This window comes from Ursus maritimus, unplaced genomic scaffold (assembly GCF_017311325.1).
Source record: "Ursus maritimus isolate PB19 unplaced genomic scaffold, ASM1731132v1 scaffold_12, whole genome shotgun sequence".
NCBI lineage: Eukaryota > Metazoa > Chordata > Mammalia > Carnivora > Ursidae > Ursus > Ursus maritimus.
In genome coordinates this window covers 58477044-58621222 of record NW_024423564.1, presented here as the reverse complement: position 1 = coordinate 58621222, position 144179 = coordinate 58477044, and the positions used below count along the sequence as shown (strand labels likewise).

The following is a 144179-nucleotide window of genomic DNA, read 5'->3' as shown; positions in this document are numbered from 1 at the left end:
AATATGAAAGGGAGGATCTGAAGAAAAGTCCATAAGCCTCAGAAAGCAGAGAATTTTGTAAAGCTGTTTTGTAGCTCTCTGATTGTTTTGATAACATCATTTGTTGCCATCTTAAAATATCTGTAGCAATAATATACTAGCTTGATCTTTTAAAAATTAACATTTATTATTTTTCTCATTTACAAAAAAGATACCAGGTGATCAGCACTCCAACAGATTTTTTTATGGTGATGGAATATGTGTCTGGTGGTGAATTATTTGACTACATCTGTAAACATGGACGGGTGAGTAACTTATTATCTAGTACAATAAGCCCCTAAGGAAAAAAAAAAAAAGGACAGTAGGAAATAGCAAACCACAAAAATATCTTCAAAGTCAGGGTTGCTTCCGTAATAAAGCCCAACTAAAGATACAGAATATTAGACATATTTTCTTTCTTAAAAAATACACTCTTCAAGGGGTGACTGGCTGGCTCAGTCAGTGGAGCATGCGACTCTTGATCTTGGGGTTTAAGTTCAAGCCCCACATTGGGTGTAGAGATTGCTTAAAAATAAAATCTTAAAAAAAATACACCTTTTTGGGCACCTGAGTAGCTCAGTTGGTTAAGTGTCTGCCTTCGGCTTAGGTCACGATTCCGGGGACCTGGGATGGAGCCCTGTGTTGGGCTTCCTGCTCAGCGGGGAGTGTGCTTCTCCCTCTCCCTCTGCCCCTCCCCGTGCCCCTGCTCTTTTGCTCTCTCTCAAATAAATAAATAAAATCTTAAAAAAAAAAATACACGTTTCGATTTTAGGAAACATGTTCCACTTAATTGCCAACATGATGTCAGTGCTTTTCAGAGTGAAAAATCTGTTCCATAACATTATGGTGACGCTTAAGGATTTCCTTTTCTTAGCACTTTCGCATAAGTTCTGTTTTACATTATGTTTTACTTGTTGATTGCATTTAGTAATATTAATTGAATATTAAATCTTACTGCCTAGCAGCAAAGAAGAGTCTTGTTGATTGACATGTTGAGCTCTAATGCAAGTTTTTGGTTTGTTTGTCTGCTTTGTTGAGAATTCTAGCCTAATTCTCATTAGCTTGCTCAGTTACATTTGGGCTGATTATGAAAGTAAAACTCTTGCTATGTACATGTCCCAACTATTCTTAGTGCAGCTTCTTTCATACTTGCTAGGTTGAAGAGGTGGAAGCAAGGCGGCTCTTTCAGCAGATTCTATCAGCTGTGGATTACTGTCATAGGCATATGGTGGTTCATCGAGACCTGAAACCAGAGAATGTGCTGTTGGATGCTCACATGAATGCCAAGATAGCTGATTTTGGTATGTAACTCCAGGGTTGTTCAGAAATGTACTAGTTGCCTTTTAAAGTGTCAGTAGCAACTGTTAAAGAACTACGAACTTGCAGTTTCAACTTCATAAATCCCATACCATGAAAAAGGGATTAATGGCACAGTCTCCATGTTAGCGTGTTCTATTCATGTAAACACAATTTTAAAAATGCACATGCTTCTAGAGAAGTTTAGAGGGCCAGTTTCAAGGTAAAGCCATTTAATCTGCATTTCCTTCTAAAGGAAAAGTTAACCATCTTTTTTTGGGGGGGGTCATAAACTCCTTTGAAAATCTAATGAAAATATGGGTACTTCCCTTGATGAATTCACTTAAAGAGAAATACATGAAAATGTGCATGCAGTTTTGAAGACTTAAAGTCTTTCTGATTTGATCAAGGGTAGATTTCAGGGTAAAATCTAACCACTTGCTAAAAAGAATAGGAGTTTTTGTCAGGAGTAAAACAAACAAATAAAAAACAAAATGTAAACTTAAATGCACCAAACAATTTTCTGGGGTAAACATACCTGGAAAAAGTACCATAGTAGGGTGTTTGGAAAAAGGATTAGGAAGTGAGAGTTTATAGAGAGAGGTAGAAATGTGCCAGAGTTCAGCATTGCTTATTTAAAATTTTTGTAGCTTGTCTTTAATCTAAAAACTAAGAAACTAGTTTCTCTATTTCTCTTCCATCTCTAAATTGCAAAACTCCTTAGTATGATAGTTCAACTAGATTTTTGGTTCTGCAGATTATTTTTTCTATGTTGAATTAAAGCTTTCCAAATTAAAAGTTTTTGGAACATACTCTTAATAAATTGGAGCCTGTCTGATTTCTACTTAGAGATTTTTTTAAAAGGCTTTGAAAGCATGGGATAAAAAGTAATGGTCTCTATTTCATTCTTTCAACTATAGAAGTGGGTAAATAATATTTTATTTATTTATATATGCTTTTATGTTTTGAAAAGTTCATATGATTTAGAATAACCTTGTATTTGTGAAGTGAATCAACATTTTAAAAAAGTTATGTATTTATTTTAGAGATAGCATGAGAGAGGAGAAGGGCAGAGGGAGAGGGGGAGAGAGAGAGAGAGAATCTCAAGCAGACTCCACGCTGAGTGTGGAGCCCAGCACGGGGCTCGATCCCACAACCCCGAGATCATGACCTGAGCTGAAATCAAGAGTTGGATGCTCAACCAGCTGAGCCACCAGGCACCCCAAGTGAATCAACATTTTTATTTAGAAAAGGAATTTAATTCCAATCATACATCATGTGCTTTATCTTTTTTTTGACAGAGTGTAAGCACTCTGAATGGTCTTCTAGTCTCTCAAGTGCTTTCCACTGTTTTAAAATAATTACAAAATATGATATATAGAACGTTGAAGACTTGACATTTTTCTTCATGCATTTATCTATATCTACTTTTAAAAATATCTAGCACAAAATAAATATTACTCTCATTTTCAGGATTGTCTAATATGATGTCAGATGGTGAATTTCTGCGAACTAGTTGTGGATCTCCAAATTATGCAGCACCTGAAGTCATCTCAGGCAGGTAATAATAGATCAGTGGAGAGTAAGCTCTTTATAATCTTTTGTTCATTCTAATAACATTTAATTAAAATACATTCTGTTCAGAGAATGAGATTGTTAACATAATAGGAACAAATTGTCCCTTTAATTTTTCCATTGTTGAAGAGAGAATAGTCATATTAAACAATCTTTTTAAACATTTGGTTCAGATTTTGTTATATTTAAGGAGTTCTTCCATTAAAAAAATGACTAAAACAAATCTTGATTTTCTTCATTTTGGAAAAGTACAGATAAGAGAAAGCATTTGTTAAATTCAAGCTACTGTCATTATTTACTTATCAGACAGTCCTTAAATAATAATTTACATATTCTTTTATAAGGTACTATATAGAGTATCATTTTATGTTTTGTCTTTAGAAGAATGAGGTTTTTCAGGGACAGTATTGTCATTTCATGAAATTAAACTGTATAAGTAGAGATTGAAACGTATTTGTATATTCAAAAAATGTTTATACAGACTGCAGTGGTAAGCTGAAGATTTTTTACGGTGACCAATGTCTGATTTAAAAAGTTAACAGAATTCTCTGAGAGAAAGTAAAGGAAAGGTCGTATTGCCAGGAGCAGGTGTAGGAGGTTTGGACGAGTACAGCAAATGATATAAATGACAGACGGCAGTCTTTTGAAATGGATCGTTTTCTTTTAGTCGGAATTGTACAGATCGTTACCTCAGACCCAGGTTTGAGTTTGTCAGGGGGTATCGGAGGCATTTTAGTACCGCAGAAAGGGGAGAGAAAAAAGGAATACTATTCCGGCATAGGTTACGTGGAGCAAAGCTAATCTTCGTCCCACGAGCTAACCTAACAAGTGATTAGAATGAAAGTCATACTCAGGATAATGGGATAAAGGACAAATACTGTCGAAGGATTGCTGCAGGACCAGTCAGGTACTTTAATGTTTCAAATACTCTTTAAAATAGGCATGTCAGAGATAAAAATTCTATTTTATATGCATTTTCTTTCTTGTAGTTTTGTGGTAAAATGATTTAGCCTAAACACTATAGTATTATTTTTTCAAGTTTATGGTCATTTACTTTGATGTTTCCATAAAAAAAATCAACCATGGTAAGTTTTATATTTTTTAATTAGTCAAAAGGTAAGTTCAGTGAGTTTGCCACAGATAAAGAAAAGTACCACTTTCTCTTGGAAAACGAATAGTAACTGCTGAGACCAGTGCTCTATGGCGAGCAAGCATTGAGTGTTGGGGTGTGGCCATGGACTTCATTAAAGGCTTGCAAATCAATATACACCGAGTCTAGGCCATGTGTGTACAGAATCAGGGTATACGTGGATGAGAAAAAGTGGCACTTGCGTTTCAGGTTTGCGTTGTCATCTTTTTTCTTAGATTGTATGCAGGTCCTGAAGTTGATATCTGGAGCTGTGGTGTTATTCTGTATGCCCTTCTTTGTGGCACCCTCCCATTTGACGATGAGCATGTACCTACGTTATTTAAGAAGATCCGAGGGGGTGTTTTTTATATCCCAGAATATCTCAATCGTTCTGTTGCCACTCTCTTGATGCATATGCTGCAGGTTGACCCCCTGAAACGAGCAACCATCAAAGATATAAGGTGATTCTTCTTTTTGTTATTGTTAAGTACATTTTATAGTATTAATAATAGTACCACTAATTGAGTGCCTGCTTTATGTCAGACTCTGTAATGCTTATTGTATAGGAATTTTTATTTCCTTTTTACACAAACCTGATCATGTCACTCATCTTTTAAATATTTCAGATTGTTTCCCATACTTTTTACTTGAGGTGGCAAATCCTCTAAGGCCCTTCCTAATGAGGCTCCGTTTGCTACTCGTGAAGTCTCCTGCACTCACCACTGCACCACTGGTACCAGTGCTTCAGCTACACTGAGCTTTCCCTTGTTCCTCAAACATAACATATTTTATGCCTCCATGTTCTAATTGATATTACTGCCTCTGATACCATTTCTGTCTTTTTTTGACCTGACAGATTTCCATTCGTCCTTTAAAATTCTGCTTACGTATGACCTCTTTTGTGAAATCAATTCTGATTCCTCTAGGCCATGTTCATTGCTTCCACTTCCATGATTTCCATGTTTTGTTTATGGTTTTTTTTTCGTTATCATTTCGTATGTAGCTGTTATTACTCAGTGCACGTTTCTCCAGTCCTAAATTGTAACTCCATAAAGGTGGTAGAGAGAGTGTCTTACTCCTCTCAGTACACACAATGCTAGACGGCCCATGAATGTAGTATATGCTGCAAAACTATTTGAATAAATTTTAAACAGAATACAGACTGAGTTTTATGTATTTTACATATGGTTGATGAGATAAAGCATTTAAAGTTTTAAGATTTTGAATCCAAAAATAGCTGCTAGCACTGTGAAGGATTTCCTGTTATGTGAGAAACTTTGGAACTTGCAGTGGCTGCTGTTACTGTGAATATGACCTTTATATAGCACACACAAGCCATGATAATTCAGTACCTTCTACTCTTTACTTAGCAGGTTATGTTTCTTAGAGGTTTTTTTGTTCTTAGCGAACATTTCGTCATGTTTCTTAGAGGTTTTTTTGTTCTTAGCAAACATTTCGTCAGTTACTTATTTACAAACACGTTGTTTTGACATCTTTCCAGAATCTCTGCTCTTCATAAGCCGAAATGGCTGTTTAGAGACCTATGACTCCTAGAATGTTTAAATGATGACTTTTTTTATGCAGTTGCTGCTGATTTCTTAGACTGCAAGAAGGACCTGATTCTTTTTGCATTTGTACACTGTTTTCTTCTCCCCGCCTTTCTTAAGCACTTGAGGCCTCAAACATAAAATAAATGTGTAATTGTAAATTAGCACCAAGTTTAGTTATGCAAATAAACTTAGCAGGAAAAAAACCTTTTGTGTTTATAGTTCTTTTTCTCTCTCTCTCTCTCTCTCTTTTTTTTTTTTTTTTAGAAGTAAGTTCTACACCCAGCGTGGGGCTTGATGGGGCTTGAACTCACAACCCTGAGGTCAAGAGTCACATGTTCTACTGACCTAGCCAGCTAGGTGCCTCAGCCACTTAATTGGCGTTTCCTTAGAAAGAAAATTAGATATGCCTCCTGTGAGTTATTCATTCTATAACTGGAAGCCTGCATCTCCCTCTCCCCTTCACCCATTTTGCCCATCCCCCATCCCCCATCCCCCCTTGTTTATTCATACCTTTTTTAAGATTCCACCTATGAGTGAAATCATATGATATTTATTCTCTCAGATTTATTTTACTTAGCATAATACCCTATAAGTCCATTCATTTTGTTGCAAATGGCGCAATCTCTATCTTTTAAGGCTGCACAAGTACTCCATTGTATATGTATACCACATGTTCCTTACCATTTGTCTGTTGATAGACACGTTTTTCCATATCTTAGCTATTGTAAATAATACTGCAATAAACATAGGAGTGCTTATATTTTTTTGAATTAGTGTTTTTGTTTTCTCTGGGTAAATACCCAGTAGTGGAATTATTGGATCATATGGTATTTGTATTTTAAATTTTTTGAGGAACTTCCGTACTGTTTTTCACAGTAACAATACCAATTTACATTCCCAATACCAGTGTGGGATTCCTTTTTCTCTGCATCCTTGTCAACACTTATTATTTCTTGTCTTTTTTATTTTAGTCACTCTGGTGTAACGTGATATCTTGTTGTGGTTTTGATTTGCATTTCCCTGATTACAGAGGTTGAGCATCTTTTCACCTGTCTGTTGGCTATCTGTATGTCTTCTTTGGAAAAATGTCTATTCAGGTCCTCTGCCTGTTTTTTAATTGTTGTTTTGTTTTGTTTTTTGGTGGTTGAGTTGCATAACTTCTTTATATATTTTGAACATTAATCCCTTATTGGATATATAATTTGCAAGGATCTTATCCCATTCAGTAGGGTGTCTTTTTGTTTTGTTGATGGTTTCCTTCGCTGTGCAAAAGCTTTTTATTTGATGGTTAATTTTTGCTTTTGTTCCCCTTGCCTTAGGCGACATATTTAGAGAAATGTTGATATGGCTGGTGTCAGAGACATTACTGCCTGTGTTTTTCCTGGTAATTTTATGGTTTCAGATCTCACATTTAGGTCTTTAATCATTTTGAGTTTATTTTTGTGTATGATGTTAGAAAGTGATCCAGTTTCATTCTTTTACACGTAGCTGTCCACTTTTCCTAGCACCATTTATTGAAGAGACTGTCTTTTCTTCATGGCATATTCTTGCCTCCTTTGTCATAGATTAATTGACCATATAAGCTTAGGTTTATTTCTGGGCTCTCTATTCTGTTCTGTTTATATGTCTATTTTTGTGCCAATACCACTGTTTTAATTATAACTTTATAGTATATCTTGAAATCTGGGATTATAATACTTCCAGCTTTATTTTTCTTTCTCAAGATTGCTTTGGCTATTTGAAGTCTTTTATAGTTCCATACAAATTTTAGGATTGTTCTAGTTCTGTGAAAAATGCTGTTGGTATTTTGATAGGGATTGCATGGAATCTGTAGATAGCTTTGGGTAGTATGGACATTTTAACAATACTAATTCTTCCAGTCCCTGAGCATAGTCTTTCACTGCCTTGGTTAAATTTATTCCTAGGTATTTTATTATTTCTGGTGCAGTTGTAAATAGAATTGTTTTCTTAATTTCTCTTTCTAGTACTTTGTTATTAGTCTATAGAAATGCTACTGCTTTCTAAGTGTCCTGCAGTTTCACTGAATTTATTCTAGTAGTTTTTTGGTGGAGTCTTTAGGATTTTTTATGTATAATGTCATGTCATCTGTGAGTAGTGACAGTTTAACAACTTCTTTACCAATATGGATGCCTTTTATTTCTTTTTCTTGTCTGATGCTGTGTCTAGGACTTCTAGGACCATGTTGAATAGAAGTGGTGAGGGTGGACATCCTTGTCTTATTCCTGATCATTGAGAATGATGTTAGCTGCAGGTTTTTCATATATGGCTTTTATTATGTTGAGATATGTTCCCTCTGAATCCACTTTGTTGAGAGTTTTATCGTGAATGGATGTTGAATTTTGTCAAATGCTTTTTCTGCATCTGTGAGATGATCATATGATTTTTATTCTTTGTTTTGTTGTGGTATATTGATTCATTTGCAAATATTGAATCATCCTTGAATCTCCCAGAATAAATCCCACTTGATTGTGGTGAATGATCCTTTTAATGTGTTGTTGAATGTGGTTTGCTAATATTTTGTAAGGATTTTTGCATCTTTGTTCATCCAGGGATATTGCTGCTAGTTTTCTGTTTTTGTGGTGTATTTGTCTGGTTTTGGTGTCAGAGTAATACTAGCCTTATAGAATGCATTTGGAAGCTCTCCTTCCTCTTCTATTTTTTGGAATAGTTTGAGGAGAATAGGTATTAACTCTTCTTGAAATGTTTGGTAGAATTCAATTGTGAATCCATCTCATTCTAGACTTTTAGTTTTTGGTTACAGGTTCAGTTTTGTACGCTAATTTGTTCTGTTTCGATTTTCTATTTCTTCCTGATTTAGTTTTGAAAGATTGTATCTTTCTAGGAATTTATCCATTTCTTCTAGGTTGTCTACTTCGGTGGCATATAACTTTTTATAATATTTTCTTATAGTCCTTTGTATGTCTGTGGTGTTGATACCACTCCTCTTTTGTTTCTGATTTTGAGTCTTTTCTCTTTTTTTCCTGATTGTTCTGGCTAAGGGTTTATCAATTTTGTTTATCTTTTCAAAGAACTGTCTCTTAATTTTATTGATTTTTTATTTTTTACTTAAAATTTCTTTTTAAATTTATTTAAGTAATCTTTACACCCCATGTGAAGCTTGATCTCAACAACTCCAAGATCGAGTCACCTGCTCTTACTGGGCAAGCTACGTGCCCCTTACTGGTTTTTTTCTATTGCTTTTAAACTTTTATGTCATTTATTTCTGCTCTGATCTTTATTATTTTCTTCAACTCACCTTGGACTTTGTTCTTCTTTTTCTAGCTCCTTTAGGTTTAAGTTTAGGTTGTTTATTTGAGCGTTTTCTTATTTCTTGAGGGAGGGCTGTATTGCTGTATATTTTCCTCTTAGAACCGCTTTTGCTGCATCTCAATGGTGTTGGATTGATTTTCATGTGTCTCTGTAATTCATTTAAGTCATTTAGTCTTAAGTGCCAAATTGAATATCAGGTAATAGTGATAGAAAGACTTAATTTCTGATGGCTGTGTAGTAACCTGTGGGAAATGAACTGATTTTTTCTCAGGTGAACCCTCACAAACATTCTGGTTACTCCTTATCTTGATAGAGTTAATTCAGAAACTGACTCCTCAAATTAGAAGCTGAGTATGACTTTTTAAGTGGCAGTTATCGTATGGTAAAGAATTATGGTCCTTTGTGTAAATGAATGAATTAGAAATAAAAATTTAGATTATTTCCCTATTATTTTTTAAACATTTATTTCCATTATTGATATAATTCACATACCGTAAGTTTGTCCCTTTAAATTGTATAATTCAGTGGTTCTTAGTATATTCACAAAGTTGTACAGTCATCAGCATTTTCTAATTACCTTAAAGAAACTCTATACCCGTTAGCAGTCATGACCCACTTCCCCCTCCTTTTATCCCTTGGAAGCCAGTAATCTGCTTTCTGCCTTTATGGATTTTCCTCTTCTGGAAATTTCATAAAAATGGAATTCTAAAGCATGTAGCCTTTGGAGTCTGGCTACTTTCACACAGCATAATGTTTTCAGGGTTCATTCATGGTGTAGCATGTATCAGTACTTCATTCCTTTATTCTTTAAAAATACTCCATTGTACAGACATACTACATTTTGTGTATCCGTCCATCAGTTAATGGATACTTGAGTTGTTTCCACTTTTGGGCCCTTAAGAACAATGTTCCTATGCACATATATGTGCAAGTTTTCTATGGTCACATGTTTCCATTTCTTTTGGATGTATGGCTTGAGTTTGTAATTTTTATTGCTATTCCTTTTGTTAGTGATTTTACTAAACTAATTCCACAAATTTTGTACTTTTTGTCATGGTTGGCCACTGAAATCTCTGCTTAGTTAGCTTACTGGTCAGCTTATTATTAGAGCTTTCCTTAAATTCCTTGATCTAATAAGTCTCCCCCTTTGCTGAGTGACTCCATGTGCATGTTGGAGTATGTCTTCATTGCTCCAAAGAGAAGCTTGTAACTCTGATTTAGTCTTCACTCCGCATTAGCAGAGAGCCTCAAATTCAGCCAGTCATTAGAAATGAGGGTCTTTCTCACACAGCCCTGAATATGTGCATGGCCTTCTTGAGTCCCAGGAATATATCAAGTATTTCAAAGACAGTGGAACTCCTATTCCCGAACTTTTCATTTTAAGGTTTTCGGTTAGCTTCTTGTTTGCTCCAGCAATTACTGTCTCTTTAGGCATCTGGGATGTCACAGTTGCCATTGGTTGTTTTTGACAAATGTCATGGGAAGAAGGCTGTTTGCAGTGAGGGAACTCTGAATCAGGTCAGAAAAAGACGAGACTTGCAAAATGGCGATTTATTTCTAGGGAACTTCCAGACACGTCAAATAATGACAGTTCTCTGAGGATAGGACTTTTGGAGAATTCTAAACCTATTCTGTTCTAATTCTAAACCTATCTCACCCTTACTGGTTTCTAGGCCGCTGGTTTTCTGGGCTACCAAGATTGTGAGACTGTTGGTTTTCAAGGCTACCGTAGAAGTGGGGAAAGGGAGATGAATATAGGGCAACTTAGAATGTCTCAAATCTCACTGTTGTTACTGAGATCAGTTATTTTCTTGAGTAAATACTTCTCAGATTGTTTCAGGATTTTGGTTAATTTCCAGGGTTCTGGAAAAGTTGATTTTGATGAATTTTGCTAGTAATCTGAATGCTTTTATGGGAGAATGAGTTTTTGGAATTCATTCAGAAGTGCTCATCTTCCCTATTTGTCGTTAATATTTTAAAAATGTTAGATGTATAATCTGTTTCTGTTGAAAAAATATATTACATTTTTTATTACTAAGTCTTCAGTGCTTAGTATGATACAGGGAATAAACACATTAATGAATTAATTTTGGTTTTCATACTTTCTGTATTCGTCATTTATTTATTCTGCATTTATTGAACATTTACATTGTGTTGGGAAATGGAATACAGCTAAATAAGGTATGGTCCCTGTTTCAAGGAGCTCTGAGTTTGGTGGGTAAGATTAAGAAAAAATCAACCCCCAGGGGCGCCTGGGTGGCACAGCGGTTAAGCGTCGGCCTTCGGCTCAGGGCGTGATCCCGGCGTTATGGGATCGAGCCCCACATCAGGCTCCTCTGCCATGAACCTGCTTTTTCCTCTCCCACTCCCCCTGCTTGTGTTCCCTCTCTCGCTGGCTGTCTCTATCTCTGTCAAATAAATAAATAAAATCTTAAAAAAAAAAAAAAAGGAAAAAAAAAAAGAAAAAATCAACCCCCAAAAGAAAGTGTGAGTATTACAATAGAAAGATCTGCTAGAAGCTATAGAAGATTCATCTTTGTATCTTCCTCAGGGCCTGGCACACCATCATTTCTCACTTGGACTATTGCACCAGCATCATCAACATTATCATTATGTTTGCCTTTTCGGTTTCTATATCACAAGCAGGATGATCTTTAGGGAATGCAAATTAGATCATGTCACCCCTGTCTCTGTAAAGTCTTTCAATGATTTTCATCAAGCATAGGTTCTAGCCCCAGACTCTTTCTTCTAGCCTATAGCTGTCAGAAATATTTGATAGCTTTTGCTCCTCCAACCTGCAACTCCTGCTTTCGTGGTAATGGCCTCAGTCCTGTTCCTGGAACATGGCACAACTCTTTCTTGTCTCAGTCTTCACATACATTGTTTTTTGTGCTGGGAATACCTGTTTCCCAGCTCTTTGCTCCCAGCTGACTTCTAATCATTCTGGTATCTGCTTAAATATTACTCAGTAACTTCCCTAATTACATGGCTCCCATTGTGATTTATATGTTCTTATTTTACCCCTGTGTTTTCCTCTTAAAATCTTTATCACAGGATTTTCATATTTGTGTATTTGAAACTATATTTATTTTTGTGAATATTTGTTTTATCTGTATTCAGCTAGAATATAATTTCTGTAAGGAGGAGTGTCTTTTTGCCATAGTATACCCTTAGTTAATATTCATAAATGAAACAGTCAGTAGGAAGAATTCAAGGAAAATATATATTGATCTGAATTTAGCTTAGATGGTGCCCAGTTCTACCATGTAGCAATGCTTGTGCAGTCTCGAAGGAATAGTACATGTTAGATGAAAAGGGGTGGGATGTTCTTGGACAGCAATAGTAGCATCATGTACAAAAGCCCAGAAGTGTGAGAAAATAAGATTTAGGAGACTGATTGTCAGACTTTTTGGTTTTAGTACTCCTTTACAGTCTTAAAATTGAGGATTCCAAAGAGTTGTATTTTTTAATGCCAGTTATATTAGTATTTATTGTATAAGAAATTAAAACTGGGAAACTTAAAAAAATACTTAATTCACTTAAAAATAACAGTAAAGCTACTACATGTTAATCTAAATAACATATGTTTTATGAAAAATAGCCAAAAAGAAAAAGGTGACAAGAGCAGCATAATTTTACATTTTCAGATTCTCTTAAGTGTTGGGCTTACTCCGAGACAGCAGCTAGGTTCTTAGGTCTGCTTCTTCATTCAGGCTTTGCAATATGTTGTATTAGTTGCAGTCTATGAGGAAAATCTGATACCACTCAAATAAGTGGTTGGAAGAGGAGGAACATTTTAACAGTCTTTCAGATAGTTGTGGATATTCTTCTTTGATATTAAGCTAAGGCTTAACTTGTTAGTTACAGTATCAAATGAGAAAACATTTCAGTGTACTTTTGTATTTTATTACATTAAAATCCACTGGTCTCTTTTATGTTTTATGGATATTTTACCTGTGTATGATTCTGTAACATCACGCATTGGTCATTTGGAAAATACCAGGTTATTGAGTTAAAAAGATTTTCCAAATGGTGACATGTTCATTATGAAGTATTAGAAATCATGTTCATTGTTATCATTATAAAGTTATTCGAAAAGTCTTTAAGTCGTAGGAAGTCATCAAACTCATGGAGGCAGATACAAATTATAGAAGATTCTAAAATTTTGCTTGAAAGGTTGAACTTTATCATTGGCAAAAAATACTGCCAGTTGTTTCCTTTGAAGTGACAGGCTCATTTTACTAATTTTTCAGAAAATGTCAGCCAAATACCCAAGTCTGAATAATCATAGTTATTCAAGGGTGGAGGTTAATTAACTTACCCAGGGTCACATAGAGAACAGGTCTTTCTGATTCTGTTATATTTTATTGCCCCATGTCTAAATTATTTGGGACTTACCAAAGCATGTTCTTACAATAGTGTATTGTGGTATTTTTCCTAGAGAGCATGAATGGTTTAAACAAGATTTGCCCAGTTACTTATTTCCTGAAGACCCCTCCTATGATGCTAACGTCATTGATGATGAGGCTGTGAAAGAAGTGTGTGAAAAATTTGAGTGTACAGAATCAGAAGTAATGAACAGTTTATATAGTGGTGACCCTCAAGACCAGCTTGCAGTGGCTTATCATCTTATCATTGACAATCGGAGAATAATGAACCAAGCCAGTGAGTTCTACCTCGCCTCTAGTCCCCCAACTGGTTCTTTTATGGATGATAGTACCATGCATATTCCCCCAGGCCTGAAACCTCATCCAGAACGGATGCCACCTCTTATAGCAGACAGCCCTAAAGCAAGATGTCCATTGGATGCACTGAACACAACTAAGCCCAAATCTTTAGCTGTGAAAAAAGCCAAGTGGCATCTTGGAATCAGAAGTCAAAGCAAACCGTATGACATTATGGCTGAAGTCTACCGAGCTATGAAGCAGCTGGATTTTGAATGGAAGGTAGGAAATTGTAATACATTAAGATCATTTGTAAAAGTTTGCTTTTTTGTTTTTTGTTTTTGTTTTTGGTTTTTTTTTTTGTATAGTAAGCTGCTCTGATCTACTGAGTTGAGTACTTAGGTCAATAAAAGTGTTGTTTTTTTATTTAGATACAAATTTAGTGGTCTTGATGCTTCTGGATGATAAATCCCATTTTTTCCATTAATATACCAAGTGCATTCAAAACTAAACAAAGTTCTGAAAGCAGGAAGAGTTGTTGATGCTGGGGACCTACAATGTTTTTAAATTAGAGACTTGCATTCTTGGCCAAGAAACAGAAAGTAATCAACCTGAAATCACCGGAGAAAATAGTCTACCTATTTCTGTCTGCATCATAGCAATAAAAAGTCATGCGTCTCTGAAGACGCTATGTTTTTACTTTTCTCTCTTTTCTTTTTCCCACTAGCTATAACAGCTAGTGGTCAATACAAATGATAACATCAGGACATGTTTATTCAGTCAACAAATACTTTAGGTTGAGAAAATCTCTTTTATTTGGCTAGTGCTTTTAATCCTTGGTTATGGTGTATTTTTCTTACTCTTAGCCCCCAGTTTTCTTTTTTTTAAATTACTGCTCAAATTCATTGCAATTCTACTTGAGTATATGTGGGAGGAAAAGCATTTTTTTAAAAATTTCAGATATCCTTTCACTCTTGTTCCTTTCTTGAGGACTATGAATGTATTTTTAAAGGAAGAATAAAAATGTTCAAATATACCCTGTATATATTCATTTGACATGTTTGAAACATCTGTCATTTTCATTTTATTTGTGCATGAAATGAATAAACAACATAATAGTTCCTTAAAACCATTTAAAAAACAGATCCCCCTTTTCTTAAGCAATTTAGTTAGAAGACATTAATGTCTTTAAAATTCCATGCTGAAAAAAATTTGGAACTCATTTGATAGATGTTTTGAAAACCCAGAATCATCTTTATCTGAGCTGCAGTTTTCTTCTCTTCACAAGGCAAATAAATAATACTTCTTCACAGGATTATTGAGATACATAAATTTTGTGACAGTACCTGTTTATACTGCCTAATGCAAACCATTAACATGTTAGTTCTCGTTTATTCCTCCTACTCCATATTAATAGGTAAAGGTATTCAAGTTGAGGCTGGGTAACCAGAATTATTGTTGACATTTTAGAGCAGAGGCATAGCTAGAATGAAGGCTAGACTCTGTATAATCTCTGAGTTCCCTTTAAATTTCTGTTGCTCTGCACAGTCAGTCCTGTTAGTGGAGATTAAATAAATATTAAACTGTCATGTGATATAAAAAGATCATTCAGGAATTCCTTCTCTACCCCACCTCTGTCGGTTGTTTCGATATATAAGAATAAGGGAGATATTCTGTAGTTTGTTATTTTTAACATTTTTCCTTAAAAAAGATTTTCCTTTTAGGTAGTGAATGCATACCATCTTCGTGTAAGAAGGAAAAATCCAGTGACTGGCAATTATGTGAAAATGAGCTTACAACTTTACCTGGTTGACAACAGAAGCTATCTTTTGGACTTTAAAAGCATTGATGGTAAGGAAGCTATGCAGGCATGAGCTCTGAGAAGATAAAACTTGGCACTAGTTGACAAGATGTTAAAATCATCTCAAAGACATGGTGGGTAGGTCTTCTATACTGGTTTTTAAGTAATCTAGAGTTAACTAAAAATGCAAGTGAAATGAAAAGGATTGAAGACGTGGAATATCTCTAACCCAGCACCTCTCCTAAAGATGTGCCTCTTTGGCATAAAAAACTCACTTGAAGTGTTGGCTGTGGAACAAAAGTAAGGAATAACAGGAAGGCAGTTTTTACCTAAAATTACCTGATGTTGTCAGGTTCTTTGTTACATTTCTTCATTCATATTTTATTATTGTTAGGATTGTAATATCTAAACTTCTCCGTTCATCAGCTTCCCTCATCCTGATTGGCCAAATGAGCCTCTCCTTATATTCAGGTTGGATTTTGATGCCCTGGCCATTCAGGAGACAAAGGAGTCAGGGAGGTGGTTTGTGGGTTGTGTCTAAGTATTTAGTGGGAGCCAGAAATCAAACCTTTATGAATCAAATGTGCTTGTTCAGTTCAGAGGCCCAAGTGGAATAAAACAGTAAACCAGGGGTCAGGTGCTGGATAGAACCAGAGGAGAACTGAGTTCAGAGTTAAGGAAGTTGTTTTCAGTAGAACAGTTAAATTTTATTCTTGAGCTACCACTGGCTGTCATCAGAATTACCATAATCAGAATTACCCAGAATTCTTATTAAAATGCAGATGGTTGGGAACTACCCCCAGATCTACGAAATCAGAATTTCTAGAGGTGAGTCCTGGAAAACTGGAAATCTTTATTTTTAACAAGATTTTCCTCGCTCCATCCCCAGACAGTGTGTACTAAAGGTTCAGAGCCACTGTATAATGGTAACTTTTATTTTTATTTTAATGATATTTTTTGTTAATATGCTGCAAGAAAATAATCCTTCAGGGATGTGCTTTCTTCAAATGGGATATCAGTTTGATTTCAAGGCTGATGCCAAATACTATTTTGAGAAGGATTTAGGGGTGACATTTTGACTGTTAGTGTTGTGGTTGATGAATGATGTCTGTTATGATTGTGGGAGGAACGGGGTATTGCCACCCCTGCTCTTAAAACTCTGAAACATGACATCCATGAAGTTGCCCTTGTTCAGATATGTTTACTCAGTTTTCTGAATGTAGCATCTTCATAGGAAAGGCGTGGGCAAATATACCTTTCATATAAATTGCTCTTCTTTCATCCATTTCAGATGAGGTGGTGGAGCAGAGGTCTGGTTCTTCAACACCTCAGCGTTCCTGTTCTGCCGCTGGCTTACATAGACCAAGATCAAGTTTTGATTCTGTAACTGCAGAGAGCCATTCACTTTCCGGCTCTCTCACTGGCTCTTTGACGGGAAGCACATTGTCTTCAGTTCCACCCCGCCTAGGCAGTCACACCATGGATTTTTTTGAAATGTGTGCCAGTCTGATCACTACTTTAGCCCGTTGATGATGTTTCTCTAGTTTCTGTCTTTCTGTTATTGCACTGTGAAAATCAGATAGATTCTTAAAATTATTATTTTACTTATGGATATCATATACTCTGGAATACTGATGGAGAGTCATGAATATTTCCAGGGGACACTCAATGCCATTGAAATTACTGAAAACAAGTCTGACATTTTATTTACCTGTAGACATCTGTAATTCTATTTTGCCTATGATAAATTCATGGAGGTGCAGTATCTTTAATTGGTGAACATTGATGAAGATTATTGTTACTTTAAAATTGTAAGTTCACTACAGATGATTAATACACCTTCACTGGTGAATCATCTCAGTCAAAGGGTGGTTTGGCATCACCTCTTTGCTTTACTATTTAATGTAGGTAAATCCAGTTTGGCTTTAAGCTGTGTTTATGCATCCAGTTCTCTTGCACAAGATAAAAAAAAAAAATATATAACAGCAACACAGCCATTAGTAAGATGGTATTTAAATGTTGAAATCTTAAAGGCTGGCCCCCCAAATTTCAGAAGCCAGGTTCTTCTAGTAGTTTTAGCTTTTGCAAATACTGCCTACTGTTTAACAGAAGGGCTGTGGTCCTGAAACAGGTAACTGGTTTCCAGGTTCCTTAAAAACAGCTTATAACCGGCTAGAGGTTTTATTTCGAGATTTCCTTGAATATATTTATCTGAAGAGTCTTCAGTGTTCTACTCAGTATTGGAACATCTGGAATTGCAGCACCTTTTGTGTTTTTCATAAACTTAACATTTTTTTTTAAACTTCATTTTAAAACATGCCTTCAAAACTACCTTTCTCAAATTCTTTTTGGATCTGTTTATTTTTGTATTTCACCAAGTGTGATAAAATAGTTAAAGCAAAATATCAACAGTCCCTTAAAAGAGAACTCTTATCTTTGATTTAATGTATGTGGTGGTGGGGAGTGTGTGCCTATGTCCCCCTGCATCCCGCAATGCTAATTCTTAATCTAAAGTTCAAGTTTGTCATCACAGCCACCCACCTCCCTCACCTTCCCACCACCATTTTGTTGTTTGATCCTTAGTGGCTGATTGAGTTAGCTTTTAAAATCTTTTCTGATTCCCTTTCTTTGTTCTGTATCTTGGTTGCTAGCCATCCAGTTTGAAAACACTGTTCTGGCCCTAAGGGCTTTTGTTACTTCCAAAGCTTGTTAGGCTGTGACCTTCACTGTTGAGGCTGTTAGGGGAGGGAAGCCTTAAACATTAAAAAAAACAAAACAAACAAACAACTCTCTTGAATAAATATATGTGTTGTTTACATATATATGTATATGTATTCACACACCAGTGCTTTTAAAGGAAAACCAAACAGTTTCTTTGTTTTGCTTTGTGCAGGTTTTTTTTTTTTTTTTAAGATTAAAAAGAAACCTATATACAGCAGAGTAGATAATAGCTCATTGCTTATATTGTTTTAGTGAAAGTATTTAATTTTTAAATTATGTGTAATTTATCTAATTTGTATTTATTAATTTGTTTAATGTCATTCACCTAACTTACCCTAGAAAAGATTAAGCTCTTGAAAACAGGTTTCTCTTTGCCAAAAATAATGTTTTCTACCAAGAAGCAAATGAAAATCTTTGGCCAGGTTTCTCTTATGTTTATGGAAGATAAGCATGTCTGTCTTCAAGTAGTTTTGAGTCAGGAGTTTGCCGTGTGTCACATCATATTGGTTTATAGAACTTTTAGCTTTTTAAAAATGGTGTTAAGTAACTTCTAAGTCTGATTTCTTAATATTGAAAGGAATCTTTGCTCGCCAATTTGGGAAAAAGGGTGGGTTTGCATTAAACTTTTAAGTTTAAACCTTTGAAAGATTGCCATCTAGTGGCACCAAAGGGTACTTTTTGTGATTGTTTTTATAGGGATAAGCAGTCCTGCTGTGCTTTATAGATAGGGCATAGTTTTGACCTCTCCAAATGTGTAAATACCTCTTTTGGGAAAAACAGGGCCACCTCATAATATTTGCTTGACTATGATTGACCTTAGAAATAGGAATTAATCTGATAATTCCTTATCCCAAATGACAAAATCCCTAACAATTTTGAAGGTGGAGAAACAGCAAGGAATACAGTGGCATTTTAGCTTTGTTAGTTGAATAAATCAGATACTAAAGCTTCTTCATGTCAAAATTACTTTATATTGGTGATTATGTTTATTGAGAATTAAAAATACTATATACTATTTTCTTATTCTTGCCAGTATTTGTGAATATCTACATTTTGATGGTTATCTGTTGAATTTTAGGAGAACCAGGGTTGCAGTTTTGGTTCTCATATGCTTACGTTTTTAAAGCACAGATACTCTGAATCTAGAAGGCATAGTAAATTGCTTTATATAGAAAAGATATCAGGAGGCTCATTCCAGCATAATAGGGGCTGGAACATTGTCATAGGAGGCTTTTGTTGCTAATGGACAGGAAGAGGGAAAGAATCAGCTGCTAAATTCCCACATTTCAGTCTTGTAAGCTGGTTAATTGTGGATGTGGTATGTGGTTGTTAGATCTGGGGTGGGAAGAATTTCTTCAAGTTAAGATTTTGGAGGAGAGCTTCTATTATTAGGTTATAAAGACTTAGCTACATCATGGAAATGGACTCCATATGGTTCTACAATAGCATTTCCCACACTGTATCCCTGAGGTGCTCTGCTGAAAAATGAGTCCATTGAGCAAATTTGGAAAATGTTATATGCCACACTCCTATTTGAGGATGACAATGGATATGAGCATTAAGGACTTTGAAAAGTCCTTCAGTGAAAAAAAGACAACTTTAACCCTGCTTTGCCCAAAATAAACTACTTTTAAACTTAATATCCCATGGGAAAAGGCAAATTTGAAAATACTGTTTTAGGGAAATTATTTTCCCAGGTTGCTCTAATAAGTAAATTATAATTATATAATCACATATATAAGTGATTATGTGATTATATAATTATAATTTATGTAGGAAAGAATAGAATTAAGATATCTTTTCTCCTTTTCAGTTGTTGGAGAGAATATGGTTCAGAATAAGAAAAATTTCATTTTAACCTGTGGACATACTCATTTTGAGCAAATGCTGGGCTAAACAGAATTTTGTATGTCTGTGGTGTATTTCATAGCACCTTGATTTTCTTAATCAGGTTGTGGTATTGTTTGGTATCTTTGTTGTGTTGAATGGATAGCTGAAAAACCTTAAACCAGATTACTTGTAGAAAAGGCCTAAGAAACAAGTGACTAATGCTTATGGCTCTATGGCTCTGTGGGCAATGAGTCCATGACATTGATTCTTACTTTCAATATGTATAGTCAGTGAACATTTTCTAAATATAGGATACCACATTTCGATCTAATTCCTGTAATCTTTTAAAGTAGGAACAGATAACAAATTGAATAGGGAGGTAGGCAAACTATTTTAAGTTGGGTTTTTGTTTTGATCAACAAACTTTTGGCTCACTTTTGTAACCTCAAGTGTTTGTGTTCCTTGATATTAGCCGTCTGTAACAAGAATCTAGGAGCCTAAATTAATCAGAAGTACCAGTATTTCTCTGTCAGGGGATTGGCTATTTGTTTTACAGACAATTCTCCATTTTCTGCAAATAGGGTTCCCATGACAGTTACATAATTGTGGGCTTGCTTTTTCTTATTCTCTAGCCAGTTTGTACTCAGGGAACATAAATTGTTTTTTTATATTAGAAGAGATATAATTGAGAAAATAATCATAGATAACTGTTACAGGTTTTTTGACTATTTGAATTTATCTGTAGCTTCTATTAATGTGTGGTATACTGAGTTAATATAACCACTGTACCTTCCACTTATAAAATATAAAAGCTTAGAATGTGCCTACCACAGACACGGTATCTTTGTCTATTCACTGGTTAATAATTTAAATCCTGTTAATGGCTGCAAAATCTCAATATCTAAATGCTAACCATGTTCACAGTTTTGTCTGGTTTTGTTTTTAAAGAACTCCACCTTTTCAATCTGGCATTTCTTTACCTGTTCTTCTGTCACTGTGACTTTTTAATTAGGGAAGGTAATTTATTTTAATAATAGTTCTCAGAGGCTCTATTAGAAATTCTGGATGAGGGATATGTGCAATCTGTTAGTAAGTCACACCTATGTTGGACCTCAGTTTGTAACCTCTAAAATGGGAGGAATAGGCTAAAAGCCCTCCGAGGTACCTTTGAGCTTTAAAGTTCTGTCTTTGCATTTTTCATGTGATTTGTGTTAGTGTTCACTTTTTATATATTTAGAGGTTTTATACTAGTGTGAGTGTTCTATATGTGTTTGGTGAGGCATTTTAAAGGTATATACTTGAAAAAAAATTTACAGCTGACCTCTGGAATACAAATGGCAAAGATCATCCAGAAAACCAAACACATTAAAACATCCCGTGCACTTGGCATAAGCAAAATATTACTAATTTGAAGTATTGGAAGTGTTCCATACATTTCTATAGTGATTTTTAGATCAGGAGACCATATCTATTAACTTAGTTAATACCCTACAGTAACCTTGTGAGGTATAATCATTTTCCAGTTGAGGAAGCAGGACCACAAAGCTCTTCATAAAGCTTTAATGCCATACAAGTATTCAGCGATGATCACTGCTCTTTCTATGCCACCTTCCTCCAGGGAAGAACGGTATGAATCACTGAAACATCTGAGTAGTTGAGTAATACAGATAAACACAGATGTATTGCTTTCAAGTCTTAGTGTGACATAAAGTAGTCTTAACTGAATATTCCTTAGTTGAATTATTTGAACCGGTTGATTGTAATAACTAAGTAAAATTATCTGAAGTATTTATGATTAGCATATTGATATTTATAAGTACTTCTGAGTTATTGAGGGTGCTTATAAAATACTGAAGAAACTTTTAGGCATGACTCTTCCTTTAATTTTATTTACATGATCCTTGTAATACAGTCTTTTATAAAGAGTAAAACTAGCCCTAGCCCCTGTCTTAAATTATCATAGTTTTTGAATGTTATCTGAATTAGGCTTATCTAAATTTCATATACAGATAATTTTTCATTTTGTATGGGTATTTAGATGATAAACACTATTTTCATAGAGTATATTTCTGTTCACAAACTACCTAATTATTATGGGCTTGATATTCTCCCAAATCTTATAGAACTTTGAAATGTAATTTGATGAGCTTTAAAAATGATACGTTACTTAAACAAGTTGCTGGCATCCTTACTAGCCTTTCCACATATAATCTTGATGGATTTGATCCCACAGAACAGTAATAGCATAAAGAACAGGACTCACAGTCTAGACTGGATTGAGTTTTAATTAAACTTTCTCAGCCGTAACCTGATAAGGATCAAGCTGGGTCTAGAAGTTACCAGACTGTGGGCCTGTATTAATGTAGCAGGACAGTGTTCCTGTTTACTGCCACCCTTGCAGAGCAGTGCCGGCAGTTAGTGACTGTGATGGGACTTTGGGTAACATTGTTTATATCCAGAGCAGTTTAGATTTTATGGAAGTAGCTCATGATTATTTGGACAAGCAAGGTAGGTAAATTTCAGTTACATTTAAAGTGCAATTAAGGAAACCCCACAGTAGTGTATTCTCTCCAGGAAAAAAAGCTTAAGCATTTGTAGAATATCCTAGCATGAAAACTTTTCTGAACATACATAGAATTTTGACAAGGTTCATCTGTGTGATTTTGCAAGGTTAACCACTCTATGTTGATTTAAAATTTCAAGGGGGAATAGGAAGTTCTAGCCAAGGAGAACTACAGTTAATTTTTTGCTGCTTATAAGCATTTATTTCTCACAGCTAAAAATCCCTTTTAAGTTAGTTATGTTACAAAGAAAGGCCATTCTTCTAGACAGATAACATTTTCCTGAATGGAAAAAAAAACCAGATCCATTGCTCTAAACAAAACACCTTAATTGTGCCTTCTCAAATTATAGGAATAGTAATAATTAGTCAAAAATTTGTCTGAACTCTTTTCTCTAATTGCTGTCACTTTTCCTTAGTTATGCCCTCCACAAATGGTTACATTGTTTACTTTTGCCTGTTTGCTTTTCAGGCTCCTTTGGCCATACCTCACGCTATCACTGTCAGAAGCTATTCACTGGATGTATTTTTCTATTCCTTTTATGTTGCTTCACTTTTTAAGTCACTTTGGTGAAACTTTGGCTGCTTTCTCATGTTTTTAAAATGAATGCAGTAATTAACAGTCTTTACATTTCAGCCCTTTAAAATGTTTGTAAAGGCAAGAAATAATGCAGAGCAAAGAACAAAACTCTAATTTGGAATGTGATTCTCAGTTTTGTTGAATTTTCTCATCTAAAAAAGGTGGACGATGACCTACCTCACAGACGTGTGTGAGAAACTGTTTGAAGGCCCTCACTTAAATACAGGGTTTATCATCATATTTAAGGTAAATCCCTTCTTTTTTTTTTTTTTAAATACAGATCTTTGATACTGATAGGATGAATATCTTGATTTTAGGTAAGTCTTTTGTGGTAAGAGTATAGTGGTAAAAACGTTTAAGACCACAGTTTCACAAATTACGGTATTCTTATTTTAAGTGACTTAAAATTTCTTGAAAATATCAAATATTCAAATTTCAAACTTGTCTTTTGTGGCAACAAATAGAACTTCTTAAAATGTTGGTTGAAGCTGCCTTAATGTACCAAAATACAGCTTTCTCTCAAGACTGTTCACAAATATCTCCGGTTGTACAATGTTTTGCGTGTTTAATGTAAAATTGTTAGAGAACTGTGAACTCTAAGCAGAGTAATCTAATATTGTTTTAAGAAGAATGCCTGTGTTCTTTGTCATGTATGCTTAAATATCATACAGTGGATTTTGAGTGCAACAAATAAAACTGAAAGTTGATAGCCATTAGGTTATGACCATGACAATCATAAGAAAATGTAAGATTGGATATTAATTAGTCAAACATTTTTCAAGAATACCCTGTGTTCATTCTTTCTCAGCCTATTTTTGAAAAAGAAAAAAAAATATCCCATAGGCTGATACATTCACCTGTTGAAGCACTTGATACCTATCTATTAAAATCTTTTTAAAAAAACTTTTGAAATTGGGATCACTTTTATAATTTATTTCAGGAAAAAGGAAAAAAGCCCCGACTCTGAATGCTTTTGTGTTTTGATAACCATAGATTCAAATTTCAGTTTTGTTTGTTATGTATTTTTTGTGGGTGTGAAATGATCAGTGGGAAGCCTCCGTCTTCCAGTAACCACATGGTGAAGATGTCATCTTGAAATACACAGCATTTCATAGTTACAGGTTCTCCCTGATTAATATTTGCACTGTGCATACTCATACGTAACAAACACAAAAGAGAAAAGCAGCTTGATTGCTTATAAGCTTTTTTCACAAAATCAAATTAAAGTCTCTGGTTAATGTGAAAGCTATTTTTGTTTCTGTTCAGTCATTAAGCTAATATTCTGCACATCAATTAATAGTTCCAGAGAAAGCTTTTGTAGAAAAAGATTGCCTATGATTCCTTGAAGAATTCATACCACTTTTGTCATACACTGTAGTTTCTAACTTTAGCCATTGTATTTTCTATTGATGCTGTAACAAATTACTACAAACTTAGTGACTTCACACACATTTTTATTTTATAGTTCTGTAGCTCAGGAGTTCGGTGTTGCTTCTCCAGGTTATACAAGGTTGAAAACCAAAGCACTGGTAGGGTTGGGCTCTGGGGTGTAGTCTGCTTCATGGCTCCTTCAGGTTGTTGGCAGAATTTAGTTCCATGCTGCTGTGGGATTGAAGTCCCATTTCTTCTGTGGCTGTTGGCTAGGGATCATTTGCAGCTTCTAGAGGCCACCATCGTTCCCAAGCCTGTGGCTCCCTTCATCCTCAGGGCCAGCAACAGGATACTCATGCTTTGAATCTCTCCTGCCTGTTCTGTCACTACATTTCTCTGACTGGGCGGCTGACTCTTCTGCTTCCTCTTCTGATTTTAAGGGTCCCTGTGATTAAATAGGGCTCACCTGGATAATCTCTCAGTTTTAAGGTCAACTGGCTAGCAACCTTAATTTCATCTGTAAAGTCCCATTTGCCAAGTCACTTGTTTACAGGAATAACACCAGGGCATAAAGATCACAGAGGAAAAAAAACTCTGTTTACCGCAGCCATAGAATAGGAAGGAAAAGGACCTCAGACTAACAGTAGACCTTCACACTAAAGGCTGCCTGGGCTAGAGAATGAACAATGTAGATGTGAGCCTATAATGTGATGTGAGCCTATAATGGTACACCATTCATACTTACCTAAATGAAACTATCTAAAAAACATTGTACTCTAACCCTCATTAAAAACATATATAAGTAAACATTTCAGTTCGCTTTATGCAAACTTTAAAGAGATTTGTTTTTATTAGTTAAAATGTTATTCTTTTATTTCCTAAATTGCATGGGTATGGATGCTTATTATAGGAAATTTGAAAAGAAAAAGGATGTTGGAAAAAACTGAAGAAAATATCATCCCTACCCTTTTACCCCAAAACAAGCACTTCTTAGGCATGCCATTATATATTCATTGTTTTCTCTTCCTATTCTTTCCCTTAGAATCTGTTTATTTTTTTTAAAAGATTTTATTTATTTGACAGAGCACGTGCACGCACAAGCAGGGGGAGCAGCAGAGGGAGGACAGAGAGCCTGATGAGGGACTCTATCCCAGGGTCCTGGGATCATGACCTGAGTTGAAGGCAGACGCCTAACTGAGCCATGCTGGTGCCCCAGAATCTATGTTTTAAAAGTTCTGAAGATGTGCAGAAGAGGGCCTGGTCAAGAGAATGCTGTGTCATCTTGGAAGAGCCAAGTGTTTCACAGAGGTACTCAAAAGGTGGAAGGGAAGGTTTTGTTGGTACACGTTTGCAGGTTGCTGGAGGCCTGGCCCTAAAATGAATTGGGGTGTGCCAGTGTTAGCCTCCGTTAGGATCAAGTTCCTTTGAATGCTGTTGTCTATCTTTGCATATATTATATAGTTATATATAATTATAATTTATATACAAAGATATATATTATCTTTTTATACAAAATTTAAAAGTCCATATATGTTTTATGCTAGGTTACGGTTTCTAGGAGACAGATGGCATCTGCTTGGACAGCAGCGATGTTACAGTGTTAGCATTAAAAAACCTGGTACATCTACGAGGAATTTAGTTTGAATGCTATGATTTAAAGAATGGAACAAATGTGGCTGACATTAGTGAAACAGAAATATAACCACATTGATTATGGATAGAATGGTGGGTAGAAGCAATTATTCTTCCTAAAAACCAATCCCCTGTCAATAAATAGTAATTAGGTACTAATTTCTGTTAGACCAAATGATTCATATTTTAAAAACAAAATATTCAGTTTACCTATAACCTCCCAGCAATTCTTTCAAGTCTTTTAAGATTTCAATGTCAAAACCATATTTTTGTTTCTAACATCTTCTAACTACAGAAAGACTAGGTATTAAAATAATATAATATTTATACAGTATTACATATTAAGGATTTTAGGACATTTTTATTTATATTATAGCCTGATAACATTGTGAAGTGGACAAGTTGAGTATTACTAGCCCTGTTTTACTGAGGAAATTGAGGCTCAGAGCTGAGCTACTAAATTAGAACAAGAGACGATGTGATGAGGTGGCAAGACTGATTCATGGTTTCTTACTCTATTGGACAGGATTATTGCAGGGAAAGTCTCTGTTTAGCCTGTCTCTCACTCACCACCTTGTCCACAGGCTATACTTAGCCTCATCTTCTACAGTGCACACTGTAATAGGTCTTTTCTTGGAGTGTGGGAGAGGGCTGTACTTGCCTCTCACTGAGTAGCAGATTTAATTCAGGGGGTACAAGCAGAAATATATTCCCAATCTTTGGTACCAGCCTTAATCTCATCTCTCAAAAAAGAAATCTGAGTCATTCCCTAATTCTCTCTTCTGCCTGTGCTTCTAGTAGGTCACCAAGACATTTTTTTTTTAAGATTTTATTTATTTTTGTGAGAGAGAGAGGGTGAGCAGGAATAGAGGAGGAGGGGCAAAAGGAAAAGCAGACTTCCCACGTAGCAGGGAGCCCGATGTGGAACTTGATCCTGGGACTCTGGGATCATGATCTGAGTCTAAGGCAGATGCTTAACCTACTGAGCCACCCAGGTGCCCCAACATTCTGTCTCTTTACCACTTCTAAAAGGGTTCCTATACTAGATAGTTCTATTGCTGCTGTCTTAAATTAAGGCCTTTTGCCTAGAATATTGGAAAAATAGTCTTTTCAGTGTATCACCCATATTGCTGTGATAGTTTTTCTTCCTTCCTCTCTAAACATCTGGCACTGCTTTCCTGCTTCAGACCTTTGAATGGCTCCTCTACAGGAAAATGCCCAAGTGAATTCTGTCATATTCTAGTCACAGTTTACCCCATAGCAGCTCTTGCCATCTCCCACCAGACACAGCATGGGTTTTTCATCTGTGTGTGCGCTTTGTCCAGCAAACATACTTGCATATAAAGATTAAATTTCAGTGTCACTTTATCTGTAAAACATTTCTTAATCTTCTTGGCATTTCCTTCATATCTTGTTCATTTTCATTGTTATTTATAATTTTCTACCTATTTTCCTCTCTGAACTCTATTAATAGTTTTTTTTTAAGTTTTTAATCACCCTGTGCTCATCACGACAAGTGCACTCCTTAATCCCCATCACCTATTTCACCCATCCCCCCACCCACCTCCCCTCTGGTAGCCGTGAGTTTGTTCTCTATGGTTGAGAGTCTGTTTCTTGGTTTGTCTCTTTTTCCCCTTTGTTCATTTGTTTTGTTTCTTAAATTCCACATGTGAGTGAAATCATACGGTATTTGTCTTTCTTGGATTTAGTTCACTTGGCATTATACTCCCTAGCATTATACATGTCATTGCAGATGGCAAGGTTTCATTCTTTTTTATGGCTAATATTCCATTACTATTATTAGTAATATTCCATTATATGTGTGTGTGCGCATGCGCACACACACCCCCCACATCATCTTTATCCATTCATCAGTTGATGGACATTTGGGCTGCTTCCATAATTTGGCTATTGGGTGCATGTATTCCTTTGGATTAATGTTTTTGTATTCTTTGGGTAAATACCCAGTAGTGTGATTGCTGGGTAATATGGTGTTTCTATTTTGAACTTTTTGAGGTAACTTGATACGGTTTTCCACAGTGGCTGCACCAGTTTGTATTCCCACCAACAGTGTGTGAGGGTTCCTTTTTCTCCACATCCTCACCAACACCTGTTGTTTCTTGTGTTGTTGATGTTAGCCATTCTGACAGGTGTGAGGTGATGTCTCATTGTAGTTCTGACTTGCATTTCCCTGATGATAGGTGATGTTATGATGAACATGCTGTCATGTGTCTGTTGGCCATCTGTATATATGTCTTTTTTGGAGAAATGTCTGTTCATGTTTTCTGCCCATTTTTAAATTGGATTAGTTGTTTTTTTGGGGGGGGTGAGTTTTATTAGTTCTTTATGTATTTTGGATCCCAACTCTTTATCAGATATGTCATTTGTAAATATCTTCTCCCATTCCATAGGTTGCCTTTTAGTTTTATTGACTGTTTCCTTTGCTGTGCAAAAGCTTGCTTTCTTGATGAAGTCCCAGTTGTTCATTTTTGCTTTTGTTTCTCTTGCCTTTGGAGACAAGTCTAGTAGGATGTTACTGTGGCTGAGGTCAAAGAGGTTGTTGCCTGTGTTCTCCTCTAGGATTTTGATGTATTCCTGTCTCACATTTAGATCTTTCCACCATTTTGAGTTTATTTTTGTGTATGGTATAAGAAAGTGGTCCAGTTTCATTCTTCTGCATGTGACTGTCCAATTTTCCCAACACCATTTGTTGAAGAGACTGCCTTTTTTCCAGTGGATATTCTTTCCTGCTTTGTCAAAGATTAGTTGACCAGAGAGTTGAGGGTCCATTTCTGGGTTCTCTCTTCTGTTCCATTGATCTATGTGTCTGTTTTTGTGCCAGTACCATACTGTTTTGATGAGTACAGCTTGTACTAGAGCTTGAAGTCTGGAATTGTGATGCCACCAGTTTTGGTTTTCGTTTTCAACATTCCTTTGGCTATTCAGGGTCTTTTCTGGTTCCATACAAATTTTAGGATTGTTTGTTCCAGCTCTGTGAAAAAAGTTGATGTTATATTGATAGGGATCGCACTGAATGTGTAGATTGCTTTAGGTAGCATAGACATTCTTCTAATCCATGAGCATGGAATGTTTTTCCATTTATTTGTGTCTTCCTCAATTTCATTCATAAGTGTTCTATAGTTTTTAGATTACATATCCTTTACCTCTTTGGTTAGGTTTCTTCCTAGATATCTTACAGTTTTTGATGCAGTTGTTAAGAAATAGGATCGGTTCCTTGATTTCTCTTTCTTCTGCCTCATTGTTAGCGTATAGAAATGCAACTGGCCTGCATGCATTGATTTTATATCCTGTAACTTTGCTGAATTCCTGTAGCAGTTCAAGTAATTTTGTGGTGGAGTCTTTTAGGTTTTCTATTTATGTATCAGTTTTTGTGTCAGTACCATACTGTTTTGATTACTACAGCTTTGTAATATAACTTGAAGTATGGAATTGTAATGTCTCCAGTTTTGCTCTTCTTTTTCAAGGTTGCTTTGGCCAATTGGGATCTTTTGTGGTTCCATACATATTCTAGGATTGTTTTAGCTCTGTGCAAAATGCTGTTGGTATTTTGATAGGGATTGCATGGAATCTGTAGAAAGCTTTGGGTAGTACAGACATTTCAACATTATTTGTTCTTCCAATCTGTGATCATGGAATGTCTTTCCATTTCATTATGTTGTGTTCAGTTTCTTTGATCAGTGTTTTATAGTTTTCAGAGTACAGGTCTTTCACCTCTTTGATTAGATTTCTTCCTAGGTATCTTATTATTTTTGGTGCAATTGTAAATGGGATTGTTTTCTTAATTTCTCTTTCTGCTGCTTCATTATTGGTGTATAGAAATGCAACAGATTTCTGTACATTGAATTCGTATCCTGTGACTTTATTGAATTTATCAGTTCTAGCAGTTTTTTTGGTGGAGTCTTTTGGGTTTTTCTATATATAGATCATGTCCTCTGCAAATAGTGAACGTTACGTCTTCCTTACTGATTTGGATGCCTTTTATTTCTTTCTGTTGTCTGATTGCTGTGGCTAGGACTTCTAGTACTATGTTGAATAAAAGTAGGGAGAGGGGACATCCTTGTTCCTGACCTTGGGGGAAAGGCTCTCAGTTTTTCCCCATTAAGGATGATCTTACCTGTGGGTTTTTCATTTATGGACTTTATTATGTTAAGGTGTGTTTCCTTTGAACCTACTTTGTTGAAGGTTTTTATCATGAATGGGTGTACTTTGTCAAATGCTTTTCCTGCATCTACTGAAATGATCATATGGTTCTTATCCTTTCTCTTGTTGATTTGATGTATTACATGTTGATTGATTTGTGAATACTGAATCACCCTTGCAACCTAGGAATAAATAAATCCCACTTGATCGTGGTGAATGATTTTTAAAATGTATTGTTGGATTCAGTCTGCTAGTATTTTGTTGAGGATTTTTGCATCTCTGTTCATCAGAGATATTGGCTTGTATTTCTTTTTATCTGGTTTTGGTATCAGGGTAAAACTGGCCTCCTAAAATGAATGTGGAAGTTTTTCATCTTCTATTTTTTGAAATAGTTTTATTAACTAATTTTTAAAATTTTATTTTCTTAAGTAGGTTCCATGTCCATTGTGGGGCTTAAACTCAGGACCTCGTGATCAAGAGCTGCATGCTCTACTGACTGAGCCAACCCCTGCTCCATCTTATTTAAATGTTTGGTAGAATTCACCTGTGAAGCCATTTATCCTGGACTTTTGTTCATCGGGAGTTTTTTGATTATTGATTCAATTTCTTTGCTGGTAATTGGTCTGTTCAAATTTTCTGTTTCTTCCTGATTGAGTTTTGGTATGTTATACATTTCTAGGAATTTATCAATTTCTTCTAGGTTATCCAATTTGTTGGCATATAGTTTTTCGTAATATTCTCTTATAAATGTTTGTATTTCTGTGGTGTTATTGTTTCTCCTCTCTCATTTATGATTTTGAGTCCTTTCTCTTTTTTTCTTGATGAGTCATCTTAGAGATCTATCAATTTTACTGATTTTTTTCAAAGAACCAGCTCCTGGTTTCATTGACTGTCCTATTGTTTTTGTTCCTATAGCATTTATTTCTGCTCTAACCTTTATTAATTCCTTCCTTCTTCTGGTTTTATGTTTTGTTCTTTTTCTAGCTCCTTTAGGGGTAAGATAAGGTTATTTATTTGAGATTTGTGCTTCTTGAGGCAGGCCTGTATTGCTATAGACTTCCCTCTTAGAACCACTTTTGCTGCATCCCATTTGTTTTGTTTTATTGTTTTATTTGAGAGAGAAAGAGCACAAGCAGGGGGAGGGGCAGAGGCATAGGGACAAGCAGGCTCTTGCTCAGCAGAAGCCTGATGCGGGGCTCAAATCCAGGACCCTGAGATCATGACCTAACCATTGGAACATGCTTAACCAACTGAGCCACTCAGGTGCCCATCATCCCACTTGTTTTCATATATGTTTTTATTTCCTGGTTGACCCATTCATTGTTTAGTAGCATGTTATTTAACTTGCATGTATTTGTGTTTTTTCCAGATTTTTTCTTGTGGTTGACTTCTAGTTTCGTGCTGTTGGAAGGATGCACGGTATGACTTCGATCTTTTTTAATTTGTTGAGGTTTGTATTGTGCCTAATATGTGACCTGTTTTTTTTGAGAATGGTCCATGTGCATTTGAAAAGAATGTATATTCTGCTGGTTTAGGATGGAATATTCTGAATGTGTCTGTTAGATCCGTCTGATCCAATATGTCATTTAAAGCCCTTGTTTTCTTGATTTTCTGTTGATTTGTCCATTGATGTGAGGTGTTAAAGTCCCTTACTATTATTGTATTGATTAGTTTATGTTTCTTATTCACTGTTTTATGTATTTGGGTGATTCTATGGTGGGTGCATAAATATTTACAATTATTGTATCTTCTTGTTGGATTGTCCCCCTTATAGTGTCCTTCTTTGTCTCCTGTTACAGTCTTTGTTTTGAAAGTCTATTTTGTCTGATACGAGCATTGCTACCCTGGCTTTCTTTTGACATCGATTTGCATGATGTTTCTCCATCCTTCACTTTGAATCTGCAGGTGTCTTTAGGTCTAAAATGAGTCTGTTATAGGCAACGTACAGATGGGTCCTATTGTCTTTTGATTGTTTAGTCCACTTACATTCAAAATAATTGATACGTATTTATTGCCATTTTATTGCTTGTTTTGCAGTTGTTTCTGATGTTTTTCTCTGATCCTTGTCTTTCAGAATTTGCTGGTTTTCATTAGTGATATATTTGGTATTCTTTGCATATTTATTAGTGGTTTTTGATTTGTGGTAACCATTAGGTTTGTATGTAACATCTGCATATAGGAGTCTACATTAAGTTGATGGTTGCTTAAGTAAGTTTGAACCCATTCTTTACTCCTTTCCTCCCCATGTTTTAGGTATGTGGTATCCTATTTTACATCCTTTTATTTTGTGAATTTCTTGAATATTTCTGTAAGAAAACCAGTCATTTTTACTGCTTTTGTGTTTCCTACCTTCATATTGTTATTTTGGTCTTTCTGCTCAAAGAGGCCCCTTTCCTGTTTCTTCAGGGCTGATTTAGTGGTCATTAACTCCTTTAGTTTTTGTTCGTCTCGGAAACAAACAAACACTCTTCTTAATGGTAGCCTTGCTGGTTAGAGTATTCTTGGCTGCAGATTTTTACCATTCACTTTAATATGTCATGCCATTTTCCTCTGGCTTGCAAAAAGTTTCTGCAGAACAATCCACTGATAGCCTTAGGGGGTTTCCATTGTCTGTAACGGTCTTTTGCTGCGGTTCTGTGTGCCTCCTGGATGTGTCTGTTTCCCTCCCCAGGTTAGGGAAGTTTTCAGCTATTTCGTCAAATTCTCTACCCCCTTTTCTCTCTCTTTTGCGACTCCTGTAGCATGAATGTTGTTACGTTTGATGGAATCATTAAGTTCCCTAAGTCTGTTCTTATTTTGTATAATTCTTCTTGTAGTCAGCTCGATTACCTTCCTTTACTCTGTCTTCTAAAAGTCATTCCACCAATCATATTTCTCATTTCATTTATGGAGTCCTCTGTCTCTGCTATGTTCTTAACTAACTCTGCATTAAGGGTCTCACTGATGTCCTCCATTCTTTTCTCAAGTCCTGTGAGTATCCTTATGATTGATGCTTTAAATTCTCCATCAGGCATGTTACTTCTGTCTCTTTTGCTTAGACACCCAGCCATGGCTTGTCCTGTTCTTTCATTTGGTCTAAGCTTCTATGCCGGTTTCTGTGTTAGGAAAGTCAGCTACATCTCCTGTTCTTGGGGGTAATAACTAACTTTATGAAGAAGTCCATAGTGTTCTGCAGTGTAGTCTTCCCTGGGCCTGGCATTTCCATGAGTGTCTCCAAAGCTCTGGCTGCATTATGTTCAGGCCAGTTGTCCGCAGAGGCTCTCTTTGTCTGTTGGGGGCTGTGGCCCTGGCCTGAATGTGGTGTTTTTAACTGGAAATGAGACCTGTCACTGTTGCCCCTGGAATCGAGGTCTCAAAACCCCCAGGTTGGAAGATGGGGTGTTGCCAGGGGTTTGGGTTGGTCTTCACCACCCTACTGAGGCAAGCAGACCAGGAAAAGTAGTTCTTCTGGAGCTTGGGTAGGTGGTGCTTGTGTAAGCACGTTAGGTAGTAAGTATTGAGCTGTGCTGGTTCCTGCAGGTGGCTTTGTGCTTATGCTGAGGGTTGGGGGAGGGAAATGGCGCCTGTCAGTTCCTTTGTTTCTGTAGGGGTCTCTCCCTGCATGCTGTCTCTCTGGGACATGCTTGGAACTAAGCAACTACCCTCCCTACCGTGTGCCCCAGGTACTCTTCAGAGTGCTGTTTCCATACTACGTTCCTGGGCTGTCGTGCCTTTTCTCCAAGAGCAGCCCCGGTGTCCTCCATGCTGTCTCCGAGCCAAGCACACTGACCTTTAAAACTCCAGGCTTTAGGGGTGCCTGGATGGCTCAGTCATTAAGCCTTCAGCCGTGATCCCAGGGTCCTGGCTCCCTGCTCACCGGGAAGTCTGCTTCTCCCTCTCCTACTCCTGCTTGTGTTCCCTCTCTGTCAAATAAATAAAATCTTGAAAGCAACAACAAAACGAAAAAGGAACACTCCAGGCTTTAAGCCCTGCTGGAATTTGGCCCCTCTTCCATTCCAAGCCAATTGCTCTGGGAATTCATCTTCCCTACATGCCCCCCTCCCACCACAGTGGCCATAATCCATTTCTCTTCCAAGCTGTGTTTCTGCACTGCCTTCTTTGATGGGGCCTCTTGTGGCGTTTGTTCTGCCAGTCTTCAGATAGGTTTCTGGGGTATTTAGGATGATGTATTCGTGGGATGAAGCAAAGCCTAGAGTTCTCCTAATCTGCCGTATTCCCCTTTCCTCTATGAATACTGCTGATGCATGAATATTTCTGATGCTTGGCTTTTATTGGTGACTACCCTTTGGAACATGAAAAGACAAAAGTACCCACAAGCTTAAAAAATAGTCTCATAGCAAACCATAAGAGACTCTTAACTATAGAAAACAAACTGAGGGTTGCTGGAAGGGCAGTGGATGAGGTGATGGGCATTAAGGAGGGCACAGTGTTGTAGTGAGCACTGTTATATGCAACTGATGAATCACCGAACTCTACCTCTGAATTTAAATAAGTAGTTGCACAGTATAAAGAATGAGGTCGTGGGACAAATTCCATCACAGCCTTGAAGGCTAAAGAACAGAGCAAAGTGGTGCCTGGGTTGCTCGTTGGTTAAGCATCTGACTCAGCTCAGATTGTGAGATCCCTGTGTCAGGCTTCACACTGAGCATGGAGTCTACTAAGAGATTATTTCTCCTTCTCCCACTCATGCTGTCTAAAAGAAAGAAATCTTAAAAAAAAAATACAATGGAGCAAAATTGTTCAGTTTTTCAGTGTTGAGGATGCCAACATTTTTTAAAACAGCCGTATGCCTATATAGAATTTATCTCATGGATAGTGCACAGCATGTAAAAATAGAATGTTCTTTACAGCTCCATTTTAATTCTGTTTGCTCAGGCATAGAATTATTTTTCTTTGGACAACAGGATGTTTTAACTCTACAGCATATGTATATTTAAATTGTGTTAAATATATTTAGGCTCTTCCTTTAAATTACTTTTCAGCATTCTTTTTTTTTTTTTTTAAAGATTTTATTTATTTATTCGACAGAGATAGAGACAGCCAGCGAGAGAGGGAACACAAGCGGGGGGAGTGGGAGAGGAAGAAGCAGGCTCATAGCGGAAGAGCCTGACGTGGGGCTCAATCCCATAACGCCAGGATCACGCCCTGAGCCGAAGGCAGACGCTTAACCGCCATGCCACCCAGGCGCCCCGACTTTTCAGCATTCTATTCCCAAAAGAAGCCAAGGTTGAACAGCATTTGTCTGATATTTTTGATAAAGGAGAAAGGACACTTATAGACTGAGCCATAATTAAGACTATACCTTAAATCTGAGTATTAAAAGACCCTGGTTACACTATTTACTTTTTGGAAGTAAATTACACCCAATTTAAATGCACAACATCTTCTAGAAATTATAAACAGTCGTGTGCTAATATTAGAAGCAAACTAACCATCTGCACAACTGCCTAGGTGCCATGAGGCATGATTTCCAACTTTGGCTATGGCTCATTAAATAAATGCTCGAATGCTAACACACACTGTTTCACACTCTCTTGAGCCAGCAGTGCAACAGATACAATATAGACATTGAAAGATAACCATTAAGGAGTAAAACCAACATCTACATGTGGAGGATTTGTTTTTCTCTTCTCCATTTCCATAGATCCCACCATCCCACTTGACATGCGAACTGAACCTGAGGTGAGGCAGGACTGAGGTCTCAGACTAGTCCTCACTAATGCAGCCCCTGCTATTGGAGCTTGATCTTCCTAAGGTGACCAGCCTTGATGCCTGAGAAAACAGAAAAGTAGAGGCCAGCAGAGTCATGAGTGCAGATTGATTGTTACACTGTAGAGAAGTCTGATAATATACTCAGGAGACACAAGAATAAAGTCTCTTCCAAAGTAATCCTTAAAACTCCCTGAATTTTAACAAATTCAGTAGTCTTTCTTCGAGACTAACATACACAGCGGTGTATTATTTAGAATTCATGATTTGTAGTATAAAATCAAACCACTTACTTGAAATCTAGGTGTTCAATTAGTACATATCCATCTGTAGACACAAAAATCAGTATTACGAAAGTTATAGAGAGACTGCTTTGAGTTTTTTGTTTTGTTTTTTTTTTTTTAAACAGTGACTGAAATGTTATGAGCCAATAACTTACATTTGCCTTTGGAATTGCGACAAATCACCAGATTTTCTTCAGTGGTATCAATGACTTGCAGTTCTTCTCCAGGGGTTATTGGCAAATCGAATATTCCATTTCTTGAATTACTGGAACATGCCACTGCTGTGTTGATGACGGTAATCTCTTTGTCATACTGAAAGAAATTACTAATCAGACTATATGTGCAGTTTTTATTCTAACTAAATTAATAGAGTAACCTCAAACTCAAGATGCTAAATGTTAAATTAGGACTAGGAAAGGACTAGGAAAGAAGAAGTAAAGGACTAGGAAAGTAGTGGTAAAATGCCACAATCTTACATTTAATTTGGTACAGTCATATTTTCAAAGTGTTTTCACACCTCTTATCTAATTGTAGTAGAATGAATTCCAGCAGATGAGATATCTGTAACATGGCTATAAATTCAATTCCATGGATGGTTTGTTAACTGTTTAAAGCTGCCACCAAACTCAGGAATGGAGAAGTTTAAGAGGGAAAGAAAAAAACCTCTTTGTGTGTAGTGCTTTAGAGTTTATAATGTTCTTATATACCTAGCATTTCTGGATGGTACTCTTTCTACCCTTCCTCTCTGGTGGGCTTATATATAAAGTAGTAGATATGGGGGGCAATTTGCACTCCCCTTCTGGGGTCAAAGACAGGCATTTGTGAAAAAACTGATGAGAAATTCAAGTTATGACCTTAAGGGAGGTTTTTTGTGTGTGATAAACTAGCCAGCCTATACATCTATAGGTATATATCACCTTCTAATGTATTGATAGCTTTTGGCTCAGAAAAAGTAGTTCCAGAATACAAAGCTTATATTTACAGATGTCTGCTTAACCCAGTTAGGGTGGCCAGACATCTCCCTCTGCTCAGGACAGTCTGCTTGTATCTAGTATCTGTACACATACTCAGGATGAGGTATGCCTTCTTCAACTCTCAGAAGTGTGCTGGATTTGAATGGTAAAGTATATCACTCTTTACCAAATGGGATCTGATCCACAGGATTGTTAGGCAAAAGAAAAATCAACTTCCTCACTGATTTCTTAAAATGAAAATCTAATCAGGTCATTTTCCTTTTTTCAAATTCTAAAGATTCTTTACTGCTTTCATGGTAAGATCCAGATTTCTCAGCTTGACATTCAAGTTCCTTGGCATACTGTCATTTCCCACGCTCCCATTTCCGTCCCATTAATGAAGCCCCAGCAAGCTATAGGATGATCCTGAATATACCGGGTACCTTTTCTATTTCTAGGCCAGTGCTCATGTGTTTTCTTCCACCTGAAATACCTTTTTCTCTTAACCACTTCTCATGAAGACTTTCTGTTTAACTATACTTTGTATATACTCCTATTACAGCATTTAATAAACATATTACCTTAAAATGAAAATGAAAATGGAAGACAGTTTTATTCAACCTTGTACTCTTACGGCCTAGCACAAATGAGGCACTAATCTTTTGTGATTTGAGCTGAATAAAAATTACTAATACAGCATTGTTTTTCTAATGATTGATATATAAGGAAAATGCACCACAGGTAGTAAGGAAGAATGGAATCATACAAAAGAGCTGTGTGATAGTCACAAAGTGAGAAAAGCACTAAATGGAATGTAGGGTCATTTCAGCAAGTAATTGTTACACTGTTGTTTTTCAGTTAAACTAACAACATCACAGTTGCAGTAAATAATTTCATATCATGGTTTCTAGATATAATAACCCTAATTAATATGAGGGATTTGTGTATAGTTTTAGTTCATTCCAAAAACATTTTTGGACATTTACAAAGGTAATTTTTTCTGCTGTACACATGGATCTAAAGATAACCCTGTCCTCCAAGAACTCAGTGTAATTGGTGAACACGTAATTGCAGTATGTTAATGCTCGTGATAAGCTCAGCTATAGAGGAAGAGTAATTTCCTTAATGAGCAAGTGTGGGTCAGTATTCCTGGAGGTGTGGATAAATGAACGAAAGCTAGTCAGATGGGGAAAAGTAGCTGGAGTATCACCAGTAGTTGGAGCAGACCAAGTAATGCCTAGAGGAAGGGAGTAGCGGGACAGAACTGAGTAGTTTGCTGCCAAAGCCTGAAGTGCAAGGTGAAGAATGGCAGGAAAGACAAGGAGAAGTACGACATGAAGAGCTTTATCCATTTCGTAATAGGGAATAGTAGTGACTTGGAGAAATTTTGTGAGCAGGATGCCCACATTCTCTCTCAAACCAGCATCTGGGACCTGGGAGCTATTCATTATGTTTCTTAATAAATTCTCATGGTGACTGACGGTATATAAAATTATGAGGAAGGACTGTTTGAACCATGGTTTCATAATGACAGAAGTAGTCAAGGAACTTCAGATACTGCTTCCTTCATTCACTCATTTGTTCATTTGTTTATCTAGTTATTCATTCGTTCTCATCGTGCATTCACTTACTGAACACTATGTGTCCAGATATGTTGGGAGGTAGGGAGCAAACTTGAATGAGACAAAATCTCTACTCAGAGAGGACCTAGGTTTAGCTCAGAATACACACACATACACAGGCTGTGTCATAACAGACCAGTGTGTGAACAGACATGTGCCTAACAGATAGATAAAATGTGCTGAATAACTTCCCCAGGAAAAGTGGGTAACATTTGAACAGAGCCTTAAGAATAACTTAGGAGTTCTTCCAGGCAGAGGGGAGAGGTGTAAAGGCATGATAATATAGAAATGCATCAGGAAACAACTGTATTGGCTGTTTAGTCATGGATCCTATCTATCCCAGAGGCAAGGTACAACACTGTTGTAGGATCTTTAGGAATTTCTGTTTATAACTTTTACCTTCAGAGGAGAACATACCTCAAATTGTTCTCTAAAACGTTTTTCTTCTTTTTCCATTCTCATCTTTTCTAAGTTTTGCTTCTTGGTCCTGAAGAAATTTCTAGGAGATAAAGTGGCAAAAAATATGCAGGTTGGGTTAAATGTACCATAATAAAACTCTAAGTTCCCAAATCTATAAACTCATGATACTTCAGGTATAATTTCATATGTATATACCTTTACATAAAATCATACATATATATATATAATCACATATATATATATATATATGTATGTATTTGTAGATGATTATACACATATTTCCAGTAGAGCAGAGTGTCAGAACAACTGAACAGGGTAAGTAATACCAGTTGCTTTTTCCTATAAGTAAAAAGGTTGTGGGGGCGCCTGGGTGGCTCAGTCAGTTAAGCGTCTGCCTTCAGCTCAGGTCATGATCATGCCCCATGTCCAGTTCCCTGCGCAGTGAGGAGTCTCTCTACCCTTCCACCCCCCTGCTCGTGTTTTCTCTTTCTCTCTCTCAAATAAATAAATAAAATCTTTAAAAAAAATTGAAAGGCTGTGGGGGTTTTTTGATACCAAGATAATTTGGAATAAAACCAAATTGGTTAAGCAATTTAAGTTAAACAAGAAACTTCTCTGAGGGTTCAAAATATAATTAGCTTGTTAAAAAAAATCATAAATCTTTATGCTTCAGTCAGAGAACTGTTCTGTTTGCTGAATGGTTCTGGAGAAGAATCAAATTAAGAAAATTAAGTAAGATACCACAAAATCAGTGCAAAATTGTCAGCACATACAATTGGAGAGGCTGATTACACTCTTCCTCCCTCCTGCTCTTCACGTGGGGCTTGGTGCTGCGTTTTAGCAGTTTAACATATTGACAGAAGGAAACAAGAAAGTCCTATTAGTTTTATTCAGATGTGTCTCCTACATCTTTTTTGTTCTGTCCCAAGATTATAGACACTGCCACCTTTCACTTCCTACCTGAGATAACATCTTCTCTTGCCTCTCCTTCCTCAAATCCATCTGCATACCTGCCTCCAGAGTCATTTTTCTAAAATGTAATTGATGTCATGCTTTTGCTTAAAACCTTTATCTCTAGTGCCCATAAGATAAAGTCAAATTCCTTAGCGTGGTACCCAGGGCATTTTATAAGCCCCAATCTACCTTTCCTGCTTCACAAGTGCACACACGTCTATGTGTTAGAACATCTTAGAAAGTGGGCTATCATTTCTATGCCTTTATACCTGGAATATCCTTCCCCGACTTCTCTGAAAATTTATCATCTTTGGTTCATAAAGGGATTATAAAAGGGTAGAACTAATATAGAATGGATTTATTGGTGGAACAAGTTATGGTAGAAACCACTGAGAAAGGAACAAAAAGCACCAGAAATTAATACATCAATCTACAGGAATACGATAGCCCCAATATCACATTTTAAAATTTACTCAGTTGAAAGTGAAAGTAAACTATAATATCAGTTTGTTGTAGGAAAAAAAGCACCAGAAAATTGTTTCCTGAAAGATTTACATGTACATTGAAATACTAAACATTTTTTATGGAGGAGTGTCAAAAATTTCACTCATATTTTCTCTCTTGAAATTCTGTTTTGCTATGCTATGTAAAGTATGAGGTTTAAGGTGGAGAGATGCTTTTCTAGTCTGTGAATACATCTTTTGAACTTGGGGAAAGCAAGTTTCATCAAGTCTAAGCCCAAAGAAAATAAGGGCCATCCTATGTCGTCCTCTATGTTTAAATATGGTATAGACAGATGTCTGCTTTCTTTTAGGACTTTCCTAGACAAGTTTCCCAGAGAAGACAGACCACACAGTGTTCCCAGCTCAATGGCTATTTAGACAAGGATTTCCCCCAAGACGACTGTTAAAAGTACCTCAGATCCTGTGCCCTGTCCTCCAGAGCACAGATCACATAACCATCTGAGACAGTAAAAATATCACCTCCCCCAACAGCCAGCTGGGAACTTGAATCACAAGAATGAAGGTTCGAGCATGAGTTGATAAAGCATTGTTTTTTAATTCTAACACTAATGTAGTCACAACTAGAAATGTGTTTTAGAGAAATTAGTCTTGTTATGTGATCATAGTTTCTCCAAATTTAAGTTCTAATTGGTGTATTATTTAAGTTCCATCTATAGGGGAAAAGTTCTTACAGAAGACGACAAGGTTTTTTCATCATTTGATAATGGTTGCCTTGAAATCTTTCCTTACTCCCTATCCACCAAAGTCTGGATGATGACAATGAAGAGAAATGTGTGTGGCACTCCACATTTTCATGCGCCTTTTCTCTTTTAATCCTCTCAACGGTACAGTGATGTAGGTGCTATTATTCTCATTTTATAGATGAGGAACCTGATAATCAAATTTAATGACTTGCCTAAAGTCACACAGCTCTAAGAGGTATAAATTTCAGCAGATAAGCTGTAATTTAAGTGTACTTGTGCACCTACCTTTCTGATTCTTTAGCACCTTTTCTCTCTTTTTTTTCCTTGGCCATCAAAAACTTGGGCTTCCAAGTTTTTAGTTTGTCTTCATCTCTGAGGAACAAATTATTTTGAGCAAGTAAATAATGAACTAAAACTTTTATGGAAACATCAGTACTTTCTGGACAATTAAGTTTACAAAAAGGTTAAAACATCATCGAGACGTATATTTGGATAATCTACGTCAAGACCAGATTATAAATATCTTAAGCTTTGCAAGCCATACCATCTTTGTGGTAACTACTAAACTCTGCTGTTGTGACTGTATTTACAAAACCAAGTGGTCAGCTGTTTTGGCCCACCGTTTGCTGACCCCTGATGTGTGGTGGTCCAAATTTGAAACCGGAAGCAAGAGATCAACCTGATTATAATTGCATTTCCCTTCCTGAGCCTCAGTTTCTTTGCCTCTAAAATATGAATAATATTAACCATTACCTTGAGACAAGATAAATCTAGTGTTTAGTACTAGTAGAAAAGGATGCAGGGAGGAGTTGGGGAAGATGGCAAAGTAGGAAGACCCTAAGCTTGCCTCGCCCCATGGATACAACTAGATAATGTGCGCATCAGTGTAAATAACCCAGAACATGATCTAAGCCTGGCAGAACAGACTTCATAGCTAAATGTAGAGAAGCCATATCGAAGAGGGTAGGAAGGGCAGAGTCACTATAGGGAGCTAAACAGACCCTTAGGACTATACACGGGAGGGAGGGATGCTGTGGACATGGAGAAAAGAAAACAGACACCCTAGGCATAGGGAAGATGACCCCCACTCCCCACCTCCAGCATTTGGCTTTGAAAACCAGAGGGGCCAAATTTCATGAGTTCTTACAATCAGTGGCGCTTAACACCTGGAACTTTAAAAATGAGGAGGCTCAAGTCCGGGAGAACCAAAAGGACTGGAGGAAGCTGAGTTCTTGCCCTTAAAGAGAAAGCACAACAAATAGCTCCAAGGAGATACAGCCTAGAAGCAGCAGTTTGAAAAACACGGGGGGCATGCGGGAGGGAGCGTTATTTATTAACATTAGAATAGGCACGGGAGGGACAGAGATCTTCTCTGGAAACACAGGAGCAGGCTGGCACCATTTCCTCCCCTGCTTCCCAGCCTTGACACCTATGGGAACCAGTGCTGTGAACACTCTCCACCTAGCTTGCTAAAACCACTCACCTGCCCCCAAGCACTTCTGTGGATCTACCCCCTCCAACCTTGCCTACCTCAGTCTGGAGGTTGCAGGCCCCCTCCCACGGCTCATGGTGGGAAGGCCTTGCTGGCAGTGCACCCACCCTTGTCTTCTGTGAACCTGCCCTTCCAATATGCACTTGGCTGGAGCCTGGCAGTGTGCAAGCAGCCCCAGTAGGGGGCAGCACCACTGCAAAGTGATTCCTGTTCCAGGAGAGGGAAGGATAATTACACAGGGGTCAGACTGTGGCTCGGGTGGTGGCCTGGGGGCAGACATCTGGTCTGACTGCAGGCCCTGCCCACCAACAAAAGCTGCTTAGGGGACAACACAGGGAAACTGCCTTGCAGTTCAGTGCTACTGCATCTCTGGCAAACACCTGGTCTGAGTCATCTCAAACTCAAGGCCAGTTCCAGACTGGCCAACCAGTAACACAGGGACCAAACCCTGCCTACGACAGGTAGAGAGCCATTGCAGATGACTCGACTGAAGGCAACTGTGGCTCAGCCACAACAGCAAGACACACACAACACACAGGAGAGAGCCCAGAAGCACCAAGTTCTGGTGAACAGGAGACACTACAGTGCAGGACACTATAGGACTTCTTCATAAAGCCACTACTTTCAAAAACAGGAGATGTAGGTGACTTTTGTAACACATAAAAACACGAAGAGTTAGACAACATAGGAGACAAAGGAATTGTCCAAAATGAAAGAACAGGCAAAAATCACAGCAACAGACCTAACCGAAACAGGGATAAGTAAATGCATGATAGGGAATTTAAACTAATTGTCATAATGATACTGGACTTGACAAAAGAGTGGAAGACCTCAGTGAGACCCTCACAAAGAGAAAACAAAAAATCAGAGATGAAGGTTTTAATAACTAAAATTAAAAATATACTAGATGGAGGGGCACCTGGGTGGCTCAGTCAGTTAAGTGTCTGACTCTTGGTTTTGGCTCAGGTCATGATCTCATGGGTTGTGAGATCAAGGCCCACATCAGGCTCCATGCTCAGCATGGAGTCTACTTGCGATTCTGTCTCTGCCCCTCTCTTGGCTCGTGTGCTCTCTCTCTCAAATAAATAAATAAAATATTTTAAAAAACACACTAGATAGAATAAAGGGTAAACTAGAGGAAGCAGAATAACTGATCAGAGACCTGGATGACAAAGTAATGAGAAGCAATCAAGCTGAACAGGAGAGAGGGAAAAAAAAGAAAAAAAAAGAAGAGACTTAGGGAATTCAGTGACACCGTCAGGTACATTAACATTCATTTTCTAGGGCTCCCAGAAGGAGAAGAGAAAGAAAATGGGGCCTAAAATTTATTTGAAGAAATAATAGCTGAAAACTTCTGGAATCTGGGGAAGGAAACACATTTAGAGCAAGTTCCCAACAAAATCAACAAAATCACCCTGAGGAGGTCCACACCAAGACACATAGTGATTAAAATGGCTAAAGGTAGTGATGAGAGAATTGTAAAGGTAGCAAGAGAAAAAAAAAATTACATATAAGGGAAACTCCATAAGGCTATCAGCTGATTTTCAGCAGAAATTTTGCAGGCCAGAAGGGAGTGAGATGGTATATTCAAAGTGCTGAAAGAAAAAAACCCAAAAAAACCAGAACTCTGCCACCAAGAATACGCTATCCAGCAAGGATATCATTCAGAATAGAAGGAGAGATAGAGAGTCCCAGACAAATAAAAGTTAAAGGAATTCAGGACCACGAAACCAATTTTATAAGAAGGATTAAAGGGGATTCTTTGTGTGGAAAGAAAAGACCATAAGTAGGAGTAAGAAAAATAGGAACAGAAAACCAGTAAAAATAAGTATATATATAAAAATCAGTCAAGGGATTCACAAAATAAGAGGATGTAAGATATGACACCATATACCTAAAATGTGGGAAGGAGGGGAGTAAAGAATGGGTTCAAACTTAAGCAACCATCAACTTAGACAGCTCTATGCAGAAGATGGTATATATAAACCCAATGGTAACCTTAAATAAAAAACCAGTAATAGATATGCAAAGAAAAAAGAGAAAGGTGGGGCGCCTGGGTGGCACAGTGGTTAAGCGTCTGCCTTCAGCTCAGGGCGTGATCCCGGCATTGTGGGATCGAGCCCTACATCAGGCTCCTCCGATATGAGCCTGCTTCTTCCTCTCCCACTCCACCTGCTTGTGTTCCCTCTCTCGCTGGCTCTCTCTCTCTGTCGAATAAATAAATAAACAAACAAACAAACAAATAAATAAATAAATCTTAAAAAAAAGAAAAAAAAGAGAAAGGAATCTAAGTATATCACTAAATAAAGCCAGCAAACTGAGAAGAACAGAGAAGAACAGCGAACTAGAAGAACAGAGAAAAACTACAAAAATAACCATAAAACAAGTAACAAAATGGTAATAAATACATACCTATCAAAAATTACTTTGAATGTAAATGGACTAAACACTCCAGTCAAAAGACACAGGGTGATAGAATGGATAAAAAAGCAAGACCTATCTATATGCTGCCAACAAGAGACTCACCTTAAACCTAAAGACACCTGCAGAATGATCATGAAGGGATTGAAAAGCATTTATCATGCAAATGGAAGTGAAAAGAAAGCCAGTGTAGCAATGCTTATATCAAACAAAATAGACTTTAAAACAAAGACTGTAACAAGAGACAAGGACACTATATCTTCATAAAGGGAATGATCCAACAAGAAGATACAATGATTGTAAATATTTATACATCCAACATGGGAGCACCCATATACATGAAAAACTAATAACAAACATAAAGGAAGTAATTGATAGTAATACAATAGTAGGGGACTTACACCCCACTTACATCAATGGACAGATCATCTAAACAGAATCAAAAAGGACACTGAGGCTTTGATACATTGGATCAGATGGATCTAACAGATACATTCAGAACAGTCCATCCTAAAACAGCAGAATGTAATTCTTTTCAAGTGCACATGGAACATTCTCTGGAATAGGTCACATGTTAGGTTACAAAACAAGTCTCAATAAATTCAAAAATATTGAAGTCATACCATGCATCTTTTCTGATCATGACACTATGAAACTAGAAATCAACTATAAGAAAAAAATCTAGAAAGAACATGTTAAGGCAGGTTAAATAACATGCTACTAAACAACAAACAACGAATGGATCAACCAAGAAATCAAAGAGGAAATCAAAAGATACACTGGGGGGGGGGGAAGGAGTTAAGATGGCGGAGGAGTAGGGGTCCTTTTTCAGCTGGTCCCCTGAGTCGACCTGGATAGGTACCAGACCATCCTGAACATCCACAGAATCAGCATGAGACGCAGGAAGATACATCTGGATCTCTACAAATGAACATCTCCAGCGCTGAGTACTGAGGTACGAAGCGGGGAGCTGTGAAACNGTGCACAGATATTGGAAGATAAATGGAAGGGGGAGGGAGCCGCCGAGTTTGGGCGCTGGGAAGCGGTAGCCACCTGCACGGGGGAGCAGGCGGACTCGGGGAGTGGACCACGAGAGAGCAGACTGAGACCGTGAGCCGGGAGCGTGCACCACCAGACTGAAATGGAGCTCCGGTGCGCTCACTGGAACCAGACTGAGACCGGGAGCTCCGGGGAGCACGGGGGCGGCTGGCAGTGTTAGAAACACAAAGGACAGAGACGCGACGGCCCTGGAAGTGAGGGCTGGGACGCCGGCTGTGGGGCGCACATCCCGGGACGCTGCAGGGTTGAGCAGCACCAACAGTAACAGAGTTAAAGTGGCCAGAACATCAGTGGAGAATGGGCCGCGATCCCTCTGTTCTGAGACAGAGGCTGAGATCCGGCCGCTGCTGCTCTGACTCTCAGAAGAGCCACAGCAAACCGCCAGGGAAAGCGGCCAGAGAACAAAAGCCTGGAAACACCGGCTCACAGTGTGCCCATCCCCATCCCCCCTCCCAGGGGACACGGAGACTCTACCCAAACAGGGTTGCCTATCGGTGGGGCAGGCCCCTCCCCCAGAAGGCAGGCTGAAAAATCAAGAAGCCCACAACCCGAGGCGCCTGGGTGGCGCAGTCATTGAGCGCCTGTCTTCGGCTTAGGGCGTGATCCCGGCGTTCCGGAAAGGAGTCCCTCATCGGGCTCCTCCGCTGGGAGCCTGCTTCTTCCTCTCCCACTCCCCTGCTTCTGTTCCCTCTCTCGCTGGTTGGCTGCCACATAAATAAATAAATAAAATCTTTAAAGAAGAAGCCCACATCCCTAAGATCCCTATAAAACAAGGGGCACGGCCTGGGACCCAGTCAATAATTTGGGCTCTGGACAACCCTGCAACCTCTCCTCATCAGAATGACGAGAAGGAGAAATCCCCTCTCAGTAAAGAAAAGACAATGAGTCTGTAGCCTCTGCCACAGAACTAATGGATACGGATATAACCAAATTATCAGAAATGGAGTTCAGAGTAACAATGGTCAAGAGAAGGAGAAGCCCCCCCCAGCAAAGAAAAGACAGTGATTCTGTGGCCTCTGCCACAGAAATAATGGATATGGATGTAACCAAATTATCAGAAATGGAATTCAGAGTAACGATGGTCAAAATGATGAGTAGAATTGAAAAAACTATTAACGAAAAGGTTACTGAGAATATAGAATCCCTAAGGACAGAAATGAGAGCGAATCTGACAGAAATTAAAAATTCTATGAGCCAAATGCAGGCAAAACTAGAGGCTCTGACGGCCAGGGTCGCAGAAGCAGAGGAACGGGTTAGTGAATTGGAGGATGGGTTAATAGAGGAAAAAATGAAAATAGAAGATGGTCTTAAAAAAATCCACGCCCACGAATGTAGGTTACGGGAGATTACTGACTCAATGAAACGATCCAATGTTAGAATCATTGGCATCCCCGAGGGGGTGGAGAAAAACAGAGGTCTAGAAGAGATATTTGAACAAATTGTAGCTGAAAACTTCCCTAATCTAGCAAGGGAAACAAACATTCGTGTCCAAGAGGCAGAGAGGACCCCTCCCAAGCTCAACCACGACAAACCTACGCCACGTCACGTCATAGTGCAATTCGCAAATATTAGATGCAAGGATACAGTATTGAAAGCGGCCAGGGCAAAGAAATTTCTCACGTACCAAGGCAAAAGCATCAGAATTACGTCAGACCTGTCTACACAGACCTGGAATGAGAGAAAGGGTTGGGGGAGCATATTTAAAGCTCTTTCAGAGAAAAACATGCAGCCAAGGATCCTTTATCCAGCAAGGCTGTCATTCAGAATTGATGGAGAAATAAAGACATTTCAGAATCGCCAGTCACTAACCAATTTTGTAACCACGAAACCAGCCCTACAGGAGATATTACGGGGGGTTCTATAAAAGTAAAAAGGCCCCAAGAGTGATACAGAACAGAAAGTCACAGCCAATACAAACAAAGACTTTACTGGCAACATGGCAACATTAAAATCATATCTCTCAGTAATCAGTCTTAATGTAAATGGTTTGAACCATCCCATAAAACGCCACAGGGTTGCAGATTGGATAAAAAGAAATGACCCATCCATTTGCTGTCTACAAGAGACTCATTTCGAACCCAAAGATGCATTCAGACTGAGAGTAAGGGGATGGAGTACCATCTTTCACGCAAATGGACCTCAAAAGAAAGCTGGGGTAGCAATTCTCATATCAGATAAATTGGATTTTAAACTACAGACTATAGTTAGAGATGCAGAAGGGCACTATATTATTCTTAAGGGAAGTATTCAACAAGTGGATATGACAATTATAAATATATATGCCCCCAACAGGGGAGCAGCAAGATACACAAGCCAACTCTTAACCAGAATAAAGAGACATATAAATAAAAATACATTAATAGTAGGGGACCTCAACACTCCACTCTCAGAAATAGACAGAACACCCTGGCAAAAACTAAGCAAAGAATCAAAGGCTTTGAATGCCATACTCGACGAGTTGGACCTCATAGATATATATAGAACACTACACCCCAGAACCAAAGAATACTCATTCTATTCTAATGCCCATGGAACATTCTCAAGAATAGACCATGTTCTGGGACACAAAACAGGTCTCAACCGATACCAAAAGATTGAAATTATCCCCTGCATATTCTCAGACCACAACGCTCTGAAATTGGAACTCAACCACAAGGAAAAATTTGGAAGAAACTCAAACACTTGGAGACTAAGAACCATCCTGCTCAGGAATGACTCGATAAACCAGGAAATCAAAAATCAAATTAAACAATTTATGGAGACCAATGAGAATGAAAATACAACAGTCCAAAACCTATGGGATACTGCAAAGGCAGTCCTAAGGGGGAAATACATAGCCATCCAAGCCTCACTCAAAAGAATAGAAAAATCTAAAATGCAGTTTTTATATTCTCACCTCAAGAAGCTGGAACAGCAACAGAGGGACAGGCCTAATCCACGCACGAGGAAGCAGTTGACCAAAATTAGAGCTGAAATCAATCAAGCAGAAACCAGAAGTACAGTAGAGCAGATCAACAGGACTAGAAGCTGGTTCTTTGAGAGAATCAATAAAATTGACAGACCACTGGCAAGACTTATCCAAAAGAAAAGAGAAAGGACCCAGATTATTAAAATTATGAATGAAAAAGGAGAGGTCACGACGAACACCATTGAAATTGGAAGGATTATTAGAAATTTTTATCAACAGCTATATGCCAATAAACTAAGCAATCTGGAAGAGATGGAATCCTTCCTGGAAACCTATAAACTACCAAGATTGAAACCGGAAGAAATTGATTCCTTAAACAGGCCAATTAATTATGAAGAAATTGAGTCAGTGATAAACAACCTTCCAAATAACAAAACTCCAGGCCCGGACGGTTTTCCTGGGGAATTCTACCAAACATTCAAAGAAGAAATAATACCTATTCTCCTAAAGCTATTTCAAAAAATAGAAACAGAAGGAAAGCTACCAAACTCATTCTATGAGGCCAATATTACCTTGATCCCCAAACCAGGCAAAGACCCCCTCAAAAAGGAGAATTACAGACCGATTTCCCTAATGAATATGGACGCCAAAATCCTCAACAAGATACTTGCTAATAGAATCCAACAGTACATTAAAAGGATTATCCATCACGATCAAGTGGGATTCATACCTGGGATGCAAGCGTGGTTCAATATTCGCAAATCAATCAGCGTGATACATCATATCAACAAGAAAAGACTCAGGAACCATATGATCCTCTCAATCGATGCCGAAAAAGCATTTGACAAAATACAGCATCCTTTCCTGATTAAAACCCTTCAGAGTGTAGGAATAGAAGGTACATTTCTCAATCTCATAAAAGCCATCTATGAAAAGCCTACTGCAAATATTATTCTCAATGGGGAAAAGCTGGAAGCCTTTCCCTTAAGATCAGGAACTCGACAAGGATGCCCACTCTCGCCACTATTATTCAACATAGTACTAGAAGTCCTTGCAACAGCAATCAGACGACAAAAAGGGATCAAAGGTATTCAAATTGGCAAAGAAGAAGTCAAAATGTCTCTCTTTGCAGATGACATGATACTCTATATGGAAAACCCAAAAGAAGCCACTCCCAAACTATTAGAAGTTATAGAGCAATTCAGTAACGTGGCGGGATACAAAATCAATGCTCAGAAATCAGTTGCATTTCTATACACGAATAACGAGACCGAAGAAAGAGAAATTAGGGAATCCATCCCATTTACAATAGCACCAAAAACCATACGTTACCTTGGAATTAACTTAACCAGAGACGTAAAGGACCTATATTCTAGAAACTATAAATCACTCTTGAAAGACATTGAGGAAGACATAAAAAGATGGAAAGATATTCCATGCTCATGGATTGGAAGAATTAACATAGTTAAAATGTCCATGCTACCCAGAGCAATCTACACTTTCAATGCTATCCCGATCAAAATACCGAGGACATTTTTCAAAGAACTGGAACAAATAGTCCTTAAATTTGTATGGAAACAGAAAAGGCCCCGAATGTCCAAGGAACTGTTGAAAAGGAAAAACAAAGAAAACTGGGGGCATCACAATGCCGGATTTCGAGCTGTACTACAAAGCTGTGATCACAAAGACAGCATGGTACTGGCACAAAAACAGACACATAGACCAATGGAACAGAATAGAGAGCCCAGAAATGGACCCTCGGCTCTTTGGGCAACTAATATTTGATAAAGCAGGAAAAAACATCCGGTGGGAAAAAGACAGTCTCTTCAATAAATGGTGCTGGGAAAATTGGACAGCTACATGCAAAAGAATGAAACTTGACCACTCTCTCACACCATACACAAAAATAAACTCCAAATGGATGAAAGACCTCGATGTGAGACAGGAATCCATCAAAATTCTAGAGGAGAACATAGGCAGCAACCTCTACGACATGGCCAAAGCAACCTTTTTCATGATACATCCCCAAAGGCAAGAGAAACAAAAGATAAAATGAATTTATGGGACTTCATCAAGATTAAAAGTTTCTGCACAGCCAAGGAAACAGTCAGAAAAACTAAGAGGCAGCCCACGGAATGGGAGAATATATTTGCAAATGACACTACAGATAAAGGACTGGTATCCAAGATCTACAAAGAACTTCTCAAACTCAATACACGAGAAACAAATAAACAAATCAAAAAATGGGCAGAAGATATGAACAGACACTTTTCCAATGAAGACATACAAATGGCTAACAGACACATGAAAAAATGTTCAGCATCATTAGCCATCAGGGAAGTTCAAATCAAAACCACACTAAGATACCACCTTACGCCAGTTAGAATGGCAAAAATTGACAAGGCAAGAAATTGTTGGAGAGGATGTGGAGAAAAGGGATCCCTCCTACATTGTTGGTGGGAATGCAAGTTGGTACAGCCACTCTGGAAAACAGTGTGGAGGTCCCTTAAAAAGTTAAAAATTGAGCTACCCTATGATCCAGCCATTGTACTCCTGGGTATTTACCCCAAAGATACAGACGTAGTGAAGAGAAGGGCCATATGCACCCCAATGTTCATAGCAGCAATGTCCACAATAGCTAAATCGTGGAAGGAGCCGAGATGCCCTTCAACAGATGACTGGATTAAGAAGTTGTGGTCCACATATACAATGGAATATTACTCAGCTATCAAAAAGAATGGTTTCTCAACATTTGCTGCAACATGGACGGCACTGGAGGAGATAATGCTGAGTGAAATAAGTCAAGCATAGAAAGACAAATATCATATGGTTTCTCTCATCTATGGAACATAAGAACTAGGAAGATCGGTAGAAGAAAGGGATAAAGAAAGGGGGGATAATCAGAAGGGGGAATGAAGCATGAGAGACTATGGACTCTGAGAAACAAAACTGATGGCTAGAGGGGAGGGGGATGGGGGAATGGGATAGGCTGGTGATGGGTAGTAAGGAGGGCACGTATTGCATGGTGCACTGGGTGTTATACGCAACTGATGAATCATTGAACTTTACATCAAAAACCAGGGATGTACTGTATGGTGACTAACATAATAAAAATATATTATTAAAAAATTCAGAAAAAAAAAAGATACACGGAGAGAAATGAAAATGAAAAGAACAGTTCCATATCTTTGGGATACAACAAAAACTGTTCTAAGAACTTTATAGCAACACAGGCCTACCTCAAGAAGCAAATAAATCTCAATGTCCTAACCTTACACCAAAATGAACTAGAAAAAGAACAAAGAAAACCCCAAACCAGTAGAAGGAAAGAAATAATATAGAAATTAAAAATAGAGCAGATCAATGAAACCTGGAGCTGCTTCTTTGAAAAGATCAACAGAATTGCTAAGAGCTTTCAGCTAGACTCATAAAAAAGAGAAGACTCAAACAAAATCAGAAATAAAGGAAGAGAAATAACAACAGACACCATAGAAACTGAAAGGATTATAAGAGAGTATTATAAAAAGTTATATGTCAACAAATTGGAAAACCTAAAAGAAATGGATAAATTCCTAGAAACATATAACCTACCAAAACTGAACCAGGAAGAAATAGAAAATTTGAACAGATTGATTAACAGCAATGAAATTGAATCAGTAATAAAAAAAACTCCCCCAAAACAGAAGCCTAGGACCAGACAGCTTCACAGGTGAATTATATCAAGCAATCAAAGAAGAGTTAATACCCATTCTCCTCAAGCTATCCCACAAAATAGAAGAGGAAGGAAAGCCTCCAAATTCATTCTATGAGGCTAGCATTATCTTTATTCCAAAACCAGATAAAGACACTACCAAAAAAGAGAACTACAGGCCAATATCTCTGATGGACATAGATGCAAAAATCCTCAACAAAATATTAGCAAACCGAATCCAACAATACATTAAAAAAATCACCATGATTAAGTGGGATTTGTTCCTGGGATGCAAGTATGGTTCAATATTCACAAATCAGTCAACATGTCACATCAACAAGAGAAAGGATAAGAACCGTATGATCGGGGCGCCTGGGTGGCACAGCGGTTGGGCGTCCGCCTTCGGCTCAGGGCGTGATCCTGGCGATCCGGGATCGAGCCCCACATCAGGCTCTTCCGCTATGAGCCTGCTTCTTCCTCTCCCACTCCCCCTGCTTGTGTTCCCTCTCTCGCTGGCTGTCTCTATCTCTGTCGAATAAATGAATAAAATCTTTAAAAAAAAAAACCGTATGATCATTTTAATAGATGCAGAAAAAAACATTTGACCAAGTATCCCTGCATGATAAAAAAAAACCCTCAACAAAGTAAGTTTAGAGGGAACAAACCTCAACATAATAAAGTCCATAGCCAAAAAACCAAAACAACAACAACCAAAAAAAAAACCCCAACCAACCAAACTAGCAGAAAACCCCACAACTAATATCCTCACTGGTGAAAAACTGAGCTTTCCCCCTAAGATCAGGAACAAAACAAATATGTCCACTTTTGCCACTTTTATTCAACATAGTACTGGAAATCCTAGCCACAGCAATCAGAGAAGAAAAAGGAATAAAAAGCATCCAAATTGGCAAGGAAAAAGTAAAACTTGCACTATTTGCAGATGATCTGATTCTCTATAAAAAACCCAAAGACTCCACCAAAAAAACTACAGTAAGGTTGCAGAATACAAAATCAATATACAGAAATCTGTTACATCTTTATACACTAATAATGAAGCAGCAGAAAAAGAAATTAGAAAAGCAGTCCCATTTATAATTGCACAAAAAATAATAAAATATCTAGGCATAAACTTAACCAAGGAGATGAAAGAGCTACAAGCTGAGATCTACAGAACACTGATGAAAAAAATTGAAAATGACACAAACAAATGAAAAGATATTCCATGCTCATGGATTGGCATAACCAGTATAGTTAAAATGTCCATACTATCCAAAGCAATTTAGAAATTTAATGCAATCCCTATCAAAATACCAACAGCATTTTTCACAGAACTAGAACAGACAATCTTAAACTTTGTATGGAACTACAAAAGACCCTGAATAGGTAAGCAATCTTAAAAAAGATGAACAAAACTGGAGCTATCACAATCTCAGATTTCAAGATATACTACAAAGCTATAGGAATTGAAACAGTATGGTAGTCGCACAAAATAGACACACAGATCAAGGGAACAGAATAGAAAATCCAGAAATAAACTCACAATTACATAGTCAATTAGTCTTTGACAGGTAAGCAAGAATATGGAATGGGAAAAAGTGTATTTAACAAAGGGTGTTGGGAAAACTGCACTAGCTATATGCAAAAGAATGAACCTGGACTACTTTCTTATACTACATACAAAAATAAATTCAAAATAGATTAAGGACATAAATGGGAGACCTGAAACCATAAAAATTCTAGAACAAACAAAGCACAGGCAGTAATTTCTCTGACATTGGCCCTAGCACCAGTTTTCTAGATATGTCTCCTGAGGCAAGGGAAATAAAAGGAAAAATAAACTATTGGGACTATATCAAAATTAAAAGCTTCTGCACAGCAAAGGAAACAACAAAACCAAAGGCAACCTACTGAATGGGAGAAGATACATGTAAATGACATAACTGGTAAAGGGTTAGTATCCAAAATATATATATAGGTCAACACCAAAAAATCCAAATAATCCAATTAAAAAATGGGCAAAAGACATGAACAGACATTTCTCCCAAGACAACATAAAGAGATGCTAAACTTCTGAGCATGTGAGCATGAATGCACACATACATACACACAATGGAATATCACTTAGCCATAAAAGAGAATGAAATCTTGCCATTTGCAACAGCATGGATGGGTATAGGGAGTATGATGCCAAGTGAAATAAGTCAGAGAATGACAAACACCTTATGATTTTACTCATATGTGGAATTTTAAGAAACAAAACAAACAAAATGAACAACAAAAAAAGATAAAGCAAAAAATACTCAACTATAGAGAACAAACTGATGGTTACCAGAGGGGAGGTGGTTTGGGGGATGGGTGAAATGGTGAAGGGGATTAAGAGTACACTTATCATGATGTGATGTAGAGAATTGTTGAATCGCTATGCATAAAGTTATTTTATAAAGCAAATTTCTTCGCGTTTGAAAAAACAAGCATGTTTTGAAGGAATAAGCGCTTTTAAGATCTGGTCAAGTTAAAATGTATTGTACATCTGAAACTAATATAATACTGTATGTTAATTAAAAAAATACTGGAGATGGGGAGGTAGGTGACAGTGTAAACAAGGTTGGCCCTAAACTAGTAATTTTTAAAGCTGGGTATTGGGTATATAAGGGTTCATTATAAGATTCTATCAATTTTTCTGTTTGGAATTCTCAGTAATAAAATTTTAACTAAGATCACTAAAAAAAAAGAAAAAAAAGATGCAGGGAGGTGAGAGGGTATTATAGAAGGAACCAATACTTTTTGAGCACCTATGTGTCAAGTTTTACGCTGGCATTTTACATATTAACTAATTTAGTTTTTACAGCAAACACTGCAACAATTCGAGTATTTACAAAGTTGGAAGAAGTAGGAAGAGACAAATTAAGTGTAATCTGACCTCTCAAAGACATCTAGGTTTCCTTCAAAACATCTTTCCAAGCACTTTTAAAAACTGATTTGAGATCATATTGTACATATAAATTTGCATTCTATTTTTCTGTTGTCATTATAGTGTAAGCACTTCTCCATGCCATCGGAAATTCTTTAGCATCTATTAAGCATATATTTAAAAGGTCATGTTGAATACTATAATATACTTGGTTACTATATATTTTGATGTTTGGGTGGGTGGTTTTAAACATCTTTTTATAAATACCCTGAGATACACATTTTTATGCATAAATTTTTTTCTTTATGTTTCCTTTTTCACCAGAGCCCATTGCTTGAGCTGGGAATTGCTGGGTTAAGTAAATGATGGGGGCATTTTGGATACATACTGCCAAATTATTCTTTCAGAGAGAACATACCAATATAGACCCACACTAGCCATGTGAACAATATGGCCAACTCTCTGCTCCTATGTCAACTAATTTTAGCCTTTTTATGGATCTAATTAGAGAGCTTAATGAATCTGGCAGGATGAGAATTTTTATTACCAAATCATAGGCTAAGAAACTAAGGTTCAGAGAAGTAAGAGGATATGCTACAAGTCCCACTGGTGCCATGTTCTAGAAGTTGTACCAGTGTCCTTTTCAAGATCCTCCTCTTTTTCCTTCCCTTGCTAACTCTCTAGGAGACATTCTAATGAACAAAAGGAAATGAAAAGCAGAGGTCTGGAGTATCTAGAGACCATAATCTAGAGCTGTTTAGGCTTCTCCTAAATCTAATACCTACCTACCAAGGTGTGACATGCAAACTTGCCAAGTTTGGGGAGGAACAGACTCATCTACCATGTTTATGTAAGATTTCAACCCATTTCTTTCAAATATTGATGGGTTAAGCATCTGAAAATTCATAAATCTACAGATTTTTTTTAAAAGATTTTATTTATTTATTTGACAGAGATAGAGACAGCCAGCGAGAGAGGGAACACAAGCAGGGGGAGTGGGAGAGGAAGAAGCAGGCTCATAGCGGAGGAGCCTGATGTGGGGCTCGATCCCATGACGCCGGGATCACGCCCTGAGCCGAAGGCAGACGCTTAACAACTGCGCCACCCAGGCGCCCCCATAAATCTATAGATTTTTAACAAGAGAATGACTTAAAGAACACAAGTTGATTGCTGTATCAAACAACTAGAGCAGTCCTATATTTCTAAGGTACGCAAAGAACATTTATAAAAAATGACCACACACTAAGTATAAATCATGTCTTAGAACATGTCAAGGCACTGATACCAACTACTGTCTCATGTACTAATATCTTATTTACTACTTTTTCAGAGCACCATGCAATTAAGAGGGAAAGGACAATGGAATAGGGAGCATGGACACAGACCTTCAGACATATGGCAATGACAAAGATGGCATTGTACCTCCATGGGGGAAAGGTGGGACTATTCAATTAATCATGCAGGACACTTATCCATATGGAAGAAAATTTAACTGGATTGCTAGCTACTTCATTATAGTACCAAAACACAAAAGTCAATTCCAGATAGGTCTAAGGTTTAAATGCAAAAGGCAAAAACTTTACCAGTTTTAGAAGAAAATATAGGAGGATATCATATGATCTGGGGATAAAGATTTCTTTAAAAGATATAAAAAGCAACAATCAGCTGATAAATTCAAATAAATTAAACTTAAGAATTTCTATTCATTAGAAGACTAGGAAGAACATTGCAAAGTCAAGTTACAATGTACAAGGTGTCTGCAACATATGTAACTGACAAAGGAATGGTATCTAGAACACATTAAAAAAAATCTATAAATAAGAAAAAGACCATCAACCCAATAGGAAAATAGGAAAAAGGTATCAACAGGCCTTCTACAAAAGGAAAGATATGAATGGTGACTGAACATAATAAAAGGAACTCAACACTTAGTATTTTATATCCACTAAATTGGTGAACATTAAGAATTTCCTCTGTGCTAAGTGTTGGTGAGCATGGGGATCAATATTCCCCTTAGAAATGGATGGGAATTGTATAAATTGGTACAACCACTTTGAAAAACAAGTTGGCATTTTTTTCTTACAAATTTGCATTCTCTCCTACATAATTTGCATTTCTCTTCCCTTAAGTACCTCCTAGAAAAATTCTTGGACATATTCACAGGAGACACGAGTAAGAATATTTGTAGTAAGTATTTATTAGTGAAAAAATTTGTAACCCTAAATGAATCAAAAATGAGCAGAGGGGACCTTTATTTTTAGTCATTTAGTTGAGAGAGGAAGGACAGATAACAAATGGCTGGAGAGGGGGCATCGAGTTTCAGGAAGGTTTCTTTCTTGATATAGTTATTTCAACTTTGAGAACAGAGGTTCTGTCAGTGCTTCCTATCCTCCTTTGTTGTTGTACAAGCCGCCTTGCACATAAGAGGTTATTAAATAAGGGTGTGTGGCATTGAAGTGAGTTTCAAGTCTCTAGACTCAAACATATGAAACAGACTGCAAAGCTCCAGTGACTCCTGAATCACCTATGACTGTTAGATAGTCTATGTTATTCCTTATTTTCCCTTCTTAGTGGGGGGGGGGGCATCACAAGCCGACTTTTCATCCAATCTCTAAGGCTCCGAAAAGGTGGCCCTTGACCATATTTAACAAAGCATTGGAAAATGGGTTGCATGTCAGTAGGGACGACCAATGAGGTAAAATGACTTACCTTGACTCTTTTGCACTTAAGTCCACATCATCATAGATAATAACTTCCTGAGACCTAAGTTCTGGGGTCAAAATAGTCCATTATTAGGTATGGTTTATACAATCCCTTGCTTTCCAAATTACCCACAATACCCAATTATCAGGTGCATCCCCATGTCTGTTTTATCAAAATCTGATCATAGAACATAGATGGGCTGGAAGGATCAAAGAACAAAAAGAATCTCCATTTGGGAAGAAATTCAACTGAGAGATAAAAAAAATAGTGGCATGCCCTAGTATCTCAAACACAGACATATACATTTATATCAGTTTAATTTCATGAAGATTTTCAGAAAGTATGAGTTGCTGAAAGGATCATTTTTAGAGTAGGTTGCCATCATCCTGGAACTGGACAAAGGTGTTCTACTTCTAGAATATCTTACTATAGCTAGAATAGTAAGAGGGCTTTTCCTAATTCCTGGGGAAAAAGTTTAAGTAGAATATTCATATTGATTTTTCTTCCATTATTTTTATTTCAAATCACTGACAACTGCTCTTCCATAATAATCTTGCATAAAATTGAATCTTAGTGCATAATCATAATTAGACATTTTCGGTTTAGGATATTCACATTCTTTGGTGCTCTACACAGAATTCCATAATGCTTTAGGAGGTGGGGGAGGGTAGAGAGAGAGGGAGAGAGAATCTTAAGCAGGTTGCATGCCCAGTTATGGAGCCCGATGCGGGGCTGATCTCACAACCCGGAGATCATCATGAGCTGAGCTGAAGTCAAGAGCCGCCCAGGTGTCCCAGAATTCCACAATGTTTAAGTGACTCACCACCTGAATGAGTTTGAGACCTCCTGGTATAATTATTCATAATTTATACTTCATTGTTTATAAATTTGGGTGGGAGTACAATGCATGCCTACTCTAAGTCCGCTTTTTATATGGACCAAGGGAGTTTTGGGAGACCTGTGATTTTACCAGGTTTATTTATATAACGTTCATTGGTTATTCAGTACAGCAAACTCATGTTTCTGGAATATAATATACATTTGAATTACCTAATCAGAGTGAACTCAAAGTACCATCATGGCTAGAGCTAACAAAAACCAACAAACAATGCAGCCCTCTTTTATTGACAGATTAAACTTACTGAACATGTATTGAGATCATATTACATATCAGGCAATATGCTAATTTGTGCACTATTGTTTTTACAGCAAAGAATATTCCAATGACCCATCCTTGATGCAATTAGTATGTGTACTGCAATGTGATCCTGCCCAACTTATTACGTCATAATTAGAGTGGCTTGACTGTCAAATCCTTCAAGAGGCCATCTGGTATAACGTAAAATACACAAGCTTTGTAATCAGAGAGACTTGAGTACAAATCCCAGATCACTAAAGTAAGGATGTGGGTCCTAGAGCCTTCCTAAAAAGATTATATCTATTTTTCTGGGATTTTAAGAGGGCTGGTATACAGTAGGTACTTAAGAAATGTTACTCATCTTCCCCAAAGTAAGTAATACTGTTGTGTAAAATGTCTTCTTTGATTTTTACGTATCAGTTTTTCATTAAATGTGGAACGAAGGAAGGATTACTACTTCTCTTTCCTTGCCCCTGAATATGTTAATGCTGAGTAGTCTTGCACCAGCAATGAGTGAACGTTACTTACCTAAATCAGGCAGTGAAACTGAAAATGCACTGTAGATTGACAAAAGACACAAAACGGTTACGGAAAAAAGCCAGGTTCAGAGAGATTAGTTGATCCATCTCAAATAACACATTGATGACTAGGTTTCTTGATGCAGGTGTGTCCAGGCAAAGACGTGAAGCAAACCTTTCCTACAGCTTTGTTCTGGTTAGCCTTCTCGCTTCCATACCACCATTCAAAATGAGCTTACGTATCCCCAGGGACTGCCCATTATCCACTCCCCCTTTCGTAACTAGACAACCTCAGGCTCTGCCTTTGTCCACCCACAAAATCCTGTTTTTGCCGTCTAACCTTCCAAGATGCCCCCCAAATACAGGCATGCCTCGTTTTATTGAACTTTGTTTTATTGCACTTGATACATACTATGGTGGGTTTTTTTAAATAAATGGAAGGTTTAGGACAAACCTATCTCAAGCAAATCTATCAGCACTATTTTTCCAACAGTCTTTTCTTACTTTGTGTCTCTCTTATATTTTGGTAAATCTCGTAGTATTTCAAACTTTTTCACTATTATTATATTTGTTATGGTGATCTATGATCAGTGATTATGACTCACTAAAGCTCAGATGATAGCATTTTTTAGCAATAGATTATTTTTTAATTAAAGTATGTACATTTTTTAGACATGGTTCATACTTAATAGACCACACTATAGTGTAAATACCACTTTTATAAGAACTGGGAAACCAAAAAATTTGATTCAATGTATTGTAACATTTGCTTTGTTGTAGTGGTCTGGAACCCAACCCACGATATCTTTGAGGTGCACCTGGATATCCACGGTGGGATAAATATGGTGAGAGAGAACTACCCTCTGCAGACACAGGACCCTACCTATGTATATGGTTAAGCCAAAAGGATATGTTGAGAGCAGAGTTCCAGGCCAGGGGGAAGTGGAAGATGCAAATTACTAAGTGGGAAAGGACATTTGGTCCAAGTAGACTGTTTGGTTACACAGTTAAGGAGAGGGAAGGAAGTATGGTGTGATAGAAAAAAATTCATGTATTTTAAGCAATTAATTTAAATTTCAGTCCTACAGGTATTCGGGGGACACTGACCATGGGCCAGGTCCATGCGCGAGGTATACAAAATGATCAAAGTTTCTACCCCAAAGTAGCTTAGAGTTTAATGAGGGAGACCAAAAGTAAATTAGTACAACACTGTGTGATAAGAACATAATGCAGGGGCGCCTGGGTAGCGTAGTCGTTAAGCGTCTGCCTTCGGCTCAGGGTGTGATCCCAGTGTTCCGGGATCGAGTTCCACATCGGGCTCCTCCACTGGGAGCCTGCTTCTTCCTCTCCCACTCCCCTGCTGTGTTCCCTCTCTCGCTGGCTGTCTGTCACATAAATAAATAAAATCTTTTTAAAAAAATGCAGGATTGTCCAAAGAAACAGCACTTTTGGGAAAAATCAGCTAACCTTTATGCAAGCCTTGGTTTCTTTGTTTCTAAAGTGAATACGGCTCTATCTTGCAGGGTGCATATTAGAGCTGGATTGGGCGTACCTAAGTGGATGTGCCTGGCAAAGGAGCTGAGGATGCTCACTCATCCCTGCTGTCAGTAACTGGATGACCAGATTGGGTGCTGTCAGAATAGAGGAGAAGCAGTCCTGGACCCTGGAGTCAGAGAGAGCTGCATCTGACTCTCAGGTCGGCCACTAGTCCACTTACCCTGTGCAAGTCACGTAACTTTTCAAAGCCTTACTTTTTCATCTGTGAAATGGAGAAGAGAGTTTCTGTCTCATGGGGTATTGTGAAGATTGGAGAGAGAACCTATGTGAAACACTTCACCCTCCCTGTACTCAGTGCCTACTCAGCACACATCCTTGGCCTCTCCACTCAAAGGCTCCTGGCTCAACGAAGCCTTTCTGAACACCAATTCCCTTCCTCTATTTTAATTGGGCCAGGGTGATGGTAGCTCCTATTTAAATCTAGAAATTGAGGCTACAAAAAATCTAGAATGGTATTTCCTTCCTCTGGGTCATTTATTCATTCAATAGCCATTATTGAGTACCTATCATGTCCTAGGCCCGGTTCTTCATGTTGGGAGATACAGCAATGGACAAAACAGTCAATATCTCTGCCCTCATGGATTCTAGTAGCGCGAAGCAGACAAAACAAGGAAATTTATGTTCTGTCATGCCAGGAGAGAAGTACAATTGAAAAAAGTAGAGCAAGATAAGGGGGCAGGAGAGCTGAAGGTGAAGGCTGGTTTGCCATTTTTCAGAAGATGGTCAGGGAAGGGACCACTGATAAGGTGACTTGAGTAGAATCCTGCAGGGAGTGAGGGAGTGAGCCACACGGTTATCTGAGTAAGAGTATCCTGGGAAAGGGAAGAGCAAATGCAGAGACCTTCAGGCAGAGGTGTGCTTGGTCCTTTAAAGAAAAGCAAGGAAGTTAGTGCATCTGGAACAGAGGGACTGGAACAGGTTTAACACCTAATTCCTGTGTAAAATTCATAGCATAGCTAAGACTGGTGGCATTTAATTCTTGACTTATTTATACCTAAATCAAGCCATTTAATGACACTCCTAATCGGCAGTGTGTGTGTCGGAGACAAAGAGACGGTGGAGAGACTTACTCTTGTTTCATTTTGGTTTTGGAAGAGCCTTACTCATTTTAAATGTCACATCCCCACAGTTGCAACTTCCCTCTGAAGGTAAAGTAATCAGCAAGGAGTTGGTGTTTAAGAGAGGAGCCCTCAATCAAAATGCTTAACAGAAGGTAATAAAATTCTGTCCTGTCTTGTTATATCTGCACATTATTAAATGAAAAATTAAGGCTGAGAGGCAGATTTTGCCAAAGTTTATGGGGAAAAAAATCTAAATAGACCTTCCTAAAGATGAAACATCTTTCTCTGCAGGTGGTAAGTTCTCTTTCATGGAAGTGTGCAGGCACAGATATTTGGCTTGTTAGGAAGTTTGCAGAGAAGCTGTATACTGGGTTGGACTAGATAATATGGATTTTTCTTGTTACCCTGAGACTCTCTAAGAAAAAGGGTTTCTCAGGAGTATTAATAGACGTTACAAGACATGCTATGGATGTTAGGGAGATACACAGGAGAGACAGGTGATCCAGGTTTGGGTAAAGAGGTTCAGGGAAGGTGTCCCAGAAGGGATACTATTTGACCATATTTTAAGGGAAGACTAGAACTTTGATAATCAAAGGAGGTTGGGGCGCGGCAGGTGCATTCAAGACCAAGGGAATGTCCTGGTTAAAGGAAAGAGACACACAATACGATGGCAGAGTGAGATTTGTGGGGTATTTGTATGGCATAGTACAGAGTGGAAATCTGAGTGAGAGATAAAACTGGACAGGTAAGAAGAGAACTGCCATATTTACTTGCCATAGGAAGGGACTGGATATTTGTTCTAAAGGTTGTAAGGAGTCACTGAATAGTTCTAAGAAAAAGGAAATCAGATTTGTATTTAAAAATATCAGCATTCTTGCCTAGATCAAATTTTTTAAAAGATTCATTTATTTTAGAGAGCATGGGTGGGGGGGGGTGCAGAGGGAGAGAGAGTCCCAAGGAGACTCCATGCCAAGCGCAGAGCCCAACGTGGGCCTTGATCCCACGGCCCCAAGACCACAACCTGAGCTGAAACCAAGAGTCAGACACTTAACCGACTACACCATCCAGGTGCTGCTTGCCTAGATCAAATTTCTAAGGCATCAGAATTTCTTGTCTGAAGCATCTAACCCGCTAGGCCCAGAGAATGCCTCTGTGCACCGGTCTTATTGGCCACTGCAGCTCCATTCCCACGGTCAGGACTACAATCCACGAACCCCTATTCTGTTGGATCTCTTGGTTGATCTACATCCAGCGGACAGTTAGACCTAAAATCACGTAACTTTGAGGTTTTATGCTTGACAAGAACTTCAAGGTAGAGTAACAATTCCACGCCAGTATGCCAGAGGACTTTGGGGAAATTATTTTACATCCCCTGCCTCATAAAACAGATCTCTCCATTTCTACATACTAGAGAAGTACCTCCGAGTCTTCCTTGTATGCAAGAGGAAACACGGGCTGGATCCTGATTTGCCCCCGACTGCACACTGAATAAATGGCAGAGCTAAAACTAGAACTCAGAGTTCAGGCCTCTCATCTCTACTGCTAGTAAACCTGTAACCTTCTCGAACATTGGTAATTAGCTAGGGGGATCTCGGAAGGTCCTCTCCAGGTCTAAGACCTTGAGATACATGAACCACTCAGCTGGAAAGTTCATCTCCCCTGTCTACACTCTGCCTCACTCCAGAGAGGCAAATTAGAATACAAAGTGTAGACAACTAAAACCACTGGAACGTGTGCAAAGAAAGCATAAAAGGATATAATTAATAATATAATAGTTAGTGATAACAGGAATATATGCCAAAGGTGATGAGGAAAACTTTCCTTTCTAGACTTTGCTTAAGACTTTCCCTCTACCCTTGTTTACAGCCCTTTATCATCAATTTTTTTCCAAAAGGGATGTTGTCACTGTCTTATTAGTATCTGTGGGGGTGGTTCACCCACAAATTGGAAAGGAGGAGGCAGGTGTTAACCAGGGCCTTTGGTTTTCGTTTCAGATACCCCTTGCCCTGTTTCTGAGGATAGGATATATAACTACCGGGTTAGCGCTGCTAGTCCTCCCCTGGAAAGAAAAAGTAAGAAAGACTTTTTACCTTACGTTTTCTTTCAACTTGTTTTTCTTCATTTTAAATCTATCCTTTTCTTTCTTGAAGAATTTCCGCAGTCTTTTAAGTGCTTCTTTTCCATCTAGACTAAGAGGAATCAGAGGATATAAATAACGTGGCATTTCAGAGAGTATTGGAGATGGAAGAGGCTCATTCCAGAACACATCTCACTCCAGGAAGAGACAGGAAATGCCTTATCGACTTCTATGCTCTTCTTCTTTGTTTAGGTACCAATATGCACACACCAGTCAGCTATGAAGGGAATTATACTTCAATACAAACTTTCATCCACCCCAAATGGTCTCTATTTTGAGGATATGAAGCAAGGTCTTCCTTTTAGAGAAGATGACTTCGGGAAGGATAGTTTATAAACTATACTGGAAATATGTCTTGAAATTCCTAGCTCCTGAAATCTACGTCACTGACTTTTAATTTATTGAATGATCTCACAACAATGGTGGTACATTTACTGCCCAGTTGATGATTAAAATTCTTCCAAATACGCGCTCAGGTTTTTTTAGAGGGTAGGGAGAGGGAATGATACACCCACACCATCCCACCCAGTATGGATCCCTACTCTTCCCCTCAACCTTCAACCTTCTTGCTTTTGGCCATTGCTGTTTCATTTCTACAATGTACCCCAATAACTAAGCTTGACGAATAATGCCCATTTGAACAAATATTCCTGATAATATGAAATTCTTAGATATTAAATTAAGCCCAAATCCCAGAGACAGTCTTATTAACTTGCAAAGACACAGGTTAGGTCATAACCATTGATTTCTTCCTGGAAATGCTGATAGAACTGAAGCAAGTTTTATGATATTTACTTCTCCTTTCTCACTTATTTCCTAACACAATATTAAAGCCCTCTACTTTGAGAGGTGGACATTTTTTCAAAAGAGGAAGCAATATAATTAAAAATTACAGCATACGATTGTACAGAATCACAAGTGTCTTATTCTTCATAGTGCAGTATTCAAATATTTTATCTCTACCCTTGATGCAAATCCTCCCTAAGGATGATAGGGTCAAGGGAAGGGGACTGTTTCTTCAACTCTGGTTTTCCTACAATAACAGGGAAATACCATTAGCTACAAAGGTGAGAAAGAGAGAAACTCACTCTATTTTTGGGTAGTTGCTCTTTGTTTTATAGACTTCTTCATACACTTCTTCACGATTTTCTTCTGAAATTAAAAAAAAAACTATTTTCATTAATTATAATGACAATAGTTCAGATTCATATTTCATAAGAAATTACCGGATACCTAGCAGGTGCTAGGTACACTTTGATGTCAAGCTCATGGTTTTTTTTAATAAGCAAATGGTAAAAATAATTAAACCTCTATAAAAGTATGTACAAAATGAAAATTCATATTTGCTTCCATCCCTGATTCCAAGTCTGACCAGATGTAGTCAAAGAAACTCGTTTATTATCAAATTCCATCCTTCTACCCTTGTCTTTCGCATATTTCATATATAACATTCAGAGTCTACTAAACATCAGACACTGTGTTACATGCTGGGGCAATAACGGAGAACCAAAGCACCTTGAGTGATCTTTCCCTTGAGAGCATTGCTTTAGCTGAGCCCAACACACGAGCCTAAAGTACACAGATACACTTTGAGGCTACCACGCAATGGAGGATTTTCATGTTTGAGATGTGACTCACACACATTTAGGTGAGTGAGTTTAGGAGAGTCACTTAACTTCTCCATGCCTTATTTCCTTTCTAAAACAGCGCACGAGATGTCATGATCGCTAAGGTTGTTTCACCATCTAAAACTCTGACATCCTAGGGAGGACGAAAGCAACCAGAGCAGCATTTGATTAGCCCTCCTCTATTACGGCTTCATCCATTCGCATTCAATAAATAGTTGAGGTGAGTCTCATATGTGCCTGGCATTATGCTAGGGGCTAGGAAAAATAGCAAGCGTAAAGAACGTAACAATCCAGGAGGGAAGACAGTTGTTAATGGAAGAATTACATACATACAAAACTATAACTGTAAAGTGCTGAGAGGGAGGGCCAGCGTAGCATGAGACTGAGGGGACTGGACACCAAGGGGAATATTCCCTGGGGCAATAACGAAGGAGTTGGGATCAGAGGAAATATTAAGAGTCACGTAGGCAAAGGGGCCCAAGGGAGGGAAGAAGACTCCACGACGGAGGGGGAGCACATGAGAACACGCTGTGGTGGAGCTTGGCAAGTCAGAGACACTAAAAAGGAGGTGGGCATGAATGAATCTCGAGGATGAAGACTGAGTATCGTGTGAAAAGTCTCAGCGGCAGGGAGAGGCAAACCACTCAGGCCTCTAGACCATGTAAACGTTGATCTTAAAAGTATTGGGAAACCATGATTGTGTGTTAAGTAAGTAACACTCCTGGAATTTAAGAAAGAAAACAGATGAATGTATGGGAAGGGGAAAAGAAACAAAGGAGAAAGGGAAACAAGCCGTAAGTGACTCTTCACAATAGAGAACAAAGGGAGGGTTGATGGAGGGAGGGGTGTATGGGACGGGCTAGATGGGTGACGGGGATTAAGAAGGACAATTGTGATGAGCACTGGGTGTTGTACGTTAAGTGACGAACCACCGAAACCTATCCCTGAAACCAGTATTACACTGTATGTCAACTAACAATATTTAAAAAAAATTCCTATAATCAGACCTGCATTGTGAAGCAGTCAGAAAGGAGGACATTTCACAGTGAAGTTGCTTTATTGCCACAAAAGCCCCATTATTAGCATCTTCGCCCTCATGATTCTAAGTGCATTTGTCAGCACATACCTCAGACCGCTTCTCCTACCTAGCTTATCACCACCTTGCCCAATGGCATTATTAAAATTATATATAGATACAGGCCACCTTACACTAATCAGCCACAGGAGCACTCAGCAGTTCCTACCAGCAGTTTCAAATGTCTTCCTATACTTACCATTGTCGGAAGCAAGTGAGTTAGAGAGGTCTGACTGTGGTCTGCAGGGAGAAATAATGCAAAGACCATTAACCTGTTGTGTTGTACCTTTCGTCTCGCCACAGTCATCTCCAGTCTCACCACACTGCTGAAGGGCTGACATGCACTCACCCTGCTCTCCCGGGGTACTCAACGTCATCATATGTCTCCTCTGAGATGGAGCAAGGCTTACAGGCCCCCCTGCCTGGTGTTTCTGTGGTGACCTCCAAGGCTTCCACATACCCACCTGTAAAGAAAACAGAGAAAGTCCTGAAGAATAGCTCACCAGGTGCTCCCAGAAATGCATTCCATGCCGTGGCAGTGGAGGCAAGGATAGGAAAGGTGGAGTTCATATGCTGAAACTGGATTATAATCTTGGTATGGATGCTTCCGTGGCACGCCACTTCACCCCGCAGAGACTCAGCTATGGTCCTCTGAAGTTCGGACAATAACCACCAACTCTTGTATGAGTGTGGCAAGGGTGAATATGTATTTACGAAGAGTGCTAGCCTAGTGACCAGTAACTCTTCTTTTGATGGCTCTTCTCTACCCTCTGACCTCAGATGGTGAGATCTTCCATGGTACAGCCCTGGAGTTTCTATTTTTTTTTTTTTTCTCCTAAAGATTTATTTATTTAGGGACACCTGGGTGGCTCAGTCAGTTAAGTGTCTGCCTTCAGCTCAGGTCAGCTTGCTCAGTGGGGAACCTGCTTCTCCCTTTGCCTGCCGCTCCCCCCTTGCTTGTGCTCGCTCTCTGACAAATAAATAAATAAATCCTTTTTTAAAGATTTTATTTATTTGAGAGAGAGAGAGCGCGCGCGCGCGCACATGAACGGGGGGGAGGGGCAGAGGGAGAGGGAGAGAGAATCTCAAGCAGACTCCCCACTGAATGCGGAGCCCAGTGACGAGGGGCTCGATCCTATGACCCTGAGATAACTACCTCAGCCAAAATCAAGAGTCAGACACTCAACTGATGGGGCCACCCAGGCGCCCCTTTTCTCTCTCTAAATCTGGATGACCTTATCCAGTTTTGTGGCATTTTTTCTTCAAATTTCTTAGATAAGTCGATTGAGCATGTTAACATTTCTTATTTCTTAGTGATGGAATTAGCCAGAAGATGGTGTGCCAGGTTGAAAAATGTACAGGGATTGCTGGTGCAAGTAGCTAGTTGCAGGTGCTGGTTTATTTCACAGAGCCGTAAATTTGTCATAACCATAAAACTGCCACATTTTTATCAGTTGGCGTAGGTTAATATTTCGAGTATGGGTGATTCAGAACCATTTTCACACATGAACTGTTAATCAGAAAGTAGAAGTGATACATCTGAGAAATAAGTAATAAGCAAATTGACTTGTGTCAATTAAATGAACCAAGCAACAAGATTTTATCCCCTGATAAGAAGTCAGTTAGCACGTCAGCTCCGAAGGTACTGCTTTTCCCTAAGGAATCACCAGTAAATTCCTCCAGCACAAAGCAGAGATGCTGAACACACAGGTGCTTAATTCCTAGTTCAAGACATTTTTTCTCTTTCTTAATCCTTCCTTTTGGCTGCAGCAAATGTAAAAGCTTATGGCTTCTTTTTAAAAACACAGACGACTCCCAGATTTACATCTCTAACTTAGACATCTTTCACGAATTCTAGATACTCCATCAGCCTTCACACCACTCCCATTTGGTTGCCTAAACACATTATGTTCCAAACCAAACTCACAGTTTCTCTCTGCAGATCTGCTTTTCGTGAGGTCGGCTCCATCTCAATAAAAAGTGGCAACCCATCCTTTCAGTTGTTTGGGTCCCAAACACAAAGACATCCTTGACGCCCTTCTCTACTTCCAAATTCTATCCTGAATCCAAACGCATCTCAACAAGTCTACCACGTAGGGTCCTCCAAGCTCCCGTCATCTCTCTCACGTTAGTGCGACGGGCTCCTAACAGATCCCTGGTTTATCTCTTTGCCTTTCTTCTTTCATGACTGCAGCCAGGATGATTCTTGAAATACAGTTAGATCATTCTGTTCTTATGCTCAAAACCTCTCATTCATTCTTAAAAATCTGTCAGAGGAAATGCCGAATTTCTTGGAATGGTCTACAGAAACCCCCACGCTGTCTGCTCCCTTGTCATGTGTCTGACCTCATCTCCCACTACACCCTGATCCAGCCACACAGCCTCCCTGCTGTTCTGCCCCCACATCTGGTAGGTTCCTGCCTCAGGATATTTGCATTCCTTCTCCCCTCTCCCCAGAACATTCTTACCCTAGATACACTTGGCTCTCATCTACTTTACGCCTTTGAAGTCAATTGAACACTTTAAAATTGCAACTCCTACTACCTCCACTTGCTTTCCTGATTCTCTTTCCTTGCTTTATTTTTTTCCCATAACATTTACTACCATAGCATTCCACAGAGTGGATATTTTATTGTTTCTATATTTACCATCTGTCTCCTCTGGTCAGAATGCAACTTCCATGAGCATAGCGATTTTTGTCAGTTTTGTCTACTGCTATACCCCCAGCACCTAGAACAGGGCCAGGCACATAACGGGCACTCCGATATTTTTTAATATTGAATGATTTGAATGCCTGTCTTTTAACTAGAGTGTTTCACATATTGAGTTAATAGTGTTTATTGATATATTAAATTTTACATCTGCAGTCTTATTACATACTTATTATTTGTTCTATTCTCCCCCCCATCTTTCTCTTTCTTGACTGAGATTTCTTCTCTTCACTCTTCATTGTTTCCTACTTGTTTGGAAGGAATATGTGCTATCTTTTAATAGTTATCCCAGTATGTTGTAAATTTTAATGAGAACATACAGCAAAAAGCACAAATCATAAGAGTACAGCTCAATGGATTTTCCCAAATCGAACATATTCCTGTTCAGAGCACACAGATCAAAAACCTAACACTGCCAGTGCCCCCGAGCCCTTCCCCTGCTCTGTTCTAGTCCTCAGTCCCTCCCACAAGGGGAGCCACCATCGTACTGCCTAAGATCAGAGGTCAATTCTGCTTATTTCTGAACTTTATATTAATGGAATCATCCCAAATGTTCTCTTTGGTGTTGCCTACTTCCCTTCAATGCTCTGTGACATTCATCTGTGCTGTTGCGTATGGCTGTAATTTGTTCATTCCCGTAACGATTCCATCGCGTGAACACGCTATATTTATCCTTTCTACTTCAGATGGACATGTGGGTGGTTTCCAGTTTGAGGTTATTACAAAAAGTTCTGCTATGAACATCTTGTCTGTGTCTTGGTAAATTGAAGTACGCATTTCTATTGGGCATAAGAATAGGCATGTTGCTAGTCCTAGGATACACACATGCTGGGCTTTAATAGATGCTGCCAGACAGTTTTCCAAAGTGATTAGCCCAGTTACGGTACCAGCAGTGTAGAAGAGTTCTAGTTGTTCCATAACTTCACTAAGACTTGATATTTTTAGTGTTTTTTATTTTAGCTGTTTGGGTGGGCGTGTAGTGATATCTCATTGTAGGTTTCATTTGCATTTCCCCGAGACTTAATGAAGGTGAATGGATCTTCCATAATGTTTTTGCTTTTTGAATATCTTCTTGAGTGAAGTACCTGTTCAAGTATTTTCCCAATTTCTCTAAATAGTTTCCTCTGATTTCTTTATTTTGCGGATACAGTGATGTTTATAGACGATTTATATTCCATATCTGAGTCCTTTGAGTCCCACTCTGTGCCTTGCCTTTTCACTCTGGTGTCTTTTGATGAATACAGCCTACTGTCTTTTAAAGCTAGCATAAATTACTCTTGTTACTCACAGTTAAAAACCTTAGAATGCTTTGAGTTACCTTCTCAAAGTATGTGCTATTAATGCTCAATATTCTTCCCTCTCCCCACTTTGATGTTAGTGTTTTATTCAGCTGATACTTTTGCTATTCTTTCTTGCACCAAAATTCTCCATCTGGGATTATCTTCTTTCTGCCTGAAGTACACACTTTAGAATCTCCTTTAGAAGGTTTCATTTGCTGATTTCATTTTTATTTGTCTGAAAATATCATAATTTTTCCTCCATTCCTGCCATGCATTTTCACTAGTTATATAATTCTGGACATTCATATCTTGCAGCAGCATTGTATTCAAGTTACACACTGTTGTCGCTGAAAACTCATCAATCAGCCTGCTTGTTTCTTTCTGACTGGCCTTTGTCTGCTTTCAAGATATTTTAAGATACTCTCTTATTCTTCAATATTCCTCCATTTCCTTAAGATATAACTAGATTTGGAGTTCTTTTATTTATCCTGCTTGAGAACTTCAGGGCTTTTGATCTACAATTTGCTATCTTTCAACAGTTCTAGAAAATCATCAGGCATTATCTATTTTTTCCTCCTTCCCACTCTTTCTAGGACCCTTTTTAGAACTCTGATTTGATCTTATTTGAAGACTTCTCCTTTTATCCTTGAGGATTCTTATCTTCTCTTTCATTCTTTCCTATATGTTTTGGATAATATTCGGAATATATTTTGGATAATTTCTCTAGATTTATCTTCTCATTCCTTAATTTCTTCACCTGTGTCTAATCTGACATATTATTCATTCACTGCATTCCCATATCAATTTATCAAATTCTTTTTCAGATCTATTCCTGTTCATATTTTTTAATTTTTAAAATATATTAAATGTTTTGTGTTTAATCATTCTAACAGCTGTAATATCTTGCAGGTTGGCTCCTAGAGTCTGTTGTTCTGCTGGTTTCCAAACACTGTGACTTAATTTTTTCTATAAGCCGTTAATTTTTAAAAGCACATATTGTAAAATTATTTGAAACCTGGGATAGCAGTTGGTTCTGTCAAAGAGGATTTTGTTTGCTTCTACCGATTGTCGGGGAGGGCTACCAAGCTGAGACCACGTTAGATTACACTGGGTTTCTTTTGGACCACACACGTGGTCGTGGGAATTTGAACTACTGATGGGCGTGAGAATCAGCTTACGGTGATCTTTTTTTTTCTTCACCCAGCACCAGGGTCAAGATGGACAAGTTTCCTTCTGATTACCAGGGTTTATGTTTTGTTAATTTTTTTTTTCAACCAAAAGAAGTGATACTTCTATTTCATTCATTTTTTCAAGAGGCCTCTCTGCATAGGAGTATAGAAAGACATTCTTTTGTATTTTTCTTCTCAAAAGTTTGTTTTCACGCCTACTCTCCTTGACTAAGCGTTCTGGGCTACTCAAACAAGTACTGCAAAGAACTGTTCATGGACTCGGCCACTCCCTTTGCGCTTTAACAGCATGTAAGGTTACTCAGAATAATCCTCTTTGGACTGTTTTCTTCATGGTGTAATCCTCAAATCTATACTGACTCCTCAGGGACAGTACATAATTGCATGAAAATAGCTTTCAGCCCCATGTTCGGGCTCTCCCGTAACTCTTTAATTCACTTCAACTTGTCTTCCTCTCACTTCCGTTTTTTTTTTTTTTTTCTATATTCCAAATTAAGTCTACCCATTTCTCAATTTAAGGCATGGTTTTTGATTTTATGCCACCTCTGTGCTTTCTCATGTGTCATTAATATCAGAAATGTCTTTTTTCTCCCTTTTTACATTTACTTTTGAAAACCCTTTTATTGTGTTCAGAATGCTTGAGATCTACCCTTTCTTTTAAATAACACATTTATAAGTACACAATGTAGTATTTTTAACTACAGGCACAGTCTTATTCATTCTGTGTGGACATAATCCTTTGAGGTCCTGACTTTATACGAGAGTCTCCCATCATAAGCTCACTTGGGGCAGGCCCTGGGGTAGAGCTCCTGTCCTCTGCACATCACACAGTCAAAACAAGAGCTCAAGAGATTCAGAGCTCAGTAAAAACCCTTAGGGCAAGAGCAGCTCTGGCACTCACCTTCCAGGGTTTCTGGTTCCTGCTTCCCGCAAGTATACGGACGCTTTCTTTTTATATCAGTTCTGTGATGCTTTAATACATTTTCCAAAAATTCATTCTTTACTTTTCTTATTCAAGAGAATTATGCATGTTGTCAAATCTACCGTAGTCTCACTGACATTGGATTTATTCTTTTATTCCTTTAACAAAGTTCTGTTGGGGGATCTCCTGTGTGCCAGACACTGTGCCAGGTTGCAGAAATACAGAGAAAAATACCAAATGGTCTCTGATCACATGGTGCCCACAGTGTACCATGGGAGACAAACATGTACCCTATGTATTATAATGTAAGGTATGCTATTACTTTCCAGAGAAGGAAATAAATGAAGAGAACTAACAGTTATTGAGCACATGAAATATATACTTTATATGTATTGACAAATAGCCCTGGAAAATAAGTAGTATTAATCCCATTTGCACATGAAAGTCTAAATTTCCTAAGATTATGGGATTAGTATATAGTGGTGCTGGGTCCTAGAAATGCTTAACTGTAAAGCCTAATATGGAGATGTGGTCACTTGGTTGCCGTTTCAGTGCCATGGAAACAAAGGAGTGGAGAATTGTGGTTCCTGGAGTGCAGGGAAGAGGAGGACGGGTGGAGGTAAGGGATGCCTCAGAAGAAGTGACTTCTGGGATAGATCTTAAAGGATGCCTAGGACATCAGCAGGGAGAGAATTCCAGTAGAGATCAGGCAAGACTACAGGGGCGTTTAAACACTTGACACAGGAAATGCGGACTATAGCAGAGTACGCAGGGAGGGACCTGGGAGGCAGGGATGTGGCCAGCTAGCCCAGAGGCACATTTTAAGGGGCCTGGAGTCCATCCTGTGATCACTGCATATTTATTCTGCTCATAACTGATCTGTAATACGTGAAATGTCAGTGGTCCGCCATGGCTTATTGGGCTGGAGTGGCTGTTTTCTTTGTCTACCCAATACCTATTTTTTCCCACCGATAACAGCCCTTTTCTTCTGCTTGGGAAATCCTTCAATCTGTTGTTATGTAGTTTTGGTAGAACTGACTCTGCCTTCAGCTCAAGGGGTGAGTTTATGACACAGGCAGAGCCAACCAGAGCAGCATCTCCCCCATCCATAAGGACTGCTTCAGAGGTGACATGTGACCCAATCAGAGCCAATAAGACCCAGATCTGGGCCTTTTCTCGTAACTATTGAGAAGGTAACAATTTCTAGTCTTCCTCTGGGGTTCTTAAGAGGATAGGGTATAAGCTTGTTACTGCTAGATGCCATATTGCCTCTAAAAGGGTGGGGTCTGTCTTAAAATGGAGCCCAGCCAGGGAGGGAAAAGCCCGAAGTAGAAGAAGTAACATGCAGTCCTTGAGTTATTGTTGGTGTATGTGGATCCAGCCACTGCCAGACTTTCCTTGAGGTGAGTCTCCTCTTTTTTTTTTTGCTCAACACAATATGATGTGATTACTGTTACCTGTAATCAAGAGTCTTAACTAACATGAAGGTAAAATACAACCTAAATAAAGTCAACTGATGATACCATAATTATATCGTCAGTGTGTCCATTATTTTGGCCTACAAAAGTCACTAGGAGCTGGCAGACGCACAAAGAAAGAAGTAAATATTTGCTGAGTACCTCTGTCAGATCGGGCCCTCACAAAACCCCTGTGAGGTCCACAATATGGTCCCTTTTTATCAATGAAGAAATGGAGTGGCAGGAATATGAAGTTATGGCTCATAAGTATTAGAGCCTAGATCTGAACTCTGGTCTTCTAAATGCAGTGCTCTTCCCACAACTGCACGACTGCCTCACTAGGGCATGTTTCCTGGTACAGAAAAATGTTCAATCAATATTTATAAAAGAAACTAACATCTTAGACATGCATGACTTTAAAATCATTTGGTGAAGGTGAAAAGAACCAGGAAGAAAGGCAACTTACAGTGGCCTATGGAGTGCCTGGCCAGCTTCGGGCCTTGGGGGCAGGCCTTTGTCTGGACAGCGTCGCTCACAGGGCCCTCCTTCCTGGGCAGCACGCTCCTGCTGCCACCGAGGACTTTCATCACCTGCTTTCTTCCCAGCATCCCTCCATGGGCAGCCCCCTAAACACACACAACATGGAGAGAGCTGTAGAGCTCGGACTTACCTGCTCCGTTGGCTGCTTCCTTGTGCCGTTCCTCAGTCATTCACTCTTCACGGATAGCAATGATTTATTGTGGTACCGAACGCAGTCTCTCCAGGCTAAGTTTCACAAGGATGCGCACTAAGGTTTTTGCTCACCTCTGCGTGGCCACCAGACGCCCAGCACAGAGGCAGCCCCACAGGACGCAGCCTGCATACAGTGGAGCACCGCCCACAGAACAGCTTCTTCATATATCTTCTCTCACCTCAACTCCATGACCCCATTAGGAAAAGACCATTAGTCCACTTGATAAAGTATCAAAAGGTTAAATAACGGGCCTCCAAATCCTCCGGTCTTAGAGCTAGTAGTCTACCAGGGCAGGACTTGAACCCTGTGCTCTTGACCACCAAGAGATGCTCTGTTCCTTTCACCTGACATTTCATCTTTCCCCTGCCATTCTTCTGTTCCTCCTCACTTCCTTTCCCACTCCCTCCCTGCAGTGTTTGTCAGACACAAATGCTGAGTTCCGGAGATAGAGAGACACCATGGGCACGGTGACCTACACACCGATCACAGAGACAATACACACAAACATTAAGGTACAATGTGACAAGTGCTATTTGCAGTGTGTTGTTCACCGAGACAGAGACAGAGGAGGGGAGGTCAGTTCTCTTGGCTGGGAGACCAGGTGGAGGAAGACTTCCAAAGCAGGTCTTATTAAAGAGTATTTTAAAATGTAAGGAAGAGATCGACTGGGGGGATAAAGGAGTACGTGGTGGACAAATCAGCACGAGCAAAGGCAAGGGTATCTGGACAAGTGTTAGGGTCCTCAGACAGGTGTATGGAGGCTGACGCTGAGGGAAGACTGGAAGGGACAGGGAAAAAAGACGAGACGGGAAAGATGTGACAGAACGAGGCTGAGTAACGCAGGGTCTTGCGTGCAAGGTTCAGTGTGGGCCTCGCTGAGCCCCAGGCAGCAATCTGAGCAGATGTGCATTTCAGAAAGATCTAGATGGATTGCCAGGAATAGACACTGGAAACCAAGGAGAGTTACAGCTTTTCTGGCCATTTATCAGATGACAATGGGAGAGGAGATTACTGTCCTTCCAACAGCAAGTGGATAGGAACGTTGACTACGACAATACATCTGAAAGTACTTGGAAAAAGCTGAAGTACTTAACAGATATAAAGTATGGGATTTCCTGAGTTCTTAGTGGGGTCTGGGCAAACTAAAGGGAGAATATAAGAAGGGGCATTCTTTCAAGTCACACAGCCAAGGATGATATTTTTAATGGGGAAAATGACAAAGCAATAAGTCAGAGGTTCACACAAATGCGGTGACTACCTTCTCTCACCGGGGCCCTAATAAGGCAGTGCATGGGTTCCCCTTGGCCTGTCCTTGGGAATGCTTTCTAGGGTCAGTTTGAATCACAGGGGATTCTGTCTCTACTGACTTATCATTTACATCTGACTCCAAACACCACTGTCCATCCACACCACCCACCACATTTACCTAACATAATCCAAGTCACTTTTAACAATTTCCAAAACTCAAATCCATGCCACAAAAGCAGGAGCATGTCCCTTTGGTGGTAGCCTGACCCATACCTGGCTCTTGTCAAACGGCCAGCACTGACAGAGAACATCTCCCTGCTTTCACTCTTTCATGGTCAATATCCCTAACCATGGTCCCCCATTGTCTTTCTCATGCTCCTGATTAACCCCTTTCTGATCTCTGGCCTCATCACCCACTTAGGGCCTTGTCCTCCCTCTGACCTCGGCATGCAATGCCACTTCCCTAACTCTAGTCTCTGTCTTTCATAATTAATGACTGACTTCTTCCTTGAATTATGCTGCTTTGTGATCCTCCAGGCCTACACACCAGTTCAGGCCCATGCCACCACCAAGCTCTTTGATTTAGCCAAGTCCTGCAGATGGGACTGGAACAGTCTGATATTCTAAGATAGGCACAACTCAAATAGGTTTTTAGAATGTTCTGACCATTCGTAGCAGCCCTGGTGGGATTGATTGACCACTCGAGGTGTTCTGAAGGGGATAGTGTCAACTGGATATGAATACACACACACATACAGTATTTACTAGTAAGTAATAATTAAGAATACCTTTCATTTTTATGGTATCTTATGGTCTACAAACCACTTTCCCATATATTACTTTATCTTATCATCACACCCAAGACAGAATCAGGGTGGGACTGGGGATTGTAGTTGGATAGGAATTACTTATTCTTCTCTTACAGATGAAATGACTGAGCTCAGAGAGTAAGTCCTTCTTCTAAGCAGGGCCTTCGAGCACACACCTTAAGGAGGCCCTCCCTCCGGGGTCATTCAATTGCAGGGTACAGCACCCGAATGAGTGTCTATGTTTTGCCCCCTGGGTGCCTTGCTGAACTCATACTAGTCCCAGCCCCACTCCTAAGGCCTGCTTCATGGCTAATAAGTGGAAAACCTGAGGCTAGAGCTCAGTGTTACTGTCAAGTTCCTTTCTTCGGTAAAATACCCAACACCCGCTGTGTCTTCTGACTCTGTCTCTGGAGAGCTGCTGTCTCAGCCTCTAAAGTTACTCCATGAACTACTCTGACGACATGCCTGAACTGTACTGTTTGGCCCAGAACCCTAGAACACTGATACCTTGAAAAGATGGCTTAAATGTAGATTCTTTTCTGGTTTTCGAGGTTCCAATTCACAGGGCTCTTTTTCCTTTTCCTCTTTATCTTCATCTTCATGTTTAGGGCTTAGATGTGAGAGATAATAGGGGAAAAGTGAGGTTTAGAGTGTTTCGATCATAGCGTACCACCCAATCCTCAATAAGATGAATGGGAAAAGTGAATGCAAACAACCCCCTCTTCTCACCTTCTTCTAAGATGAGATCAGGTCACCCATTAGCTCACTTCGCTGAGTTTCCACCTGCTCCTATCAATACCAGAATGAATCCCTGCTTAAATCTCCTAGGAACTCCCCACTGCCTGTAGGATAAAACATAAGCCCATTGTGATCTGGCCACAACCTTTCCTTCCAACCCCATCTCCCTCTGCTCTTCCCCTCCACTTTTGCTGTGGACTCTCACATTCCCCAAACCCGCCATCCTAGTTTGAGCAACTTTCCCTTTTTAGTTGCTATTTCTCTTGACAGACATGCCTTCTGCATCTTGCTGGAAATCATCACATCCTTCTCAATTTGTCTGATTCATCTTCCTTCGGAGAACCCTTCCCTGATTTTCCCAGTCATATCTTCTCATCTGCTTCCCCAATAGTTTGTCCTGTCTTGTATTCTAAAGCGCTGTCTATGGATCTACCTCCAGTTCCTCCACTTTGCCTTGTAAATGAACAACCAGGTTATAAAGAGGCAGAGCTCTATTTCTGTACGAATCCCCAGCACTCACGCTGTGTAACCTAGAGCGGCAACAGCACGGGGCCTGGTGCAGGGTGGTACTCGGCCAGTCTTCCCCAAGGGAATGAAGGACCACCGCACACCAGTATACAGTCAGCAGGTGCACTGGGGGGAGTATGAGAGAGAGGCAAGGTGGACAGTGTCACGAAGAACCTGAGGACCAAGGACAGAATGCTGGGGAGCATCGAGCCCCATGTGAGGACTTCCGCTTCCGGCACAGGGAACTAGATGTACTACCACATCCACATGGAAGGCAGAAAAGGAAGAGCCCTCAAAGAAACTCAGAAGAGGGGGTCAGCAAGGGAGGAAAAGCACCAGAGACAGTACTGTTCTGAAAGACAATGGCAAGAGTTGTCAGGAGTTTCATTCATTCATCTAATTACTGAGCACCGTGCCCACCGTTAAGGCCATCTGCTAGTTCTGTCATGATCGGGGTGGTGAGAGAGGGCTGGCTTCTAATCCCCACTATACATCCCTCTTTCTGCAAGTCTAAGATTAATCTTTCTAAAAAAGATCAAGTTTTCTCATTTATAATGAACGGTCACAATGCCAATTTCCATGGCTGCCGTGAGAAGGAAATGTGAGGAAAACGTGGAAAGCTTAGCATTATTCAGAGCACACAATGGACCTGCAATAACTGTTGGGGTCCTTGTCTTCATGGAAGCATTTGCTGTTAGAATTATCCAATTCTTACTTCTCGTCGCACATTTTCAGGGTTTCTCCTAAACATTTGCTGCCTTGCCGCTATGCATGCCCTCGGTAATCCATCTTGCCCCTCAGGTCTTGCCCGGTAGTTTCTCTATAACTGGATCTCCATAAACAATTATCAAATTAAATTCAATATGGTGACTTCTAGGAATACTCTGAGGGGATGGGGTACGTTCTCTCTGCTTTGAAACTCTGTTGTGGCTCCCCCGACCTAGAGCATGAAGTCTAAATCTGTGCTGTCCAACTGTGGCCACTCTCCACGTGCGGCTATTGTGCACTGGAAGTGTATCTGGTCCCAATCGACCTCTAAGTAGAACATATATTTCGATCTTGAAGACTTACTAGGAAAAAAAAAAGACTATAAAATACCTCAGTAATAGTTATTATATTGATTACATGTCAAAATGATAATATTTTGGATATACCGGCATCAATAAAATACATAATTAATTTCACCTGTTTCTTTTTGCTTTTTAACTTATGGCTACTAGAAAAATTTTAAATGACATCTGTGGTTTGCCTTATAGTTCCATCGGACAGGGTTGGTCTAAATGGTAAATTCGGGGGTGCAGGCCCTTCTGGACCCAGCTCTGTATACTCATTCCTGGCTTCATTCCTTCTGCTCCCACACTGCACTTTGTGCTCACGCATGATCCCTGTCTGTGAAGCCCTGAACTGGCCTCATGGCTTTGCTCATACTTTTCCTTCTGCCTGGAACATACATTCTGACATTTTTACCTGGCCAATTCCTACAGGTCTTGTCAACGCTTCAAGAAAGCATGCCCAGAGCCTCATCTCTGTGTTTCTACAACTGTTTAGCAGTGATTACATTATATTGTCACTTCCTACTTAGATGGTCATTTCCCCTTCCAAATAGCCCCTTACCCCCAACCATTCCAGCATAGAGGCCCTGAACCAAGAGCAGAGAATATATTCTATTCATTTGTGTATCTCAGAATCTAGCAGCATCTGAACAGAGTAAAAGCTCAAGAAACATGGAATTAATCATGTGACCTGTACCTCGCAAGTGCCCAGCACCATGCTAGATGCTAGAGGGTAATTATGGGGGGCATGAATGGAGGCAGGCCAGAACTCAAGGAGAGACATGAAACAGGATTCCCCCGTGATCCAGTGCTTGTGTGGTTGGCCTCCGCCAGGGAATTTTAATATTTGCTTCTCCAGACCTCACCGACCATGCTTACTCTAATGCATTCAAAGTAACTCCAGGGGAAGAAAGATAGACACAGACCCTGTAGGGGCAGGTCAGAGAAGGGCCCTTGACAAGGTCCTGCTTTGGGCCCAGAAGTACGAGAGGTGTCAGGAACACCAAGAACAAGAAAACACATGCCCTTCTCATAAGGAGCTCCTACGCAAGAAGGGGGGGGGAGGGGAGGGAGGGGAGGGCGAGTGAGGACGAACTGGTGTGTCAGCAAACAAGTGACGCATAGTGATGTTACTGCAAACTTGTGCACCTTTCAGGGAAGGGACTGGCTACTTCTCTCGGAAGGAGGGGAATCAGGAAGGCTTCTTACAGATGGGAATGTTTGATGGTCAGGAGATGTTTGCCAGATTGTTAAGTGGGGGTGAATTAAGGCAGCAAAGGCACAGAGACTTGAAACGGCATGGTGCGTTTTGGAAACTAAGTTCTTTGGGAGTCACATGATGGTTATACGCCTATTTGGCTGTGTGCTTCCCACAGTCCAGGAGCCCCTGAGGGTAGTGGCCAGGTCACCGTCACTGCTACCACCCCAGTTGTTAGCAAGTGGCCGGCACACGCTGGATACTCAGTGTTTACTGATGAGTGTGGTGTGGGCTGGAACAAGGCAGGAGGGAAAGACCGAGCAGGACCCCTGAGTATCTTCTCTGTACCAGGTACCTTACAAGGTGCTGGGGAAGCCGAACCGGGTCAGTCTCTGCAAGCATAGCTGACCCATCGAGGTAAACTGGTTCAGTCATCAGAGGGTCAGTGGTCAGATTAATGCTTTTCCATTTGAAGATAAAACTTACCTAAGTTCTTGATGGAGACCACTCTTCCAAGGCTGAAAGTAAAGAGGGAAATGGTCATTTTCATAAACCAATCCAAACCATGCCTTTGTTGTGTGATTACAGATCATTAGAGACTTGACCAAAAGACCAGGCAGGTGAGGTCTCAGGAAGGAGCAAAGGTGGACACTGACAACAGAAACTTCCAGGAACCCTGGCCAGTGGAACTGAAGGTCAGTGGGAAAGGAAAAGAAGCATTTCCAGTGTGATGGTGCATGCCAGAGGGAATGTATCATCTGACTTAGAAGAATAGTCCTCTGCATGCTTTTCCAGGAATGCATCTGTAGAATAAAGCTTTCCCATCATTTGGGGAAACACGCACTTGTGATATTGGAACAATGTTTCAGCGGGCAGAAGTGGTAACACAAGTGTGTGAGTCATGCTGGGAATTCTCCCTGGCTGGCTGTGAACCCCCTGACCTGAAATTCACTCTCATATGACCTAGATTTGGCTCTGTTAAGATTATGTCCCAGTGACCACAATGTTGTAGCTTATTTTTTCAGTTGTCACATAGATCTGATTCATTATTTTGAATCTAGACAAGAATGCTGTAGAAAAGAGAAAATAGCTAAGCCTCAAAAATGCTGCTCCCAAGACCAGCCTAAATGCTCATTTGCCCTCCTTTGAGGAGAGCCCCGCAGGCCTTCATTTGGGGACGTCTGGTTTTTATTTTCCGTATAATTCTAACAACCCGGATGGTAGAGTGACAAGTCAAATGGACCTCTGCCACAGTATTTACAGGTTGTTGAGCCTCTCTGAGCCTCCGGTTCTCCCCTGTAAAATCCAAGCAGTGGTCGTAGCTTACCGGGGAACACTGAGGACAAAGTGCTCCCACTTCGGTACAAGTGTCTGACACGTAACAAGGACTTGGTACAGAATTTTCCACGTGAAAGACTCCCTGCTAGACACAACGATATTGACAGAGAAATCAAAACTGTCAAGAGAACAGAAAACAATGACAGCAAACAGACTTGTGGTTTGGTGGGAAGACAACTAGCTCTGAACACCTAACAAGGGACTAAAGGCACTTTTTTTTTTTTTTTTTTTTAAAGATTTAGCACAAGGAGGAAAAGTGGTAGGGAGAAGCCGATTCCCCGGCTAAGCAGGGAGCCTGATGCGGAACTCGATCCCAAACCTGGAATCATGACCTGAGCTGAAGGCAGATGCTTAACCGACTGAACCACCCAGGGGTCCTAAGGGACTAAGAACATCTTACAAAGAAGAGCACGAACTGTAGCCATTCAATCCCTTATGTTCCTGAGGATTCCGTGTCATGACGACAGGGTGAGATCAGATTCCATTCATCCAGACAAGAATACTGAGATGAACACAATACACGTCTAAAAGTTAAGATTTAAAAGTTAAATATACGGGGCACCTGGGTGGTACAGTCAGCTAAGCATCCAACTCTTGGTTTCCGCTTGGGTTGCGATCTTGGGGTTGTGGGATCGAGTCCCGGGTGGGCCTCTGCGCTCAGCATGGAGTCTGCTGGAGAGTCTCTCTCTCTCTCTCTCCCCCCCCCCGTCCCTCCCCCTGCCATCTCTCTCTCTCTCTGAAATAAATAAATCTTTTTAAAAGAAGTTAAAAATACTTTCATGCTTTTTTTCTTTTGAATGGGATAAACTCTAGTTATTTACAGAGTTTACTTATGCAGAAAAGTTTATTATTTTGGAGATGTTGCCAGATAATTGAAGCATTTTAATAGACTGTTTGAACATTCATTAATAAGAATAATCATTTATAGTTTTCTAGCTAGAAAGTGCACCCACAAATGAACAGTCTTTTCCAGTAGGTGTGAGAAAACAAGCAGAAAGACGAAAGATCTTGACTAAATGACCCCTGTGAGAAAAGAGTGAACCTTCACTGACCCAGTTAAACATGAGGTGAGCACCTACTGTTGAGTTCTCTCAGCAGTTCGGTGAAACGAGTACAAACCCCCTTCTTTGCTGGGCCTGTTCTCCAGCAGATGTGGTCACCGCGGGGCACCTGCTTCCTGCCCTCACGGAGAACACACCGTTCTCCACAAGACGCACCTGGAGCCCAGAGAGGTAAAATGCCTGGAAGAGATGCGGGCGTTTACTCTCGAACAGTTTCCCTGAACTGACCTTACTCTCATCCCCACAATGACCCCAGATGTGGGTACTTCTATTATCTCTATTTTACAGGTGAGGAAATGGAGGTTCGAGATCACAGAGGCAGGTGCTGGGAGTGGGGCCAGCAGGGGCTCTGCCTGGGCCCTAATCAAGTTGCTCCAAGGTGGCACCTCACACTGTGCCCCCCAGGAGCCAGAAAATGTGCCTTCAAAGGGCTGGTCATCCTCCCGAAAGTGCAGGAGATACAAATTGGGCTGGTGCCACAGCACTCCTCTCTCTGAGGGGCCGCTGTTAAAGGCCAGTTGATGCTGGCCGCCATAGATAACGAGCCGGGAGTGGATTAGGGCCAGCTTCTCCCTCCCCTCCACACCACCTTTTCTATCTCTGTTATTACAGGCGACAGAATCTTAGCAGCTGGAGTCTTGGAAAAGCCTCAGGACCTGGGAGAAAACCGAAAACAAAGACCTTTCTCTTCACTCATAAAAGACACCACTTTACAGTCAATTGTCTACCTGTTGTAGTTATAAAGTTGGTAAAAAAGAGGAAACAATACCTCTCGGGGTTCTTCAATTTCGACTTCATACGTTGCTAAAATAAATATGGAAAAAAAAAGGTATCAGAGGCAGTTTATTCACCCGTTTCTTACAGCAGCCAGGGGTCAAGCAATTGTGAAGGACAGCAGAGTTCAGTTTTCTCCGCCTCCAGAACATGGAGCTGTGTGAGGCTTTGTCTGTGTGGTCTGGGGAGTTCTTGGGTCACTGACCATGGCTTTCGTCTCTGTGGGGGTTTCCAGGATGGAGGTATGTCAGTGAAAACATGTGAAACAATGTTCAGTTTCCTGTTTCGGTAAATAGATACATACTCCATGCTTAAGAGACAGCACTGAAATTTAGCGGTTGCAATCAGAAGGGGAACGTGAAAGGGAAGGGAAAGGAAAAAAGCCCTCCTCCAAGGGGGGAAAAAAAAGCCTAGATTCCACTTCAACAAAATGAACTCCATTGCCAGCTTGTAAGTGTCCTGCTCCTTGACCGTTTTGTTTCCCTAGCCCAGCTTGGAAAGAGGGGAGTGGCCACCAACTGAGGTCTGGATTCCTTCTGATTTTTTTCTGATCGTTCTGTGGATTTTATAGAATGATGTGACGCCAACCTTAATTATTAACAAACACAAGTAGTGGCAAGAATGTGGGTTCAGAGCCCAGTCCTGCCACTTCCTACCTGTGGGACTGCAGACAAATTACCTCATTTCCTTGAGTCTCAGTTTGCTCACTTGAGAAATGCAGTCAATTAGTACCTGCCTTACACAGTTAATGGGGAGATTAAAGGAGACGATGTAAAAAATGGGACATGCCTAGCAGAGCACCAGATATTGTACAGAAAGTGATGGGTTTTTGATAAAATTGCTTATTTTTCTTTGCTGAAATGTCATCTGTAAAAGTTTCCCCCTACTCTTAATGAATATGCATGCATAATAAGTAGGACTCTCCCCGTTTTTCTTCTTTTTCTTGCTGTGAGGGTCCTGAAGCTTTAGTTTAGAAAAGTGACCAAAAAACATGTTGCTTTTTTTTTTTAAGTAGGCTCCACGCCCAGTGTGGAGCCCAATGCAGGGCTTCAACTCATGACCCTGAGATCAAAACCTGAGCTGAGACCAAGAGTCAGATGCTTAAGCGACTGAGCCACCCGGGCGCCCCTGTTTCATTTCAAGGTCGTCATTATTCCACACATACAATCTATTGATAAAACAAATGAAATCCTAGGTTTTCTTTAGGGACTGCCTGCACGTGATTGTTTGACACAAAGAGCTAAAATTCTCTGTAGATGATTAATACTATGCACTTCAACTGGAGCCACTGCACACTTTCACTTTTTACTGAGTTTTGAATCAAAATGTATTATTTTGCCATTGCTTACTTTAAAACCCTTGTTTAGCTATTCATACACAATAAACATTTGCTTATGATGCAGTTCGCTCCACATCCATTCCAAATATGGATTTCTTTTCCAATTTTAAACATGATAATTTCCCTCCCTCAATTGATGTATCATTCTTTGTTTTTCAAAGAAATAACAAATCATGATCTTTTTGCTTCTCATTGCCACCTGGGGAGAGGGGAGATATTATTATTCTGTCTTATTTCTGAAATGGGGAAACCAAGGCTCAGAGGAGGCTTACTTGCCAAGGCTAGGACACAAAAATACATGCTGAATTAATTATGCATTCATAATTCGATTATGATTTTTTTTTAACAAACTAGCGGTTCTCCAAAGATAAGTTTTGCCATCATAACTTGCTCCCAAGGAAGGAATATAAAGGACAAAAGACTGTACCCCAGGGGGTCAGGAAGGGACAAGGAATCATAATAGGAGGACACAACCCACAACACTGGAGCCCATGCTCTCCACTGATGAGCTTTATTCCAGCTGGGGGAAAAGGACACATTATCACAAGATGGTCCTCTGAACCTCCAACTGCTGGCACCATAACATGACCACAGCTTGCAGGCTTTGCCTCCATGTACTACCTCCCTGTGCAACCTTGGAAAAGCAGGAGGTGAGAGGACTAGTACTAATAATGTAAAAACAATAATAAAAAGCAGCTAACATTTTTTTTATACTTACAAATAGCAGGAACTATACTAAGCGTTTAAATGTATGATTTCACTTAATTCATACAATGATCACTACTGACACCCCCATTTCACTGATGAGGAAGCAGATGTCCAAAGAGTGAAGTAACTTGCCCAAGGTCACTCCATTAGCAAATGGCTTTCAAACTTCCTCCCAGCTACGGAATCATTCATTTAAGTGGAATATTGCCCACGAGCATACACAGAACTTCTCTGGTTGATGTTACCCTCAAGGTCTCCAGTACCCCTCAGGACAGTCCTAGGGCCTAGGAAGCGCAGTCTGAATGGCTAGCCTAGATGACCTCTGAGGACAATTCTGCAGAACTTCTAGAACAGCCTAAGTCCTGCTTACCCACATTTTACATATAAGGGCAAAGCCTCAGAAAGGCACCCATGCTGAGCTGTGCAACCCCAAGGGGATGGTCTTTGTTTTCCTGGCATTGTTTTGAAGGGGACGAACTCATACAATGGTGATAGCGAAAGCTAACCATCTCATCCTTCCCCTTCTTTTCCTCCCTCCCTCTCCCCCTCTCCTCCAGAAAGGTAGCATTTAGATTCCTTACCCTTGGTGAGCAGAGAATGAAAGAACAATCCATTCTGAGTTAATCTTCGTAGAAGATGTGAGACTTACATTGAGACTGATTAATTGATTTTTACCTATGGATATCCAATTGTTCCAATACCATGAAAGGCTAATGTTTACTCCATTAAATTCCCTTTTATAATTTTGTAAACAAAAAAAAATCAGTTGGACACACTTGTGTAGGTCTCAGTTCTGTGTTAATTCTGTTCCATTGTGCTATGTGTCCTTCCCTGCCAATGCCACAGTTTTGATTACTACAGACATAGTTCTTGAAATTAGCTACTCTGCTACCTCCCAGTTTTTCAAAGTTTGTTGTCGTTGTTGTTTTTAGCTATTCTAGTTCCGGTGCTGTTCTATATACATTTTAGAATAGTCTTGTTGAATATATTTAAAAAAAAAAGATCTTGCTGGGATTTTTATAGGAATTACATTAAATCTGTCTATCAACTTGGGGAGAATATTTTTTTCTCTATGGTGTTTTACAATCCATAGACATGGTATATCTCCCCCATTTATGTAGGTTTCCTTTGAATTATTTCATCAGCAATTTGTAGTTTTCAAAATTTAAGTCTTCTAACATTTTGTTAGATTCAAGTCTATTTCTCTTTAGCTACTATGAAGGTTATGGTATTTTCTGATTTTAGTGTGTTCATTGCTAGTATATAGAAATAGGATTTTTAAAATTCTATTTTGTATCCTGTGACCTTGTTGAACTCATTTATTAGTTCTAAGAATTTGTTTGTTTTTTGTAAATTCCCTGGTATTTTCTACCTAGGCAATCCTGCCATCTGCAAATAAGGACAGTTTAATTCTTTGATTTGTATACCTTTTATTTCCTTTTCTTGACTTATTACACTGGCTAGAACTTCCAGCACTATGCCAAATAGGAGGGAAGACTGGACATCCTTGCCTTGTTCCCAGTCTTGGGGAAAAGTATTCAGTGTTTCTCCTTTAAGTATAATATTAGCTATAGGCTTTTTTTTTTTTTCCAAAATGCTTTTTTTTTTTCAAGTTGAGAAAGTTGCCCTCTATTCCTATTTTTCTGAGCGGTTTTTTTTTTTTATTGTAAATGGGTATTGAATTTGTCAAATGCTTTTCTTCATAGATTGTTATGATTGTGTGATTTTTCGTCTTTAGGCTGTCAATAAGGATTTCATTGATTGTTTTGGATTGATCTCTGACTATTGAACTAGCTTTGCATCTCTGGATTAAAGAGCATTTGGTTGTGGTATAATTCTATTTTATGTCTTGCTGAATTCTATTTGCTAATATTTTGCAAAGAATTTTTATGACTATACTCATGAAGGATGTTAATCTTCTTGTGCACTGTCTCTGTCTGGGGTTGTTTGTCTGGGGTTGTTATGTAATACCAGCTTCTCAAAATGAATCAGTAAGTGTTTCCTCCTCTTCCATTTTTTTCTTGGAAAGATTGTATAGAATTGGTGTTAATTCATTTTCAAACATTTGGTAGAATTCTCCAGTGAAATCTCCCAGGACTTTGAGATGGTCTTTTGGGAAGTCCTATTTTCTGTTAATTAATTTATTTTTAAATTTTAATGCCAGTATAGTTAACATACAGTGTTATAGCTTTTTTTTGAGTTTTAAAATTATGGATTCAATGAACTTAATAGTTACAGGGCTATTCAAATGATTTATATTAACTTGACGTAATTTGAGTTTTTGAGGAATTGTTCCATCTTTAAATTGTCAAATTTAGATATGTAGAGTTGTTCATAATATCCTCTTACTGTCCTTTTGAAGTCCGCAGAGTTTGTAATGATATCTTTGTTTCATTCTTGATATTGTTCATTTGTGTCTTCTGTTAGTCTTGCTAGAGGTTTGTCAATTTTATTGATCTTTTCAAAGAACAAGCTTTTGCTTTCATTGATTTTCTCTACTGCTTTTCTGTTTTCAATTTCATTTATTTCTGTTCTTAATCTTTTTTCTTTCCTCCTTTCCACTTGCTTTAGGTTTTTCTCTTCTCTTTCTATGTTCTTGAGGTTGGATCTTGGATTTCAGGATTTTCCTCCTTTTTGATGTAAGCATTTAGTGCTATTAATTTCTCCTCTGCATTCCTTAGGCTGTGTCCCACAGGTTTTTTAATATATTTTCATTTTCATTCAGTTCAATATATATTTTGATTTCCTTTTAGAAATGTGGGCTTTTGTTTCTAAGTGCTTAGAGAGTTTTCTGTTATCTTTTGGTTACTAATTTCTAGCCTGATTACATTGTGTTTAGAAAATACACTATGATTTCAGTTTTTCAAAATGTGCTGTTTTATGGCCCAGAATATGGTCTATCCTGGTATATGTTTATGGATGCTTGAAAAGTATACACTTTCTGCTCCTGTTGCACCTTCTATAGATACCAGTTAGATCCTGTTGCTGATGGTGTTGCTGAATTCTTCTGTATCCTTGCTGATTTTCTGAGTAGGTGTTCTGTCAATGTGGAGAGAGGGGTGTTAAAGTGTCAAACTATGAGTCCATTTGTCTATTTCTTCTTTCAGTTTGTGCTTCACATGTATTACAGCTCTGGAGCTTGGTGCACACACACTTAAGATTGTTTTGTCTTCTTGATGGATTGACCCTATTATCATTACATATCATTACATTCACTTCTAAGTCCCTCCGCATCTCTTGTAATTTTCTTTGCTCTGAAGTTTGCTTTATCAGTTGTTAATATAGTCACACCAACATTCTTTAAATTTACATCTTCCAATCTCTCTCTTTTAATTGGCATATTTAGGCAATTTACATTTAATGTAATTAATGCAATTATTGATATATTAGGACTTAAGTCTGCCCTTTCTTATTTTCTGTTTGTTCTGTTTTTTGCTTCTCTGTTTGATATTTCCTGCTTTCTTGTGGGTTACTTGAACATTTTTTAGAATTATTTTTGATTTACCTATAGTGGTTTTTTTTCTTCATATCTCACTGTATAGCTTTTTAGTGGTTGCTCTAGGGATTACACTATATGTACACGTAACATCACAGTCTACTGGTATGCACATTTTATTAGTTTATGTGAAGTATAGAAACCTTATTTTCCTCTATGTCCCTTAACCCATTCCTTATAGTGGTCTTATATATTTCTTTTATACACTTAGAACCATATCAGATAATGTTAAGAGTTTTTGCTTCAACCATCAAACATAATTTAAAAAACTCAAAAGAAAGAAAATATGCCACATTTACTCACATTTATATTCTTTCCATTTTTCTTTCTCTTGAAGTGATGGTCCAAGGTTCTTCCTTTTATCGTTCCTTTCTGTCTAGAAAGCTTCCTTTAGCCATTCTTTTAGGATAGGTCTGCTGGAAAAAATTTTCTTAGTTTTCCTTCATCTCAGAATATCTTGATTTCCCCTTCAATTTTGAAGGATATTTTCACTGGTAATAGGATTCTGGATTGATAGTTCTTTTCTTCTTGTGCTTGAAAAACGTTGTGCCACTTTCTTCTGGATTTCATGGTTTCTGGTGAGAAATTCAGTCATTCAAATTGTTTTTCACCTATAGGTAATGTATCATTTCTTTTGCTGATTTCAAGATTCTTACTTTTTATTTTTAGAAGTTTGATTATGTTTTCATGTGGATTGGGTTTATCCTGTTTGGGATTTTCTTGGCGTCTTCAATCTTTTGTTTAATGTCTTTTACCAAATTGGGAAAGTTTTCAATTTCTTCAAGTACTTTTCCAGTAGCAGTCTCTTTCCCCTTTCTTTCCAGTACTGCAATTTAAGACTTTCATTATAGTCCCACAGGTCCTTGAAGCTCTGTTCATTTTTTTTTCCCCTGGTCTGTTTTCTTCTTTTTGTTTAGATTGGGTAATTTATATCATTTCTTTCAAGTTTATGGATTCTTCTAGTCTCCCTATTCTGCTGTTGACCCCATCCAGTGAGCTTTTTATTTTTCTTATTGTATTCTTCACTTCTAAGTTTCTATTTCTTTTTCTTTACATCTTCCATTTCTTTGCAGAGACATTCTATTTCTTCTAAAAATAGAGTAAAACTCTATTTTTTGTGTTTCAATCATGTTCATAATTGCTCATTAAATATTAATATTAAATATTTAATTTTAATTTCATTAAATATTAAATATAAAAAGTATTAACAGCTGCTTCAAAGTCTGTCAGAACATGCTAATACTTCAGTTGTCTCAATGTTGGCATTTACTGATCATCTCTTTTCATTCAAGTTTAGACCTTCTTGGTTCTTGGTATGATGGGTAATTTTCTGTTGAAACCTGGACATTTTAAGTATTATGTTATGAGACTGTGAATATTATTTAAAGCTTCTGTTTGGTTGGCTTTTCCTGGTGACAGAAATGGGATGATTTTTTCCTGTCAGCTGAGGGTACATATCTAGGTTCTCCACTTCTTGGCTTTCCAAGACTCAAGTGAGGGGTCTTGGGCTCCTCACTACTCCTGGGCAAGAGTGGGCACTCCAGTTCCCCACTCAGCTTCTGCTGATAACACCCTGGCTAAGAGTGGTAGGAGTGCTTGTTTTTCTCACATTTGGCCTCCTTACTGCTGGGTAGTTGTGAAAGTCCCAATTCTCCACTGGGTCTTCTCTAACAGCCCAACAAGGAGAAGAAGGGGCACCTTCTGCTGGGTGGAAGACTGGAATACAAACTCCCTATGAGGTCTTCCTTGTAGGTGGAGTTTTGTTACTCCTGAAGGATGAAAGTCCTAGCTTCTGACTTAACTTTCTCTGCACCACCCCAGCAGAGGGGCTGGGGTGCATAATTGCAGCCTGATGAGGGTGGGTGTCTGGGATCCCCACTCAGCATTGGCTGGTGGGGTGGAGCCATACTTTTTTCTGTGATGTTTGGCTGGAGTAGAACAGTTACTGTCTAGAGGCTATCTGTTTTTCTAGACTGCCCCTTTTCTGGTCCTTTGGCTAGAGAGAACAGGCTTTTGCTAGAGATGTTTCTGTTTGTACCTACTGGTATTTCTGGATTGCTGGCTTCTTCAGCTCCAAGTCTGGGATATATGAGGCAAGAAGAAAAGCCAAGAAATTCACCACCTATTCTTCCTTGGGTTCGTAGGCCTCTAGCTGGTGTACCTTCTTATTTCTACCTTTTCAGAGTCTTCCAGTTTTCTTGTGTTTGTTTTACATATGATATCCAACAGTTTTAGTTGTACTTAGCAGGAGGAATAGGGAAGAGTATATATACTTCATCTTTCCAGAAGCAGAATTCCACTTGATTTTAAGTGTATTCTTTTACCAAACTCTCACAACAATGCCACAAAGGCGATATTATACCCATTTTACAGATGAAGACACTGAGGTTCAGATGTCATTCATCCAGTAAAGCGGTATGAAGATAATGGAAGATAAATGGGGGAAGAGTCAAATGAATAAATTCAAGTGGGAGTAAAATAGCTCCCTCTCTTTTTGTTTGTTTGTTGTTGTTTTCTATAGGGTAACTACATCTTGGCCCTTTAAAGAGGAACAAGGAAAGGGGTGGGGACATGTAACAGGATCCTTTTGATCCCAGGCTGTAGTTCTTCAGTTTCTTTAGCCCTGGCAGGTTTCTATTCCTATCCCCCACCAGGATGTTCTCTGGCAAGGGACGCCCTTCACCATCCTCACCTGTCTCCCACCTTCCTCCCTTTATGTTACCCCGTGCTGTTACTCTCAGCTGCATCAGTGGCTTATCTCCCGTGCCCTCTCTCTTTCAGCCATAAGCACTTGCCTCTTTATGAAGGAAATGAAGAATCCTTCAGTGAAAAACTGAAGAGAGGCTTGAGGTAGTGGCTCCTTCTTTGGGTACCTCAGGTGATGTCCCCTGGCAGGCCACCTTGAACACTGGTGGCCTGGGAAGAACAAATGCAGGCCTCTGGTCCAGCTTCCCATTTTCAATCCTCAGCTTCACCCTACATGACAAGGGGCCTTGCAAATGTCCAAATGCCATCCACACCACCCCCCCATGAACTGCTCTCCGTGTGGCCCAGTCTGTCCTGGGACTTAGGGAAGAGACCCAAGCAGGACCTCAGGCAGTCACTTGGAAGGGGGCATTCTGGGGGTCTCATGTATCCAGAAAGTGAAGGTATAGGCTCCAACGAGAGCATCTAAATAGCCCTATGAGCCCTTTGTAGAAAGGCATGCAGTTGGAATTTAGTCCAAATGGGGCCCATGGCTTTTCTATTCAAAGCATGGTTTATAAACCAGCAGCATCAGCACCACCAGGGAACTTGCTAGAAATGAAGACTCTCAGGCCCAACTCCACAGCTACTGAACCAGAATATGTTAAACAAGATCCCCATAGGATTCATATTTTAAGTGTTAGAATGTGAGAAGCCATATTCTGATGCAGATGCCCAGACACGCCAAGAATGGAACAATACTGCCTTATGGGGGTGAGAGGGGACAGGAGTTGCTTGTCTTATGACTAGTATTTTATAAGCCATATGGGAGAATCTAGACTTTGCCGAGTGTAAGAGTAAGAGAGAGGGAGCTTTTCCAGTAGTTCTTCACCCCTTTATTTCCTGGGGGAGGGGAGGGAAATTTGAATGGATCCCAACTCCTACCTTACAAACATCTTACGTATGTATTCCCAGGCAAATGACTTCTCCCAGACTCGGGCTTTTTCTCCACACAGTAAAGAAGCTGTGTCAGAGGATCTCTCTCTCTAACCCTCCCTCCAGGGAAGCAAAACATCCTTGAATGGGAGCAGCATAAAATTGTGAAAACGGCATGCATCTTAGAGGCAGTCTAAGTTTGTTTCACATTATAGCTCTATCATATATTCCTTGTGTGACCTCTCTGGCCCTCAGTTTCCTGTCTCAAAAAGTGGACTAATAAAACTGCCGCATCAGCAGGGATGCACACAGAGGACCTACTACAGAAGTGTGGCCCATGGTATAGGTTCAGAAAATACTGTTTATTCCAGCACAAATGTTTATGCCTTTTGTAGAGAATCGGCTGATCCTACAGGCAGAACAAAGACACAGAAACTTGTAGAAATGTTATGAGTCCCTGCTTCTTCATTTTCTCACCTGACGGGGTCTCTTTCTTCATAGAAAGGTCTGAGCTTTGTCGGCAATACCAGAGGCGGGAAGGCTTAGCTCTGAACCAGTGGTCAGATCCATTAAATGAATGCTCTGCTCCTATTCAGACTAAACACAGGGACCTAATTCTCGTAGTCTGTTATCTCCCTCTCCACACACGGAGTTACCAGGGGAGTTTAAGAAAGACACCACAAGAAGAGAGATGAAGTTTCTATAGGAAGAGAAGGAAGAAAAATGAATCACCCTATCTTGATTTTCCCTCCCACGTATCGACAGAAAGCAAGGCATCTAAGTAGATTGGTGAAGGAGAGAACAGAAGAGGTAGAGAGAAGGCAGCACTAGGAGTTGTGAGATAGCATTGATGCCCGACTGGATTTATTTATATTTTTAAGAGACAGGCAGGAAAAGAAAAAAAAAAAGAAAAAGAAATGAGATGGTAGAGCAGCATGGCTGTGAATTTTTCAACTGATAGTTAGCTAGAGGGAAAATGCCATTTTTGCCACATTTTCATTCCATACAGGGTTGCAATATTAATTGGCTTAGCAGACTTACAGTCAGCAATTTCTTTTGCGGTGCACAGGTTAATGGAGTTGCTAGAGTGTTTCAGATATGAAATTGTTGCCTCATAATTATGTGGTTCTTCAAATTCAGCACTGAAAAGCATGGAGAAAAAGGTTACTTAAAACACTGCTTGAAACATATTTTAAAACTTTTTGTTTTTTTTCTTCATTAGAGAAGTAGTATGTCTGACAAATATGGCGATTTAAACAGATGTGGAAGGCACACCACCCCTACTCTAAACATAGGAATTCTGAAAAATATACCACCACAAAGAATTACATGAAGAATATATAACTTATCTAGAAATCAATAAAGTCAAGTCTCCAGGTGTCAGATAGAGAGAGGAAAGCACCACGGAACTAAGGATGTAAGTGAGAATTACATGCAAAGGAAAACTGAGACAGATAAAGAAAAATCTTAATGGCTGGGTGACTGAGGATTTACTTTGAGTCAAAAGTTAAGTCTGAGCCACAGGCCTCATCTGAATGGGAAGCTAGAACCAAGCTATCAGCATGAAGTTCAGAGTCACGAAATGCCATTTCACCTGTAAAACAAATTGCAAAAAATATGTGTGCACTTTCCCAGGGCCTAGCAGGGAAGATTGGTATCCAGCTATGATTGCTGGAGCTAAAAGAATCACCCATGAGAAATCATAAACTTGAAAACCAAGTGCAGGTGGGGTTCTAAATATATACTGTGTGTTTCAGAGACACAGAGACAAAATGGTGCTTGCACTCTAACCCTCTCTTGTAAAGCGAATCCGAAATCATTCTGTAAAGATGCTTCTACAACCCAAGGTACCTGTGGTGGCCGAAAGAAACAATTTCCACTTAAAACAAGCTTATAGTAAAAACAAACAAACACAGAGATGAGTTACCACACATAGTCAGAAGATATAACAGAATGACGGAATTAAATAACAGAATGGCATGAAAGGGACTTTAAAATAAGTGTTTTTAAAAAAATGTTCAAAGAAATAAAGTAAGGAATAAAAGCCATTAGGTAAAAAGAAAATAAAAAAAAATAAAGAGTGTGAAAAAAAGTAGATTTAGGGACAGGAGAAAGGAGTACAGAAATCATTAGTTCTTGTAATAGAAGATTTAATGTAGAGATTAAAAAGTAGATTAGACACAGCAGAAAGAATTGGCAAATTAGTTAGATCTAAGGAAGTCGCCCAGAATGTAGCACGGAGAGATGAAGAGATGCAAAATATTAAAAGAGAAGTTAACAATGGGGAGGATGGAATGAGAAGGTTCAACGTGTATAGACTAGGGATTCTGAAAAGGAAAGAGAAAAGGGACGATGAAAAGGAATCAGTATTCACATGATAATACTAACATTTTTAAAACTGGAAGGGGACATAAATGCTTCTACTGAAGCAGCTTCAACAAGAAGAAATATGATAAATCCACGCTCTCATACTCTGTAATAAGTAAGCATAAGTCAAAGGAAAAAATGTAAAAGCTCTGTGAGAGAGAAGAGAGATTACTAAGGAATAGCAGACGGGCAAGGGGCTGCTCCGTAGCAGCAACAGGTGGTGGAGACTGTGGATAATATCTTCAGCTGAGGAAAGAGATCAGTAGCAAATTATCTTTTACCTCAATTATCATTAAAATTGGGGGAGAACAAGGACCTTTTCTGAATACCAGTACACATGTTTACCGCTCATAGATCCTGGCTGAAATACATCAAATCATTCAAAGAAATTGAACTTGTACTGAAGTAGGACATAAGAAAGAATGGTGGGGGATTACACAGAAAAGATGGCCGAGCAGGAAATCCTGAACTCACCTGGCCCCACAGACACAGTGAGATAACAGCTTCATCTATTGAACGAACTCCGACATTGACTTCAAGACTGGCAGGACAGGCCTTCCACTATTGATTGCACAGAGACCACATGGAAAATGGTAAGGGCGGAGAGGCATAGTTGGGAAGCAAATCCCCAGCAAGACTATCCACAAATGGGAGGGACACCACAAGCAGGAAGAAGCAGGAGGATCAGACGCCACCCTAGGAACCAGGGACCTGCATTGGGAAGATGAGTCCTCATAACATCTGGATTTGAAAACCAGTGGGGCTTAAATTCTGGAGCTTTAATATCAGCAGGTTTAACTCTGGAAGAGCTGGAGGGTGAGGGTGAAAAGAAACTGAGTCCCTGCACTTAAAGAGCCAGCATAATAAATAACTTGGCTTAGACACAGCACAGAAGCAGCGGTTGGAAAGGTGCCTGGGTAGACGTCAAATTTTATTTGCTACTCTCAGAATGGGTGCTGGTGGGGCAGGAACCTTCAGGGGATTTCTCTAGGAACAAAAGCACTGGCAGGTACCATTTCTCCTCCCCTCCCCCACTCTAGACATTTGTGGGACCCAGCACTAAAACTCTGTCTAACTTGCTAGCATCACATGCCCCAGCCCTGTGTTCACCTGCGGACACACCCCATCCAACCCACCCACCTTAGCAGGTGTCCCTTCAAAACAGGTCCTGCCTGGCCATAGCCTGCATGTGGCCCCAGCAGAAATCAGTATCATTCCAAAGTGACTCCTGCCCTGGGGAAAAGGGGAGACAGTACTACACACCAGCATGCCCACAATTCCAACTGGTTGTGCAGGAAGTGGGCCTTGCTGTGGGGTGAGCCTGCAACTGTGGCAGAGAGACTAATTGCAGACATCCAGTCTGACTGCTGACCCTGCCCACATAGGAGCCCCCTATGGTCTCAGGCCTCTCAACAGCTCAGGGACCAAACCCCGAGGGTGTACTCACAATAGGGAGAGTGGGTCATTGCAGCCAGCTGGTCTGAAGGCAATCACAGCTCAGACACAACAGTAAGGCACACACAGCCCATACGGGAGACATCCCTGGAGTGCCTGGTTCTTGTGACCTGGAGGGATTGTGTTACAGGACATGATAGGACCTCTTCTACACAAGGCTACTACTTTTAAGACCAGAAGATGTATTTGCCCTCCCTAATATACAGAAACAAGCATAGGGAGTTAGACAAAATGAAGGGACAGAGGACTGTGTCCCACATAAAAAGAATAAGACAAAAATCACAGCACAAGAGCTAAATGAAACTGAGATAAACAATATACCTGATAAAGAATTCAAAGTCATGGTCATAAAGACATTCACTGGACATGAGAAAAGAGTGGATGACCTCTGAGAACGTCAATAAAGAGATAAGGTATATGTAAAAAAGAACCAGTCACAGACGAAGAATCCAATAACTGAAATAAGAAATACATGAAAGGAGGGGGCACCTGGGTGATTCAGTCAGTTAAACGTCTGACTCTTGATTTCAGCTCAGGTCATGATCTCAGGGTTGTGAAATTGAGCCCCACATTGGGCTTCACACTGGGCACAGATCCTACTTAGGATTCCCTCTCTCCCTCTCCCTCTGCCCTTCCCCCCTTAAAAAAATACATGAGAGGGAAGCAACAACAGATTAGAGGACTTGGAAGAACAGATCAGCAATCTGGAAGACGGGGTGATAGAAAGCACCCAGGATGAATGGGGAAAAACATTTAAAAATGAGAATAGATTAAGGAAACTCAGCGACATAATCTAATGCAATAACATTCACATTATAGGGGTCCCAGAAGGAGAAGGAAAGAGAACAGGGTAAGCAAAGAAACTTCCTTGAAGAAATAATAGCTGCAAACTCCCTGAATCTGGGGAAAGATACAGAATTCCAGATCCAGAAGGCAAAGAGAAATTCTAGCAAAATTAACCCAAGGAGGTCCACACCAAGACACATAATAATTAAAGTGCCAAAACTAAATAAAGAGAGAATTTTAAAGGCAGCAAGAGAAAAGAGCTACATACAAGGGGGACCCCATAAGGCTATTGGCTGATTTTTCAGCAGAAATTTTACAGGCCAAAGGGAATGGTATGATATATCAAAATCCTATGGGGGGGAAAAATCCTGCAACCAAAAATAACCTACCCATTAAGGTTATTGTTCAGAATAGGAGCTGTAAAAAATTCTCAAACAAAGTTAAAGGAGTTAATCATCACTGAACCAGACTTACAAGAAATGTTAAAGGGAATACTTTGAGTGGAAAGAAAAGGCCATGAATAGAAGAAAATCATTAATAGAAAAAATTTCACAGGTAAAAGCAAACATATAATGAAGGTAGTAGATTAATCACTGATAAAGCCAATTTGGATAAAGCCAAACACAAAAGTAGTAAAACCAATTATATCTACAAATAACAGTCAAGGAATACACAAAATAAAAAGATGTAAAATATATCATATACGAAAAACATAGAGAGGGGAGTAAAAATTTATCACTTTTAGGATGTGTTTAAACTTCAGTGATCATCAACTTAATAAAGACTGGCATATACGTAAGATGTTATATATGAAACCAATGATAACCACAAATAAAAAAAACTTTGATACAAAAAAATCATAAAAAGAAAGGAAGAAAGTATAACACTAAATAAATACATCAAACCACAAGGGAAAAGAATAAGAGAAGAAAAAAAAGGAACAAAGAATTACAAAAACATACAGAAAACAACTAACAAAATGACAGTAAGTACATACCTACCAATAATTACTTTAAATGTAAATAGACTAAATGTTCCAATCAAAAGACACAGGCTGACTGAAAGGATATAGAAACAAACTCATGTAATATGCTGCCTATAAGAGACTTACTTCAGATCTAAAGACACATGCAGACTGCAAGTGAAGGTCTGGAAAACATATACCATTTAAATGAAAGTGAAAACAAAGAAAGCCAGGGAAGCAATACTTATATCAGACAAAATAGATTTTAAACAAAGAATGGCACTACATAATGGTAAGGGGACCAACCCAACAAGAGGATATAACAATTATAAATATCTATGCACCCAACATTGGAGCACCTAAATAAATAAAGCAAATATTAACAGACTTAACAGTAGAAATTGACAGTAATATAATAATAGTAGGGGACCTTAACACCCAATTGCATCAATGGATAAATCATACAGACAGAAAATCAACAAGAAAACAGTTTTGAAGCACACATTAGACCCAATGGACCTAAGAGATATATACAGAATATTCCATCCCAAAACAGCAGAATACACCTTCTTTTCATGTACACATGGAACATTCTCCAGGACAGATCACATTAGGCCATAAAAGAAGTCTCAATAAATTTAAGAAAACTGAAATCATACCAAGGATCTTTTGAACTACAACAACATAAAACTAGAAATCAATTACAAGAAAAAATCTGGAAGGAACACAACTATAGGAGGCTCTATGTTACTAAACAATGAATGAGTCAAACAAGAAATAAAGGAAAAAATAAAAAAAATACATGGAGATAAATGAAAATGAAACACAATGATCCAAAATCTTCGGGGTGCAGCAATACAGGCCTACCTCAAGAAACAAGAAAAATCTCAAATAAACGACCTAACTTTACACCTAGAAGAGGTAGGAAAACAACAAAGCACAAAGCTGGTAGAAGGAAGGAAATAATAAAGATTAAAACAGAAATAAATGAATGTGAGATTTAAGAAAAAATGGAAAAGATCAATGAAACCAGAAGCCAGTTCTTCAAAATGATAGACAAAATTGATAAGCCCTTAGCCAAATTTATCAAGAAAACAAGAGGAGTTAAATAAAAATAATCAGAAATGGAGGAGTAAGAACTGACATTGTAGAAATTAAAAGGATTATGAGACCATCATGAACAATTTTATGCCAAAAAATTGGACAACCTAGAAGAAATGGATAAGGTCCTAGAGGTATATCATCTTCAGAAACTAAATTAGGAAGAATTACACAATTTGAACAGACTGATTACCAGTAATCAATATTGAATCAGTAATCAAAACACTCCCAAAAAACAAAAGTCCAAGATCAGATAGTTTCAAGGTGAATTCTACCAAATATTTAAAGAGTTAATATCTACTCTTCCCAAACTATACCAAAAAATAGAAGAGAAAGTAAAACTTCCACGTTCGTTCTATGAGGTCAGCATGATCCTGATATCAAAACCAAACAAAGACCCTACAAAAAAGGGGAAACTACAAGCTCATATCTCTGATAAACATAGATACCAAAATCCTCAACAAAATACTAACAAACCAAATCCAACAATATATAAAAAAAAAAAAAATCAAGATCAAGTAGGATTTATTCCAGGATGCAAGTGTGGTTCAATATCTGAAAACCAATCAATGTGATATATCACCTTAATAAGAGGAACGATAAAAATCTATGATCATTTTTACAGAAATAAAAAAGGGCATTGGAAAAAATGCATCTAAAAAAAGAAGGAAAAAATGTATCTATTTATGATTTAAAAAAAAATCTCGACAAAGTGGGTTTAGGGATAATACACCTGAACATATAAAGGCCACATAAGAAAAACAGCTAACATTATACTCAAAGGTGAAAAGCTGAAACTTTTCCTCTAAGATCAGGAAGAAGACAAGGAAGTCTACTCTAACCACTTTTATTCAATACAATACTGGAAATCCTAACCACAGCAATCAGACAAGAAAAAGAAATAAAAGGCAATCCAAATTGGTAAGGAAGAAGTAAAATTGTCACTATTTGCAGATGACATACTACATAGAGAAGCTCCTAAAGACTCCACCAAAAGACTATTAAACTGATAAATGGTTCAGTGAAGTTGCAAGATACAAAATAAGTAAACAAATATCTGCTGCATTTCTATACACTAGTAGTAAAGTAGCAGAAAGGGAAATTAACAATTCCATTTACAATTACACCAAAAAGAATAAAATACCTAGGAATAAACTCAACTAAGGACATGAAAGACCTGTACTCTGAAAACTATAAAACACTGATGAGAAAGAGAGAACATGAGACAAATGGAAAGGTATACCATGCTCATAGATTGGCAGAATTCATATTGTTAAAATGTCCATACTACCCAAAGCAATCTAGATTCAATGCAATCTCTATCAAAATACCAATAGCCTTTTTCACAAAACTAGAATAATTGTATGTAAATTACCATATGCATATAAAATATTTATAGTATGTAGAATATACAAATTATAAAATTTGTATGGAATCACAAAAGACCTCGAATATCCAAAGCAATCTTGAGAAAGAAGAACAAAGCTAGAGGTATCACAACCCCCAATTTTAAGATATACCATAAAGCTATAATAATCAGGAAAATATGGTGCTGGCACAAAATTAGACACATAGGTCAACAGAACAGGATAGAAAGTCCAGAAATAAACCCACACTTATATGATCAATTAGTCTATGACAAAGGAGGCAAGAACATACAATGGGGAAAAGATAATCTATTCAACAAATGGTGCTGGGAAAACTGTACAGCTGCATACAAAAGAATGAAACTGGACACCTTTCTTACAGCATACATAAAAATAAACTCAAATGGATTAAAGACCTAAATATGAGACCTGAAACCATAAAACTCCTAGAAGAAAACGTGGGCAGTAATCCCTTTGACACTGGCCTTAGCAATATATTTGTGGATGTCTCCTCAGGTAAGGGAAACAAAAGCAAAAATAAACTCTTGGTACTGCATTAAAATTAAATGCTTTTGCACAGCAAAGGAAAGCATCAACAAAACAAAAATGGTGGGAAAAGATCTGTTTTTTAAAGATTTTATTTATTTATCTGACAGAGACAGAGACAGCCAGCGAGAGAGGGAACACAAGCAGGGGGAGTGGGAGAGGAAGAAGCAGGCTTCCAGCGGAGGAGCCTGATGTGGGACTCGATCCCTGAATGCCGGGATCACGCCCTGAGCTGAAGACAGACGCTTAACGACTGAGCCACCCAGGAGCCCCTGGGAAAAGATATTTTTAAACAACATATCAGATAAGGGTTAATATCTAAAATATATAAAAAGCTTACACACCTCAAAACTGAAAAAAACCAAATAATCCAATTTAAAAATGGGCAGAGGGGGGCACCAGGGTTGCGCAGTTGGTTAAGCGTCTGCCTTTAGCTCAGGTCACGATCTCAGGGTCCTGGGATTGAGCCCTGCATCAGGCTCCTTGCTCAGCAGGGAAGCCTGCTTCTTCCTCTACCAGTCCCCCTGCTTGTGCTCTCTCACTTGTGCTCTTCTCTGTCTCTCAAATAAATAAAATCTTTAAAAAAATAGAGGGCAGAGGACCTGAATAGACGTTTTTCCAGAGAAGTCATACAGATGGCCAACAGACACATGAAAAGATGCTCCACATCACTCATCAGGGAAATGCAAATTAAAACCATGATGAGATATTACTTCATCCCTGTCAGAAAGGCTAGAACCAAAAAGACAAGAAATAACAAGTGTTTGCAAGGATGTAGAGAAAAAGGAACACTCGTGTACTGTTGATGGAAATGTAAATTGGTATAACCGGTGTGGAAAACAGTACAGAGGTTCCTCAAAAAATTAAAAATAGAATTACCAGACAATCCAGTAACTCCACTACTAGGTATTTACTTAAGGAAAATGAAACACTAATTTGAAAAGCTCTACACACCCCTATGTTTATTGCAGCATTGTTTACAATAACCAAGTTATGGAAGCAGCCCAAGTGTCATCAATAGATGACTGGATAAAGAATAAGTGGTATATATACACAACGGAACATTACTTATCCATACAAAGGAATGCAATCTTGCCATTTGTGGCAATGTGGATGGACCCAGAGGGTGTAACGCTAAGTGAAATAAGTCAAAGAAAAAGACAAAGACAAATACCATGTGATTTCCCTTGTATGTGGAAACAGAGTCATAAATATGGAGAACAAACTGGTGGTTACTGGAGGGGTGGTTGGTGGGGGAGTGGGTGAAATAGGTGAAGGGGATTAAGAGGTACAAACTTCCAGGTATAAATAAATAAGTCACGGAAATGAAAAGTACAGCATAGGGAACACAATCAATAATATTGTAATAACACTGTGGTGACAGATGGTGACTACACTTATAGTGATGAGCACGGAGTAACACAGAATTGTTGAATCAGTATGTTGTGTACCTGAAAATAATAAGACACTGTATGTTATTTCAATTAAAAAAAGAAATAATGGTGATCAAATAAATAAAGCTATTGGTAAATCTAAATACATATCAACTGTAAAAGTGACTAATTTGTAGAGGTTTAAGAGTAAGATGGAATTAAAAACATTAAATAATAATATGAAAGATAGTGGGAGAGGGCTATGAAAGTTATCCTCATGTCTTTGTATCATTTAGGAGCAAGAGAGAAATTCTGAATAGTCTCAGACTTAGTTAACTGGATGTCAAAATTTAACTGTAACCACTAAGAAGAACAGAAACCAAGTGTTTAACTTCTCAACTGGTAGAACGAGACAATGGAATGAGAAAAAATATATACACATAAAAAATTTCATAATATATTTAAAACATAAAATATGAGAAAAAGTCCAAATAGATCAAGAATCACAAGAAACGCAGATCGATTATTTTAATAAAATAGTGTCTGCATGTTGTAAAAATCTAGCTAATGCCTCCAAAAAGCACCAAGCAAGCCAAAGCTCCTTTATAGATGAACGGAAAAAGAGATGCAAATCAAATACTAACCAAAGGAAATCTTAGGTAGGTTTATTAATATTAGACCACACTTTAGCATGACTGATCAAGAAAATGAGAGGTGGTACACCCACGTGTGTACATACACACAGGCACGCAAATTTTGGATAAGACAGACAACAAAACTAGAGATAGATTTAGGTTTTCAGAAATCTTTTAATAATAATATTCTTTTATTATGTTAGTCACCATACAGTACATCCCCAGTTTCCGATGTAAGGCTCGATGATTCATTAGTTGCGTATAACACCCAGTGCACCATGCAATACGTGCCCTCCTTACTACCCATCACCGGTCTATCCCATACCCCCACCCCCCTCCCCTGAGGCCCTCAGTTTGTTTCTCATAGTCCATAGTCTCTCATGCTTCGTGAGAGGTTTTCAGAAATCTAAGAAAATGTTATGATAAGCTTTCTGCTAATAAATTTGAAAATTCAGAGAAAACTTGCAAACTTATAAATATAAAATTACCCCAGAGATTGAAGAGCTACATACAAAGGCTGATAGGCCAATAAAACATTAATGAGCCTGAAATCAACTGTACACACATCCACTCTCCCTCCCACTTACCTTCACTCTCAACCCATCCCTCTCTTTCTCCTCCACCAAATAGTTTTATGGGCAAGTTTGAATGAATAGTTTCATAGAACAGAAAAAGAGAAAAGCTACCCTAATTTTAAAAGGGCAGTATGATTTTGATATGAAAACTACAACATGACCAAAAATTAAAAAATATAGCCCAATTTCAAAAGATTTTAGCCCAAACTCACTAAATACAAAAAAAAGAGAATTAATCAGTATTAAAATGAATTCAAGAACTAAAATTTATTCCAAGATGTCAACGATGGCATCAGAAAATCTACCACTGCGGGGCGCCTGGGTGGCACAGCGGTTGAGCGTCTGCCTTTGGCTCAGGGCGTGATCCCGGCGTTATGGGATCGAGCCCCACATCAGGCTCCTCCACTGTGAGCCTGCTTCTTCCTCTCCCACTCCCCCTGCTTGTGTTCCCTCTCTCGCTGGCTGTCTCTCTGTCAAATAAATAAATAAAATCTTAAAAAAAAAAAAAAAAGAAAATCTACCACTGCAATTTATCACACTGAAGCAGTAACAGAAAACCAGATTATTTTAATAGATGCAAAAAAAATTCCATAATCTCCAACAAATATCATACTTAATGGTGAACTGTAACAAAGAATTAATATCTCAACTCCACTAGAAACTTCTGCAATAGGAAGGAAAGACAAACTCATAGAAAACTGGACAAATGGATATTATAGACATCACAGAAGAGGAATTTTGAAAAGCTTATAAAAATAAATTCACACGCAAAAAGATAAAAAATAAATTCACAACCATGTTGTAAACAGGGAAATGTAATGAAGACAATGAGAATTAGTTCACACCCACCAGTTTAAGCAAGAATCCCAAAGTTTGAAAATAATATCTCATTTAGCAAGAATACTAAGAAACTGGAACTTTATACTGGCTTGAGAATATAAACTGGCACAACCATTTTGGAATATAGTTTTTCAATATCTAGTAAAACTGAAGTTGTGTACTATTGTTTAGAAATTTTATTTCTAAATAAATAACCTAAGGAAACCTGGTTATGTGTGTGTGTGTGTGTGTGTGTGTGTGTGTGTATGAGATAATTATTATAGCATCATTTGAAAGGGTGAACATTCAAAACAATGGGAACGTCCCTCAGTGAGGAAACACATGAACAAATTGTGATATGTTCATATGATGGAATATTTACAATATGCAATTATATTGAATAAATGAGAGTCATATGTATTGATGTAGATAGAATATGAAAACACAGCTTTGAAAAAAAATCATGTTGCAGAATAAATAAGATGCCATTTATTAAAAAATGTAAAATACTGTATTTTTAACAAATATGAATTTGTAGTTAAAGTGTAAGATATACACTAAATGGATATACCCCTGTATCCATATTAAAATTTGCCTCTGGGAGGGAGAAAGAGAATAAGATTGAGGAGTGAAATGAAGGGGACTTCGTCTGTATCTGTAGCAAATGGAAAATCACTACATCACTAAATGTGGAGCATAGGAGAGGGAAGAAAAAGAATCAGCCATGATCTTCCCAGCTTAACACAAATGAGGTCTTAGTACTTTGGTATTAGGTCTTAGTACTTTGGTATTCTTCCTGATTTTTTCCATTTATAGGTATATTAGTATACTTGCTGTTACAGACAATGAAGAGGTTGGAGTTCTCTCTTTTCTTGTCCCTCCCCTTCCCCATTTATTATCACAAGCACATTCCACCCGATTGTTTTCCCTCATTTGACCAGCTTGAGTATTTTCAGATTTTTTTAAAATCATATTCTCTAAAGATGTATGAATAGTTCATTTTGCTGAAAAGGAAAAATTATGAACTCTAATGCATCAGTAATCTCTCCTCTATTTTGTTTCCCTCCCCTATCATAAAGTAATTGAGAGAAACTTTCTTAAATTATAGACTATGCCATGTATCTCATGCTCCAATGACCTAACAATCTCATCAGGTCTATGGTAAATTAACTTTATTAATAAGAAACAATTTGTGGAAAAATTGAAAGAAGATGTCTAATCAATTTCTTGGACTATTTTTGTCAGAAATAAGTATCTGACTTTAGATGATCAAAAAGAATTTCAACTGAATATAAAAAAAAGCATCTTTCAGATCAATTGTCTTTACAGAGGGGCAGTCCCAGGATTAATGTTAAAAATGAAAAAAGATATTGTAGATGTATTTAAACCTCCTTTTTTGCTATCTGAGAATATCTTTTATCCTTTTGTTGGTCCATTAAAACCAGATTTGAAAGGTGCCTTGATTTAATACAGTCTGGGTCAATATAAAGAACTTGGATTGCAGGGAAGAAATAACTATGATTTAAATAAATCTATGTGTCAATTTTTTTGTTTCCACATTTATTAAAATATCAATCTATAGTCTGTCTCCAGGACTATAGACATTATTGGGAGGCAGCACAGAATTATAGACCAACTTGGAACTTGAGGTCAGACAGATATAAACTTGAATCTTAGCTCTTCTACTTTCTAATTATAAAGTACTGAATAAATACCTTAATCTCAGTTTCCTACTCTATAAAATAGTAAAAATAAAATCTAATTTAAAGGTGTATTGTGGATATTGAATGAAATATTTGCTCTGTGCATACAGGCATTCCAATAAAGCGTGCTAGTAATATTATCATGTTGGAAGACAGAAATTATAATATTTAAAAAAATAAGCTTTAACACACACCTAACAGGTGACCGTGACCCCTTCCAGAGACCTTGGAGGGTGGGTACCATCTTCGTGCTCTCCCTCAGCTGTGCTCCAGGCGTGCAAGTATCTCCCAGAAGGGAGCTCTTACACACATCTGATGCCCTGGTTTTTAGTCTACTTCCATGGCATTTGTGGCTGCTATCCAGAAAATGCCCCCTTGATCACCTGATTCTGGTGGCCGGGAGGCTTATGTTCCTGTGTCCCACAGGACTGTAACAACTGGAGAGTTCTTGGCAGGCTGCCACCCCTAGGGTATTGTATCAACATCAGATTGAAACACAACTCCAGTCATTCTATTAAAGAGACCCATTTGCTTATCCTGGAGTTTTGGCCTAAGGGTCAGGCTTCAGGTGTGCCACACATCTAGTGGCCTATGGAGGGGCTCTCAGGGAACAAGCCAGTGGCCACCGTCTCTGTACTCTCCCCTCTGCCTCACTACTAGTCACAGGCATCTCCCAGAAAGAAGCTTAAACATTCATGTGGAGTCCTGATTGTTCTGACTGTCACCTAGAGGAAATCTCCAGATTGCCCAGTTCTGGTAGCCTGTGGGGCTTATGTTTGTAGTCACACAAGACTGTGAATATTTGCATAATCTAAAAGCTTCTGCCAGAGGGTCTGCCTCCTAATCAGCCTGAATCTGGGTGCTGACTGAAGTCCTCTCTTTTAGGACGCTGACAGGTCTTGGCATAGCCTCGCTACTGGGAGCTATTAAAAATAGGTTGCTTGGATGATCAGAAAAGTTTGAGAATACCAAGATCTAGGGCAGGGTTGAATGATAAGTTTTATCTCCTACACGAGTCCACTCCTTCAAGAATAGGAGAAGTGGCTGTTTCATCTGCTATATAGAAACCAACACAGAGAGTCAAACAAAATGAAGAAACAGAGGAATATGTTCCAAACAAATAAAAAAAAACCCTCACAAGACAAAACCATTGAAAAACATCTTAATGGAATATTGATAAACAATCTACCTAAGAGTTCAAGCAGAGAAAGACAATTATCATATGGTTTCACTCATTTATGGAACATAAGAAATATCAGGAAGATCAGTAGGAGAAGGAAGGGAAGAATGAAGGGTGGTAAACAGAACGGGGAATGAACCATGAGAGACTGTGGACTCTGGGAAACAAACTGAGGGCTTCAGAAGGGAGGGGGGTGGGGATTGGGATAGGCCAGTGATGGGTATTAGGGAAGGCACATATTGCATGGTGCACTGGGTGTTATATGCAAATAATAAAACATGGAACACCACATCAAAAACTAAGAATATACTGTATGGTGACTAACATAACATAATAAAAAATTATTAAAAAAATAAATGTAACAGTCCAGTTAGACTTGAAAAAAAAAAAGAAATTTGCTAAGACAGTAGATCTTCAAATTTCTTATCACAAGAAAAACATTTGTAACTGTGTGTGGTGATGGATGTTAAGTACACTTCTTGTGATCATTTCACAGCATATACACATAGTGAATCGTTAGGCTGTATACCTGAAATTCGTATGTTATATGTCAATTACAGCTCAATGTAGAAATCAAACAAAATAAAACCAGTTTTGCAGAAAAAAAAAAACCAAAAAACCAACCAACCAACCAAACAAACAAAAAAAAACCAGAAGAAGAGTTCAAAGTAATGGTCATAAAGATGTTTACTGAATTTAGAAGAATGGATGAACACAGTAAGAACGTCAACAAAGAGAAAATATAAATAGTACCAAATGGAAGTCACAAAGCTGGAGAATACAATAACTGAGCTGAGAAGTATAGTAAAGGGTTCAACAGCAGAGTAGATGAAGCAGGACAAAGGATCAGTGACCTCAAAGACAAGACCCTGGAACTCACCCAGAGCAGTAAAAAGAAAAAAGGATGAAAAAAAAGTGATGAAAGCTTAAAGGACTACTAGGACAACATCAAGCTGACTAATGTTCACACTATAGGGCTCCCAGGAGAAAAGAGAGAAAGGGTCAGAAAGAAATAATTACTGAAAATTTCTCTACCTTGGACAGAAAAAAAAAAAAAAAACCACATATAGATCTAGGAAGACCAGAGGGTTCCAAATGAAATACACCCAAGGAGACTCACACCAAGACACATTATAATTAATAAATTGAAAATTAAAGATAAAGAGAATGCTGCAAGCAGGAAGGAAAAAAAAAAACTTGTTACATACAAGCAAACGCACATAAAACTATCAGATTTCTTCAGTAGAAACTCTGTAGGCCAGAAGAGAATGGCATGATTTATACAAAGTGCTAGAAGAAAAAAAACTTTAACCAAGAATATTCTACCTGGCAAAGTAAATGTTAGGAATTGAAGGGGAGATAGAATTTTCCAAACCAGCAAAAGGTAGAAGAGTTCATCACCTAACCAACCTTACCAAAAATGTTAAAGGAACTTCTTTATGTGAAAAGAAAGGGCACTAATTAGTAACAAGAAAATATATAAAAGTATAGGTAAAGGTAAATATATAATAAGGCAGTGGATTAATCACTTAAAAAGCCAATATGAATGTTAAAAATAAATATTTTTATAATTATTAGTATAAATAATTATTAATATAAATATTAATGAGTAATAACAATTGCAATGATTAAAAGATACACAACATAACAAAGATGAAAGATGTGACATCAAAAACATAAAACATGGGGATAGAGTAAAAATGTGGAGCTTTAGAATGTGTTCGAACTTAATTTATCAACTTAAGATAGACTGTTATCAATCTACACTGTCATATGTAAGTCTCATGGTAACCACAAAGCAAAAGCCTACAGTGTATACACGAAAGATGAGCAAGAAATCTAAGCATACCACTAACGAAAGTCCTCAAACCACAAAGGGAGAGAGAAAGAGGAGGATAAAGGAAAAGGGGAAACTATCGAACACTGAGAAAACCATGAACAAAATGGCAACAAATACTAATCAATAATTTCTTAAATGTAAATGGGGAAAATTCTCTAATCAAAAGACATGGAATGGCTGAATGAATGAGAAAACAACACTCACTTACACGCTACCTACAAGAGACTGATCTTCAGAGTTAAGGACACACTGACTGAAAGTGAAGTGCTGGAAAAAGATATTCCATGCAAATGAAAACCAAAAGAAAGCTGGATAGCTATATTTACATCAGACAAAATAGACTATAAAACAAAGATTATAATAAGAGACACAGAAAGCACTACGTAATGATAAAGGGGCCAATCCAATAAGAGGATATAACATTTGTAAATATTTATGCACCCAACATAGGAGCATCTACATATATAAAGCAAATATTAACAGACCTAAAGGGAGAAACAGACAGTAATACAATAATAGTAAGGGACTTTAATACCCCACTTGTACCAACAGATAGATTATTCAAACAGAAAATCAATAAGGAAATATTGGCCTTAAATGACACATTACACCAGATGGACTTAACTGATATATAAGAACGTTCCACTCAAAAGCAGCAGAATATATATTTTTCTCAAGTGTGAAGAGAACATTCTCCAGGATAGATCATATGCTAAGTCAGAAAACAAGTCTTAACATTAAAATTAAAGAATATTGAAATCATATCAAGGATCTTTTCTGATCACAATGGTATAAAACTAGAAATTACAAAAAGAAAATTGGAAAATTCACAAATATATTTTTATAGAGATTAAACAACATGCTACTGGTCAGAGACGAAGAGAGAAATCAAAAAATACCTTGAGAGAAATGAAAATGGAAACACAACCCAAACTTACGGGATGCAGCTAAAGCAGTTCTAAGAGGAAAGTTCACAGAGATAAATGCCTACCTCAAGAAACGAGAAAAATCTCAGATGAACAACCTAACATCACCTCTCAAGGAACCAGAAAAAGAAGAACAAATGAAGCTCAAAGTTAGTAGAAGGAAGGAAATTACAAAGACCGAAGAGGAAATGAAATGAAAAGACAACAGAAAAGATCAATGAATATAAGAGCTGATTCTCTGGAAAGATAAATTTTGCACAGTGAAGAAAACCATGAACAAAATAAAAAAGCAATCTACTGAATGGGAGAGAATATTTACAAATCAGATATATGATAAGGAGTCAATATCCAAAATATATAAGAACTTCTACAACTTAATAGCAAACCCCCCCCAAACAATCCCATTAAGAAATGGGCAGGATATCTGAATAGACTTTTTTTTTTTTTTTCCAGAGAAGACATAGAGATTGCCAGTAGGTACTTAAAAAGATGCTTAACATCCCTGATCAGGGAAATGCAAATCAAAACCACAATGAGATATCACCTCATAACTGTCAGAAGGACTATTACCAAAAAGACAAGAAATAAACAATGTTAATGCGATATGGGAACCCTTGTGAGCTGTTACATGAAAATGTAAATTGGTGCAGTCGTTATAGAAAACAAAACAGAGGTTCCACAATAAATTAAAAACAGAACAACTGTATGATCCAGCAATTCCACTTCTGAGTTTCTATGTGAAGGTCACGAAAACATTAACTCAAAAAGATATACAAGGACCCTCGTGCTCATCGTACCATTATTTACAATAGCAAAGATAGGGAAGCATCTAAACGTCCACTGATGGGTGGTTAAGGAAATGTGGTACACATATACAACGAATACACACACACACACATCCAGCCATAAGAAAAAGAACTCCTGCCATTTGTGACAACATGGATGGACCTTGAGAGCGTTATGCTAAGTGAAATATGCAGACAGAGAAAGGCAGATACCATATGATCTCACTTATACATGTCATCTAAAGAAAAGAAAGAAAGAAAAGGAAAGAAAGCAAACGAGCTCCGAACTCAGACACAGAGAACAACACAATGATGGCAGACAAAGGTGTGGGGTGGAGTTTGGGGAAATGGGTGAAGGTGATGGTCAAAGGTACATACTTCCAGTTATAAAATAAATCATGGGGATATAACGTACGTCATGGTGACTACAGTAAATAATACGCATTGCATATCTGAGAGCTGCTAATAGAGCTTAGAAGATCTCATCACAAGAAAATAATTGTGACTATGTATGGTGACAGACATTAATAAACTTATTGTGACCATTTTACAATATATACACAAATAATGAATCATTATGATGTACACCTGAAAATGATATTATATGTCAATTATACCCAAGTGAAAAAGTTTTTTTCGAAGTTTGCATTTTGGAAAGTTCTTTTTATTACTGACATAGCAGCAACTTTCTCTCTTTTCTGACTTTCTCATAGAAAACGTCTAATAACTTAAGTATTCCATTGTTTCTTAATGATATCGTCAACATCATGTATGTTCAAGAAGAAACAACAGCTCTGTAAATGCAGGGTTACTGTCACAGATGATTCACAAAAGAAGTTTTCTAATTGTGTTGAATTCTTGGAATTCTATCTTCAAAATCAGTTTTTGAACAGTGGCATCTCTGAATCGTGGACTCGTCACCTCCTCTAATGGTTGTTCCACTTGCCATGTCAACCCCTAGACCACAGCCGTCTTTTGGAAAATAATTTAGTCAACCTCCGTGTGAGGCTGTACTTTCTAGAGAAGTGGCTCCCACAGCTCATTCTAACACCTGTTCACTTGGTCGACCAGTGAAACGGTCTGTCACGTACTGGCTACAATTGTTGAGGGTTTGCCATGTGTTAGGGGCTGTACTTAGATTCGTCACATCCACCTCTTGCTGGCTGTGTGGGTCTCGGGTAGTCATTTAAGATCCCAGAGCCTTGGGGGCGCCTGGGTGGCACAGCGGTTAAGCGTCTGCCTTCGGCTCAGGGCGTGATCCCGGCGTTATGGGATCAAGCCCCACATCAGGCTCTTCCGCTATGAGCCTGCTTCTTCCTCTCCCACTCCCCCTGCTTGTGTTCCCTCTCTCACTGGCTGTCTCTATCTCTGTCAAATAAATAAATAAAATCTTAAAAAAAAAAAAAAGATCCCAGAGCCTTAATTTCTGCATCGGCTCACCTGGCCGTTTAGTGTAGGAATAACTCAGTTAACATGCGGTCAATACCCGACAAGTACGTATTCTCTCTCATCTTCTCCTGTGCCACATGACAGCAGGGTAAGTTGAAAATTTTCATGGCCAGAAGGCTCTGGAAAATCTAAAGAAGAGCTTACATTAGGTGCAAAAACTGAGACTTGAACAGCAAAACCTGTTAGCTGTACTTCTGTATTTATTTTATTAGGGAGGTGGAGTGAAGTTGGAAACCTAGCTTCTTTTACTTCTCATTTCAGTGGGCCACTCATTTTGGAGATAAGAACAGGAGTAGCTTAGCCAGGAGTGGCTCTGTGTGACATTCCACAGGTGCCTGGTGACGAGCAAGTACAAGACCATCTGATTTCTCAATTCCCCAATGTCCCAAACTGGGCAAGTTCCATCTCCAATAAATAACTTTTGGTAAGACTACTCTTCCCACAGGGCTTCGCCTTAAGAGCTCCTCCTCCTGAGTGGAGTGATTGGAGATGAGACTTTTAAAAAAGACTATGTCTAGATGCTACAACGGATCTCGGAATGCATTTGTGCCAGGGTCCCAGAAATACACGATACATTTCCAAGGACACTCTCCTTTCACAAGCTATTGAAACTCTGTCTTCTACATTTCCTCTTCTACTACTTCTACTACTCCACACTCCTGCCACCACCTCAACCGCTTCCTTCATTTCAACAGAACACACACACACGCACGCTTGTGCATATATGTCTCTGTATATGGTATCTGTGGTTTAAATGTGTGTACATACATGTGTGTCTATACATAGATACATATATATGCATATGCGTGTGCGTGTGTGTGTGTGTGTGTGTGTGTAAGCTCAACCTTACTAGTATGTGTTTCCCGACCTTACTAATCCTTTGATTTCAACAACCAGCGCAACAAACAACAAACACGATGCCTCCAACATCACTCTGGGCACTAGGTATTTCTTTGTTTTTAATCCATGATTATACAACCCCGTTCTTCCTATAAAGGGCCACAAAACTATGTTGACTGTGATGATTAATTTTACGTGTTAACTTGACTGGCCACAGGGTGTGCAAATTAAATGTTATTTCTTTCCCTTTTTTAAAAAAATTTATTTTAGAGAGAGAGTGAGTGAGCACACACAAGCAGGGGGAGGGGCAGATGGAGAGGAAGAGAGAGAGAATCCTGGAGCTGACTCCCCGCTGAGCACAGCGCCCAAGGCGGGGCTCGATCTCACGACCCTGAGCTGAATCAAGAGTTGGCCGCCCAACCAACTGAGCCACCAGGCGCCCCTGACGCGTGATTTGCTGAAAGCACTCGGACTGCTAAAGCAGCTTCTTGCTTAACCACTGGCAACTTCTGCAGCCTAAAACAAAATAACCTTAAACCCTCATTTTCATCAGTAAGGTCAACTTGTAAAATATCTGCATTTCAAATTGTAGGGTGTCTCTTTGAGGTGCCCATAATATCCAACCCCCTCTGTTTCACAGAAGAGGAGAGCAGGTCACCCTCGGAGCTAGAGCAGGCTTTAAGCAGGAGCCCTGCCTGCTGCCTCCCGCCCGCCTAGAGCACCAGACCTCGTTACAGACAAACCCCGCTCCTACCAACGAATGACAGAGGGCCGCCATTTATCAAATGTTGACAACACTGCCAGGCACTCTGCAGAATTACAGATATTCATCTCAATCCTCACAGCAACCCTAGGAGGTGGGATTTATTGATTTCACCATCTCCCATGTGAGGAAATGGGAGGCCCAGAGATATTAAATTACTTTTCTAAGATCACACAGCTCGTGTGTAGAGCTTGAAATAGGAATCTGAGGTCATCTGACCCGCAGTCTATGCTCTTAACCCTTTACAACGTATTTCCTGGATCTTCTAATTTTCAAGTGTCGCAAAAGCATTCCATTTAAGCAAACTTCAATTACGCAGCTGGTAAGAGGTGGTAGATCCTCTCCCGCCTTTCAAAGAATTGATAATTTAGACAGGAAGGCGAGGAACGCCCAAGAATCTGGGAAATAGCAGAAACAGACTGTAGACAATCCCATAATCATATACAGTTAGTATACAAAGTACCTTCTAAGTCCATACTATAATTCAGCCAACACTTAATGAACTAGTCCGTGCTACACTGCCCCCCACACACCCTGCTGCTATCCATTCTAAACATGGCAGATTACGGTTCCGGAACACACCAGGATGCTTCCTGCCGCCATGTCTCCCTATATGTGGCTCTTCTGCTTGTCAGATCCTTACCACCAAGGGCCTCTTCACAAATTCTGACCTTTTCTTTAAAATACAAATTAAGTGTCATTCTCTTTGCTCCTTCTATAATCTATTCTCTATAAAGCGGTCAACATGATCTTTTAAAAAGAGGATTTGAACCTTGTCACAATCCTGCTTAAGACTCTTCTGAGGCTTCCTAGGATTCTCTTTTCTTTTCAATTAGCAGGCTCCACACCCAGCATGGAGCCCAGTGCAGGACTCCATCTCATGACCCTGAGATCAAGACCTGAGCTGAAATCAAGAGTCGGGTGCTTAAACGACTGAGCCACCCAGGCTCCCCTTTCCTATGATTCTTAATGAAATCAGCAACATCGACAAAACCATCAAGTGCTTCCCCTTTATTATCTCCCTTCCAGCTACCTCTCCAAACTCCTGTCCAACGATTCTCCTCCTCCCCCATGACACTGACTGCACTGGCCTCCTCCCTGTCTTGCAAGGATGTCACTCTCTCTCCCACCTCGAGGACCTTGCAAAGGCTCTTCCCGCCACCTGTAATGCCTCTGGATGGCCAGCTCTCTCTCAACCATCAGGTCTCCCCTTGCAGGTTGCCTCCAAGAAAGTCCTACTTCCTTTTCCAAATAGCCCTCTTCCCCACCAGCTCTATCTATATAACCTTTTGCTTTACACCATTCTTAGTAGTTGTCCTCCTCTTTAAATCATTTCATTACTTTTTATTACTTTAATTTTTTCTTTTTTGCTCTGCGATCTTGTAGACCACTCACTGCTGGGTCCCCCATAACAAATACAACGCCTGGCACATTATAGGCTCCCGATTGTCTGGATCCTCCTCTGATGTTCACAGTGATACTGAAAACTCCTACAGACAGACAGACAGATGATGTCTCATCGTGAACATTTTCACTGAGCTCCTCCTCCGTGCCAAGCACTGTTCTAGAATATAAAAGCAAATAATAGCCAAGGTCCCTGAACTCAAGACTCTCACGGTGTAGAATAACAAAGAAAATAAGCCAGAATAATTATTATTTGAAGCATTAGTAAGTACTGACAGAAGAACTAAGCAGGCCTCTGCACGGACCAGATGGTACCTTGGGGCAGGAGACACAGGTGAGGCTGGGGAAGTGGACATGGAAGCTTTTATATCGCCTTACATTTTATTATTCGCTTCTCTGTCCTTCTTCCCAACTAAAATGTATACTCACCAGGGCAGAGACATTGTTTTGCTTTCTGTTGCATTATCAGCATCTAGAACCTCGTCCGCACATAGCTGGGGCTCAATAAACATTCCTTGACTAACCGACAGACTGAACGAATCCCGCATGATGAAAGTGAGCCATCAGCTAAAGACCTGGGAGGAGATCACTCCGCACACAGGAGGAAGCAAACATTTGTACTTGGTAAGAACGTGTTTGCTCTGTTTGAGGAAAGGCCATAATCCAGTCAGGGGGCCGCAGACAGTGAACAAGAGAGAGTACAGAGTAGCTAGAACACGTAGGGGTAAGGAGTTTGGGTTTCTGGATTTTATTCTAAATGTAAAATGGAGGCAAAGTGCTCAATGATTAGTTTGATTAAATAACGATCAAATGGGGGGATGAAAGAGAAGTGCCTTCCAGGATGGCAGGACAAGCTTCTTGGCAGTGTCGCTTGGAGCTGAATGCTAGACTAAAAAGAAGAGGACAGAGAAGCTTTCGTGAGAGTCTGTGTCTTCACATGGCAAGAGCTCTTCCGTGATATGCAAGGGCAAACAAGGACTCTGATTGTCCTAATTATTTAGCTTTAATATTAGAAGGACCAGGTACTGGACATGCAGATCAAGGCGAAACGTACAGAGGACAGAGCCTAGGAACGCTTTCTTTATAGAAAAGTTTATGGAAGGTGGTATCATTTTATCTGTCTATCCTTCTCCCTCAATCTGTCACTCAACCTGTCCATCACTTAGTCATTAAATAATTACTACTTGCATGTGTAATTCCTGGTGGTGAGAAAGGTAAGAAAGACAATCATGGAATTTAGAACCTAACAGATAACCTCCAAAGATCGCTCATGTTGGGAAAATTCTGAGACAGGATAGTATAGTTGAAAACCCTTATAACTATCCAGTCCTGAGTTTACCTCCCAGGTTAGCTCTGCATTATCTTATACTTTAGGGCAAGTCATGAAACATCTCTGAGCCCTTGGTTTCTCATCTTCAAAATGGGAATATTAAATTTTGCCCCCTAAGATGATCATGGGGCTAACAGGAGTCTAACAGATGTAAAGGGCTAAGCAATGCCCAGCACAGAGCCTATCCAAAGATGAGTTTCCATTCAACCTTTCCGAAGAAACCAATGTACAAAAAAAGGCTCCAAGTCTGCAACTTTATTGCCTGATTTCTTCCTAAGTCGTGAATTTTTCCCGGCTTGTCATTTGAATGCCACTAAAGAGAAAAGGTGAGACTCAGCTCCCAACACTTTGATACTTTAGCTCCACTCTGGCCAGGCTCCCTCACACAGATCTTTCTGCGACAGAAAAAGAAATCCTAAGACAGGAGAGGTATTCAAGAACACCTGCCTGGCGAATGTCTAGGTTTCATCTGTAGGGCAGGCCATAAGTCTGTGAACCCTTGCCCTCCTTTGTTGGGGGTGAAGGTCCAACCTGAACCCTCAGGAAGGCAGCCTGCAGTGCTGGCTGACAGGTGATGCTCTGGAGCCCTGCTGACCAGGTCGAACTCTGCAAGGGTGATGATCCGGCTGCACCATCTTGGATCCCTTAACCTGACTCCATGGTCCGAGGGTTGGCTAACCACCAACTGCGTGGGGTGCTTGTGGTTGCGAGTTTTACAATGAGAGAGTAGACACTAAGTATAGGGCACAAGCCTTTGTCTATGGTAAGTGTTCAATAAATAGAATCTATAGGTGAATTTCTTTTTAAAGACAGAATCCTTGAAAATATGAAAGAAGACCCCCAAATAAATGTACTGTTCTTGCCACCACTGCTCTTGAAGGGACAGACCAGATGCGGCCTTCCTGTGGTTTCTGAAACCCAATGAAAAAGGGATAATAAGAATTTATTGAAGTGGCTTGAGCTGATGTCACCTGAATATTCTAGGTCTAAAACTTCATAAGGCACAGGCTTAAAAAGTTCCGTCTTCATTCTTGCCCCGTAGGGATTCAGGTTAGCACACGGGATGCGAGGGCCCGCACTCACCTCCCAGATACCATCATGAGGAACCTGTTTTGCTGTTGGTCAATCAGAGCAGGTCTATACCAGTCTTGACTACCTGTATGCAGCCTTTCGTGAAAGAGCACCGTGGCTCCAAACAACTTAAAAACCAGTCCTGAGAGGTTCTGGCCTTACATGCAGAGAGGCACACGGACGTGCTTGTTTTGTCTAAGTAAAAACCAATCTCAAATAGCTTTCAGGAAGGGTCGGTCTTGTATCGGGCACTGATGATGTGCCAAGCACTGCACACGTGCTGATGCCAACAGTGATGGCAACAGCCAATCACCTGGCAATGGGCTTATGCTGCTCTCTTGCCCTCCTGTCCCACTCTCCACAGCTGACCCCGCCATCACCGCGTTTCCTCCAAAAGATATCTTGAGCCCCTTCATTTTTTTTTTAAATCTCTATTTCTACCACCTTGTTCATGTCAAGTGATTAAACCTCTTTGCGACATGGCTCCTCATCTAGAAAACTGGATCTCATCTGCCTCTTAGGATTGTCATAAATGGAGTCATACACTTAGAGTGCTTAGAACACCATCAATAGGAGTGCCCACTGCTGTATTTATCGTTACTGTTTTGTCGTGGCAATGGCTTCTGAAGCTGCTTCTACCTGTTTCCACACTAAGTTTATTATTCACGCAGTCTCCAAAGTGATCTTTACAAAATAAATGTCAGCTCATGTCATTCCCTGGTTTAGAATTCCTGTGGTTTCCCAGCGTATTTAGAGAGCGGCATCTAAATTCCACGGCTCTCAAGACCACCACCACCCCACCAGCGCACTGTGCTGTAGCGGTTGCCCCCGTCCTTTCTGGTTCTCCCCACGTGCAGACACAGATCTCCCTGGCACATCATCAGTGCCCAATACAAGACTGACCCTTCCTGCTGTAGCCGTTCCCTCTCCTGGGATGTCCATGTCCTAGACCTTCTGTGACTGGGTCCTCGTCATGTAGGTCTCAGCCCAAATGTTACCACCTCAGGCCTTTCCCGATCGTCCTGTACTTCCTTTATCCACACCCTCCGTCCCCAGTTACTATCTGAATGCACTTTAAAACATTTTCTTTACAGCACTTAGCACCATTCGAATAAAGATTATTTTGCTTTACCACAGTCATGTAGTTCTGTTACTCTCAATATTTTACTTGAATGCCTTGGGTAAGGCATCTCTTCCCATTCCCGCAGGATCCCGCCCTCTCTGTGGTCTAACGCAGGTTCCAGACGGAGTCACATAACCCGCCCAGCCCTCGGAGGCATTAGCGTTTTTCACTCGGCGGGGGGTAAAAATACCAAAAACACAAATACAAAAGCATGTTCCAAAATATTAGGTTGAAAGATATCATCCAGAAGACTCAAAATAGGCTTATATTATCTTTTAAAGACTAACATTAAGATGAAACATAAAATTAAAAAGTTCAGGAGAGAAAATGGTGGACTCCTGAGACCCACCCATGGGCCCTCGTCCGAGAAACACTATACTGTACGAATCTTCTCTCCTGAAATAAGCAGGCTCTCTCTTCCTTAGTGTCTGAGTTGGAGATTTCCTGAGTCAGGACTACCCTCTGACACTTCTTAATGGGAGAAAAGCCATATTTTTAGCTAATGAATAAAATACTAGCCGACTCTGCTAAGTACGGACAGAGACCCTGTGCTAATTGCTGCCCTGGGACTAACCTGCTTTGCTCACACGAATAGGGGCTGCTTATTCAAGAGGGATGCCAGCCAGCATGGTTTGCAGGAGAATAATCTCCGAAGCGTCGTTTCACTGTTGGGAACTACTGAGATATTTATTCCAGAGATAACGAGGGATGGAGAGGCCAAGGGTTGAGGACACCGAGACTCATTGAGCATCTTCTCTATACTCCATGCTTTATGCACTTTATCTCATTTAGTCTTCATGACAATCAATGAAGTACTGTTGTGTCCACTTCACAGATGTGTGTATCAAAGACCTAAGCGGTCATAGGTGTAGAGGAGGGGTCTGACTCTATGCGAATCTGACTCCAGACCTGTGCTGGTTGCAGGACCCAATGCTGCTTCTCATATTTAATACAGGATGTGAAGAGGTTCAAAAGTGAAAGAGAAAGAAAAAAAACAAAAGTGAAAGTGGCTACTGTACATGAACTGAGTTTCTAACAAGATGATTAAAAACATATCCATAAAAATACAGCTAAAACATAGACTCCTCTTTTGGGAATAATGGCTGAAAATGATGAAAGTTTTATTTAACAGGCTGTAGCCCTTAGATGTTTTAAGAACTGTCAGGTAAGGGAGGAGTAAAGACCCTGTCTACTCTACCAACGAGCAGATCTTGGACAGATGGCTGGGAGTCTGGGGGCTTTGGTCCCAGCTCAGCTTGGACTTTTGAATAAACAAATGTGTGTGTGCACATATGTGTACAGGCATGTAAGATCCTTTGTCTACTCTGTACCCTGCTATATTCTCAATGTATGTGAGAGGGCTTGGCATATGGTAGACAGTCAATAAATCCATGCGGAAAGCACACTGATGAATTGTTAGACACTACATCTGAAACTGATGATATGCTACATGTTGGTTAATTGAATTTAAATAAAAAAAATATGTTCAATGAATAAAATCTGCCCCAACAAGGAAAACACATTACTTGCTTAAGCTAACTCATCACTGCTGGCTACAGTCCCAACTCCTCAGCACGGCACCTAATTAACTGTAGGGTCCAACCGCATCTCTTATTCTTCAGGGAACTAGATCCTCCTCAAAGGATTTTTGAAGAGATCAAGGCTCTGAGCATGGACTCCTGCCTCCGGAGGCGGTTATACAAAGGCTAAGCAAGCGTTCTGGAACACTCTTTAGACGCTCTGTACTGCACTCAACACTGTGCGATCATTTTGCATTTCACATCACCACGACTGTAAGAGTTAGGTCTGCTCAGCCTCCCATTTTACGTATATGGAAACTAAGGTTTGCAGAGTTGAAGGCTGTTATGTAGGCGTTAAGTGGTAGGGCTCAGATGAAAAACCCCAAACTTGTTAATAATGGCCAGGTCCCCTTCCAGTAATGAGACCCAAGTATTCTCTTTCTAATCTAATATCTGCACTGAAGATTAATACCACGAACACGGGAGATGTTCTTTCCAAACAAGCGCCGGTTTCCACGGAAGTTGTATCTATGGCTGCTCAGAATCATGGCATTTACTTGTTAGGACTAACTCATCACGGCAAGTGCGGTCCTCTCAGCACGGTGCCCAACTAACATCAGGATCCAACCTCCTCTCCTATTCTTCCACATCAGAATACTTTGTGTCTGTTTCTCCTCCACTTTATTACTCCTGCCTTGTTTTCAGTCGTGTTCTAACTCTATACTGAACAACCGTTGGTCCGTCCATCATCCATTAGCCAATGATAAGTCAGGAACGTGGTCATTTCTGGGAACAATGCCCTGCCCTCACCTACCATACAGTCTCACAAAAGGGAACAAATAAGCAAACCTATCTAATTCTGACGCATCATGCAGGAGACATCTGAAGATCTTTCCTCCTCCATGAAGCTGCCCCTAAGTATCCCAGATCCTTCTTTGCCTGTTTGGCTTTGTACTCTTACAACATCATGGCCCGTATCATAACCGACGTACAACGAACCTCATTTCTGATGATGGTTCGGTTCTTTTTTTTTTTTTCTTTGAAGATTTTATTTATTTATTTGACAGAGACAGCCAGCGAGAGAGGGAACACAAGCAGCGGGAGTGGGAGAGGAAGAAGCAGGCTCCTAGTGGAGGAGCCTGATGCAGGGCTTCATCCCAGAACGCCGGGATCACGCTCTGAGCCAAAGGCAGACGCTTAACGACTGCGCCACCTAGGCGCCCCTGATGATGGTTAGGTCCTACATTGTTGGTGGGAATGCAAGTTGGTACAGCCACTCTGGAAAACAGTGTGGAGGTCCCTTAAAAAGTTAAAAATTGAGCTACCCTATGACCCAGCCATTGCACTACTGGGTGTTTACCCCAAAGATACAGACGTAGTGAAGAGAAGGGCCATATGCACTCCAATGTTCATAGCAGCATTATCCACAATAGCTAAATCGTGGGAGGAGCCGAGATGCCCTTCAACAGATGACTGGATTAAGAAGTTGTGGTCCATATATACAATGGAATATTACTCAGCCATCAAAAAGAATGATTTCTCAACATTTGCTGCAACATGGACAGGACTGGAGGAGGTAATGCTAAGCGAAATAAGTCAAGCAGAGAAAGACAATTATCATATGATTTCTCTCATCTATGGAACATAAGAACTAGGAAGATCGGTAGGGGAAGAAAGGGATAAAGAAAGGGGGGGTAATCAGAAGGGGGAATGAAGCATGAGAGACTATGGACTCTGAGAAACAAACTGAGGGCCTCAGAGGGGAGGGGGGTGGGGGAATGGGATAGGCTGGTGATGGGTAGTAAGGAGGGCACGTATTGCATGGTGCACTGGGTGTTATACGCAACTAATGAATCATCGAACTTTACATCAGAAACCAGGGATGTACTGTATGGTGACTAACATAATAAAAAACATTAAAAAAAAACAAAGTCAGTGTGAAAGGACACAACAATCCAACTGCCCTTCCAAACAAATCCCTTAGGAAGAAGCTGTCTCATTAGAGACTCGCCACTGTTTGCCAATACTTGCCCATCAGGCAAGTTTGTCCTCCATGTGGAAACAGACTGCTGTCTTTGATTAAAGCGCCAGAGAAGAAGTCTGCTTAGTTCAGAGCCAAACTGTAGGAAGGACACCTATCTAGTCATACTCTACAGTCACAGCACACGTATAGTCATGCTGAGATGCTCACAGAATGCGAGTCCCGAGGGAACCAAGACTGGCTCAGAGCACAGAATTACATCCCCCCTCAAATTGCCACCCTGGGGCCCATGTTCATTGAGTAAACACTGAAAAACATTGCCTTAGTTGTCTAAGTTGTTTTTTCTCTTTCACATAAATGCACATAGAATGTGTCTTCACTGACCCGCCCCGTACTGTCATTTAACTCTTCTAAACGGGCAACTAAACTAGGAGTTCCTGGGACACGTGAACCATGCCCAACACCACATGGTCGGTTCCTTGGGGAACTAGATTATCTTATCTAGTCCTTGGCAGACAAGAACCTCCAAGATTTGGTTCCTGTCTTCCTCCACAAGAGCATTTTCCCCATTCACACCACCCTTTCCACACCAAGTCTATTTACATACTTCTAATTTTCACCCTTGAGACCGGCTTCCTTACACCTCCTGCCTCTGACTCAGCACCGCTCCCCGTGTTACCCAGTGCATGTCTATCCTTAGTACTCACTGCAAAGGTTTCCTTTCCGGACCCCTGCCCTTTTTGAGGTCAAGTTTTGGCATCCTCCCACTCTGCAGCTGGGCCAGTGACTTACTCTGACCAACAGGATGTTAGCAAATGTGTTATAGCACAGTTGAAAAAGTGTTTGTGCAATGGGGATGGTCTTGCTTGTCACTGTGGCTGTCGCTCGTTCCTCGGCTGACTTGCTGCAGGGTGAGACAGCTGGTGCGACGTCAGGTTGCCCCACTCATGCCGGCCGCGGCAATCCTGGATCAGCGGCTGCAGGCTGACCCCCTACACCTGAGTACCTCTGGTCCAAATCAGCAACTGCCGAGGTAGTCTGCAACATACCAGCAGTACGGCGGAGCTCAGCCCAGAGCAGCGGAACCCACACTCCTGCCGTGCGCTACTGACATGTTGTTGCTTATTATGTAGTATGATTGTAGCAAAACATAGTGGACATATTTTCTATCAAGGCTTCACGGGCCCTCCCAAGGACAGGTGATCCCTCCCGTATTTGTGCAACCTCTACATCTTGTACTTTCGTCTATTAGAAAACTTAACACACTCTACTATTATAAACATATGGTACATACTATGATTATTTGTTGTTATGCTAACTTCTAAGGCCGACCTTCTTGAGAAAAGGAACATCTTTGTGAGGGAGGTGATGTGACAAAATTAAAACACTTTGGGCATTCCTGTTAGTACAGCCATTATGGAAAAGAGTATAGAGGTTCATAAGTCAAGCAGAGAAAGACAACTATCATATGATTTCTCTCATCTATGGAACATAAGAACTAGGAAGATCGGTAGGGGAAGAAAGGGATAAAGAAAGGGGGGTAATCAGAAGGGGAAATGAAGCATGAGAGACTATGGACTCTGAGAAACAAACTGTGGGCTTCAGAGGGGAGGGGGATGGGGGAATGGGATAGACTGGTGATGGGTAGTAAGAAGGGCACGTACTGCATGGTGCACTGGGTGTTATAAGCAACTAATGAATCATCGAACTTTACATCAAAAAATAAATAAAAATTAAAAAATAAATAATTAAAAATTAAAAAAAAAAGAGGTTCAATTAAGAATTGAATGCCATGCGATCCAGCACTCCTGGGTATGCCTCCAAAGAAAATGAAATCGGCATCTCGAAGAATGACTGCTACCCTCATGCTAACACTGCAGCATTATTCACAACAGCCAAGATACGGAAACGACCCAAGCATCCATCAACAGATGGCTGGATAAAGAAGATGCAAAGTATATATACAATAGAATGTTGTTTAGCTACAAGAAAGAAGAAAATCCTGCCACCTGGGACAACATGCTGAACTTGGTAGCATTACGCTAAGTGAGATAAGTCAGACAGAGGAAAACAATTACTACATGGTATCACTTATACATGAAATCTAAAAAACCAAACCTTGTAAAAACAGAGTAAGTCATAGTTACGAGGGGCTGAGGGGTGGGTGCATTGGGGAAATGTTGTTTAAGGGCACAAACTTACAACTAGAAGATAAGTAAGTTCTGGAGATCTAATGTACAGAGAATGATTACGGTAAAAAAAATATATAATGTATTATAAATTTTAAAATTGCTAAGAGATTAGATCTTAACTATTCTCAACACAAACAAGAAATGAGAATTATGCGAAGTGATAAAGGTGTTAGCTGACTCTACTGTAGTAATCACACTGCAATCTATAAATGTATGTAACTAACACTATACTTGTATACCTCAAATTCACACAATCTTATATTTCCATTGTATTCAACAGAAAAAATAGTTTGGGGATACAGGGGTTGGAATCATGGTTCTGCAAGTGGCCAGCCTTTCTGAGCCCAAGTGTCTTTAGCTATAAAAGGACAGCAGCAGCAATTTTGCAGCCTTGAGGAAAGGAAGTGAGAAAATACGCATCAAGTAACCAGTTCAATGCATGAGACATCGAAGGGCTCAACAGATAGTATTTGGTTGAGTGAATTAACGAACTGACACTTCCGCGGCAAAATGCTCAGAATAAGTACAGCAAAAACAGAAGGTCCTTTGTCCCATTACCAAGTCCTAACATCACACCAACTGCCCACAACATTCTGTAGCCTCTAATTCGATTTATTACTATGGAAGCTGATGTTTCAATTTACCGAACCCAGCTGTATAATAAATAAAAGTACCTCCGAGGACCATCTTTGCAACTTAATGTCAGCGCAGCAGTTCAATGCAGTTTATTTAATCTCGCCTCTAAAACAAAAGTTGCAGTTTGTTGCTTGTAAATCTGTTCTTCCTGCAACCCTTCTGAGATATGCAGACACCTGGCTGGTGCTTTTTGCCTGCTCTTGGGCTGGCTAAGCAGCCTGTCAGAGCTCCCCGCGCTACGCTCCCCCACAGTTAAGAAACAGACACTCACCTCTCCGGAGGCAGGCCACCGTCTTCCACAGCTGCTGCAAGAGCAAGAGGCAGAGTGAAAAGGAGCATAGGCGGCAGCCTGATGAATGTGAACTGTGTGCATTGCCCTGACCCCAGAGACAAAATGAGCGGCAACTCACTGATGCCCCAAGCCTCACCCTCCCCCGCCACACACACCCAGGGGACCCTCCGTCCTGCGGTTCTGCGCTTGCCACACTATATGGTGCTGCTTTACAGATACGATCTTGATTTTTCGGGATAGACGTTGACCTTCTGGAGCCCAGAACTTGTGTGGGGGGTTCTCTCTTTAATTCTTGTGTCCATCACAGGGCCCAGGGCAGAGTGTAGCTGCCCGACACAAGCTTACGATAAAGATAACGGTGCCTTTATTGAGTGCTTAGTTCGGGGCATTGTTTAAACCCTTTCCGTGACTCATCTCATTTATCCTCACAAAAATCCCGTGAGATGAGGGTTACTTATCCCCGTTTTACAGATAAGGACAATGAGGCTCAGTGCGGAACGTGCCTAAACTAAAATCGCTGGGAGTAGGGGAACTGGGATTTACGAAGGCCATGTTATTACGGAAGACTTGGTTCATTGTTCCACATTCTCTGACAACCTTCTTCGCTCTCCGAGAGAAGGTTTGACGTCTGAATTATTTAAAGTTTACAAAAATCATACTTAGCCCTCTCGGTTATGGAGGTGGCCAAATTATTATTAAAGTATACTAATAAGAGAGCTCTTTCTTTTTCTTTGCCTTTTTTTTTTTTTTGTAAACCAGGCAAAGAACTTTATTAACTTTGTTTCAAACTTCCCAGGCTTCTTCAGTTTAATTACCCGCAAGGAATGAATAGTGTCTAAGCAAAAACTGAAAAGCGCGGCAGTGTCCAAGGGGCTTGGGCTTAAAAATACTAGAGATCGAGAGTCCTTCAGATCCATGAACAAAATTTTAAAAAGCAGTCATCATATAAAACAGCAGCTCCCAGTCACTTCTTCAAGTTTTGTCTTCTTCAGAAATTGACTTAATTCCGTTTGCTTCATTCTGGAAAGCTTTGTCGAAATTCTCTACAAGATCTGGACTTTCTTCCTCCTCCTCCTCCTCTCTGGTGGCAAGTGGTGCTTTTCCGTCCATGCGATGTGTGGGCAGAGCTTCAGCCAGGCTTCTTCAACTAGTCACTCTGTGCACCGAGCTGGTTTAAGACACTGGGAAGCATTTCTGCCAGCTGCTTCCTCCCAGCACGGCCTGTGATGGCGAAAGCCTTCGCTGCCCCCGATGCCTGAACTTCAGGCTTGGGAAAAGGGATCGCAGCTCCTTGTTTTGTGAACATACTCACTTCTGCAATACCCAAGATATTGTTTACCCTTAACTTCTTTAAGGAGGACTAAGGTTTTGGGCACCTGGGTGGCTCAGTCGGTTAAGCAGCTACTTTTGGCTCAGGTCATGATCCCAGGGTCTGGGATTGAGCCCCGAATCGGGCTCCCTGCTCAGCAGGGAGTCTGCTTCTCCCTCTGCTCCTGCCCCACCCCGCTCATGCTCTCCCTCTCTCTCAAATAAATAAAATCTTAAAAGGGGAAAAAAAGGAGAACTAAGGTTTTATCATCTGCTGTAACTGTTCTATGAACCACCTTCTTCCGGCAAGCTGTTCCTTTCCCACCAATGCACACCTGGGCTTGCAGTCTGGCCAGTTTCTCTGGTTCATGATGGTTTCTCTCATCTTGGTGGGGCGGAAATGGGACCGCAGGGGACTAGGGCTGGCACTCAGGGGGTCTTGGCCAAATCAACTGAGATTCAGTGTATGCACAAAGGGACACAAAATGGCAGCCAGAGCTCTATTTCTTTACCTAGAACTTTCTTCTAGGATAAGACTTAAGATGACTTACAGCAGTGGTTCTCAAAGTGGGGTCCCTGGACCAGCAGCGTCAGCATCCCCCCGGGGAACTTGTTAAAAAGGCAAATGCTTAGGCACCCAAGCCAGACCAAATAAATCAGAAACTCTGGGTTTCTGGGTCAAATGAGCAATACAAGACAGGATCAGCTGAGTGTACCATCTGCTGGCACTTGTGGCCACAGTAAGACAAATGTTAGCACAGCACTACACAGCACCCCAAAGTCTGTGTTCCCCTCATGTTTCATTAAAGCAAACATAAACAAAGGCATTTGAAGTGTTGACAAGATCAGAGCAGGGTGCAGGTGCAGAGGGAATGAGAAGGTGTTTGTTCCTTTGAGTAGCAGAGGAAGACACAAAACAGCACAGAAAAAGGACTTCCAAGGACTCTTCAGTTCCTGGAAAGGGCCAGTGGGGGCAGGGGTGGGGGCTCTTCAACTAATTACTGAAGGCAGATCACAGAGGCCTGAAGGACCCCCATTAGGATCACAGGTCAAGTTCACACTGCCGTTCCTCCCTTTTCACTCCCTCCCCTCTCCTACTGCATGGATTGTGTTGACAACATAGGCTTTGTAGGAAACACAAAAGCTCCCTGCTCCCTGCTTGACTACTTTTCTTTTTCTTCCTCTTGGACAGATTCCCAGTGATCAAATGCAAAGCTCTCAGGGGAAGCGGGCTGGCCCGGGAGCAATAAGGGGCCAATTCCAGCAGATTTGTCATTTCACGGGCAAGCTGCCACAGGCTCTACGTGAAATAACCAGCGACGGATGTCCAGCCCCATGGAAGAGCAGTTGGGCATTATCACCCGGGAGCTGACGCGGAGAGGGAGCTAATGGGGGGGGGGGCACAGGAACTGGGGCTGTGACTCCCACTGGCGGGCTGTGTGCGGGGGCCCGGCGCATTTCCTTACCTTCCCTGTGGGTCTCGGAAATTGCAGCTGCCTGCCTCCGGAAGGCCTGGAGGTTCACGACCGGGGGTTTCGGAGGCTTTGGGGGAGGAGGACCCAGGGACTTGATGGAAGGCAGTGGTTTCGTTTTGAGAAGTGGGTGATGCCTCTCAATTGGCCGTTTCTCTGAGCATGGATTAAAAAAAAAAAGTTGCCGGTTATTACTATTTCCATTTCATGGCTTCTTGGGTGAAACTGATCAGCCCTTGCCTCAGTCTCTCTCCCCTCTAATCTATTCTCCTCCTCCTGGTCGGAGTGCCCGGATCGAAACGCAAAGCTGATCATGTCACCAGTCCACTGCCCAGAGGGAGAAGCCCGGCTCCCTCGGCGGGACGTCCACGTACGGACTCCAACCTCTGGCACGTGAATACCACATGACCCCAATCCACATTCCCAGAGTCTTTTCTTATCACACTGTACCATCCTACTTTCCCAACCTTGAGCCCAAATACCTTTCGCTCACACCAATGGCTTCTCAGTTCTCCAAATTTGATTTAAAAAGCCATCGTCTATCTAATCCTCCTTGGTTCTGGAATGCTGTTCCCTCGCTTCCTTCTTAGAAAGCTCCGACTCATTCTTTAAGGCCCTGCTCCAGTGACACCTCCTCCGGGAAGCTTTCACTGATTTCAAAATCAAGGTGAGAATTGACCACTCTCTGTTTTGTACCCGCGACGTATCGTTAAGCCCTCTCTATCAGTGTTGTGGCCTATTAGACCGGCAGGTCCATCTTCCCATCGAGTGATGGCTACTCATGACCCAGGCCGTACTGATATCCTGCCAGCATCAAGCACGGTGCCAACACCCGAGGAAGTGGATGGTGACTAGTCCCCAAAAGGATGCTTCCAGCACTCAGGACATGCAAATAACATGAGGGCTGTAAAGAATTGATCTCCGATTTGCAGGACTCATAGCCGGGGACAAGCCTCCAGGCTAACTCTGAGGTACATGGGCACCTGTGGATTTTGTGGTTTTGTGTCCTGGAATTTTCCAGGATAGTCTCAATTTCGTCCTTCTGTGCTCAGAAGCCAAACTCCAGCAGCAATTCCAGTATTATGTATGAAAATCGTATGCTGACAATAGCACAAAACCTTGTATGACCCAAGTGCCGTGGTTTGGGCTTCACATCATATAGTGGTTGACCACGTGGACCATCCGCGCTAAAAATAAAGACATTCGCCAGTGTCTTACAAGTCCCTCGGTACAACTTCCTCAGAGCCCTGCTGCCCTCTGGGAGCAGGGAAAGCTTCCTTCTTGCCCCACCAGCAGGGCTTACATCAGTCACAACCAAGCTCCTCTCTTCTTAGGTTTTAATTATAAGTCATGATGTCAGAAATTTCAGTCTTTATCCAATGAAGAAGAAGAGGTAGTGAAAATGAATGATCCCTTACTACTGGCTCCTAATTTTTACCAGGCGCTGTGCTAAGATATGGACATGGCTCATCTCATTTAATCCCCTCGACAGCTCTGTCAGGTAGGCGAACCTTCCTTCGTTCCTTCCTCCCATTCTTGCACCTTTCCTATCCCTTCATCAATAACTATTTACCTACTATAGTCCAGGCATCGTTCTAGAAGCTGGGTATAGAGTTAAGAACAAGAACAGATAGAGCCTTGCCCTCAGGAATTTTCATTCTAATGGGAGGAGACTGACGAGAAACACACAAACGAGGTAATCACAGGGACCTGGCAGTTCTATGAAAGAAATAAAACAGGCTGATATGAAAGAGTGCCAGCCGCTGATGGTGAGGCAGTGGTCTTCAGATAAAGAGGTTAGAGAAGGATTATCCGAGAAAGTGTCACGTGAACTTAGACCTAAATGTAGCTGCAGAGAGCCCAAAGAAGAGTTTTGCTAGGGAGAGAAATAGCAAGTGCAAATGTCCTGAGCGTAATAAAGTATCTTCGCGGAATAGCAAGAAATCCAGTGTGTCCACTCGTGAGCCAGGGGGAGATGGGCAGCAGTAAGTCAGATACATAAGCAGGGCCCAGAAGGTGCAGAGCCATGAAATCAGCAGGAAGTAGTTTAGATTCTTTTCTAAGTACAGAGAGAAGCTACATATGCTGGTAAGCAGGAGATCCCTCCACCCATCCGTCCGTCCATCCATTCATTCAAGTATTCAATAAATAGTGTTTGAGGACCTATTGAAACTGACCTTGTTCTTTCAGGTGCTGGGGATATGGTGATAAAGAAGACAGTTTATATCCTTATGTAGCTTACATTTTACTGAGCTAAACAAACAGATATGTAACAATATACCAGGTAAGGATGGGCTATGAAGAAAACCAAAACAACATAAGAAGACAGAGACTGATGGAGGTGGGGTGGTTATTTTAGATGGTGACTCACAAATGCCACTCACAACAGGTGACACTCAGCACAGACCACGATGAAGTGAAGGAGTGAGACATCAAAGACCTGGGGGAAGCATGTATCAGTGCAAAGGCCCTGGGGTGGACCTAGCTTGGTTTATCTAAGGAAAGCAAGAAAGTTAATGTGGTAGAAGGAGAGGGTAAGAGAGGTAGGAAGGGCCGAATGTCAGCAGCTGGTGTAGGATGGCTAGAGTTGCATTTGAACAGGGGAGTGATGGGATCTAATTTGTACTTTAGAGGATCACTGTGCCTGCTGGGAGGAGAACAGGGTGGTAGGGAGCAAGAGTGTGGAAGTAGGGAAACCAGCTGGACCACTGTGGTCCAAGTGAGAGATGACAGCGGTGTGCATAGGGCAGAAATGGACCGAAGTGGAGGGATACAGAACATATTTTGGTGGTAGAACCAAGAGCTTGCTGATGGAGTGGATGCAGAGAATGAGGGGGAGAGAGGAAGAGCGTATGGCTTCTAGGGTTTTGGCCTGAGCAACTAGGAGGATGGTTGTGCTGTTTACCAAGTGGGGGCAGATTAGTGATGAATCCAATTTACAGGAGAGCAGACCAAGCTGTAAGAGGTTAAGTAGACTGCCCAAGTTCATACATGCTGTATGCTAGGATTCAAACCCAAGTTTGCCCAAACTGTCTCTCCATAGAATCCCAGGAGATTAAGCACTTTACCCAAGCCTGAAATTACAATTTGGCAGACGGGCCTAGAATACCTGCCCTGGAATTTGGAGCAAAGCTCACCCAGATCACACGTGACCATCAGTAGGCTCTAAATTAGAAAAACACAGTGGCCCCTCCCCTAGGCCCACAGGGATTACACCTCACCTGGGGCCTGGCTGGCCAGTTCACTCTCATAGATAGGCTGGCAGGAGCCCCCCACGGGGCTCCTCTCGGGATGAGGGTTTCCTAGGCTCTTCCTGCCATGTTTAAAAAGTAGAAAAGTGGGATCTTCAGGAGAGGCAAGTGATTCTCTTTGGGCCGTCAAGTGCTTCTGGGAAGGCAGGATCTGTGGTCCTTTTATTTCCAGCTTTCCCCCGTTCTCCTCTGGAGGAAGCCCTCCGCTTTTCTGCTCCTCTGGATGGAAGGCCCTGAGTACGCAACTGTCAAGGACAGAGGCTGAAGACAACTCACTTTTCTGAGATGTAACCTTCTCCCAGTTCCAGAGCTTGTCTTTGAAGCTATCGGCCACCGCGATTCTCCTCCTGTTGGTTATGTCAGCATTCGACTGACTCATGTCTAACGGAAGAGAACTTTTCTGGGAATTTACTGCAGAACCAGGAGACCTTTCCGGAGGTCCTGGGGAATTCGAACATTTCTGAATCTCACTCTGGGCCGACTTCATTTCCTGGGGTTTAAGAAGCTGGGGTTCAGCACTAGAACAGCAGAGTGGGAGAGGATTGTGGTTGGATGCGAGGGGTTTCCCATTGGCCAAAATTCTTGTTGACTGTGTGCCTCCAATGTCACCCTTTTGAGAGACGCCTGCTGAGAATTTAATAGGTCCTGGAGATGGCACATCGAACTTCTGAAATTTGGCTCGAAGTTCCTTGAAGTTTCTTAACCCTTCCTAAAGCATCAGAGAAAGCAAAAAATGTCTCATTATTCTTTTTTTTTAAAGATTTTATTTATTTATTTGACAGAGATAGAGACAGCCAGCGAGAGAGGGAACACAAGCAGGGGGAGTGGGAGAGGAAGAAGCAGGCTCATAGCGGAAGAGCCCGATGTGGGGCTCGATCCCATAACGCCGGGATCACGCCCTGAGCCGAAGGCAGACGCTTAACCGCTGTGCCACCCAGGCGCCCCAAAATGTCTCTTTATTCTAGGAAAAAACCAGCGTGATGAGCTGACTTCACTGGGCATGTAAGGGGTTCTAAGCGCTGGCACAACACCATTGCTCACCTAGTGGACAGTGTCAGCTGGTGATGCAATGGTCTATGTGAGATGCAGTGAAAACAAATGTCTCCTCTTTGAAACACTTCAGATATGTTTAATTTCTCCACAACACATAACAAATAGGAGACGATACCAACAACTGCTGATAAATCCCTTGATACAAATTTTTAGTGGTACCTTGTTGCCTGTATAAGTAAGTTCTAACCCTCTTAGTACAGCATTCAAAGTTCTTCATCATCTGGTGGAATTATGGTCTCTAGGCACAGCCCAAAACAACTACCCTTAAACCGAACAGGATGATTTATCGTTTTCTAGAAATCTGTACTCTCCACCAGCCTTATGTGCTCCTGCTTCGCAAAATACCTCCTCCATCTACCTGTCAGTTGCTTTCTTGCAATTTTGATGCCCCCCTTTCTCCACGAAGATTTTCCCAGGGGGTGACCGGTAGAGCTAACTTCTTCCCCGTCTCCTCATGCTTCTATAGCTCTGTATAACTGGGCTGTTGAATTTAACTTTGGAACTAGACAAATTCTGGCTCTGTTCTTTATCATCTAAGCAAATACTCTGGGAAATGTGATATTACTTCTCAGTGTAGTCTCATCATAAAACGTTGTCAAGTGGTAGAAGGGTTGGGGCTACTGTATGTGAGGTGCCATCACAATTCCAATAAGCCGGTGATAAATAAGAGCTATTTTGAAGATGCTAGCTGATCCTTTTGTATTTTTGACTCCCCTTGGGACAGTGTGCTCTATCTTCTAAATTCAGTATGAGTTCAGTATATGAAAATGGGGGTAGGAATAGCAGCTCAACCCTTGGAGCGGAGGAAGGATGTGCCCGGCATTACACGGGGAGTTGGTGGACTGGGCAAGTAGGATTGGGCTTGAGTCCTGCTCAGTGCTGTTCCCATTGCTCCCCCTTTCTCTCACTAGGTCTGATTTAGTTTTGTGAGCACATTTTGTCATCTTTGGTCTCCCCAGGAGGTAGGAAGGGGTGGAGGCAAAGTGTGAGAGGACGGCTAATGGAGCCATTTCAAAGAAAGCCACTGTCTTCTCCTGATCATTTTAAAGGGCTGAGTTTCATGTAGACAGACAATCTCCAAGCCAGCCACTTCTCATTTTGCCATCTGAGGGAATGCTGGGTGATCTTTTCTCACCGTGTTTACAGTTGACTCACACCTGCCCTCTGAAGATTCAGGGAGGGAGGGAAACTGAAGAAGCATAAAGCAGGTGTCTGGGAGCTTGCTTGCATGCTTCCTCCCTCAGTTAGACCCCCCCCCCACGCACACGCACACACGCACACACACGTATACATTTGTAGTTTTCTCCATGAATTGCTAAGTCTTGATTTCTGACATATATTTCAACCATCGGTCAAATCAGTTCCACCATACTTCCTCTCCCCCGACGTGAGGGAAGCCAGCAGGCGACATGGCGTTGGGAAATCTGCGGATGAGGCTCTGCTTCACCATTTTCTAGTTATGGCCTCGGGCAATTCACTTTAACTTCCATGAGCCTTATTTTCCTCACTATGAAATGGGACTCTTCTACTCACAGTTCAAGGTTATTTTAAGGATCAAAGGAGAGAGTGGTACATACCCTCGGTGGTTCATATTTTAAAAATTGTGGTAAGATACACATAATTTAAAATTCACCATCTTAACCACTTTCATATGTGCAATTCGGTGGTGTTAAGGGGACTCCCATTGTTGCAAATGTCCAGAACCTTTTTCATTTTGCCAAAGTAGAACTCCGTGGCCATCACACAATAATTCTCCACTTTCCCTACCTCCTGCCCCTGGCAACCACCATTCTACTTTCTGTCTCTATGATTTTGACTACTTCAAGTACCTCATATAAGTGGAATCATAGAGTAATTGTCTTTTTGTGACTGGCTTATTTCACTTAGCATACTGCCCTCTAGGTTCATTCATGTTGTAGCATGTGGCAAAATTTTCTCCTTTTTAAGGCTGAATAATATTCCATTGTACGTATATACCACACTTTGTTTACCCATTCGTCAGCTGGTGGACACTTGGGTTGCTTCTACCTTTTAGATATTTTAAATAATGCTCACACGGAGATGGATATGCAAATCTCTCTTTGAAACCCTGCTTCCAATTCTTTTGGGTGTTTGCCCAGAAGTGGAATTACTTAATCATACAGTAATTCTATGTTTAATTTTTTGAGCAACCACCATACTATTTTCCATAATGGCTGTACTGTCTTATATTCCTACTAACAGTATGTAGGATTCTAATTTCTCCACTTCTTCTAACACGGTATTTTTACAGTAGCTGTCACAATAGGCGTGAGTGGTCAGTGGGTAATATTTTTAAAGAAATGTAAAGATGATTATTTTTAGCTCTTCACCATCTGAAGCCGCATGAGCTACACTTATTATTGGGTGGTTGATTTTAGTCTCTGCAGGGATGATTAGGAAAAGTCCTAGCAGGAAATAGAATTATGGATGGATACTCTCCAAACCCAAGTCCTGTGTGAAGATCATTGGTTCAGGAGGAAGCAAGCCTGATTATACCTGGTCTATTCCTCTTTCGATGCTCATTGAGTGTCTATGATGTGGGCAAACACCATTTTAGACAGACAAGGGCTCAGCTATAAAATATTACATTCTATGGTCAGGGAGAGGCAGAAAATAAGCAAATACACATGAAAATATTAGAGACAAATGCCACATGGAGAACCAAATAGCTGATTCAATAAAGGGTGGCTGGGTGCCCACCGAAGATTTTCTGAGCTACCAGAGCAAAGTCATTCCCTTCTCTGGGCTTAGTCGTCTATCACATGAGGCAGTTGGCCCAAATGATCTCCCAGGGCCCTCCAGCACTAAAGTTTGGGTTTCACTTTCCTTATTATGGGACATAGATGTGACACAGTTTGTTGATTATTCATTACCCCTGGAAGGGAAGTGAGGGTGGAGGGCATGAGGCAAGGTGCATGAGGATGGGTTGGGAGGTGCCCAGGGGTCATTCCAATGAAAACCATGATCCATTTTTCTGGGCCCATAGAAGGTCGTCTCCACATTCTACTGATGTCAAGATTTTTGTTGTTGTCGGTGTTGTTGTTGTTTTGTTTGTTTTAAAGTAGGTGTCACGCCCAGCATGAGCCCAACATGGGGCTCAGATTCATGACCATGAGCTCAAGACCTGAGCTGCACTCAAGAGTTGGACGCTTAGCCAACTGAGCCATCCAGGTGCCCCAGTGATATCAAGGCTTAAGAAGCCCATGAGCCTGTCCCTTCTTCATGTCACAGCCACTGCCTCCGAGTCCTCCTCACACATTGCAATGACGTCCTCATGGTCTGTCTGCTTCTACTCTGGGTCCCTCCAATCCACCACTTACCCAGCTATTAGACAAAGCTGATAAAAAACATACATCTAATCAGGTATGTCCCGTATTTGAAGTTCTTCAATGTGGCTTCCCCCCAAGATTTCACATCAACGGAAACTCTTTTGCTTAGCACGTAAGTCCCTTCCAAATCCCAACTCTGTTCATTTCGGACATGATAGTGGGCCCTTCCCCAAGATGCTTTCTTCCTTCTGGCCTCATTGAATTACCCATGTGCTCCCACCTATTCTGCTTTTTCATGCCTGGGCCTTTGACTGTACTAGTTCCTCTGCCTGGAAACCCTGTCTCTTTCCCAATTTCTGGAATTAGCACACAACTGCTTGTTTACGATTCAACTCACGTCACCTCAAAATGTTCATTGGTTTCCCGTTATGTCTAGGCACGAGGGTTACCACGATGAGTACGTGGTCCTGACCTTTCAGAGCTAGTGGAACGAAGGAGCAGACACAACCTGATCACTTTCATGGAGGAGAGATGGTTATTAGATACACAGCATGACATCTGTGAGAACATGGAGAATGGGCCATGATGCCAGCAGGGGTGCAAAGAAGGCTCCCTAAAGATGACTCCGCTGGAAGAGGCAGGCAGGTGAAGAGGGCAGGAAAGGTGGCCCCAACATCAAGAACAGGAACAGAGAAGGCATGGCGGTGTGAAGCAGCATGGTGTAGATGGGAATAAGCAACTCCAGGGTGCTGAAGCCCCAGTGTTCAGTATGGGAGGCTGGAGAAGAAAGTCAAGGGCAAGTCTCCTGAAAGTAATTGGGCTTAATCTTCAGAGTCAATGGGGAGCTACTGATGAGTTTGACACATGGCTAGGGCAGACTTTGATTTATATTTCATGCAGATTAGAGACCAGGAACCAATTAGGAGGCAACTAGAAGGGCCAAGTAAAAGTGATGAAGGGTGGGACTTGGGCAGTGTTGGTAGGAATGGTGAAGAGAAATGTGCAGGGGGTGGTATGGACCAGACCTAGAGGGGGGAGGGAGGACTCCAGGAAGATCCCTGGGTTTCTAAATTGGGTGAGAGGATGGATGTTGGTCCCTGAAACTAAGACTGAGGACAGAAGATAAAAGAACAAGGCAAAGATGATCAGCCCAGTTTTGGATGTGATGGTTTATCTTCTTAGGGGAGTCATCTAACAGGTAGTTATGTATGGGAATCTTTGGGGGGTTAGAAATTTAACCAAATTTCTTGGGGCACACAGAGCTTAAAAATATGAACCCTGGAGTCCAGCTGCTGAAGTTCAAATTCCAGTCCTGCCATTTATTGGCTTTACAACCCTGAGCAAATGACCTAACCTCTCTGTATTTGTTACCTTCTCTGGGATAATAACCGTACTTCCCCTCATAGGGTTGTTGTGGTAGGTAGAATAATGGCCCCTTAAAGAGGTCCACATCCTAATCCCTGAAATCTGTTAATGTCACCTTGCATGCCAGAAGGGACTCTGGGTGTAATTAAGCTAAGGATCTTCAGATGGGGAGATGATCCTAGATTACCTGGGGGGCGGGCAATGCAATCACAAGGGTCCTTATAAGTGGGATGCAAGAGACAAGCAGATGCGACAATGAAACAAAGATGAGGTTATGGGGGTTGAAGATGCTACATGCTGGTTTTGAAGATGGAGGAAGGGTCCAGGAGCCAGGGAATGCAGGTAGCCTCCAGAAGCTGGAAAAGGCAATGAAACGGGTTCTTCCCTGGAGCCTCCAGAAGGAACACAGTCCTGCCAATGCCTTGATTTCAGGGATTTGGCTTCTGCAACTGTAAGATAATAACGTCATGCTGTCTAGGCTACTCGATTTGTGGTCACTTGGTGCAGAACTATGCTGGAAATGATACAACTGTTGTGAGATTCAGTTAATCAGTACAAGTAAAGCGTTTAGAAGGCAATAATAGGTGCCCACTAAATTTTAGCTCTGGTTATTCTAGGTGGTTGTCACGACCACAGGGCTAGACGGGATGGCGGAGGAGAACCTATGCTGGCCTCAGAGCCACGGGGCGATAGCAGAGGGCAAGACAAAAGTCTGAGAAGAAACAAAGAGGTCGGAGTTAAGAGCGAAAGAGAAGAGGTGGGCAGTATTAATGAGAAATGAGTGCCCAGCAGGGGCCAGGGCAGCAGAGAAGTTCTAGAAGATAAAGAAGGAAACACGTCTAGCGGAATCTGCCAAGATGGAAACCATTCCGTGGACATCGCAAAAGAATACCACCGCCGCAGCCCGAGTGCTGGGGGCCCCAGAGGGAGTGGGAGGTGAGGGGAAAAGGATTTGTTTTTTTGGTTTTGTTTCCGTTTGTAGGAAGCTGGCATGACGAAAGGAGGGGATAGTTAGAATGGGATTCAGGGTCAACCGAAGGTTTTAATTCATCTTTCTTTCTAGTGAATCTTCCCCTAAGCCGGATCCTGGAAAGCGCGGAACTACACCTCCCGGGTGGAGCTCTTTCGGCCAGGACGTGGCCCAGCAGAGGCACGCAGGGGGGCGTGGGGGTGAGCCCCGGGGGCGGGGGCGGGGGCGGGGGCGGGGGGGGGGCCACTGCGGCGCCCGGGAGAGCAGATCTCGGCGAGCAGCTATCGACGTCCCCACGCTGAACAGAGCGCGGCAGGCAGCGTGAATGCGTTCCCACCGGAATAATCCCACATGGACGCCGGACTTGGCCCTTACCTGTAGCGTACAAGCTCCTCCCCAGCCCCTCTGGAAAGTCCTAAAATAACCTATTACAAACCCCTTTCTGCTCAAACCGGCAACAACAGATTTGGTTGTCTCCAACCAAAACCACTGACCAATACCTTCTGGTTTGCTTTTCCTCATAGCAGCTATCAGCCCCGACCTACTCTGCCTATCTCCCTCCATCAGGACGTAAGCTCCCTGCGGACAGGTGCCTTGTCAGGAGTGTTCGCTGCCTTAACACCAGTGCCTGGAAGCATATTTGGCCCATTGTGGGTGCTCAGTAAGAACTCGGTAAATGAATGAATCCTTGGCAGACAAGTCTTTCAGCAGCCCTTCAAGACGGGCACAGTGTCTTATCTGTCTCTGTACCCCCATTACTAGCACCGGGGCTCACAAAATGTTTGGGGAATGAATTGGTGAATGAACATTTAGAAAAATTAGCAGGTTCACATAATTCGTGAACTGTAACTGTACAGAATTTTGTTTTTTGTTTTTGTTTATTTCCTAAGGGCAGCTTAGAATGCACACGGAAACAAATTCTCTAATTGCTGTAATGTCAGAAGACAACCCTGAAAACAGCCCTGAAGACAGCCTTGGCACTTCTGATCTGGACTGGGCGGCTTCAAATACCTCATCTGGGAAGCAAAGGCCAAAACAATCTCAGAGATGTTGTGGGAACAACCCAAGATAAAAGACAGTGGGGTCCTCTAAACACAAAGGGTTTATCTCTTTGATATGGAAATTGACCAAGGGGGTAGCAACCAGCCAAGAGAACAAAGATATTGCTATTTTAGACACATGGGGAGGTCAGTGTGAAACAGTTATAAGTCTGAATGTCAGTTTTTTAAATGCAGTATTACTATATTTACATGAATATATTTAGCCCAGCTAGGGGACAAGACTCCATCAGACACATGTCTCTTATTCAATATTTATTTTATATCAATCTAAGAAACAATAACAAAAGTAGGCATTTATGCCTATTTCTCTTTCTCTCTCTCTCTCACTCACACACACACACACACACACACACACACACACTCTCTTCATATGACATTACCACATGCTGGGCTCTATTCTAAGCACTTAACTCATTTAAACCTTATGTCTAACCCAGTGTTTTCCCAAGACACAGAGCAGAATATTGAGGCATCGAGAGCCTACAAAACCTGTCCAAGGCCACAGCAAGGAATGGTCAAAGCTGGGATTCGAACTCACACAATCTGGGTCCAGAGCCCATGCTCTATACTGGACTCCTCAAACCCAAGAATTTGTTGGTGGGTTTATATTTTTTTGCATATATATTTGCATATATATACATATATATAATATATATAATATATATATATTATATATATTAGAAACAAGCTAATATTTGATCAAAGGAATATAAATACTGTACTATTAGCTTCCTGGGCAGTCTTTTTCTACTTTGCCAGTTTCAGAGAATTGATAACTATGTTTTCCCCCATCCCTATCATTCTTATTAACAACTCTTATGTATAATCTCTACAATAACCCTACAGAGGGGGTATTGTTACTGCTCCATTTTACAGGTGGGCGGATAGATACACAGAGATTAAATAACTTTCCCTAGTTTACACAGTTAGAAATTAGGAATATGAATCCAGGTCTGTTTGTAGAGCTGATCTTACCTATTCTAATATGTCTTATTTATAAATTTAGCTCTAATTTACAATTCGTTATCTCATACACATTTCATAATCAATTTTGCCTATGTCACACTTACTTTAGAAAAGATGTAATGAATATACCTCTAATCATATTTCTTAACAAACAAATAATAATTCCAGGAACCAATCTGCATTTGCCTTTAAAACACTCTCTCAAGCCATTTTGTTATTTATATAGAGATGAGCAAAACACTGGATCTAATGTATTGCTCTAGGGGATTTTAAAAACAAGTTATAGGACTTTGTGACTGTGTATCTTGGGTTTTCAAGGTAGTTCTCGTTTAACATAATTTAAAGGTAATACGAAGATGCAGAACCAGACAACAAAATACAATTTAGTGCTACACCCTTTCAAAATAGATCTGTAAATGAGAATCAGTCCTGTATCAAATCACTCGTCCTGACTCCTGGTTTATAAAATATAGTACAGATAGCTGCTCCCCCCCTCTCTGGAGTTTTCCCTGTCTTGGCGGTCTTTGTCATAAAAATATACATAAAATAAGTTCCAAAGGGAGAAGACACTGTTTTGATGCATATTTCTTGATTTAAAAAAAAAAAAAAAAGGTGACTCATTTCTGAATTTCTGCAAATTGCTGAATATTGCCTTCCGGGAGGGAGGGACAACAGCAGCATCAACAGCCATGGTTTATATCACACATTTCACGTTCTTCTCCTGATAAGCAAATGCAAAAGCCTTAAGGAAAAATGCAGACTCAAAATCCAAAGCCCAGAGAAAGGCAGCAGAAGCTAAGAAATTATGAGCGCAGAAAGAGAGGCAGTAAGAGCTGTCAAACCCTTCCTAAGATGGAAAGAAAGAAAAGTCGATTAAAAATAGCATCTGAGTCATCCTTCATGAATAAAAGAGCTTCGATGCAACCTTCAGTACTACAAGGGCTATAACGAGGGCAAAACGGCCTATGTTCCTGGTACCAGTGATTAATTCCAATGCCCCCAAGGAAGGGGTAGGAGCAAGAAAGCAGAGAAGGGCTGTTTGAATCCTGCCACCCACCCCCTGAACAGACACAGGACAGAAACGGTAAAAGCTTCCATCCTAAAGGTGTAAGAATCAATAACTACCCACCCCATCACCTATCCGGCCAAATTAGTACTTTTCATCCTTCAGTTTATGTAGGGGTGAGAGTGCCAGCTCTGCTAGACGTGTGACCTTGAGCAAGCTACTGAATCTCTCTGCATCTGTAAAATGGGGCTCACGATGCCCATGGCCTGGGGCTATCAGGTTCCGGGCATGTGTGTTCAAAGCCTTGTGAGCATCTGGCCCCTGGCAGGGGCTCTCGGTAAGCCGGGTTCTCCTCTAGTGGAGACCTCCATGCTGCATGCGAGGAAGGAGAGATCTAGAACTCCTCAGCTACCTGCAAAATCCCTCCTCCTCCAGCTGTGGTTCTGCCCACTGCGGACTTTCCGAGCAGCCCACCGAGTCCTGCATGGTCCTAATAAAACCACCAAGCCCCCCTCACTGCAATGCCCCTGCATCGCTATTAAAGCTGCCTAATGCCCCCATTTCTTACTAGTGGGCACTAGTGAACCAAGGCCTTCTGATTCCCTAAAGTAACAGGCCACCATGCCTCACATCTCTGTTTACCTTGGTCATCCTCAGAAAGCCAAGCCAGTTCATGAACAAAGGGCCCCATCTCCCACAGGCCTGTTTAATGTCCCCAGTGGAGCCCATTTCTCCCCCTTCCCTCACCTCCTGACACTTCCATGTAGTTCTCTGGGAACTCAGTCAGCAGTTAGCAAAATCCCTCTTGTCCTCCACGTCTCTGCTCTAGCTCAAACTCACACCTCCCCCCAAGACCCAGCTTCCCCTGATGCCCTCCCAGGTGTGGCTTTTGTCTTCTACACTCCCCTACCCCTGAGCCACGAGGGGGGTGAAGTCTTCTCTCAGCTCCTTGCTGCTGAAGCTTTCCTTCATTTCCTGAAGCTTTTGCACCGAACACTCCTCTCCCGCCAGTCCCACTCCCGTGACAATAAGCAGATTCAGAATCCGTGTAGACAACCTCCCGACAGACTGGTTTCATTCCTAATGATCTCGTCTTCCACCCCATCTCAGCCGCCACTCCGCATGCATCCATCTCAGACTTTGTCGTTGCCAGTCAGTGGACCATATCCAGCGCATCAGTTTCAAGGGTCTTCCTCTTGGATCACCATCCCTTCTCTCGCCCGCTTGCCTCTTCCGGTACCCCAGCTCTAGAAGATCTCTGGCTCCACCAAACGTGATTCCCTGGGCCTCAGTACTTCTTCCCTGGCTACTCTCCCCTGTAGCCTAAAATGTCTCCCTTCTCAGACCTTGTTTGGTAATGCTCTTAGATCTGGCTGTGCCTTGGAATGTTCTGAGGACTTCTGAACTGCCCCCCTGAAACAGAATCTCTAGGGAGTCCATAGTTCATGAATCACCTGGAGTGCCTCCTGTGTGGTCAGCTCAGCACCAGGTCCAAGGAATCGATTGGGAAACAGGTCTTACGGCCTCTCCGCTGCTTGTCTCTTACAGTCTCGGGCTTCTCACCACTTCCCGTGTCCCACTGCAATTACTCGAGCAGATGCCCCATCT

General features: G+C 40.1%; 2 protein-coding genes, 1 long non-coding RNA gene and 1 pseudogene across 4 annotated transcripts in view; 2 read left to right on the top strand and 2 right to left on the bottom strand.

The window, feature by feature from the left end:
- The window catches only part of PRKAA2 (protein kinase AMP-activated catalytic subunit alpha 2), a 67148-nt gene extending 47451 nt beyond the window's left edge, over window positions 1-19697 (top strand). Inside the window, exons 3-9 of one of the 2 annotated variants that reach the window (XM_040627257.1) lie at window positions 191-284; window positions 1175-1319; window positions 2788-2875; window positions 4255-4479; window positions 13301-13805; window positions 15248-15374; window positions 16616-19697. In XM_040627257.1, coding sequence (XP_040483191.1) covers window positions 191-284; window positions 1175-1319; window positions 2788-2875; window positions 4255-4479; window positions 13301-13805; window positions 15248-15374; window positions 16616-16854 — 1423 coding nt within the window. In that variant the 3' untranslated portion in view covers window positions 16855-19697. Of the gene's footprint in view, window positions 1-190; window positions 285-1174; window positions 1320-2787; window positions 2876-4254; window positions 4480-4644; window positions 5840-13300; window positions 13806-15247; window positions 15375-16615 lie in introns of those variants that run through there. The other variant, XM_040627258.1, reaches the window with a different exon arrangement.
- A 15619-nt stretch (window positions 19698-35316) lies between these two features.
- On the bottom strand, window positions 35317-133578 carry FYB2 (FYN binding protein 2). Its single transcript, XM_008699153.2, is given in 21 exon segments — window positions 35317-35951; window positions 36182-36215; window positions 36328-36484; window positions 39165-39258; window positions 41614-41700; window positions 58520-58580; window positions 60180-60208; window positions 64878-64976; window positions 66013-66076; window positions 67827-67867; window positions 67977-68091; window positions 75651-75777; window positions 78446-78570; window positions 80121-80123; window positions 81413-81435; window positions 84633-84672; window positions 94848-94948; window positions 118986-118994; window positions 126809-126842; window positions 129604-129765; window positions 132831-133578. Coding segments are annotated over 21 exon segments (2175 nt in total). The 3' UTR covers window positions 35317-35929.
- LOC103670674 lies at window positions 72649-83344 on the top strand. Its single transcript, XR_570633.2, has 3 exons — window positions 72649-74346; window positions 82058-82164; window positions 83044-83344. It is a non-coding gene; the product is annotated as an uncharacterized LOC103670674 (long non-coding RNA).
- Window positions 127088-128558, bottom strand: LOC103670675 (annotated as a pseudogene).
- Window positions 133579-144179: the final 10601 nt, after the last annotated feature.